Source organism: Cervus canadensis, chromosome 10, assembly GCF_019320065.1.
Source record: "Cervus canadensis isolate Bull #8, Minnesota chromosome 10, ASM1932006v1, whole genome shotgun sequence".
In the NCBI taxonomy this organism is placed as follows: Eukaryota; Metazoa; Chordata; class Mammalia; order Artiodactyla; family Cervidae; genus Cervus; species Cervus canadensis.
In genome coordinates, this window is record NC_057395.1 from 56,250,663 (window position 1) to 56,393,864 (window position 143,202).

At 43.9% G+C, this 143,202-nt stretch overlaps 5 protein-coding genes across 5 annotated transcripts; 3 read left to right on the top strand and 2 right to left on the bottom strand.

Annotated features, from left to right (window-relative positions):
• Positions 1-36,091: 36,091 nt before the first annotated feature.
• Positions 36,092-46,154, top strand: PRELID3B (PRELI domain containing 3B). The gene is made up of 6 exons (XM_043479547.1): positions 36,092-36,270; positions 40,438-40,606; positions 41,735-41,824; positions 42,381-42,451; positions 42,564-42,666; positions 44,152-46,154. The coding sequence occupies exons 1-6, from the start codon at positions 36,239-36,241 to the stop codon at positions 44,269-44,271; spliced, it is 585 nt and encodes a 194-aa protein (XP_043335482.1). The 5' UTR covers positions 36,092-36,238; the 3' UTR covers positions 44,272-46,154.
• A 563-nt stretch (positions 46,155-46,717) lies between these two features.
• ATP5F1E (ATP synthase F1 subunit epsilon) lies at positions 46,718-50,276 on the top strand. The gene is made up of 3 exons (XM_043479549.1): positions 46,718-46,875; positions 48,573-48,699; positions 50,119-50,276. The coding sequence occupies exons 1-2, from the start codon at positions 46,844-46,846 to the stop codon at positions 48,694-48,696; spliced, it is 156 nt and encodes a 51-aa protein (XP_043335484.1). The 5' UTR covers positions 46,718-46,843; the 3' UTR covers positions 48,697-48,699; positions 50,119-50,276.
• A 2,285-nt stretch (positions 50,277-52,561) lies between these two features.
• On the bottom strand, positions 52,562-60,155 carry TUBB1 (tubulin beta 1 class VI). Its single transcript, XM_043480308.1, has 4 exons — positions 59,539-60,155; positions 56,624-56,732; positions 55,842-55,952; positions 52,562-55,713 (listed from the first exon to the last, which is right to left on the bottom strand). The coding sequence occupies exons 1-4, from the start codon at positions 59,593-59,595 to the stop codon at positions 54,635-54,637; spliced, it is 1,356 nt and encodes a 451-aa protein (XP_043336243.1). The 5' UTR covers positions 59,596-60,155; the 3' UTR covers positions 52,562-54,634.
• Positions 60,156-70,079: 9,924 nt separating this feature from the next.
• CTSZ (cathepsin Z) lies at positions 70,080-79,575 on the top strand. The gene is made up of 6 exons (XM_043479446.1): positions 70,080-70,354; positions 70,802-70,965; positions 74,925-75,104; positions 76,902-77,052; positions 77,648-77,810; positions 79,023-79,575. The coding sequence occupies exons 1-6, from the start codon at positions 70,212-70,214 to the stop codon at positions 79,131-79,133; spliced, it is 912 nt and encodes a 303-aa protein (XP_043335381.1). The 5' UTR covers positions 70,080-70,211; the 3' UTR covers positions 79,134-79,575.
• Positions 79,576-79,580: 5 nt separating this feature from the next.
• Positions 79,581-90,053, bottom strand: NELFCD (negative elongation factor complex member C/D). Its single transcript, XM_043479444.1, has 15 exons — positions 89,909-90,053; positions 87,008-87,120; positions 86,675-86,784; positions 85,169-85,278; positions 84,712-84,819; positions 84,072-84,224; positions 83,733-83,863; positions 82,947-83,112; positions 82,524-82,658; positions 82,000-82,139; positions 81,226-81,340; positions 80,802-80,897; positions 80,588-80,728; positions 80,198-80,327; positions 79,581-80,108 (listed from the first exon to the last, which is right to left on the bottom strand). The coding sequence occupies exons 1-15, from the start codon at positions 89,993-89,995 to the stop codon at positions 80,074-80,076; spliced, it is 1,770 nt and encodes a 589-aa protein (XP_043335379.1). The 5' UTR covers positions 89,996-90,053; the 3' UTR covers positions 79,581-80,073.
• Between the last annotated feature and the right edge of the window lie 53,149 nt (positions 90,054-143,202).

Sequence of the window (143,202 nt, forward strand, 5' to 3'; positions counted from 1 at the left end):
TTTGGTAAGTTACTCATTTCTGCCAAAATATATAACAGACTTTTTAAAAATTACAATGTGCATTAAAACCTGCTGATACTAAGTTTGTATAAATCTCTGTCACTTATTTGCACACATGGATTTTTCCCTATGGTTTTGCTAGAAAGGACAACTAGTGCTGTGCCTTAAGAGTATCTGAAGGATATGTTGTTGTTCAGTTGCTCAGTCATGTCTGACTCTTTGTGACTCCAGGGACTACAGCAATCCAGGCTTCCCTGTCCTTCACCATCTCCCAGAGCTGGCTCAAACTTATGTCCACTGAGTTGGTGATGCCATCCAACCATCTCACCTTCTGTTGTCCCCTTCTCTTCCTGCCTTCAATCTTTCCCAGAACCAGGGTCTTTTCAGCTCTTCACATCAGGTGGCCAACTTTTTGAAGCTTCAGCTTCAGCATCCCCTGGAGAAGGAAATGGCAACCCACTCCAGTATCCTTGCCTGGAAAATCTCATGGACACAGGAGCCTGGTAGGCTGCAGTCCATGGGGTCGCAAAGAGTCAAGCATGACTGAGCAACTAACAGCTTCAGCAACAGTCCTTCTAATGAATATTCAGAGTTGATTTCCTTGAGGATTGACTGATTTGATCTCCTTACTATTCAGAGGACTCTCAAGAGTCTTCTCCAACACCACAGTTCAAAAGCACCAATTCTTAGGCACTCAGCTTTCTTTATAGTCCAGCTCTCACATCCATACATGACTACTGGAAAAACCATACCTTTGACCAGATGGACCTTTGTCAGCCAAGTATATCTCTCTGCTTTTTAATTTGCTGTCTAAGTTTGTCATAACTTTTCTTCCAAGGAGCAAGTGTCTTTTAATTTCATGGCTGCAGTCACCATCTGCAGTGATTTTGGAGCCCAAGAAAATAAAGTCTGTCACTGTTTCCATTGTTTCCCCATCTATTTTCCATGAAGTGACATGACACTTTCTTAAATATAAGTGGAAAACCCTTTATCAAGACAGCCCAATTTATAAACAGTCAAATACAACTATTGAGTTGTTCAGGTTCAGTAATTTGGCTTGAGCAATGGTGGTGCTAGTGCTAAAGAATCTCTCTGCCAATGCAGGAAATGTAGGAGACTTGAGTTCGACCCCTGGGTCAGGAAGATCCCCTGGAGGAGGGCTACAGTCCATGGGGTCGCAAAGAGTTGGACACGACTGAGTGACTAACGCACATGAATAAATTACATAGCATGAATTTGGATGTTCACTTCCAGAAAAACTTAGTAACCATGAATTGGTGGTATTTTTTGACAGCATGCTATTTTATCATAATATTTTATCTTTTTGAAGCGTGACTTAATAAAGTTGATGTGGCATAAGTAATGGCAGGCCCTATTTTTAAAGGAACGTGTTACTGTAGCTTGAAGAGTGTGCAGAGGTTTTGAGTTCAGCTGGACTATTTGGGAACATTAACATAACTAATTCATGAAGACGGAAAGAAACTGGAAGATATTAAAGAGGGGAATTTTTAGCCTAGATGTATGGCACAGACAATCGTTATGATTATAATGACCAGATCATTTCTGCCCTAGGAAGAACAGCTTTGATTTACTGTGAGAAAACAAAATGATTCCTAATTGACACTCCCAATATGTTAGCATGTTTTGAGAGCATAATACTTCCTGATGTCACAACTGGTCTCAGGACAGAAAGATCCCAAGTAGAGCCAAAATATGAGAATATTTATCACACAGTTCATTAGTTTCAACCACTGGGACCTAATTAATAACTCTCTAGTTAATATCTAATTTTCTGATTTCTATTCTAAAACAGTTCCCTCTTTATTCGTATTGAAATAATGAATAATTTTCACTCTCTGCATTCCAGCTTTATTAAATATTTAAAGTTTCTTGTCTTTTGTGTTGTTAATATGAGTTTGTCACTTAGATTGTATAATTAGTTAAGCTGTTTCTACTCACACAAACCATTTAGATTTTTTAGATCAATTTGTTCAGAAAAGGCTCATGTGTTCTGAGAAGAATTTGTTCAACCTGCTTTAAAAACTCATGGTTGACAAAAGCAAAATTTGTTCCCTGACCTAGTGGACATCACCTCCTCCTTCTCCTCCTCCTCCTCCTTCCTCCCCACCCTCTCCCTCCCCACACTCTCTCCACTCTGAAAATACCCTTCTTTTCTTGGTGAAATTCTCCATTGTGAGGTCCCTGCCTCTCAGAAGGGAGTCAAGGCAGGGATGCAGATGTCCCCTCCCTCCATTTCCCAGATGCTGGGATATGGGAACATACCCAGGCTCAGCCTAATGGCACTCCTGTCCATGGCTTTGAAGTTTTAGGGAGTGACCCTAAGAAACAGGTGCACCTACAGGGTACTGAGCACGATGGCTGAAGAATTAGGAGCCGAGGGCTGGCCAGTGCACAGACAGACAGATGCCAGAGGGGAGGCACAACGAGACTCTCCTTATGGGATGGTCTTGGTGTCCTTGGCTTCCTGACCCTGCACAGCGGGCTCACACCCCAGGACTCTGTCACCAGCCTTCTCATTGGTTCTGTGAACTGTTGACATCCTTCCCATGAATTCCTGTCCTCTCCAGTTAATCAGAATCCATTTCTGTTGTTTGGTAATCAGAACCCTTGATTGATATCGTCTATATCTGGGGTTAAACTTGAGATACAAATCTTGGGCTTGTCACTGATTGAATCTATTCATAGACAATAAATTTGAAATTCAAATTCAATAAATATTTGTGGAGGAATGATCCTATTTAAGACATTATTCTGAGGAATGAAGAAAGGCTAAACATGTTTTCGATTTTTTTCTTTGGACCCAAAATCTAGTGAAGACATGTATCCATCTGATCGCACTTGCAGGGTAGCTCACTCGAAGTCCTGCAGCTGAAGCAGAAGCCGAAAGTCATGGGCCTGTAGGAAGGGGGAAATCGTTCTCACTTGACCGATCCAGAGAGACTCTCTGAAGGATAGGCGGTTGAGTCAGGCCACATCCCTCTAAGTTTGCCAGACAGTATCATTTTCTTGTTGAGGATGGTGATGTGCAAAGAGCTCATGGAGAGTGATTAGAAAAAAATATACATATATACATAGTTTAGGAACATGCCAGTCTTTTTTGTTGCTTTTTTAAATTGAAGTATAGTTGATATACAATGTTGTGTTAGCTTCAACTGTACAGCAAAATGAGCCATATATATATATGAAGTGAAAGTGTTAGTCGCTCAGTCATGTCCAACTCTTTGCAACCCCATGGACTGTAGTCCGCCAAGCTTCTCTGTCCATGGAATACTCCAGGCAAGAATATTGGAGTGGGTGGCCATACTCTTCTCCAGGGGATCTTCCCAACCCAGGGATTGAACTCAGGTCTCCTGCATTGGAGGCTGATTCTTTACCATCTGAGCCACAGGGAAGCCCTAAAAAAGTGAATATATATATATATATATATATATATATATATATATATATATTTAGATCTTTGCCATTATAGATTATTACAATATATTGAGTATAGTTCCCTGTGCTATACAGTAGATCTTTATTATTTATCTGTTTTATATATAATAGTGTATATCTGCAAATTCAAGCTCCTAATTTATCCCCCCTTTTCCCCTTCCATAACCATAAGTTTGTTTTCTATGTCTGCAAGCCCTATTTCTGTTTTGTAAATAATCCATTGGTATCATTTCTTTTCAGATTCCTCATATAAGTGATATCATATGATATTTGTTCTTCCCTGCCTGCCAGTGCAGGAGACCTAAAAGATGCAGTTTCAGTCCCTGGGTTGGGAAGCTCTTCTTGAGGAGGGCATGGCAATCCACTCTAGTATTCTTGCCTGGAGAAACCCATGGACAGAGGAGCCTGACAGGCTATGGTCCATAGGGTCTCAAAGAGTCGGACACGACTGACTCTTAGCAGTCAGAAGCAGAACTTAGCAGAAGTAGCAGCCTGACTTACTTCACTTAGTATGATAATCTCCAGGTCCATTTATGTTGCTGCAAATGGCATTTTATTCTTTTCTATGGTTAAGTAGTATTCCATTGTATGTATATATTGCATCATCCTTATCCATTCATCTGATGATGGATATCTGGGTTGATTCCATCTCTTGTCTGCTGGAAATAGTGCTGCTATGAACATGGGGTTATGTGGATCTTTTCAAATTAGAGTTTCCCTCTTTTCCAGATATATGCCCAGGAGTGGGATTGCTGGGTCATATATGGTAGTTCTATATTTAGTTTTTTTAAGGAACCTCCACACTGTTCTCCTTAGTGGCTGCACCAATTTTACATTCCCACCAACAGTGTAGGAGTGTTCCCTTCTCTCCACACCCTCTCTAGAATTTATCAACTGCAAATTTTTTGATGATGCCCATTCTGACTGGTGTGTTGTGTAGTTTTATCACTGTAGTTTGATCTTGAGGCCAGCTGTCCAGTGCCATCCTGTGCAGAGAGAAACCTTTCTGCTGAAAGAGAAAGTAAAACAACTAAAATGTCAGTGATTTCCTTAAAAAAATTTTAGATGGTTTAAATGCAGATCTCTCTCAGGATGGGCTGAAGGTTGAGCAGATCATTCTTGTCATTAACACCTTTTTCCTAGTAGCATTGACATTGTTTCAAAGTTCTCAGAATTCCTCCCCACCACTCTCCCACCCAAATCTAAGTACTCTTTGTCATGCTTTACTGGCTCCAAAAAAACTTGAAGAGATAAGTAAAAGAATCAGAAAAATAGAACAGAAGTTTAAGTTTCATTATGACTATGCTACAGTCTTGGACACTTCATTTCAACTAACATTTTATATCGGAGCAAGGTAAAAAAGAAGCCATTTCTTAGCTCTAATTTCCTATAACAAAGAGGAAAAATATTTTGAAACAATTTGCAACTTGTTACCATATGTTACATAGACCAAGAAGAGGTATTGATTTTAAAATTTGACATGTTGCATTTGGACCTTTCCAGGTGGCGCTAGTGGCAAAGAGCCCACCTGCCAGTGCCAGAGATGCAAAAGGTACGCCTTCGATCCCTGGGTCGGGAAGATCCCCTAGAGGAGGGCGTGGCAACCCACTTCAGTACTCTTGCCTAGAGAACTCCATGGATAGAGGAGCCTGGTGGGCCACAATCCATGGGGTTGCAGAGTCGGACACGACTGAAGCACCTCAGCAGGCACGCATGCATGCTGCATTTAAAATTCATTTACTTGGAAAGTCTTACTTCTAACCTTACTTCTTTTGTAAGGATTTTAAAAAGTAAAATTTAAATGCTTTCTCTAAAGAAATGCCCTTCCAACCAAGAACATGGGTCTGCAAATCCAGATACAGAGGAGGTGAAAAAAATTGAAATGTAGAATAGCAGGAAACAGCCCCCCTTGAAATCACAAAGACCTGGGTCCCAACCCGAATGTTTCCTCTTAAGAACCATGTGAATGTCCCATTCTACAGATGACAACATTGAGGCTCAGAAGGTTAAGGGACCTAATAGTGAGGTCCAGCAGAAACCAAAGCAGGCTGACCTCAGACCTGTGGGCTTCACTCTTCTGCACAACAGTGCTACAGCTCACATTCATCTTGGGCCCGCCATTGGGCTTAAAGGGTGAAAAGACTAATCTAGACTGCACATTGTCCCTGTGACATTTTATGTTGTGTAACTGGGAAAAAAAAAAAATAGCCACAAAATGAGGGGAAGATTTTCTTCCTCTTTCCTTTTCACCTGTGTCCTCAAGTTCTCCCCGCTCAATAATGGGACAAGCCACACCCCTGCCTCATCTGTGATGCTCTCCTCACCCCCAGGGAAGCTATGTACCAGTGTCCAGGCTGTGCACTGCACCACATCTAAAGGGATGCCATTCAAAGCATAGACTAACTTACACGAGAACACACAGGTGGCACAGAGATCCTGGGCCTCCCAGACAAGTCTTGGTACAGACAAGGAGCAGCCCCCCTGTGTAAACCCACACTTCCACATACTAAGGGGCACATGTATGCACATGTTCTCTGAAACACACGCTCTCAGGGCTGCTTTCAGCCCTACAGCATCAAGTCCCCACTCCCTCACCTGACTGGAATCTGACTTGGCTCCCCCCTAAGAATGGAGGGGATGTGGGGTGTGGAACCAAGGTGAGAAGAAACATGAATACTGCTCCTCCTTTCTCTTGCCTCCTACATCCTCACATAACCCAGTCGTTCAGACCTCAGGGGTCCAGCAGCCATCCGCTCTCCTGAAAAACTCTTCTTCCTGCCAGCCAGGGGCTGCATGCATCTTTTTTACCCTTCAAATCTCAGGTTAAGTGTCAGGCTCAGGTAGCCGAAATGACCTGCCTCAGTAGCCATCTGCCTCTCTGCTCCCACAGGACATCCTCACTTTTTTGACCATAATTGTATCTCTCCTGCTCTCCCATGCTTTGTAATTAACAAAATGTTTGCTTGTTAAGAATAATCTTCTCCCCCCGCCCCCACCCCCGCCACTAGAGGGAAAACTCCATGAGGTCAGATGCCATCTCATTTTTGGTCTCTAATGGGCATGTAAATGGCAACCCACTCCAGTATTCTTGCCTGGGAACTCCCACCGAAAGAGGAGTCTGGCAGGTTACAGTCCATGGGATCACAAAGAGTCAGACATGACTGAACGACTCCCCTCTCACCTTTCACCTTTCAATGGGCACACAGTAGATACTAGATAAATATTGGTTGAATGCATAGATGCCTAGATTAGAACTGTAGAAAAGTCTTAAAAAAATCATCTCTCTCAGGAGATTCATACTGTTTCCTCAGAACTTCTTAATTCCTCCATGGAAATTTCCTTTGGGAGAAAAAATAGCAGGTGCCGCTTTCACATGGAGAAAGTGTTTATAGTGACAGCGAAGCTGAACGATATGAATACAGGACTTGAATCAAAGCTAACCTGCTAACCCTCCTTGCATAAATCCATTAGTCTCTCTCCTTTTGTAAACGAAGACAGAATGCAAAGAACACTCAGTCTGTTTCTGAAGTTTTCTGCTTTGAAGTTTTGCTGCCGGAGTGAAATCTCCATCTTCCATATTGGAGCAGGAAACTGAAATGGAGGAGATCTGACTTTTCATAAAGGTGTTATAAATTAGTCAGCAGAAGCAAGTAGAACATGATTGCGAGCTGGTAAGTGTGAATCAGTCTTAATTACTTCGGGCTCTATTTTTCTGTCCTAATACCCTGTCATTGAAAAGACACCAAAGTGAAAAACCCATTGTACCATCTCTCCAGGCTCCGTCAGTGCAAAAGGAGATGAAACAAATAAAGCCACCCCAAATTTCTCCTTCCCAGACATTGACATTTCTCACACCGTGCTTTCAAAAAATACAGTATTCTTAAATTATCCAAAACGTCTTGACTGTTCTTGGAGAATAAATGAGGCCATTTTCAAAATTATAGGTGAATAAAGAGCCTTCCTTTCTCATTAGAGCTTGACAATAGAGCCTGAATTTAAAAAAACTTTTCAGTGTATCCCATTGCATTCTGTAAAAGTTATGAAAGTGGTACCTATGGAACTTCCAGATGAGGTTATGTAATTAAGTGCATTATCTTGGAATAGTATTGCTTTTTTTAATGATTAATGGCCTGATCATTCATGATTTCTTGTGGTCAAGATAACTCTCTGCAATGCATACGTCAGGTCATTTTTTTTTTTTTTTTTTGTCATTATGAAACTCTATTTGAAACTCCAGTGTCAGTGTTATTATGAGTCAGCCAGGTTGGATACTTTATTTCAACAAGTGCTATGAGTCATTTGAAATTATGTATCATTCATAAGCAGAAAACTTTTAAAATTCTGTTGTATCCCACCTACCTGTGACATTTTGATTCTCTATAGAGTGGGAAAAAAACAGTATACATTGTAATTTGGTGTCTATTTTTCAGGTAATTGACTTAATAAGTTGAAATGAAATCGTGTGCCACCCAGTTTGCATAAGAGCTGTAGAATTAAGCAGGAACTTTCTGAGCAGCATCCAAGTTCAACATGGTAATTCTGAAAGTTGTTTTTCCCCATTGGGGCCTGAGAGCTGGGAGGATAGTTAGCAAGCTTTTCTATGTCAGAAGAGCTAAGGAGTTGATCAGAATAAAGTATATTTAGTAAATTTATACTGAATTTCAAGCATAAAAGTACATCTTACAGATAAGATACATACTGTGTGGGGTGCTACCGTGTGTCAAGCAGTGAAATGGGAGCTCTATGTGACCTCATATTTTAATGCATTTCAGTCTTCCTTACTCAATACATTGACGTACTGCTTCACTGAATTCGGCTTTTGATTTTTATTCTTCTTTCTTAAGAGTCCATAGAATCAAATAACAATGCCTTCTAAGCAGAGTGCCTGAGGAAAAGACATCCACTTTTTCAGTAGAGTGTTTCTGAATTGATCTGAGTTGCCCTTCACTTGTTTCTGAGAGGTAGAAAGGTTCATGGGTCACTTTCTCTTCATCTGTATCACCAAGTGACCTGTTTGGTGTCTGTACATTTCATCATTGTCATTACCAGTTGATGGAAGCCTTCCCACACTCCTTATTATCCCATGCTCCCTGATCTAAGAACTGTATGTCCTAAGCTGGTCTTCCCCTGCCCATATCTTTCCGACCCACCTCCCCAAGAAAGAGATTAATGAACTCCCAAGAACAATTCCATGTACTCCAAAGACTGCTGTGTAATTCCATTTATGACCTGTTTCTCTTAAAAAAGCAGCAACATAAAGCAATGGGGGAGATCAAGCCCTCTGTGACCAAACACCAAGACAGTCCTCAAAATCTGAAAACATCCTGTTTGGAAGAAGCTACTAAGTGGAATCAGAATGAAAGATACTATTCTTCATTTGGTCAGGAAACACTGCAAAGCATTGCTCTGCACCAGAAGCTGTGCTGGCTTAACCATTCACGGACCAGGGAGGAGACTGGTGCTGCCAGGGAAGAAGAGTGGGGTCTGAAGCCTGTAGACCTGCTGGTGATGAGCTGTGTGAACGTAGCTAAATTTTTCTCCAAGTCTGAACTTGCTTAGTGGCCGCAGCAGTGATGTTACTTTCACATTAGAGTTTGAGACTGATGGGATGAAGGTGGGTAAGAGTGAGGAAGAGGGGGAATCACAGGAACCAGGTCCCCAGCCTGGGAAACCGAGGGCAAGATGTTAATAGTTTATCACCTGGGTGAAACCTAGGACCACGGAAAAGGTAACTTTGAAGTTGCACATCTTATTAATTAATGATTGGCATCCCACCCTCCCCCCAACCCACCCATTGCCATTAACATGTCCTTGTCCTCTGGGGCCCTCCAGTCCCTGCCCGAGCCTGGTACCTAACCTCTGGTTTATTCAGAAGCCACTCCCCAGGCAGTTCTTCTTGGTCAGTGGCACCATAGCTGCCAGCCCATGGGAGTGGTTCCCCTTTCTTACGTGGTGGACAGGGGCATTGTCCAGAAGCCCTGGCAACATCTTCATCTTGGACTTCTAGACACCATGACCATGACACAATAAATTTCTGCTGTTTAAGCCACTCAGCTTATGGTACTTTCTCATGGCAACCCTAGCCATCAGAAACACTCACTTTCAATCTAAAAACATAACATCTTCCACTGAAAGGTGCTCATGCCCTTTTCCCATCACTGGAAGCATTCTTTTTTTTTTTTTAACCTTTTTTTAAAATTTAATTGGAGGCTAATAACTTTACAATATTGTGGTGGTTTTTGCCATACATTCACATGAATCAGCCATGGGTGTATATGTGTTCCCTGTCCTGACCCTCCCTCCGACCTCCCTCCCTATCCCATCCCTCAGGGTCATCCCAGTGCACCAGCCCTGAGCATCCTGTCTCATGCATCCAACCTGGACTGGCGATCTATTTCACATATGATAGTATACATGTTTCAATGCTATTCTCTCAAATCATCCCACCCTCGCCTTCTCCCACAGAGTCCAAAAGTCTGTTCTTTACATCTGTGTCTCTTTTGTTGTCTCACACATAGGGTCATCGTTAGCATCTTTCTAAATTCCATATATATATATGTGTTAATGTACTGTATTGGTGTTTTTCTTTCTGACTTACTTCGCTCTGTATAATAAGCTCCAGTTTCATCCACCTCATTAGCACTGATTCAAATTATTCTTTTTAATAGCTGAGTAATATTCCATTGTGTATATGTACCACAGCTTTCTTATCCATTTGTCTGCCAATGGACATCTAGGTTGCTCACTGGAAGCATCCTTAAGAGCATCTGATTTTTACAACACCATGGACAGGTCTTGCCTTCCCTCCCACTTCGAGTGACCTGGGCTCTCCCTTGGTCCTGAGGCTCCTCAGTAATGCCTGGCTCCCCTCTGTGCACCTGCAAACTCCCCACATGTGACTGCACCTATTTTTCCCAATAACAAATGAATTAAGAACTGACAAACTCCCACCTGAACCAACTTCTCATAGCCTCCTATTCAAAAATTAATTTTTTTATAAGGAGGCTTTCTTTTAAAAGATAAAACAAGGATGACTGAGTGTGATGTTCTTTCTACCAATATTTTTGAGAACATTCACCAGTGGAAGTGCCCAGTAAAATCCTAGGACACAGGGAAACTTTCAACTTTTCATTTAAGTGCCCTGAATAACAAAACAAGGAAATAAATGTTTGGAGTTCCTTTTAGAAAACATTTTAAGGAACCAAACCTTCTTTCCAAAGAGGTTTCAGTTGAAATAGTTGATGAAAACAAAATTACCATTGAGAATAAACAATAAATTCTCCCCATCTATGTTCTACAATTAGTTACAGCTTTTTAAAATGTTTAAATCATTTGTGGAAGGCATTTCAATACAAATATAAGCTGTTAATGAACATCGACATGGGTATGAAATATAAGCTAGAAAAAAAGGGGTGATTTATTCACTTTAACAATAGGGCTTTGGGATTCTTTTGCAAATGATTTCACTGTTTTACCTTATTTCAGAGCACATTATTAAAAAAAAATAAAAGTCTCCAATTCTTAATCAAATAATCAAGCAAAAGATTGATTGAGAAACTTCTAGAGGCCAAGTTCTAAATTTGGTGCAATGAAGGAAAAAATGTACTGAGACATAAACTTTGACCTCAGTAAATTTATGGAATTCATTTTTAGCCTGCTTTCAAAGATTAGAAAATTATACAGCTAAGGGCTAAATGGATGGAAAGATTTACACGTGCAGTTGATATTCTGAGCAAGGTCCTCCCAGCTGTCATGAAACCCTGGGGAGGAAATGGACATTAATTCAGCCGCACCTCAAAAGAGGGATGCAGTCTGGGTACCGTAAAGAGATTGGAGAAGGATTCCATGGGGTCCACACGAGGATCTGTTCTCTCCTCTAGCTTCCCAGGCTTTGCTGGCCATCTGGGACATCCTTGGCTTAACAGAAGCATCACCTCATCTCTGCCTTCATCCTCATGTGACTGTCCCTTGTAGGTCCATGTCTGTATCCAGATTTCCCTTTTTTATAAGGACATGCTGGTTTAGGGCTCATCCTAATGACCTACAAAAGCCCTATTTCCATGTAAGGTCACACTCGCCAGTATAGGACTTCAGCATCTTTAGGGGTTGGGGAGCATAGTTTAATGTGTAACAGTGGGCCGTCTTTTTCCATAAAGAGCCAAATAGTAAGTCTTTGAGGTTTTGCTGGCAATGGGGTCTCTTCAGCAACTACTCCTGCCTGTGGCTACACCATGAAATATTCGGTAGATGATACGCAAATGAGTGGGGGTGGCTCCATTCCAATGAAACGTTTTTTGTGGACAATAAAATCTGAATCTCTTATTTTCATGTGTCACAACATATTATTCTTTTAATTTTTTCCCCCAACCACTCAAAAATCTAACAACCATCCTCAGCTCATGGGCTGTGCAAAAACAGGGCTGGCTGGATTTGCCCACTCATGCTTAAGAGCATCTGTATACATTCTTCCCACAGCACTTCTGTACAGGGAGGTATACAACTGCAAAATATGCCTGCAACAACGCAGGAAGCAAGAATCTAATCCTTGTCTATTATGTGAAAGCAAAACAATTTGCAGAGAGGCAGCATCTGAGGCCTGCAGCAGCCCTGACAACCTTTGAAGAAAGGAGAATCAGTCAGTGGAAGCCTCTGAATACTCAGAAAATGGAAACACTGGAGACAGCATTGAAAACCAAGGAAACAAGCACCCTGCTCAGTTAAAAGAATAGGCCATCCTGTTTCCCGTCAGGTAGCTGAAGATATTTGGGATGGGGAGGGGGATGCATGATATCTTACAGTTAAATGCTGCTCCCAGACAGTAGTGTGTGGAAGGAACAGGAAACGGAAACAAGTTATGAAATGGCCATCAGAAATCTTTTATGTGAAAAAACCTGTTTCAAGTTTCATAGCCTGTGTTTGAGTCTCTAATGAAAGCCATAAATGAAGAGTTTTGTGGCTTCTTGGGTTAGAGGCTGAGAGATGAAGACACCTCCCCCAATCTGGATTTGAGGGTGTTTTGCTTCCTCTGGGTTCTCATTTGAGCTGAGAATGGAAACGGAGTCAGATCATCACTGAATGACATCCCCAGCCCATTTTCAATCACAGTTACTAAACTGCTGACATTTGTAGCAACGTGGACATGCAATAGAGATTTTAAGTCTATGTTAACTGACTTGGAAGAATAGCTATGACAAACCTGGACAGTGTATTAAAAAGCAGAGACGTCACTTTGCCGACAAAGGTCCATATAGTCACAGCTATGGTTTTTCCAGTAGTCATGTATGGATGTGAGAGTTGGACCATGAAGAAGGCTGAGCATCAAAGAACTGATGCTTTCAAACTATGGTGTTGGAGAAGACCCTTGAGAGTCCCTTGGACTGCAAGGAGCTCAAACCAGTCAATCCTAAAGGAAATCAGTCCTGAATATTCATTGGAAGGACTGATGCTAAAGCTGAAGCTCCAATACTTTAGCCACCTGGTGCAAAGAGCTGACTCATTGCAAAAGACCGTAATGCTGGGGAAAATTGAGGGCAAGAGAAGGGGGCAACAGAGGATGAGATGGTTGGATGCCATCACTGACTCAATGGACTTGAACTTGAGCAAACTCAGGGAGACAGTGATGGACAGAGAAGCTTGGTGTGCTACAGTTCATGGGGTCACAAAGACTCAGACATGATTTAGCAACTGAAGAGCAAAATGTTAATTGACAACTCCTCCTCCAAACACACTGAATATTTAACTTTTACCAGTACTTGGCATTGTGGTGAGACCAGAAACCAACTGCCAAATTTTGAAACAATAACATTTCAGTAAAAATATTTTGATCGGAATAAGTTTATATCAGTTTTGAGGTTTCCAAGCAACTGCTTCCTGTTTTATTTACAGTTAAATGTCCCTAATAATTTAAGAAGACCATCAAAATCCTAAAACTGCACTTCTCAGTAACTAGAAAGAGATTAGACTGTGCATTTTTGCATATTTTAAATAAAGGATAGAGGTTAGGCCCATTCAGAACAGCTTAACACCCAAGTAAAAATACCTCTTAGAATATTTATTTTCTTTTTCTTCTTTATTGTGGTATAACTTATGATAGTACAGTACTCCGATCTTAAGGGCGCAGCTAACAAAAACCCTTTAGCTAACATCATTACTAAGACTGGGAGCAAGATACAGATGATTATTATGACTACAGCTAGCCAATATTGTGATGGAGATTGTAGCCAGTACTACAAGCTTTTGGATAGATTCTAACTTATTTTTAAATACTTCATCTTTTCATCTATCCACATTTGTCTCTATTTTCTTACTCAGTTCTTCTGAAGTACTTTTTTTTTTTTTTACTCACTCCAGTATGTAAATAACCTCCAGGTCTGCTTCTACTGATTCTTTGAACTTCCAGTTGAACAGGCACATCTCTTGTCTGTTCTCAAATCAGCTAATTTCTTACTATATGCCAGACATTCTGGATAACACATTGCAGTTTCTGAATTACCTTTTTCTTAAATATGTCTTTTAAAACATTTCTGGTTAATTTTTATAATCATGAAAATAAAAGCATTACTCTGTCATAAGGGAGAATATTTAACTTATTTATTCTGAGCCAGTATCCTTGTTGTTTATCCTTTAGGCTGACAGTTTTCATCCAATCTATAGAATCAGTTGTTCTGAATAGCTTGGAGAAGAGTGCAAGAGGATTCTTAAACATATTTCATTTCTAAACCATTCTAAATCATTGCAGACTCCAATATAATAGCTGCCTACTTATCATAAATGTATTCTATGCCTCTGAATCCTTTCAGGAAAAGAAGACAGTGACTGTCTCTTCTTCAGTGTGACACAAATGTGGTTTCCCACTGAGAAGTCATGAGATTTCATCTGAAGAAATTATTCTTTTTCATCCCCTGGGGCCATTTACATTATCTCTATGGTAATCAGAGAATTAAAGTCATAGTGTCCAGTTCTAGAGTCAGAATCTTTACCTTTCTTGATATCCATGTGATTTTCTTTGAAAAATATAATGAAGCCTAAAGTTTTATGTTTCATGCTCTTTTCACTTTGCAATTCCCAACTCAGGTTTCCATGACAAAAATTCCATGGACAGAGGAGCCTGGAGGGCTACAGTCCAGAGGGTTGCAAAGAGTTAAGACCTGACTGACAACTGGTTATGCACGTCCACACATCTTCTTCTTCTCTGCAGAGGTACCTGATTTCCCTAAAGCCATGTGCATCAGCGTTGACTGATATAAATTATTAGAACTGTAGTCAATAGCACAAACTGATCCTGGTAGTGATCCCTTATCCCTTATAGAAAACTATTTGTAACTCCTTGATAGTACTAAGCGCAAGGAGGGAAAATAAAAGGTAAAATAGGGCATGCTTTATTGACTATGTCAGTCTTTGACTGTGTGGATCACAACAAACTGTGGAAAATTCTTCAAGAAATGGGAATACCAGACCACCTGACCTGCCTCCTAAGAAATCTATATGCAGGTCAAGCAGCAACAGTTAGAACTGGACATGGAACAACAGACTGGTTCCAAATTGGGAAAGGAGTATGTCAAGGCTGTATATTGTCACCCTGCTTATTTAACTTAAATGCAGAGTACATCATGAGAAATGCTGGACTTGATGAAGCACAAGCTGGAATCAAGATTGCTGGGAGAAATATCAATAACCTTAGATATGCAGATGAAACCACACTAATGGCAGAAAATGAAGAACTAAAGAGCCTCTTGATGATAGTGAAAGAAGAGAGTGAAAAAGTTGGCTTAAAATTCAGCATTCAGAAAACTAAGATCATGGCATCTGGTCCCATCACTTCATGGCAAATAGATGGGGAAACAATGGAAACAGTGACAGACTTTATTTTTCTGGGCTCAAAAATCACTGCAGATGGTGACTGCAGCCATGAAATTAAAAGATGCTTGCTCTTTAGAAGAAAAGTTATGACCATCCTAGACAGCATATTAAAAGCAGAGTCATTACTTTGCCAAAAAAGGTCCATCTAGTCAAAGCTATGGTTTTTCCAATAGTCATGTATGGATGTGAGAGTTGGACGATAAAGAAAACTAAGTGCCAAAGAATTGACGCTTTTGAACTGTGCAGTTGGAGAAGACTCTTCAGAGTCCCTTGGACATCAAGGAGATCCAACCAGTCCATCCTAAAGGAAATCAGTCCTGAATATTCATTGGAAGGACTGATGCTAAAACTGAAACTCCAATACTTTGGCCACCTGATTCAAAGAACTGACATTTGAAAAGACCCTGATGCTGGGAAAGATTGAAGGCAGTAGGAGAAGGGGACGACAGAGGATGAGATGGTTGGATGGCATCACCAACTCAGTGAGCATGAGTTTGAGTAAGCCCCAGTACTTGCTGATGGATAGGGAAGCCTGGTATGCTGCAGTCCATGAGGTCACAACTGAGTGACTGAACTGAACTGAGAGCATGTTTACTTCCTGTACCTTTTTTGCTAGTATAATATTTAATTCTACATTGATGTTTTGTCATGTGGACAAAACGTACATGAAAGGAAACAGGAAAAATCAAGGGTGCTTCATTAAAACCACCATTTCCCTATCATCTCACAACTTATGGCCCCAGCTTGATGGTACACAAAGACTAACAACAGAAACTGAAATTAATTTTTGTCCCTAAGCTATTTCAGTCTATTTAAGGGGGAAAAAAAAAATAGGTCCTCTAGTCTCTCCTACTATTTATCAATTAGAGCTAATTTTATCAAAGGACTAAAATTTAAATGTGACTTTAAAGAACTATAGGGTTTAATTATTGGTCTTGCTTGGTTTTTATGAATAGAACATGTTTATTCTGTAGGTAAATCCTATTTTTGCACTTATTACCACAGGCTTGTGAATCACTAAAAGAAAACAAAAAGCCTAATTCCCACAGGTGATTGCTTTTATTATTAATATCACAGAATAGATTTTTAAATTTAGAATCACTGATACGGTCTGACTCGTTATTTGTGATTTATTAAATGCCAGCTTTGTGTCAAAAATATTATTTTTGTGATTAAATGCTTGTACAGAATCATTCACTAAAGAACTTAACCACCTCATGATAGAGAATTCACAAAGACTTTCCAGGGAGGGGGGTAATTTGGAACAATTACTAATACATTTCTATTTTCCATCTAAAGAGGAAAATCAAATTAAAGCTGACTTGGCCCTTCTTAAGTCAGGTTGAATCTGGCAGAGTAGGTAGATGAAAGTTCAGTCCTGTCTGAGGCCTTGCGACCCCATACATAGCCTGTCAGACTCCTATGTCCATGGGATTCTCCAGGAAAGAATACTGAAGTGGGTTGCCATGCCCTCCTCCGGGGGATCGTCCCAACCCAAGGATCGAACCTTGGTCTCCTGCATTGTAGCGGACTCCCTACCATCTGAGCCACCAGGGAAGCTTGTAGGTAGATACCAGTAAGCAGCCTGGACTATTCAAGTCTGGCTGTCTTATGTAACCCTAGAGCAGACTCAGGTTCTTTCCTCTTTGGGGTTAATATACACCCACTGATAACCCCATCCTGAATTCTCTCTCTTAAGGATCCAGCAGAGACATGCTATATGTCCTACAGCAGAAGCCAGTCATTCCACCCAAGCAGGTGACCCCAGGGGCAGGGGGAGTGAGAAGAGAGTCAGGTATCTCTCTCTTCAAGACTCTCCAATCATCTTTACTTGTACAGAACACAATAAGTTCACTCCAACTCTTTTTGTTAAGTTTCTGAATACTTAAAGCACTTCTGAATCTATTTTGATTGGTAACTTTTGCTTGTCTGGAGGTCAAGCATAAATTACTTTCACGAAGCCACAAAACCTTGCATCGTTCATTTAGTTGTTTGTTTTTTTTTCTTTTCCCCCATAGAATCATTTTGATTCACAGTGAATTTTCACTATTTTTAAAGCCCGGCTTCGGGCCTGACGTCAGGATTCCTGACCTGCGTTCATCTCCCGCGGTGCCAGAGCCCTTTTCATCCTCGCCCTCCTCCACACTCCCCCGACTCTCGGTGACTCACGCTGCCATCACGCAGCATCACTCAGCGCCCACGCGGACGCGGGGCCTTGCTCCGTCCCGCGCAGAGCTGCGTGCCTGCCTCCTGTCTCCTGGGAGGTTAGGATCTGCTCAAGCAATTTCAGAGGCCGTGCAGGGAGAGGAAGATAAAGCAGCCAAGCAACACTTCAGATAAATTACCCACCGAAAAGAAAACACTGTGAAATTACAGAAGGCGTCAGTGTTTGCGGTTGGGGAGTTAGGATGGCTGTGAGAGGAATATAGAAATGAGTATTCGCATCTTGGAAGGACACGGCGGGGGAGGACGAGGGCGGAAAACAGGACAGGTTTAGGCTTCCGGTTTCCAACTTCCTTCCCAGACTCTCCTCTTTTCCCAGTCCCCAATTTGGGGCGGGGGTTTGGGGTATAGCATTTGAGGGTCATATTTCCAGTTGGATTTGTCTGTGTGGCTTTGTTTATCCTGCTGGAAGGAAAACCTAGATTCTGCATCTGTTTTGAGGGAGTCAAATTTGTACTTATGCATACTGTATGCAATCATTCTAAAGGGATCTTCCTCCATTTGGGCCATTTAGTGTAAAAGGGAAGTCTGCTCACATTGTTTTACCTTGGAAAAACTGTCAGCTTCTGACCTCCATCTGAAAATGGGCTTGAGAGTCTGGGCTCAGTTCACTCATTCTAACAGTTCATCTCCACATTAGGACAGTTTCTGGAAAATGATATCAGCCATTAGTTTTCTGTCCACCCCACAGGACACACAAAAAACCATTTTCTCCTTTTTATGTCACCCACTGTTAATGTTCTGTAAATGACCTGGGTGGACATTAAACAGCTATATGCGTATGTAAAATAATACATATGTAAAAACACTTAAAAGCACTTTACTCTTTGTAAGTTTATACCTCAACCAAAAATTAAATAAAATCATCCATTTTTCTTCCTCTCTGCACAGCAGCCATTTTCTTTCTCAATGTTAGTAATTCTATTGCTAAAATAATATTTTCAAATAATTTAAAAAGAATTTTTAAAATCCACCAGTAATTCCTGACTGTAATAGAAATGTTTGTTTTTCAGTATCTGCTCTCATTTTGGACCTATAGTTGTGACTGGGAAATAGATGTTATTTTGTATTCTGTTTTTGTTCCCTCTGTAATATTATATCAAATATTTTCCTGTCTTTCGTGACCCTCATGATTTTCCATTTTAATGGCTGCAAACTCTTCTGCTAAGTGATTACAACATCATTTGTTTATCCACTCCTCTTGTATTAGACATCTAGGTGACTCCAGATTATTCATTAAAACAAATTACCCTCCTGTAAACACATGCATGCATGCATGCATGCATACATCGTCCAAATGGATGGAATATTAAGTGAAGCCCCTGTTCTTTTCAGAGGGTGCAAGAACGGAATGCAAATGTGAAATCCCCTCCAAGGAGCCCTGAGTGTGGTCTGCACCTCGAAGTCAGAACTGCTAATTAATTACAGTGTGGTCGTGTCTGTTGAGAACTGCAGCATGGGACAAAACTATCCCTGAACTCAGCTCCAGTTGGACATGGAATGGCCGGTTGGGTATACTTGGTCCTCCCCAGTGTGGCCAGGACAGTCAGTGCCCTGTAACTACTCAAGCCTGGCAGCTAAATGAATTAATGCATTTATCTGATCTCACTATCCCAACAAGCTTGTTGAGATAGGCATCATTACTCAACAGATAAGATAAGGAAACTGAGTCTCCTGGACAGAGGTACAAATTGTTACAACAACACAGGGCTTTTAGCTGATGCACACGTCGCATCGCTCAGACCCTGGGAGGAAACTGAGCATCAGAGAGAAATTAAACAGTTTTCCCTGGATCACTCAGCCTTCAAGTATTAGAATCAGAAATCAGACCTAGAATTTCCAACTCAAAATTCTGCATTCTCTTCTGATACTATGCTTTTTCTCAGATGTGGGATCATGGAGTTAAAAGGTAGAAGCATTTTTATTATTCTATTTTTTTAAATTATTCTATTTTTAATATTGCAAATAATTCCTTTTATTTCTGTTCAAAAGTATCATCTGTAAAAAAAAAAAGTGTCACCTGTAACATATACAGTTATCAGTATACTAGCAATAGGTATTATCTTTTTAAATATTTTTGCTAATATAAGCTGTTTAAATAGCACCTATTGTACATTATTTAACATTTCTTTAATTCATATGGAAGCCCAGCACTTTTTCATATTTCTGTTCTTCCGTACATTGTCTCCCTATGAACTTTGTCTTTTTGTTTATTGGACTCATCATTTCACTGATGTGTATTGAAGTGGCTTCTTTAGATATTAACCCTTTGTCATATTTGACTCCTACATTTTTTTCCCAAATAGTTGTTTCCTTTTTTATTTGGTTAATTTTTATTTTATATAAGTGGTCTAGCAGACTTTGCTGGTGGTCCAGTGATTGGGACTTTGCGCTTCCACTGCAGAGGGCACAGGTTTAATCTCTGGTTAGAAAGAATTATCATTCTTAGAAAATTTATTATTTTCCAGAACAGATTGTTCTATCTCCCATCATATGCCTTTATGTGCTGTTCTGTGCTAAGTCCCTTCAGTCATGTCTGACTCTTTGTGACCCTTTGGACTGTAGCCCACCAGACTCCTCTGTCCATGGGATTTTTCAGGCAAGAATACTAGAGTGGATTGCCATTTCCTCCTCCAGGGGATCTTCCTGACCCAGGGATTGAATCCACGTCTCCTGTTTTGCAAGTAGATTCTTTACCCATTGAGCCATCAGGGAAGCCCTTGTCTCCCTTTATACTTTCCAGTACATTCTTTATTATTTTCATACATCTATTCCTTATTAAATGTATCCCTGAGTAATAGACTTGCAATTAATTTTCTTTTTATAATTTATTTCTTGTTATAATTAAAGAGATGTTAATGTGTTAATACTACTACACAAGAATATTATTGACTTTACACATTTCTTCTTTATCTGGCAACTTTTTGCGGATTTATTTCCAATCACCTGAAATTGAATATTTTGTTTTTATGGGCTCAATATGTATTATTCTTATATTTTAATTTTATTGAAGAGAATAAAACAATATTAAACTAAGGCAGCACCTTAATTTAATTCTGCTTTTAAAGAACTATCTCTAGGATTGTCCATTGATTTAACATTGTGGCTCAGCTGATAAAGAATCTGCCTGCAATGCAGGAGACCTGGGTTTGATCCCTGGGTTGAGAAGATCCCCTGGAGAAGGCAAAGGCTACCCACTCCAGTATTCTGGCCTGGAGAATTCCATGGACTGTATTGTCCGTGGGGTTGCAAAGAGGCGAACATGACTGAGTGACTTTCACTTCACTTGATTAAATAAAAAAAGTTTCATAATATGTTTAGTCCTTTTAAGAAAATATGTGCTTGGAATGTGTATTGAATTTTTTCAGATTATTTTTTAACTTCTATGGAAATGACCATATGTGAATTTTCATTTAACTCACTGATGTCTTAGATTTTGCAATTGAACCATCCTTGAATTCCAGGAGAACATTTTACTTTCTAATGCAATCCCCTTTTAAAGGGCTTTGTTTCTGATTTCCCCATCTGTGTTTATGACATTGGCTATTTGTTTGGAGTGCTTATCCTTATCAGTATTGTATTAAGTATTTCTAGTCAAGAACACACTTTGTAACATAGTGTTATCTATTTTCTAAATATTTTAAAAATTCAGTCATATTCAGAGACTTTTTTATGAAATTGTAATTCTTCTTTGATGACTTCTCTGGTTTTCTCTTCTCTTATCAATATGTAAAGGTTATCTTTGTCTTGTATCAACTTTAGAAATTTTTATTGTATATGGAATTTCTTTGAGAACTACAAATATAGTAGCATACTTTAAATATATATTTCTTATGGTTTTTATTTCAATAATTTCTTTTTCCTTTCTAATTTCTACTTTTAAGTGATTTTTCCTTTTTTCTTAATTAGAATTATCAGAATTTTTTTTATATTATTAAACTTTCAAGGAATCAGCTCTTGTTTCTGTTCACTCTGTCTTTTGCTTTCCAATTTATGACTTTATCTTTAATTTCTTTCATTGTGTGTTTTCTTCTCTGGATATTAAGCTGAATAATTTATTTGCTTTATCTTTTTAATTTTAGCAATAAAACATTTAAAACTATTATTGATGTTTTCTCTAAGCACTGATCTTGGTATGCAGGATATTATCACTATATTTTCTAAATTGTCTTTTATTGAGTTCTTGATTTTCCCATTGTCCCAGTTGTTCTTTAGGAGATTATTTTAAAATATCAAAGTAATTTACAATTTTGTTTTTTTATTCTTAGGGCTTCTAATTTTAAGTTTTAGTTGTATTTTGGTTAGAATGTAGCCTATAAAACCTCTTGGTGAATTTTATTCATTTAATTTTATGTAAACCACCAAGAGGTAATATTGATAAGTGTTCTTTGAGTAATTCTTTAAAGAATCATATCTTATTTATATATGACAGAATTTTTCCTACTTGTGATAGTTTTGGTTGTAAGGAATTTGATTCCTCCCTGTAACTGAATTTTTGTTTCTACATGAAATTCTTACACTTTTTGCTTTGTGTGTTTTGTTGCTATGTTAGTTGGTGCATATGAATTCACAATAATTATACCTTTAAATATGTACTATGTTTATCTTTGTATAACCACCCATTTATTTCACTTAATATATCTTATCTTAAATTATTTGAAATTATTATTCTAAACTTTACTGTACTTATTATCACTGCTATATCTTTGCAGACACTTTTAATTTTAGGTTGTCTGCATTATTTTTTATATGTATGCTATTTGTGAGCAGGACAATGCCAAACTACTTTTTAGAATTCCTTCCAAGCATCTTTGCCTTTTAGTGAGGGTTCCACTTGATGTTTTTCTTTTTCTTTTAGCTTCATTCTTTTTTCTTCTAGAAAAGTTTTAAAATCTTTAATTGAATTTGATTCATCTGAGTGATCATTTTCATAGCTAATATTTTTCTTTGTTTTAAGCCCCCACTTGATAAACATTTTGAAGGAACTGAAGGAGAGCACATCCCTAGTGTTCCTTATATCATTTCAAAAGAGCACTGCATTGACTAATGAAATGTAGGCATCTCCAAGTTTCTAAACTCCCCACCACCACAAGTAGCTCTCTTCTTGTACTGAGATCATGCTTTCTTAAATTCTATAATTGTTCATTTGTCTTCAAATGCTGATTCCTATTTCTTAGGTTTTGATTTTGAGATGTATTATTCTGGTCCAGTGGTTTTAGCTATCATCTTCAAATTTCAAATATGTCATTCAGGTTCCTTTCTATACCAAAAATATTGTATACAAACTTCATTTTACTTTCTTCTCAACTCTTCTACACAACAGTTTCCTTTTTTTGTTTTGAAATTTCAATATATAAACCGTAAAATGTTATTAATTCTGTTTCATGAAAAACTTTGAGAAAAAAATGTCTCAAAAGCCCATTCCTTCTTTTTTAATGAATGCTTTATGAAATATTCTTTCTTTAGTGGTCACTATTATTCTTGTTCCAATTATAGTAATATTGTTCACATGGACCATTAAAATACCACCTCCATTTTTTTCCCTAGTACTTTCCCACCTATTCTTATGGAAAATTTGTCCTGAGTAAATAATAAACACAATGTAAACTCTTCTCTTTATGGCACTAATTTTTTTAAATCTTCCACTTATCTGTAACAACTATAATAAATAGCAATATTAAATTAGCTCTTTTTCAAACCCAGTTTTGTAACTGGTGGTTTTGAGGCATTATTTATCTAATAGTTATGTATGTATGTGATAGAAAAATTGTGGGGAAAGGGACACAGAGGAAATAGAGTGTAACCAGGATAAAAAACCATAAGATTAACAAATAAGCATTACTCTGTATTAATATTAGAATTTCCAGCATCGGTGCACCCCCTACTGACTGAAGTTCAAATAAATTTATTTTAAAATATCATTTAGTGCATGTCATAAAAATAAATCAATAGAGTTACTTAGGAAGAGTTTATCAATTCTCTTCCTAAGAAATTTTGCTGTATCTTCACTGTTGGTAGAGTAACACCACGACTCAATAACATGGATCTCAAAGTCACTCATCATCTGAAAGAAATTTATTTATAAACTAACAGACATTTATTAAGCACCTAATAGGAACTTGGGAGGACAGAAAGATGACTAACATAAAAAAAGAAAAAACACTGGAAAGAAAAAGATGACCAACACGGAATCCCTACATCTTAAATTCTCGCAGGTAAGAGAATACTGGAGTGAGTTGTCATTTCCTTCTCCAGGGGAATCTTCCTGACCCAGGGACTGAACTCAGGTCTTCTGCATTATAGGCAGATTCTTTACCACCTGAGCCACCAGGGAAATGCACGAGAGAGACAGGCAACTGCATAAGAGCTTCTGAGCCTCACCCCTTCCTACCCCTCCACATGCCCCATGTTCGCCAGGGCAGAGCACGTGGCAGTCTCAAATTAGCCATGCACTGAATTCTCACACACCCCTGACACCAGCCAAGCTCTTTTTCCTCCCTGGAATTCCACCCCCTCTTCTTCCTTCCCCTTGGAAAGCTTGTGCTCTTTCCCAATCCAACCAGGGAATAATTGTATGAACATTTAAGTTTTTCCAAATTTACATTACCACAAATAATTCTGTGATCCAGATCTTTGTGCAGTCTTGGAATATTTCATCACAATAGATTCCTGCATTAGGAATCACAAAGAACAAAGAAGAATGTTTAAGTCTCTGAAGAGATGTTGCCAAATTGCTCTCCAGAGAGACTGTACCAATTTATACATTCAACAGAAGCAGCTAAAAGTGCCTATTTTGCTTCACACTCATCACCTCTGAATAAGAGCTATATTTTCATCGTTGTTCATTTCATAGGCAAAATAATAATAATAAAGTTGTATACTGTCTTGGTTTCTATTTCTTTGATCACCAGTACAATTGAGCATTTTTTCACATCTTGTCACTATTTTTTCTTTTTCTACCAATTGTCTGTTTGTGGTGTTTTTATTTTCCGAAAGATTTTAGTGGAGCTTTAATAGCTTATGTGAGTTTTTTTGCATATTAAGAAAATTAATACTTAACCCACCATATTTGTAGTAAATATTTCCATACAATATTTTCCTTTCAGTTTCGTTTTTCATAATTTCTACTTTTGTGAGTCTGTGCTATTTGTGAAGTTGAATAATTAGATTTTTAACATTTATCTCTTTAGTTAATTAAGAACTGATTTAAGTGTATAGCGTGAGATAATTTAACTTATTTTTCTGAATACTTGATTAACTGTCCCAGCACCATTTATGTACTAAGCTGTCCTTTCCCCTTGGGTTTGAAATGCTGATTTTAATCAAATGCTAGGACTTGACAGCGGTCCAGTGGTTAGGACTCCATGCTTCTACTGCAAGGGGCACGGGTTCAATCCCTGAATCCCTGGTCAAGGAATTAAGATCTCACAAGCCACAGAGTTCAGCAAAAAAAAAAAGAAAAGAAACCAAATGTTAAAATATCATATATACTAAGGTTAACTTCAAAGCTCTCCATTACTTCCCACCCATTTTTGCCCAGTATCATGCTGTTTTGGCTACTGTAACTAGATAATACGTTGTAATACCTGATACATCAAATTTTCCTGTTTGTATTTTCAAAATTTTCTTGGCAATTCTCAACTCTTTCTTCTTCCAAATGAGCATTAGAATCACTCTGTCAGGTTTCAAAAGCTTCCTGTTGGGCTTTTGATTGGAATTTCATTAAACTAATTTGGGGAGAATTGACCATATCAAAACATTCAATCTTCCTGCCCAGAAGCATGGTAGCTCTTCCTCTATTCAAGTTTCCTATTATATTCTTCTGAAAAACTTCATGATTCTCTCTATATAAATCCTACACATCTCATTAGGATTTCTTCCTAGGTATTTCATATTTGGTGTTATTTTGAATGGAAATTTTTCATTATTGCTTATAAGTAATCATTACTGGTATGAAAGAAAGCTATTGATTTTTCTATTTTTTTATTAGTTGTAAGTTAAATGTAAATAATTTCATTTTATCTTTTCAAATAAATCACAGTTACCTAAAGTATAATTTTAGGGGACCTACAACCAATTCTATGTGCTGGTTAACACTGTTAAAAATGTAAACATCTGTATATATTTGTGCTGAGCACTGGGTCGGCTGATGAGAATAACTAAAGCTATGTGAGGATTTTGTCTTATTCAGAGTTAGTCAATAAAGAAATGAGAAATCACTGAAATGACTTCTTACAGCAGGCTTTTTCTACATTATTCTTTAGTGAACAGACACATCAGGAAAGGAAGAATCCTGGACATGCCAATATGGTCTTATTCAAGTGCATTCCAAAGATTCTCAACACAGGGGCTCTGCTGCCTCTGTTTCCCCATCTGTTAGGTGTCTGGTGCATCTATAAGGAAGGTCTATGTAAATGTAAGATTCCATCATGATATATCAGTCTGCAGGTGCCCATAAACATTTTAATCTTGTTTAACGTCAAGACACAATCCGTAAAAGGGCATGTTTTGCTGGAGTTGATGGTTCCGTCCTGCACCCCACCCAGCCCTTCAGAAACTGTCTGACTTTCCTTTCTTCCCTGGTGGTTACAGTATGTGCATTTGTCAGACATTTCTTTGATGAAAAATGGAAGTGGATGGAGTTGAGTAGGTTTTGGTGCAGTTTGACATTAAACTACCTCACAGCACATGAGTAAAGTAATTCGCAGGGGCCGGTTGATTATTTTCTAATCAATCATTTGGGCACTTTTTCTACGTGGGCTGGCACTGACTTAATAAGGACACGTGACTCAGCATTTTTCACCAACAGCTGTTCTCAAACGACAACAGACTGGGCTCCAGGCACATCCGTCCCTCCAGGCCTGCTCTCAGCATTGCCCCTGCTCCTGCCTGCTCCAGCCTCCAAGACCGTGCTCCCCCAACTGACCCATCATAGAGCACTGGGGAGCACTGCTCAGACTCAGGCACCTGCTGGTTCTCTCCCAGTTCCCTTGTGTTCTTTCTAGCTTTCTGCCTTCATCCTGTGCCTTGCAAGTTCCAAATTCTTGTAACTACCCAACTTCATAAAGCTGTCAACACTAGTTCTGACATCCATTAATACAAGGGACTTCCCTGGTGGCTCAGAGAGTAAAGCGTCTGGCTGCAATGTGGGAGACCCAAGTTCAATCCCCTGGAAGGAAATGGCAACCCACTCCAGTACTCTTGCCTGAAAAATTCCAAGGACGGGGGAGACATTAATACATGTGGCATAGTGTCACCAAGGCAAGGGCTTGGCTTGCTCTCCATTCATTCTTCTATTCATTCAACTGACGCTTATTCAGCAGCTACTATATGCCTAGCACTGTGCTAGGTCTTGGGCAGGCACTGGGGACTTGGGTGTGAACAAGACAGACCACCTCTCTGGACTGTTCCCTCTGCCCAAGTGGGTCCCTTGAAACTAAGAAGATCAAAACCCTGGTTCTTATAGGCTGCCAAGTCCCTCTGAGCCTAAATGCTGAGGTCTGGTTTGCCTCATAATCTAGAATACTATGAGTTTATCCTCCATAGAAAGACCTCTTGGCAAATTTCCCACATCATGCTGGAGCATCCAGATGTGAATAGACCCGTTTTCTCAGTGGAGAAGCTCACATGAAGATAGGAAGGATACACTGTTTTGTTTTGTTTGGGAGGAGGTGTGAGAACACAGTGGGGGAAGGGAAGCTGACATCTCCGCGTACTGTCTCTTCCTAGGGGGTTTCCAACCTGATGCCTGGGGCAGCAGGCTGAGCCCACACACTACCAGGGGGGATGACCACCCAGTATCCTGGTTTCCATCTTGGATGCCAATAATCCAGCTTTGTTTTCCTTTCATTAACCGATTGAATCACCTAGTTTGGGGATCGTGTCAACATGAAAGCAACTGACTCCCACAGGTACCTGTTGTTAGTATTCCCAACTCAGGGCCTTGGAAAAGAATCATCAAATACTCCTCCTGGACCCATATTCCAGAACCTGCTACCCACATGCTGTGAAGCACCTCAGTGTGGCCCACAGTATTATGTGGTCCTTCTGTGCTAGGGAGTTGAGTCTCGATGATAAAGTTATGTATTTTTTGCAAAAGACCCAGGGACTTCCCTAGAGGTCCAGTGGTTAAGAATCCAACTTGCAATGCAGGGGATGCAGGTTCAATCCCTGGTCAGGGAACCCAGATCCCACATGCTATAGAGCTACTGAGCCTGCACACCACAACTAGACAGTCCATGTGCCACAACAAAAGATGCCACATGACATAACGAAGATCTCATATGCCACAACTAGAACCCAACACAGTCAAATAAACAAATCTTAAAAAAAAAAAAAGATCCACATCAGTCATTTCAAGATGTTTCATGACAATCCACTGAATTTCCTCCCATATTTTTGCGCTTGTTTTTCACACAATTTCTTGAACATACATAAGATGTCACCTTTCTGCAGAAGGGACCTCTTAGGAAGACCGTAAGAGCTGGATCTACCCAAAATTCTGTGAATAGAATCCAGCCAATATTTATTGGACTTCCACTTATGTTCAGAACTTTATGACACACCCACCTCCTCACCAAATGAACAGTAGTAACCAAGCAAGTCAGATTCTGTGATTTCACACCACCCAGCTCTGGGTGGCTGATCTTGCCACCTCCGACCTGGGAAACAAGGCAAGTGTGTTGCACAAGTTTTGTATTGAGTTGCCCCCTTGCCCTGCTCCCTTGGTCCCCACAACACAATCCAGTGATGAGAGGACAAGGCTGGCCAGTGGAAGGCACGTGTGATGAAAAAGGCACTGCCAACTCTTTTCTGGCTGTAAAGCAGGGAGAAGTCCCTACTTCTTTTCTTTACAAGATGTCACACTGACCAATGAGAGGTTGTATGGGATGGCTCAGAGCTGCCTTGAAGAAAGACAAGGTATTTATTCAACCTAGAATTCTGCCCAAACACTCATTACTGAGTGGGTTGGACCCCAAGGGGTTGAAAGAGGTGCCAGCTTGAGCCTTTGAAACTGTAGTCAGCTGGATCTCTTTCAGGAAGAGTATCAGGGCAGTAATTGCTTGCTCCCTCGGTGTTCACGCTGTCAACTACTGAAATGTTAGATCCAAAAGGTCATCGAGATAAAGTCAAGAGAGAATAGGCCACACAAAAAGAAGCTCTCTGAATCCATCCTGGGGCCAGTATGTGGCTGCATTTGTAATTCCGTTTCCAAGGTCCCCTGTGGATGAGGAAAGGGAGTCCTGAACAAGGACCCTCTGCTTCTGACTTGGTTGGTCCATATGCCTCCAGCAAAGGTGAAGTGATGTGTTAGTCATTCAGTGGTGTCCGACTCTTTGCAACCCCATGGACTGTGGCCTGCCAGGCTCCTCTGTCCTTGGAATTCTCCATGCAAGAATACTGGAGTGGATCGCCATTCCCTTCCCAACCCAAGGATCAAACTCAGGTCTTCCATGTTGCAGGGGAATTCTTTACTGTCTGAGCCACCAGGGAAGCCCATCAGCAAAGATGAAGAATTAATTTGCCTCCAGCAAAATGGAAGAGACTGCCAAGGTCAACAGCCAGCAAAGAAAACACTCAGTCCTCTTTTTATTTTTTTTTTAATTGAGGTATAGCTGACCCCTCTTTTGTAAATCTAGTGACTCTTCTCACTAAGAGGTTGGGTCTCAGTGCAGACTGTCACCCTTCCCACACACACCCTTTAAAAATATATATATTTATTTATTTATTTTTGGCTGCACTGGGTCTTCATTGCTTCTCACTGGCTTTCTCTAGTTGTGGCGAGCATGGGCTACTCTCTAGTTGCGGTGCTCAGGCTCCTCATTGCAGCAGCTTCTCTTGCTGCAGAGTTTGGGCTCTAGGGCACGCAGGCTCAGTAGCTGTGGCACATGGCCTTAGTTGCTCTGCAGCATTTGAGATCTTCCTGAAGCAGGGATCAAACCAGTGTCCCCTGTACTGGCAGGCAGGTTCTTAACCACTGGACCACCAGGGAAATCCCACCCCCTCTCTCTTGATGGCACAGAGCTGAGTTATGTTGGCCATGGTCTTGCCATGTTGACCATGATCACCAAACAGCAGGTCATGATCTGGGTGACTTCAAATAAAAATGTCCTTTATAAGAGACAAGAAAAATGGATAACAGCCCCTGCCTACATGGAGGTAGACCCTGCTATGAACCTTCTCTGGTCTTCAGACCCTTGGCAATCCATTAGGGCACCTCCTTCCACCTCTCCATCTCCTGATATGGTCACAGGAACCAAACAAAGTCCATTAAATGACCATGAAAAAAGGGTTGCTATAACTGTTCATCTCAGAGACATATATGATGGTGACATTTTTATTATCGCAGGAAGGATTTCTGGCCAGGTTTATATGTCTTTGTGTGAGAGTGTTTGTAAGGGAGTCTTTTCAGAGTTAAAGCTTTCAGCATAGAAAGAGAGTGAAGCTAATTTCGTCATCGACTGCCCAGTTATAGGAAGATGGCTCATAAGATAAATTGATTTGGCTTGAAGAAATTATCCTTAATTTCTCAGGATGAGGAATTACTGGAATAGTCAAAGTCCTCCCAGGAGAAGGGATTCATTTCTTATGATAGGAACTTAGGGATAACTTGGTTAGGTACTTAGGTAAACAGAGAGCGGGGGGCAGGGGGGTGGGGGAATCATATAGACAGGAAGCTCTGGACAATGAACCAAAATCTGCAATCACTAATGGGAGCAAAGTTGAATTGGACTCAAGATACTTGTTGAATGAAAAGTAATGACAGATTCCTGAGATGAGGAGGTGCCCTGTGTAGAGTCAAGCAGGTGGTCTCTGGGGTCCCCACAGGCCTCTGGGTCCCTCCCACTTTCTGGTCTCTCCTTCCTGGCCAGTGAAATCCCCAGGGAGCAGAGGCCATGAGATGGTGAAGTCCTGGGCTTGTTGTGCAGCTTGCTTCTCTCCCGCTTATCCCCTGGCCACGTAGACCCTTCCTCTCCATTTGTAAAGGTTGTGGAAAGGTGAGAGGATGGCCTAGACACGCCTCAAATCCCTTCCCTTCCTTCCACCTCTGCTCCTGCTCTTTCTCATCCAAAGTATTGAATGCTTCTACATTTTCCTCCTAAACCATCTCCCTGAGTGACACCGAGAAGTCTCAGCTCTTGAGGTTTAAGGAAGCCCTCATTCTCAGCATCCATCTGGTATCCAGTCAACCCACTGAGTCCACTTACAACCAACACCAATGCTTCATAGTAAAGAATGTACAGCAAAAAAAGTGTGGCTAGGACTTCATCCTGGAAAATGAGACATACACACACAGGCACATGTATACATATGCATATATCAAGTGATACATATATATTTAAGACATGTTTATATATTGTATGAGACACAGCCATGCATGATTTAGGTTAAAATTGTAACTCTATGCAAATTTTTCTACATAAGATGAATCAAGGGCTGGTTTTTGTCATTTTCCCCACCAAACTGGAAAAAGTGCTACACAATATGTTTGAATTTCACAGCCCAATTACAGGGATGAAGATGTTTGCAGAAATATTCAAAGACTTGATTAGTTTTCCCATGGGTCCCTCCTACTCCTTAGCTATTCAAAGCATTGCCTTATGACACACTTTTACTTTAGGAACCATCTCTCATCAATTTTCTCTTCTCAGTTGTTAGCTGTCTTAATTCCACAGGAAGTCATCCACCGGTGGTTTCACATGTGATGGGGGAGGTCTTGAGGATCACCTACGCAAACCTGATAAAATCCTGCACCTTTCCTCAGAGTTGCCACTTGACTTTCCAGCCATGGGTGGTGCACTTTCAGCCATGGACAAGTACTGACAGACTAACCAGAAGACAGCTGGGCTTAACAGGGTTGAAGCTAGTGTTTTCAGAGGGTGCTAAGTTTCTAAGTGTTTGGCTCAGGAGCAAATCCATTCACATTTTGATGTGAACGTATGGCCACATTAAAGTAAGGACTTGAAAAATGAAGAGTTGGACAAGGAGGCCCTCTCGTCCCTCCAACACAGAGGTTGCTATGGACTGAATGTTTGTGCCCCATCCCTCCACCCCCCCAAAAAAAAATTCATGTTGAAATCCCAGTGTGCTGACATTAGAAGGTGGGGCCTCTAGAAGGTCCCCAAACGAATGAGATTGATACAAAAGAGGCACGAGAGAGCCCCCTTGCCCCAGTATATGCCAAGAGGCTCCAACAAGAACTCAACAACCCAACCTTGCAGGCATCCTGATCTTAGACTTCCATGGAGCCTCCAGAGCTGTGAGAAATACATTTCTGTGGTTTATACGCCAAGCAGCCTATGGTATTTTGTTATATCAGCCTGAACTAACATACACCACCTGTGCTTTACATTGCAGTTGTGGACACACACACACACACACACACACACACACACAGTGATCGTAAGGCCTATATTAAATGCCCAACAGCACAGAAGAAGAAACAAAGCATCGGGCGGTGCAGGGGAGAGGCAGCCGGGGTGTGGACAGGGAGCATTTGCAGCCTCAAGACGGGAGCAAAACTCTTTAGAGGAAATAAGGGGAAAGTGGTTTCTGGGCAGAGAACACCATGTACAGAGTTCAAGGGTGTGGCCCCTGTGGCCTGTTGAGGGACAGCTAGTAATTGCTGTGGGGCTCAGGCGACCTGGCGGCTGGAAGGACACAGATGGATGGAGTCCAGGGAGGTAGACTAAGAGTCTGTTAGATGCAGCTCAGCATTTCTACATTGGGACACTATGGCACTTTTTAGATGTGGGGGAGGGGGAGGGGACTGTCTCTGTCCTGTGTCCTGTGTCCTGCAGGGTGTTAACAGCATCCCAGATGCCAGGAGCACCCCTCTCCCTCGCTGTAACAACCGAAAAGGTCTCCAGACATTGTCACGTGTCTCCTGGAGAAACTCGCCCCTGATCATGAACCGCTGCTGTAGCATCAGCTCCATGAGTGCAGGGAAGACCTAGAATAGGTGACCTGTGGCTATTCATTGAATAAAGAAATGAAAGGAGCAGAGGCAAAAAGGTTGGGAAGAAAATGTTCTCTGAATGCAGAGAAATAAAGAGTATTAATGAGATTATCATGGTGCTAGTGCTAAGGAATCCGCCTGCCAATGCAGGAGATATAGAGAAGCAGGTTCGATCCCTGGGTTGGGCAGATCCCCTGGAGGAAGGCATGGCAATCCAATTCAGTACTCTTGCCTGGAAAATCCCATGGCTAGAGGAGCCTGGCAGGCTACAGTCCATGGGTCACAAAGAGTCAGACATGACTGAAGCGATTTAGCACAGCACACACGCAATGAGATGACAAGTCATTTTCAAGAGGAGGGGACACAAGTTGAAGAAGCTCTCAGTAAATTCACAAACATCATGGCTGAGAGGGTCAGAGGTCAAGGTGGGTTTGGAGTTTGAAGAGAACGGGTGAGAGTTGAAGAGCAGTTAAGAAGTTAAGGGGACTTTCCTGCCTTCCAGTGGTGGGGACTTTGCCATCCAGCGCAGGGGCTACAGGTTTGATCACTGGTTGGGGAGCTAAGATCCCATGTGCCTCTGGGCAGAACAACCTATATGTAAAACAGAAACAATGTTGTAACAAATTCAATAAAGACTTAAAATGGCCCACATCAAAAAAAGGATCTTTTTTTTAAAAAGCAGCTTGGAAACTGACCCCAATGTGAGACACACCCATGCCTAGACTCTGTGAAAGATGGTGGAAAGCCCACAGACTTACTGTTTGGCTTTAATAGTTACCTGTTGCATGAAAACCAGGAGAAAAAAGAAAACAATTTTCCAGTGATGGTAGTTACATAAAGTTTCATTTAAAGTGTATTTGTAAGAATGCTGATATAAGAAACTTAATAATGGAACAGATGGTATGAAGACAGGGCACGTTGTGAAGATGGCATGAGAATGATTGAAGTTTGGGCATAAAAGGCGCTGGCGCCCAGCTGAAGTTGGGGCACGTGACTCCACCCACCTCCTACCAGGCCTGTCTCTGAGCCCTACAAAAGAACGAAGGGGGCTCTGCTGCCACCAGGGTTGGCTGCTGGCTGCCTCACTTCCCAGCCCCTGATCTGAGCCCAGGATAACAAGGCTTCACCCACCATCTCACAAGAAGAGCCATCTGCACAACCACAGGCCTCTGTTCTGAACACCTAAGCCCTCCACCCCCAGTTTAAATGTCCTCTACTTTTTAAAGAAATTATTGAAATATAACTGATTTACAATATTGTGTTAGTTTCTGACGTGCAGCAGGGTTTCAGATTTTTTTCCATTATAGTTTATTATAAGAGATTGACTATAGTTCCTATGCTATACGAAAGCATCTTGTTGTTGATCTTCTAATTATTTTCTGGCTTGTGTTTTGGCTCAGCCAGGTGTGAAGTTTCTGGTTTACAGGAATCCCCCACCCCACCCCAGGCACAGGGAAGGGCATGAGGCTCTGGGCATTGTGTCACTCCAGTAATTAAGTGCCATAAAAGCCAGTCACCTACTTAACCTCAAGTCAAATTAATGACCTGCTAATGACCTCCCTGTTTCTGTGAGAGGCACGGTAAGTGACACAAGGCTTTCTCGTTGTTCGGTCACTGTAACATGTCCAACTCTTTGTGACCCCATGGACTGCAGCACACCAGGCTCCTCTGTCCACTCTCTCCAGAGTTGGGTCAAATTCATCATGTCCATTGAGTCTATTTCCTCTGTGTGTTTCTGAGAGAGTCTCCAGCAGATAACCTATGTAAAGGTCCAGCTCTCCAAGCCGAAGTACAAGGCAGTGTTACTTCCACACAGAAGAGATGCTTGGACCTAGACTTCTAGTCTTCCTTTCGCACTCCCACCCCCATCACTCCAGCTTTAGTGAGTAAAATCGATAGACTGATAGAGGGATAGGAGGGTAGGCATCATTTAATTTTCATGACTCAAAAAAACAGAAATCTTTGAACTAAGGGGTAGAATAACCTTCTCTAAAATAAACAGAATAGGGATCCTGGATGGTGAAAAGCTTCAGGGACCTCCAGGAATAGCAGAGACAGGCTGTTCTGTGCTGATGGGTCCCAAACCAGTATTTTAAACACCCAGCGACATTAACTTTGCATCTTAATGGAGGCTGAGGCACTCTCAGCAGCCGATAATGCATTACCTCCCCAAGACTTCCCTCTAAGTACTGTAGGTTTTGTTTTTAAAGTCCTGGGTACCACAAATTACACTTAGCAACTACCCAACCATATTATTTCCTTCCTGTCTAATGTAATTTTTCTGTTTCTTTATATAAAGGACCTAGGCTATTTTAAAAAATTATCCTCACTCCTAAATTAACCTGACTTTTGTTTTTAACAATCGAAAGAGCTAAGAACAAGAATGAGGCAGTGCTTCTAACTAGCTTCTAAGAAACTGGATGTAAAAATTTTCCTACAGAGCCATCATTTAAAACGGCAAATTGTTCTATTAGGGGGTACAGGTTGTGGAGTGTGGTGGGGACCAGGAAGAGAGGACAAGTCACTTAAGGAGGCTCCTCTGTGGATGAAACCGCATGGCATTCCTTCCCACCAACTCATGTCTTACTCAATCATTTATACAACAGACAATGATTATGTAAGTGCAGGGGGATTGCTGGACAAGTCTGGCAAGGCCCTCCCCATTAGGAGCTCACAGTCTAGTGGAAGCCAAACAGGTAAACTAGACGATTCCAGTAATTCATTCATTCCACGAAGAATTTTCATTTTTTAATAAATAACCATTGAGTCTTTATCGAGAATCATTATTGAGCAAGACAGGTAAGATCCTTGCACTCAAGGGCGTATGTTTGCGTGGAAGTTAAACAAACAAGATGATCTCAAAGAGTCAGAAGTGCTAAGAAAAATGCAACAGGCTATGTGACGGAGGATCTAAGGTTAGAGGAACTGCCAAGCTGATGAAGGAAGGTGATGAAGTATAAGGGCTCTCTGGGCGGGAGAATGGGGGTGACACTTGAGCTGAGCTCCATCCTTTAAGCCAGGGCCAGGAGGCTTTCCATCTCTTCCATGAGCACCCGTGTTTCCTAATCTCCTAACCTAACACCCTCCTTTCACCGGGCACTAATTGTGCTGCCTGATGTTAGCGTCTCCGGGTCTACCTTGCGTATCTGCTCCCCGCCCAGGGGCAAAATCTCCGGAAGACAGGTGCAATGGGATAGGAGGCACGAGGAAGCTCTTAATAGGTCACCATGAACATTTGCTCAAACACACAGGCGCAGTCGGCGTAAGCGGCCAGACTGAACCAGTCAATAGGCCTCAGAACCCCAGGCAAGCACCGGCCGGGATGGAACGAGGAGAGGCAACCTGCCTACGCGCCGAAGAACCGGCCGGGCCGGGCCCGGCCCAACTCTGCCCAAACGTCCACGCTCCCGCCTACGCCCGTGAGAGGGCGGGCCTTGTACCGCGCCTGCGCAGTCCAGCGCTCGCGCCTGCGGCCCCGAGCACTGCTCTCGAACTGCGCCGGCGCGGTGCGCCGGGCGCTAAGGGGCGGGGCTCCGTTGCGCCGCGCGCAAGCCTGGGGCAAAACCCGGGCCGGGATAGGGCGTGGGACAGCGCGTCGGGACGTCCCTCGCGTTGGGCCCGACGGCGCGTGCGCACTGGGTGGCCGGCTGGGCGGCTGAGGGGCGGGGCGGGGGCAAGAGTGGCCTCTTTGCCTCATTTGTGCCCTAGCGCCGCCCGGACACCGTGCTGGCCGCCGACACCATGAAGATCTGGACTTCGGAGCACGTCTTTGAGTAAGTTTGGGGTGGGAGCAGGTCGGCGGGGGTCACGGGGCAACTGGGGGTAGGAGGGTAGGTTGGGCCCGGAGTCGCGGCGAGTCCCCGGCACCTCTCAGGAAGCTTCCGGGCGTCGGGCCTAGTGTGGGGAGCTGGGCCCGAGCGCCTAGGAGCCCGGGGTGTGGGGTCCAAGGTCACGACCCCGGGGACGCCCCAGGAATGGGCTCCCAGGGGACACGGCCGGATGGGAGGGGCCTGGGGACGGGACCCCTGCGGCCTTCCTCTGGGGGACGCCCCCTCGGGTGGCGGGGGCGGCGCCAAGCACGAGGTCCTTGACAGCCCCGAGGATCCGGGAGAAAGGCGTGGGCTGTCGAGATTCTGGTCGCCCCGCCACCTTCAGGTAGTTTCTTAACCTCGGAATGTGGATTTAGGGTGAACTCAGGCGACCAGGAAGTGGAACTTTTCCAGCAACTTCTTGCCTTGAGGAATTGCAATTTATGGCCTTGGAATTGGAGTCCAAGGTACATACAGCCCTGACCCTGGCAAGCTGTGTGACCTTGGGTTACCCATTTCCGTCGTCTGAGACATGGAAGATGACGGTGTTGTCAGGGCGTGCCACCACTGAGATGTCTTTGAGGCCATGTTCATTAACATCTGCTGGTTAGGGGGAAATGTTTGCTAAGGAAAAAGGTCTTAAACAAGTTGGATGTTGGGAATTAAATTCTTTGCTGCTTCCATGATTCATTGTACATTCCATGCCTTGAATCCCTGGTATTATTTTTGCCTGAACAAATTGTTGATCGATTATCTCATCACTCTTTATTGACTAATAATTTTTCTCTCACCGGTTTGAAATGCCACCTTCATCCTAAAACACTGCTGTGATTTGTATTTTAATCCATTTCTGAACTATCTGCCCTATTCCACTGATCTTGCTGTTGCTGCCACACTGTTTTAATTTTTATAGCTTGGTAGTATGTTTTAGCATAACCATTTGATTTAAAAACAAAAACAAAACAACGTTTCTGAAAGCAGTGTTAAAACAGGTTGTAGACTTTCTACATTCTCATCGAATCAGACACATGCAGGAGTTTGCTGGATCCCAGAAAGCAGAGAATGTTAGAATCAACGGGAAGGTTTCTTTTCTCCCTAATGTTTACCATTTTTTAGGGGGGAGACCCTAAATTTGTAGTCTTTTTGATATTCTTTAACCAGGTCAAATTCTTCTATTCTGTTTGAGCCATTAGGATCGTGGGTGGTTTCTTCTTCGCAGCTTTCTTCTGGGTTTAAATGCTTAAGTTCTTTCCACTGTCTTGTAACTTTCTTCATTAACACTCTTCTCCCTAGGTTGTTCCCCACCCCTCCTCTCCACTCATTCTGCCCTTTTCTTTAATGTTTCCCTCTCTTTTTCCCCTTCAGTGTAAATGCTCAGTGAAATTCTGCTATTGGCCTTCTTGCATTTAGTCAGAGATTCTTAATTTTTCTCTTGTCACAGACTTCTCTGAAATTTGATGAAGACTCTGAGACTCTGCTCTCAGAACACAGACAGACTCACATAAATGCCCTGCATGTTCTGGGTGAGGCCCTGATTCTCCCCAGATAATCTGTACTTCTTGATCAAGGTCCCAGCTGATACATACGCATTTTCAGCAGCCAAATCTCTACCTAGGGTTCCAGCCTCTCTTGACCTTCAAATCCTTATTTTCAGGTTTCACCAATGTGTCTCTGCTCCAGTGTTCTGTGGGCTTTTCAAACTCAGCATTCCTGAAAATAAAGTTGTTTATCTCCACTCTCAAATTTTACACTTTCCCTGTGTTTCCCATCTTGAGGATGTTCCTAACTAACATCCAAGTCATCTTAGATGACTTTCTGTGTCTTTCCCGTCTTTGAGTTGCCAGACTTCCTTCTGAGGCCAAGCTTGTGGTTGGTATCTGGTTGAAGTCATTCATTGATTCTTACACCAAATATGAAAGCCCACTAGGCACCAGGCGCTGTTCTTTGGATCGATTCCACTTTGGTAAATAATCAAGACATCATTGCTGCCCCAGTGAACAGTGTTCCCACGTTTTATAGGTGAAAAAATTGGACAGTTCACCAAGCCAGCACCAGTTCCACTGATTGCCTGCCCTTTGGCACTGTCTTTGAATGTCTTGCAGTGTGAAGTCTTTCCACATGATTACATTAATTCATTTAAAATGAATTTCTGGAAGATTGTTAATTGTAATATACATCTTTTGTGATTTTTGAGCTAGACGTGTTTTATAAAGCTAAGTCACTGTCAGTGTTTCCAGGTTGGCCCAGAGAGGAGAGAAGTGCTGAATTACAAATAACATACAACCATCCTGAAACCTTGCAATTGCTAATTTTTTAGAGGAGGTGGGGAAGAGATAAGTTCCAGGAAGCCAGCTACCCAGAGTCTCTGACTAGATGGAGACAGGGAAGGGCTCACTCATCTGATTCTCATTTTAGACAGTTTCCTTGGTAACAGTCAGAGTGCTTGGCCCCTATCACTTCTTTTTGTGGGGACTATTTAGATTTGTGAAATAGCTTCGCTTGTATGCCTGCACTTAATGCTGAATAAGGCTTGAGATTAAAAATAGAATGGGATTCATTTCTTGAAGTCGCTCAGTCGTGTCCAACTCTTTGCGACCCCATGGCCTGTAGCCTACCAGGCTTCTCCGTCCATGGGATTTTTCCAGGCAAGAATATCTTCCCGATCCAGGGATTGAACCCGGGTCTCCCGCATTGTAGGCAGATGCTTACCATCTGAGCCACAAGGGAAATCATTTCTGTATAGTATTATAGCAAAAATGAAGGCATTAAGAGTAATGGTGGAGTTCAAGAGAGAGGAGACATATGTATGCCTATGGCTGATGTATGGCAGAAACCAGCACAATATTGTAAAGCAATTATCCTTCAATTAAAAGTAAATTTTTTTAAAAAAAGAAAAATTATATTGGTTGTCCAGGGTTTTGCAAAGCAAGTGGGATTGAGATTTTCCTTCTGTCCACAAAAAGTTATCAGGCTTAGTTCTCTGAAAAGTTGAAATAGATTAGTACCTACTTGTTTTGCTTTTAGGAAAATAAAAAGCCACGCTGTGTCGTTTATCAGTAAGTGTAGTTTGAAACACCATCTCCAGATCTTGTCTTTCCTTTCAGTGAAGACGTAGAATTAGTCACTTTTAATGCTCATTGTAATTAGTCAGAGACTCACTTGAAAGGGGTATCTTTTGTATTAGTATATTGTTCAGGTAAGCTGTGAAGAGAACAAACGCACATTATGTTGTAAATCACCCAAGTACATGTGTTTTTCCAGAAATAGCTGCTGCAAGTTCCATGATGCTGTTGCCATCTTAATCCTTCATAAGCAAAGGCTGATGAAGAGAGACTATTAGAAAATGGCACATTAGGAGTATCTTAAAAAAAGTGTATTGAATGACCTTTTCAAAACAGATGTCAGAACCACTCCTTGGAAGAAAGTAATGAATAAAAAGATTGGCTGGAGGGGTCACAATTACTTATTACATTATTAGAGGCAAGTACATGTTTAATATGAATCAGTGATTCTTAGAAACAAAATTTACATGTGAGAGGATACTGGTGAGTGGAAAATATGACTCAAGAAACTACTGGAGTGTTCTATAGGTTATTTTAACCTTTCAGGCATCAGCTGTGGCACATAACCTGTGTACTGAAGAAAAGACTGAAATCTGTACATGTTCATAATGTAGACTGCTGCTGCTGCTGCTGCTGCTAAGTCACTTCAGTTGTGTCCAACTCTGTGTGATCCCGTAGACGGCAGCCCCCCAGGCTCCCCAGTCCCTGGGATTCTCCAGGCAAGGACACTGGAGTGGGTTGCCATTTCCTTCTCCAATGTGTGAAAGTGAAAAGTGAAAGTGAAGTCGCTCAGTCGTGTCCAACTCTTAGCGACCCCATAGACCGCAGCCTACCACACTCCTCCATCCATGGGATTTTCCAGGCAAGAGTACTGGAGTGGGGTGCCATTGCCTTCTCCGAATGTAGACTGAGCCCCCCTGAAATCATCTTCCAGTCAACATTTCAGAAAATAATTTTCCCTAGGCAAATTAAGTAAACTTTAATTATAAAGAATAATTTGATGAGTTATATAAATGGTTTAATTTATATGCATGTTGTTAAAGGTTTGATTTTTGATTTGTGTCTGCAGCCATCCATGGGAAACCGTTACAACAGCTGCAATGCAGAAATACCCAAACCCTATGAATCCGAGTGTGGTTGGAGTTGATGTACTGGACAGACACATAGATCCCTCTGGAAAGTTGCACAGCCATAGACTTCTCAGCACAGAATGGGGACTGCCTTCCATTGTGAAGTCTGTAAGTGTGCCTTTGTTCCTGAAGCAATGTGACTGCTGTAGAGAAGTTTTCTGAACCACATTATAATTTCAGATAGGTTGTGGGAGCCGATTCTGAATGTCATTTTTGCATCAGTTCAAATTGTATTATAATAAACTTGAGTTATGAGTGTATAATGAATTGGAAATATTATTACAGTCTTCATGAAGTCACCTGATAAAACCTTCTGAAGGAAGCCAGCTACTGCTCTGTGATCTGAAAGTTTTATTCTGCTTTTCCTACTTTGCCAACAGCTAGAGCTATGGCAGCTGGGATTTGGTGCTGGTGGTTAGCAGGCAGCTGCTGGGGTCAGTGGTGCTGCGACGTTAAGTGAGGCATAATCTCAGTTTGCCATGGCCATGTTTGTTCCAAGATCTGGTGCTTCTGCCTGTACATTGGAAAATGTAATTCTATGCTCTTTCAAGGGAGCAGGTTTTAGGGAGCCATTCTATCATGATGGGAGAGAATCCTGGTATAAGTGGACCAAGTTATCTGTAGAAAGTCTCTTTATAGAAGGTGGGCCCACACAGAAAACGAAAGTACATGTTTTTCACCAGGAATGTGCTAATTGCTTCCTTTGTACAAACTACTGCCCTAGATAACATGGACAAAGAAGTGAGCAGGGTTGGGATGGGCTTGGGGTCAGAGCGTGGAAGCGCCCCTGGATGTGCTATGTTACCTTCGTCTTGAAGTGGCTGGTTTTCTGCCTGGAGAGCAGAGCCACCACATCATCCCCCTTGGGCTGCACCAGGGAAACCCTGACAGACACTCTGAAGCTCTCCTTTCTCTCCATCTATGTTTCCCGAATGTCAGGCTCACTGCTCCATGTCAACCTAGGCAGTTTCCACATCCTGCCTTGTCCTGCATATGTTCTCAGCTGACTGTCCTGCATATGTGGCTAAATTGTCTCTGCGGAGGGTTTTTGTGTCTGGGAGTCTCATCTTCTCCCTCAAATGGGCCTCCTTTCTGATCTTTGTCTCAATCCTTGTGTTTTTTATGAAAATACATTTTTGGTTCAAAATACTAACACATCTTTACCTTCAAATAAAATATTGATAACACTAGTTAAGAAATCCTCCTCTGATCACTAATTCCAGATGTTTTACTTAGATTATTGGTGCAGCAAGAACCAAAACATATGTGCAAGAACATTCTGTAGTGGATCCCGTAGAGAAAACAATGGAACTTAAATCTACAAATGTAAGTAACTAACCTGGCTTAGTTTTTTCTCTCTTGTGCTAGTGGTGGTGGTTTAGTCACTAAGTCATGTCCAACTCTTGTGACCCCATGGACTGTAGCCCGCCGGGCTCCTCTGTCCATGAGATTATCCAGGCAAGAATACTGGAGTGGGTTGCCATTTCCTTCTCCATTCCCTCCTGTAGTTGATATAAAAGTGGACATACACTCTTCAGCCTGGTCTAAGAAATTTGTACTCAAGATGCTGGACCGTCTCTGCCTGTTTGCAGCCTCAGTGCTCTAATGAGCCTGCCTGTTACTTTTAGGAGGTAGCACTCAATAAAATGAATTTGGAATCAGTGTATATTATTACTATTATGGTGCTTTTGTCAAATTTACTACTTTTTTAATAAAAAGTAAGCAATGAATATTGAAAACTTCTATTTACATAGTAATATCAAAGTGGTTTATATGCTGTTTTGCATATTTAGCTAGCAAGATTTTGGTTTGTGAGTTAATTTTGGAAATGTTTTTAATCTTGGTTCCCAACACTATTTGACTTCTTATTTTAATTCTGTAGATTTCATTTACAAATATGGTTTCAGTAGATGAGAGACTTATATACAAACCACATCCTCAAGACCCAGAAAAGTAAGTGAAAAGTATTTTAACAAGCTTATTTTACAATATATTTTAATTTTTCATAAGTATGAAAAATGAAAATTAGGTCATCCTGAAGCTGTGCAAATGTGTTTTGTTCTAGAACTATTTTGACTCAAGAAGCCATAATTACTGTGAAAGGAGTCAGTCTCGGCAGTTACCTTGAAGGGCTGATGGCAAGTACGATATCATCAAATGCTAATAAAGTAAGTAAGGCTGCTCTCACTTACTGTGGGGGGTGGGGTGCAGGCTTGTGGGATCTTAGTTCCCCAGGCCCCTGCAATGGAAGCACAGAGTCTTAACCACTGGGTCACCTGGGAAGTCCCTCCCCACTTGCTCTTCTTCCTGGGTCATTTCTTAGAAGAGCTGTCCTTGTGAGCTGCCTGAGCCACTGCAATGTGACGCCATGTGGGCTGTTACTGGGGTCTAGTGTGTCTGGGTTCACATCCCACCTATAACTCTGACCAGCCTTTCATCTTGGGCAGTCAACTAAGTGAGCCTTTGTCTGCCTCAGTTTCCTATCCGTGAAGTGAAGATTAATTACCCACCTTACAGGGTTGGGTGTGAAGAGTAAATGAGATATCATGGGAAATCTGTGGCTGGGGGCCCAGCACCTAGTGGGCAGGGGAAGGCGAAGATGTGTGTCACTGTTGAAAGTATAGATTCTCAGCCTGTTTCTCATTATCATCTCCCTTCACACCCAGATCCACTGTAGATATTTTCTCCTAACTATCCCCACCTTGAGAAATTATTTAATGCCAAACATTATGTCTGTAGATGCAGAGATACATGGGTCTGTGTTTGTGCCTTTTACATTAAAAGAATGAGATTTTTCCCCACTACCCCCCAACTAATTTTTGCCCCGTTGAGAACATATGATTTAATATAAAGTTTAGAGAAAGAGATGCCTAATACACTGTTTTATAACGTGTAATATCATTCAGCAGCCAAAAGATATTCATAGATGCCTTCTCTATGTCAGGCAGAGTGCTAGGCTAGACTGGGGACACAGCGGGGAGCAAAACAAACGTGGTGCCTGCCCCCGTGGAACTGAGAGGAAGGCGACATTAATCATACAACACGGCATTAGGAAAGGAAAAGTACAGACAGGTACGAGAGTGCTTCATGAGTGCTGAGTAAGTTGCGTTGCTGCTGAGTTCTGAGCGAGGGGTGGGTAGGCCGTGAGGGGTCTGCCAGGGAGCGGTCCAGGTGGCGCAGCTGCACATGCAGAAGGCCCGAGGCCAGAAGCAGTCGGGGCTCCTCGCTCTGTCCCTCAGGGCAGCGCAGAGCGCCAGGAGAGAGGGGTTGGAGAGGAAGTCAGACCAGAGCCTTCAGAGCCTCGGACAGGATTTTGCTGGAAAATATGGACATAAAAAGAGAAATGGAGTTTGACCTCACCATCAGAAGGGGGACCGTCCTAATCATAAAGTAAAACATCACTACCATTTAATTGTAGATTCTTTATAGAACATCTTTTGCAAACAAAATAAAAACCAGTTTTAGATCAAACCAGTTTCTCAAAGCATTTGATATTTGGTAAATAACATTAAAGAAGAAAGTACAAAGAGAAAAACTGTCCTGGTGAGGTTTAGTTTTGCTTGTCCTGCCCATTGTGACTTCCTGACGTGCTTTTCATGCATGCCTTTGCTCTCACTTGGTATCAGTAAACATACTGGATTTTTTTTTTTAAGGGCCGAGAAGCAATGGAGTGGGTAATACATAAATTAAATGCTGAAATTGAGGAACTGACAGCTTCAGCAAGAGGAAGCATACGGACACCAATGGCAGCAGCAGCATTTGTGGAGAAATGATAATGGAGGTTGATAGATGGCACCCAGTTCCCCAGGTCTCTACAAGCTGGCAGTATATTTATTTGTTATTTAAAAAAATACAACTCTATTTTAGGTAGACTTTTTTTTTTTAAATAAGCTGAAGAAAAGCTATGTGACTTGATCAAACAAAGAGGTGCAAGATTTCTAAATAAAAGGGATCAGCTGAAATTAGTATTGTCTGAAATGACTGATTTTGAGGATTCCAGTATTTATGCAAATTTTTAAGTTTTTTGAAAAGTGTGCTTGGAAATTGGTATTGGCTGATGAAACCTCCTTAAGGTAGAATTTTAAAGCTTTTCATGCATTGGAACTCTACCTGGCTTTGGACCAACCCCAGAACCAAGCAGAGCCCCTTCTGCGTACGCACGGCTGCCCTGCTGTGGTAAACTTGGAGAGCTTACATGAGGGAACTCACTTTTAAAGGAGAAACTGTCATTTTAAAAAGACATTAATTGTATGGAATAATTTACTCTGCTATAAACCACCATTAAAAATCACAATGCTTTAATTTCATACTCAATATTTTTTGGAGTAAAAATTATCACAAAAGTAATACATGACTCCAACAAAAAGTACATTTTATTGTGTTATGAAGAGTACCGTACTGATTGGCCAAAGTTTTGTAACTTAGTAAAGGTATTACCTTCCTTGGATTTGTACTTTATGATTTAGTATGCTGTATCGTGGGCTGGTTATGTTAACTGAAAAAATAAAGTCATTACCAGAATTTTGCAGCGCTCTAAACTTAAACAGAAGAACAGCTGTTCACATCTTTTAGCATTTCACATTTGCCTAACTTATAAATTGCCATGTGTCAAAATCATGGTTCTGTAATTGCTAAAGCATGATATGTCAGGTTATTTGAATATAATTACTTTGTGAAGTAATTATGACCACAAAACATCTTTGTTACATGAAGAGCTGTACATCATTTGAAATTACTCAAATGATGTCTTGATCTGAAGCATAAATCCCAGGGACTTAATGTTTTTAATAACACTGTGTCACTGCGGGGGATGGGGGTGGTGAAGAAGAAAAAAAGAATAAGAGGGTGAAAAAAAAAAGCATTGGCCTAAAGCACCCTGTGAACTGCTTTGCAACTTTTTTTTATAGGAAATCCTTGCCTTGGATGAACAGTCCAGTATGTGTATGTTGTAGCAGGCAATTAATTATCAACCACTAAATAAGAATATCTTTGATCCTTGGAATTGTCGCATACAGTGTATCATTATTAAAACGTGATGAGCTCTTGCTTTTATTTCACAGTACTTAATGCTATAAACTTCTAGTCAGGTTTCCTACAAAAGAAACCAGTTAATATAGGTACATAAACCACAAAAATCATCTACCAATTTAAAAATTAGTGTTTTTCTACTTAAAATACTATTTAGCTTGAGGGTTCTTAGGACATTTGTAAAAGCACATTAAAGCCAGTAAGGTTTTTTTTATTATTTTTATAACATTTTTTACAATTAAAATAACATTTCAACTAAACAAAACATTGCTAAATATTGATATTTAATAAATTGCCTTGTATAATTTCTGAAAATTATACTTGTTCTGGAAAGTGTCAGAATAGCCTAATGATAAAAAGATTTCTAAACAAAATGTTAACCTGACTTTTTTATTCTAATAATAATTCTAAAAATTTTCATTTTCCAGTGTAGTTACTTTTAGTAAAGTAGCTGGTAGTTAATGGCTTTTACCTATTAAAGTAAGCATTTGAGAGGACTGGAATACTGGTGTTCATGGGTTAGAATTAAGACTCTCAGACTCTGTAGCATATTTTTTAATATTAAAGGTGGACCTTATATGAATTAAGAAAAACCTACTTGTTAATAAAAACTTCCTTTTAACTATGATGTCTTTCCTGATTATAATTTCTTCCTAATAACTGCAAGGAGTAAAAGAAGTGTTTTATCCTTGTAAGAATTCACCTAATTGCCACGTGCTGGAGCCGGCTCAGCGCCCAAGGTTTAGATTCTAGATTGGACGTGCAGCGCCTCGGCCGTCCCTTCCTCGGATGTCCGGTCTGCTCTCCACGGCCGGACTCTGCTGCCCGGTGTGGTTACCCACCCTGGGCCGGCCTGAAACCCCAGAACTGTCGAGGGTCGGCTCGCTATGGTTAACTGTTAACGCGGGACGGTCGTGCTGGCGCGTCGTCAAGGTCGGGTCCAGGGGCGGGGTAGGGGTGGCGTGCCCATAACACCTGCCTCGACGCGGTTCAGAGTCCCGCGCTCCCGGAGCCACGCGGTCACGCCTCCCCTCTAGCCCCGCCGAGGCTACTACGGAAGCCCGCGGGGCACACCTGCGCTGGCAACTGCGGCACCGGTCGCGCTCCCCTATTGGCTGGCGGCGCTGGGAGCATTCTGCGACAAGGCGGTGAGGCCGCCCGGGAGGGCGGGGCGGGACAGGAGGAGGCGGGACTGGCAGGCTCTGAGCCCCGCCCCTTCCGCTTCTCGGACCTGACCTTCCGGCAGCCGGGTCGCGGCCTGAGCCGACATTGACAGGTCTTCGCGATTCGGCCCGACGCGCCCCCTCTCGCGACATCATGGTGGCGTATTGGCGACAGGCTGGACTCAGGTAGGCCCAGGCCTCGGGAAGATCGGGTCTCTGGGGCACGGGGAGGTACGGGGCGGCTCGGGGTCGGAGGTCACGCCGGGTGCTTCGCGGATGGGGGTCGGCCCGGCGAGTGAGGTCCCAAGATGGCGGCCTGCGGACGCTGAGCTAGGGTCACGGCCGCCGGGGCCCGAGGACCTGCCAGCACCTGCCGGAGTGTCGCCGAGCACCTGCGTGCCCCCAGGAGCGCCCTCGACAAGTGCCATGTCTTCTCAAGGACGGCGCTTCTCACCCGCGCGGCCTTTGGCCTTTGAATTGGACTCAGTTGCGGTTCTGGAAGTAACAGAGCTCGAGAGAGCGGAGGGGTTCTCTGGGTGTAACCACGGTCACCATAGCTGGCGTTTCTTTCCAGCATCATTAAAAATTAACTCCTGTTGTCAGGTTTATCGGTAAAACGGGTGAAAGCCCTTGATAAGGTGTAAAGGGCTCTGCCACAGGTGAGCGGTGGCTCCTGGGAAGCCAGAATATGGAGCGCACTGGAGGCCGTGGCTTCTGATGAGACGGAGAAACCATGGATCTAGGTATCACACCTGGTTTCTTTGCCCGTACACCCAGTTGAGCTGCTCACCTGGCTCAGGTTAACACACCTTGTCACTTGACTAGATTAAGTAGCACCTCCTAATGGTGACCTGTGGGTTTGTGACTGGGCAACCCAAGAGTTTCCTGATTTTCAAGGTCGAAGCAGAGTTCTGTAGGATTGGAGGCATGATGGTCCCCCTCAGAGGCAACGCCTACCACGAGACAGGTGGGGCAGACCTGCTCATCTCACGTGGTCTTTCATCCTCCCAGCCACCAGTGGGACAAATATTGTTATCCTCTGCTTTGTCCTGTTGTTTTTACAGGTGAGCACATTAGACAAAAAGATGGAAAGGTTACCAATTCCTAGGAGTGGAAGCAAGAATCTGAACTCCTACCTCTGGCTCCCCAAAAAACAAACCTGAAAACATGAGAAAATAGTCAGCAGCAAACTCCCCTTCCTGTTTTCAAAAAGTGTGAAAAGTGAGCTTACATCTCCTGGAAAATAAGGTGTTGATGGGAGTCCCATGTAGCAAACAGGAAGCAGGCTGTCAGATATTTTGCTAGAATTGATGTTCTCTAAGGGCTTCTCAGTTTAACTTAAAAACTTTGATTGGAAAGTTATTTTCAATGGCACACCTGTGAATCAGAATCCAATATTCTAAGGAAAACCTTTAAATAATCAGAAGTAGAGCTCTTTTCATTCAAAATAGGTTTTTTTTTTCCTCCTCTTTTAATTATGTATGATTTATCTTGTAAGAATAATAAAAGGCAAAACGTTGAATTAAATGGGAAAAAGTACAGTTATGTTATACCCTTAGTTAACATTTAGAACTGTGCTGTGGGTGTTTTCCTCTAATAAATCTATGCATCTTTTAGTTCAAATTAATATGTATTGAAGAGAAAACAGTGCAAGGGAAAATAAAAAATCTCCCATTCTAATACCAGTGAAGGCTTTGATACATTTCTTTCTGGATTTCTCTTTGTATAGATTCCTTTTGCATCAGTCATTTATTTTAAAGTTCAGTTCTACAGTAGTGTACAATGAAACCAAAAGCATAGGAAGGAAAACAAAAGCATAGTCACACAACCAGTCTGGCTGAATCATTGATTATTAGCTTTCTTGCTCTCTCATTTCCTCCCAGCTACATCCGATACTCCCAGATCTGTGCAAAAGCAGTCAGAGATGCACTGAAGACCGAATTCAAAGCAAACGCCATGAAGACTTCTGGCAGCAGCGTAAAAATTGTGAAAGTGAAAAAGGAATAATCTGTAAGTTACTGATATATTCAGAAAAACAGTTGCACCATAAGTTTTTAGAAAGCTTTTAAAAATCAGATTTCAGCTTTCTGAAATAACTGTCCATGTTTGGTCAGTTGGTACATTTAGAGTTAGTGGGATGATCATTTGAGGCATACAGGTTGTAGAAGTCCCATGGCTTAATCAAAGAAAGTCATTGGGAGGCCCTGACAAGCAGAAGTATTTGCCACATTGATTTTCAATTCATTTAGCGAAGCTTAGGTAAAGAGCCATCGGTCATCTTATTTTAATTAAACCTGTTTCATTTGCACAAAATCAAATAATTCAGAGGATAAACTCCCAACTTTTATAATTGTTATTGGAGTTATGTAACTACTTCAGGAGCTTGAAAAATTACACTTCTTTGAGAGTTTATTTTCCCCACATCTGCTAATGTTCTGAAGCATGAAGGCTGCAAGTATAGGCAAGGGTCCTGATTTCATATCAAGCATTAAAATTATCAATACCCTGCAGTGGATACTGTTTGCTAAATTTATTATGCTTTCAGAGTTTGGCTCATTTCATCTCTGATGTTGGCATTGCAAAGTAAGACAGTTTTGTACTGTTGATAAGTTCAAACTGCTAAAGTGATTTGATCTCTAAACCACTTTCTTGACTTTATTATTTCAAAGATAAATTGAGGCAAATTACCAGAGGGATGTTTTTCAGATTTAATTTTCTTGTTTTGCTTTAAAAAGAAAAAAAAGCTTCAGATCCGCAGTAGCAAGGAAGTGTGATAAATATTAATCCTTTAGTAGCTTGTGGTTATGAGCAATTTTACTTATTGGAACTGTCTCCCCTAAGCATTCTTCATTTTCATTTTAAATTAGTAAATATTTTATTACAAGTCTGGAGATGCGGTGTTTTGAATTGAGCCCTGTTATTGCTGGGGCTCTCTGTCTAATCTCATCATTCTGAGGAATGAGACCTTTAGGTTGGGTTGTTTTTTCTAACAGTGAGCTAACTGAGAAAAATCACCCCATCTCTGCCTGCAGCATGGCTGAGCCAAACCATCGAATGCCCACAACCTTTCGATGTCCTTGGGGCCAGGAAGTAGGGTCTGGCTCCAGTAAACAGCACAGTGACCATTGTCTATACCTCGTACAGGGAATGAGCCCCCACTGCCTCAACGTCTTCTGAAGGCAGAGTGTTTCTTAACTAGGGGGAGAGTGTGTGTCTTTACTTAGCCGGGAAGTGCCTCTTTGGCTGGGGCCGCTCACGTGAACCCGTACTTTTTACATCTGAGAGCCAGGGTTTATCACCAGCTGAGGGAACTGAAGCCGCAGTCGTATTAATACAGCTCATTGTAAGGAAGTTATTTCCCCTATTTGTGTTGGATTTTTAAGAAAACATAAAAGGACCATCAACTTGGATTTTCTCTTTTCCTTCTAGACCCTGAGTACAGCCTGAATGCTGCATGTTCAAGGTGAAGCTGTGAGCACGTATTATAGCAGATTGGAAACCATCTCCCTTCATGGAAAAAAAACAAAATAATACCTGTGTTGTTCATAGATTGACAATGCCAGTAAATTAAAGTACAGTTCACTCTAGCTGTTGGTCTTTGGTTTCTGTCAGACTTCTTCTTTATGGGAGCCATCTGCACGGCTGCAGGAGTATGATAAAGGGAGAACAGAGACTTCCTGTCCATCCAGTGGTTAGCACTCCGAGCTGCAGGGGGCGTGGGTTCGATTCCTGGTTGGGGACCCAAGATCCCACAGCCGCCCAAAAAAAAAAACCCAAAAAGTTGAAGAAGAGATGTCATATCTAGTGACCAAAGGGATCCAGGAGACATTTTGAAAATGTCTCAAAATAGTGCTCTTTTTCATGACATTAATTGACAGAATTGGGCTCTGTCATCAAAGCTGTCTTACTCCTTATCTTCTAATTGCAGACGTGTCAGAGGTAGAGGCCAGGGGTGGGGGAGGGGAGGTGGGTTGTCTGCTGGCCTCATCCTCCTTTGCAGGCACCCGTCATATCCAAGTGGTGCCACTTAGCCAGCAGGCTAAGTGAAAATGATTATTAAAAGCATAGATTAGAAGACAAAATACTAAATTATAGTATTCATTTCTTATCACGCACTTCAAATCTATAGAGGAGTACTTTTAATGTTGAAATTATCAAGCACAAAATACCTTTCACTTTGTTTTATAAATGAACTTTTATATCCTGGGAGTGTTTCTCATAGGAAACTAGACAAAACCACTCAGTAACTTATGGAGTTGATGGCTGAGCTGACATGAAAATCTAAGGCTCTGGACTGCAGGTCTCAGGCGTGATCGTGACAGCCCTCCACTGTACTTTTTGGGGTAATTCATTTACCCTTTAAATACTTAGAGATAAAGAATTGTTGAAAGTGTAGTGTTTCTCTTTCTTTGAAACTTGAAAGCACTTGTCTAAGTAAAATCCCACTGCAAAGCTAGAAACTGCTTGACTGATAACCACTTCTGGAGGATGGAGAAATACAGCTGGACAGGAAATTTTGAAACACTTCAGCTTCTGCCCCAGGAATGGCTCTCACCTTGGTACTTAAGCTCACTATATAATTTATCAGGGCCACTCAGCCATGCTGAGGACGAGCCCAGGAGAACGCTTTTGTTCTTGGCTCCTGGAGAGGACTTCCTGCCCCAGACTCTTGACCTGTGTGTAAATTTTATCTCATTCTCCGCACAGGGTGCACGAAGAGGAGCGGGGGTGCTGAACAGAAGCCGCTTATGAGCCCCTTGAGTCCTGTGCCTGAGGCTTTTGTCCTGAGCTTTTGAAGTCAGGGCCCCTCAGTTGTCATGCTTTAGTCCCCACAATTAAGTTACCAGGAGGCATCTTTGATTACCAGGACAGAAACAAATGACTCACAAGGCCATGGGGCCTCTGATACCAGACGAATAAAGTAACTGATAGGCAAAGGGCTGAATCATTTCCAGCCAAGTTAATTAGAGATAAGTCATTTTATTCAGGAGGCAGATGGAATAATTAGAGTCGAGACTTAGGGACAGGCCTTGTGATAAGGATTAAAGCTAACTGAGTAAAGGACAGATTCACTGCTCAGTAGAGATTCTGTGTGGTTCTTCATGATTAAAAACAGTCCTGAACTGTTACCATGAGGCCCTGCGTCAACGTCCCACTGGGTGGCTGGCAGGACCACTGTGTCCAGAACACCAAGGGGCCTGGTCAGATGGAGTTGTGGGTATTTCACTAAGCACCTGCGTGACTTGTGAGGGATTCAGTCTCCTCATTCACACAAGGTTCTTGTGTGTGAAGTGAAGGAATCAAACGCTCTAAAATCCTGAGTCTACCATCTCAGCAGTCTTAGAGAGACCAATGTTGCTGTAGCCACTGTACAGCTAAAGGAAGAGGCCCTTCAAAATTGGGACAGATTTCTTTTAGTGTGTTTGCTTTTTTTTTTTTAATCTATATCTACTTAGCTCAGCTGATAAAGAATCTGCTTGCAATGCAGGAGACCCCAGTTCAATTCCTGGGTCAGGAAGATCCCCTGGAGCGTAGATAGGCTGCACACTGCAATATTCTTGGACTTCCCTGGTGGCTCAGCTGGTAAAGAGTCTGCCTGCAATATGAGAGACCTGGGCTTGATCCCTGAGTTGGAAAGATCCCCCGGAGAAGGGAACAGCTACCCACTCCAGTATTCTGGCCTGGAGAAGTCCATGAACATGGGGTCGCAAAGAGTCAGAAGTGAAAGTGAGCAACTTTCACTTCACCATACAAAAGAGTAGGATAGTGGGATGCATTTTGAAATATTTTAAACTACTCAACATTAATAAGTCTGGGCAGTTAGACTCCAAGAAAAGGAATTTATTTAGTCTGAAATAAAGCAATTTAGCCATTTAAAATTGAATGTATTTTAATGATTACTATTGAGCAAGCAAAAATCTTTACAGTAATATAAATCAGCAGGGTTTTGTTTTTTTACTTTAGATCTGTATCCTTTCCTGCATCTATTTAATTGCCTTTTTAGATTTGAGAAAGTGAAAAAAGTGCCAGAGGAAGCATGTGTATAAATTCTTATGTAATCACAGGTTATAAGTCTTTTTAGCATCTAAAGAAGTTATGAACTCAAACTAAGAGTAATTCAGATGCAGTTTCTTATTAAATCTGCTTTCGGTTTTAGTGCTTTTTGAACCACAGGTAGAAGGTGTTTAAAACTTTATTTTTTAAAATTCTGTAAATAAAAGGCATGTCACAATACAAACATCAAGAGAATTTTTCTCTTGGTGCATATTTTAGTTATTTTCTTGTGATATGCACGTGAAAAGAGTGAAGTTTCTCAAAAAGCTACTATCACCCATCCACTGGCTGCCTTATTACTGCAGGTTACAAGGCAAATAGATGAAAACCCAGTTGCCTGCAAGTAAATAGTTCCTACCATCACCGACTGCCCATGGATCCAATTGGATAACTCCGTGGTAATTCTAGAAAGCCATTAAAACCCTTCAGGCGCTGGATGGGATGGCAGTGCTATATGTCAGAAATAGGTAAACTGTAATTAAGAAGTTATGGATGATTTGATTACGCTCTTGTGTATTTGGTCCTGTTGTAATGTGAACAGATTAAAATTGTGTAATGGCTAAAGCTGTGTCATCATGCAAACATTTATGGCAACTTCTGCAAATTAATATCAACTGTAAAAGTTCCCTAATGAGACAGTGTCCTCCATAACCTCGAAGGACACTACAGCCACCGCTGCTTAATTCCTCCGTTTCAGTGGTCGCTGGGCGTGCACGTGCCCTTTCTAAAGAGCAGGGCAGCTGCAGAGCCCTTTGAGGAGGGTTGCTGCATTAAAGTGAAAAGGGCATTTTGAAATAGCCTTTACAAGAACCAAAGATGATGAATGAATTCCCAGAATCAAACATTAATAAGAAACTTTAAAGTATCTACATATATGTTAAGAGCTAGTTATACAGGGCGCTTCCCTGGTGGACTCGTGGTTAAGACTCTGAGCTCTCAGTGCAAGGCATGCAGGTTTAGTTCCTGGGAACTAAAGAGCCCACATACTGCACAGCACAGCCAATTTAAAAACATTTTTAAAAGGTAGCTAGAGGATGAGATGGCTGGATGGCATCACCGACTCGATGGACATGGGTTTGAGTAAACTCCGGGAGTTGGTGATAGACAGGGAGGCCTGGTGTGCTGCGATTCATGGGGTCACAGAGTCGGACACGACTGAGCGACTGGACTGAACTGAACTGATTCAGACATAAAGATCAGAAGACTGGAGTTGTTATTTTGTGGGGTTTTTTGCCTGGGTATTTTTTTGGGAAGGACTGCCACTTTCCTTTCCTCCCTTGTCCCTTTTGCAATCGGTATGCTGAAGTGTATACACAATCTCCACAATTTACTAGTGGTCATTGACTCCCGTGTTCCTCTGTGTGGCTCCCAAACACCAAGCAGTCACATGACTTGACTCCTGGAGGTCAGCAGGTGTGAAAAAGTGGGCAGCGGGCCATGCATTAAGAGAGAACCTATGGTGAGAGCCTTAACAGTCCCGAGATGCCAACCAGTACAGATCCCCATGTGCTTACCAGGGTAGCTAATGCCTATACAACTTAACCTCACCTGCAGGGGCTCCCCCACACCCCCCACCCAGTCCATCTCCACACACAGCAAATAGCCAAATCAGATCTTTAAACAAAGGGAGCACTTTACAGTTAATTCACCTGCCTATTAAAAAGAATAAAACCAAGCTTGTGCACAGAATACCACACTCTTCAAGACCCTAGTGCCCGTCAGTACTTCCCCGCCCCCCACCCCACCCCCCAAGTCCCCCATCAAAGCTAACGCTGAGTGGCTGCGGGTGGGTCGCTGTGTCGCAGCACAGAACCGGCCTGCGATCACGAGGGTGACTTGCTCATCCTAATAGCGCTCCGGAAGAGCCAGCCTCAGGCAGGGCCTCTCGCCGTTACTGTTCCTTGTCTGCCGGTTCCACTTCTGCTTCCCCCTCTATCTCCGCCTTCTCTTCCACATCCGCTCTGGCGTCTTGAAACTGTTGGTACTCGGACACCAAATCCTGGACGTTACTCTCAGCTTCAGCAAACTCGTTGATGTCCATCCCCTCGCCGGTGTACCAGTGCACGAAGGCCTTCCTCTTGAACATGGCCGAGAAATGCTCGGAAATCCTGCCGAACAGCTCCTGGATGGCTGTGTTGTTGCCGATGAAGGTGGCCGCCATGCTCAGCCCCCGGGGCGGGATGTCGCACACGGCCACCTTGACGTTGTTGGGGATCCACTCCACGAAGCAGCCGCTGTTCCTGGTCTGCACGTTGAGCAGCTGCTCGTCCACCTCCTTCGTGGACATCCGGCCCCGGAAGATGCAGGCCACGGTGAGGTAGCGGCCGCGGCGGGGGTCGCAGGCGGCCATGGTGTTGCGGGCGTCAAACATCTGCTGGGTGAGCTCGGCCACGGTCAGCGCGCGGTACTGCTGGCTGCCCTGGGCCGTGAGCGGCGCGAAGCCGGGCATGAAGAAGTGCAGGCGTGGGAAGGGCACCATGTTCACGGCCAGCTTGCGCAGGTCAGCGTTGAGCTGGCCCGGGAAGCGCAGAGAGGTAGTGATGCCGCTCATGGTGAGGGACACCAGGTGGTTGAGGTCCCCGTAGGTGGGCGTGCTGAGCCGCAGCGTGCGGAAGCAGATGTCGTAGAGCGCCTCGTTGTCGATGCAGAAGCAGGCGTCGGAGTTGAGCACAAGCTGGTGCAGCGCCAGCACGGCATTGTAGGGCTCCACCACCGTGTCCGACACCTTGGGTGAGGGCATCACGCTGAACGAGTTCACGATGCGGTCAGGGTACTCCTCGCGGATCTTGCCCAGCAGCAGCGTGCCCATCCCTGACCCCGTGCCCCCGCCCAGTGAATGCACTAGCTGGAAGCCCTGCAGGCAGTCGCAGCCCTCGGCCTCGGTGCGCACCACGTCCAGCACGCTGTCCACCAGCTCGGCGCCCTCCGTGTAGTAGCCCTTCGCCCAGTTGTTACCGGCCCCGGAGTTACCTGGGGGCACAGGGGACTTGGTCATCCCTCTCCCCCACCCCAGGAACGGGCGTGGGGGCTGGGGAGGATGCACACCTCCAGGAGGCGCTCTTGCTCTCTCCCCAGTGGAACCTGCCAGAAAAACCTACCGTGAACAAAGCTGTCCGGTTGGAAGAGGGTCCCCACTCTGCTAGATCGGATGCTGTCCATGGTCCCAGGTTCCAGATCCACCAAGACTGCTCGGGGCACGTATTTCTTACCTGCTTAGAAAGATATGAAGTTAGCAAACTTCTAACTTGTTTTTCTGAAGGTTCATGTTTCATCAAAGTAGAACCTAGGTAGGGGGAAAGAGTCCTTCTAGAAAGTGTCTTGAGTAGAAAGACTGGCAGTGATAGCTTGGACCCCGACAACAATCACAGAAATCTGTAAAAAGCTTCAGAAATCACTTCTTCCACCATTGTCCATTTAGTTTGTTCTCTTGTGAGTGATGAGGATTTTGTTCCTATTGGAACTGACTCTACTTTTTATTTCAAAACCGGAAAGGGGAAGTTCCCTGGCTGTGCAGTGGTTAGGACTCTGCAGTCTTACTGCCCAGGGCCCAGGTTCAATCCCTGGACCCGGAGCTGAGATCCCACAAGCCACAATGCATGGCAAAAAAACCGCAAAAAATTTAATAAAATAATTAATTAATTTAAAAATAAAAACCAGAAAAGGAAGATAAGGGAAAAAATAATAAAAACCAGAAAGGAAGGTCAGGGCCTAAACAGTCTGTGTTGGCAGTGTGGCCCTACTGTGACCAGAGACAGCTTTTCCAGGGCTACCCTCAGTAGCTCTCAGAATATTACCCGCCTGTCCCTCTGGTCTCGAAGGCCCTCCTCTCTCTACTGTGTCCCCAGGGCCGGTGACCATGGCCGAGAGCACAGCGTCCTACCGTGAGCCTCATTGTAGTACACGCTGATCCTCTCCAGCTGCAGAGCGCTGTCCCCGCAGTAGCTCCCGGCCCAGTCTATCCCATGCTCCTCTCCAATCACCTCCCAGAACTGAAAGCAGAAGGAGAGAAGGTCAGTGTCCAGAGGGATCCCGCTGAAGGCCAGGTTGGAGCCGGCAGATTGAGCAGAAAGACAGGAAGCGAGAGCTCTGGGTCTGCTTTCCTCCCTGAGACTTATCTTTGGGGCCCTTTTCCTACCTGCCGGCCCCTTCCTAAATTTATGCTTTGTCCCTGCTCCTAGCCATGAAGATGAAAACAGTGTTTTATATCCACCTGAACTGCTTCGATACAATGTAACACATAAAATGTCAAATTGGATTTTGTTCCTGTGAAATTCAGGCCCCCATGTATATTAATGCTCTTCTTTTAGAATTTCACATCAGTGTATCTCTAGTTAGGCCTTACAGTGCATCCAGCTAGCAGAGTATAGATCCCATTAAGTGAAAATAAACTGAATTCTTATCTGACTGCATGATAACATCTCATTCCACTTTGCGGATTTATTTTCATGCAGTTTTTCCCAAAAGCCCATCACGAGGACACCTATGCATGCTTTTAAACAGTGCGCATTTTGGATGATCAGATATGTGCTCAATTCAAAATTATGCATAGCCATTTTCTGGTAACTATTTGAAACATATTATACTTTCAGTCACATACACATATTATTCATATAGATATGTGCCAGGCTTTTATGGATACAGTTACTGAAATGGCCCCTTTTCATTACCCCAGAGAAGCACAAATATACTTGAAAATGTATTCGTTTATGTTCGATCCCCAAGGCTGTTTTTCCAACCACATTTTTAAATGATAGCTCTGCTTCGGCCTTGATCTTATTAATATAAGTCTCTATTTTATAGTAAATTATCAGCAGAGAAAAAAGAAGGTTCTCTGAAACCACAAATTAAATGTCTTGTGTATACTTAGGGATGATTCACATTGCTGTATGGCAGAAACCAACACAACATTGTAAAGCAATTATCCTCCAATTAAAAATTTTTTTAAATACCAAAAAATAAAATCAGGAGTAAGACTAACAAAAAAAAATGCATCCTAAAAGTTCTTATGGGCCCAAATAATAAGTTTTTGCTGGGTCTTTAACCATTAGGCAGCACGGTTCTGGACCCAGAGCTGAGACCCTGCCTAGACCCTGCACTCCCTGCCTGGATCCTATCTTCATCTTATCTTCCAACTTCAGAGCAGTAGGGGCCCATGCCTCCCTTGTCTGTGTGTTTGAGTTTCAAATGTCTTATCGCTCCAGCAAGGAAGGATGACATCTTCTTTGTTAAGCGGTCATTTTCTTTGCCCCAGGTTTTAAACACCTGTTTTAAAAGACTTTCATTTTTTCCATAGCTGTGTCAGTTACAGTAGCCAAAATTTGGAAACAATACAGATGCCCTTGCAGATGACTGAATAAACAAACGTGATCTATCTGTACAGATGGATTGTTATTCAGCCTTAAAAAGGAAGGAAGTTCTGACACCTGCCACAACAGGGATGGACCCTGAGGACACTATGCTAAGTGAAACAGGCCACTCACAAAAGGACAAATACTGTTATATGATAATGAAATTCATAGAGACAGAGAGGAGAATTGCAGGTGCCAGGAGTAGGGGAGAGGAAATGGGGAGGTAGTGTTCAATGGTATGTATGAAGTTTTAGTCTTACAAGAAAAAAGCAATTTAAGTTTAGTTTTTCAAGAAAAGCATTTTGGAGATTGGAGGCATGACAGTGTAACTATACTTAACACTACTGAAGTAGATACTTAAACATGGTTACAGATGGTAAATTTTACATCATCTCATCACATATAAACTTTTAAGTTGTAATGCAATAAAGTTTTTAATGCAATTCATGCTAGTAGAAGTAATTTCAAAATAGTAAAGAGAATAATCAGACAGCTGTTTCATAATAGAACTGATCACTCTAAAATTAGAGTTGAAGAGGGCTGCCCTGGCAGTCCAGTGGTTAAGAATCCACCTTGCAATGCATGGAACACCGACTCAATCCCTAGTCTGAGAGGATCCCACATCCCATGGAGCAACGAAGCCCATGAGCCGCAACTACTGAAGCCCAGGCTCCCAAGAACCCGTCCTCTGAAGCAAGAGAAGCCACTGCAATGAGAAGCTCCCCCAGCCTCCCTCTACTGCAATGAAGAGTAGCTGCCGCTGGACACAACTAGAGAAAACCCACATGCAGCAGCGAAGACCCACCACGGCCAAAAATAAATAAATAAATCTTTTTAAAAGTAAATTTAAAAAAACTTAGACTTGGAGGTATTGGGCTCTGGTATCTGTTTCTTAGCATTGGTCAATAGAACCAAGTACTTTTTAGAAAAATGCGATGGAGGAGGAGAAAAACTTATTTATATCGCAAAGGATTTATTTTAATTATTTCTGTTGCTGAACACCAAAAATTTTAGGTTTACCACTTTGATTTTCTGTTGCATTCAAAATAAATTAGTAGTTGATCTTTTTTAACTGGAACATAAATACAGGAGGGGAGGGAAAGATATCTTAGTGATACAGTGGAAAAATTTTCCCAAGAAATTTTGGAAAACTATTTTGAGACAAAATTACTGGTTTTAGATACGAATGCAGAAGTGATCAAAGTTAAAACAATTGACAGGTGTTTTATACACATGTAACTGTCCACAAAATTAACAGGAGTTAGATTTACCCTTTAAGCCTTTTCCTATGCCCTCAGTCTCTTTAACTACTACAGGCATCGTTTGACGTCAGTAAGTTAAGACACTGGGCAAGCGCGTAGATCTGCTGGGCTCGGATCCTCCCTGTTACCTTAGGGGCTTTTTCTATGCTGTGGATCATGGACAGTAGTAGTTGGACGTTCCTTACCTTGGCTCCAATCTGGTTGCCACACTGGCCAATCTGGATGTGTACGATCTCACGCATCCTTGCTCTGCGCCCGAGGATCAGACCTGCCTGGAGTGAGTCCCCAGTCTGGAAGAGCTGCTGGTCACTGCTGCAAGCCTTACACAACTCTGGTCATCGCAGTGACAGGACCCACTGACCAGGCTGCCTCCCGCAGTGACCCAAGGGTGTGTCCAGCCTGGAGGCCCAGCCCCTGCCCCTCTCTGCTCTGTCATCCTTGTAGAGGGGGAGTTCTTCCTCTCCCAACACGGAATACTGCCCGATCATTTCCTAGAGTTCAAGACCAAAGGCTGCTGTTGTGTGCGGTGCCTACAGGACTGGCAGCAGGCCTCAGCCTTGCATGGTGGAGTCTGGGCACCAGCTCCGGGCCCCCAGTTGGTCAGACTCCTAGCTCACCGGGGCGACCAGGACCACCTCCAGAGACCTTTCCCACCCAAGCCAGTTGTATTATCAGAAATCCTTTAGTCTAAATGCATGGCATGACAGATGAGTCCACAAATTCCAGAGCATGAAGTGGCTTCACTACAGCCACACATACAACCAATTAGACATCGCCCCACCCTCCCTCAAGAACCTGCCATGGCTCCCCTGTCTTCAGCTGTGCTTTGTCTAAAAGCCACTGGTGGCGCTAAGGTGGAACATGGATGGACAGTTCTGATTTTTATGTTGTATATTTTAATGTTAATAGAAAAAAAAAAAACTTGCTAAGTCTCTTTAGTCATGTCCAATTCTTTGCAACCCTATGGACTGTAGCCCACCAGGCTCCTCTGCCCATGAGGATTCTCCAGGCAAGAGTACTGGAATGGGTTGCCATGCCCTTCTCCAGGGGATCTTCCCAACCCAGGGATCAAACCTCGTCTCTTATGTCTCCTGAGGTTCTTTACCACTAGCACCACCTGGGAAGCCCAATAGTAAAATGATAAGAGAAAGTTTGCTTTTTCAACTTGGCCAAATTTGTATGGATGACATGTGATTCTTGGGAGTTTGGGAAATCAGAATGGAGACATAAGATCTAAACTCTCCGGCTTGCCATCAAGGCCTCTGTTAACCTGGCTCCAGGCTTCCATCCCAGCACCCCCTCCAGACTTTGGTCCTGCGTGGTCAGGGTTCTGGAATATTCCCTCCTCCACACTGGGCCGTGGGGTTTTCAGCTGTCTCCCAGCACATTGTTCATACTGGCGGTCATTTGCCCCTCCCTGACATGACAAGGCCCCCTTTAACGTAAAAGCCTGTGACAGCCACGCCCACCTCTCTGCCCAGGACACAGCCTGGCTGCCCCTTTATGCCACTACCCAGCTCTCCTCTGTTGCCCCTTTGCTCTCATCACAGGGGTCTCACTGACTTTGGTTCCTTTACCAAACGATGAAGTCCCTCAGACCCAGTGAGGGTGTCCCTGACACCCAGTGAGGGCCACACAGGAGATGCTCAGCCCCGCACTCCCAGCAAACCAGGCTCACCACCAGCCCCTGCCCATCACCTCTCACCCTGCAAGCCCCAGCCTGACCATCAGCTCCTAAGCCGCGTGCCTTCCTACAGGCCTGGGGAGACCTCGATGTGAGGTCAGTGACATGAGCAGGGAAGTTATCCCCAGTGGACTTTCTGGGGAATATAATCTCCAGTCCTCCCAGGAGTTCAACCATAGAGCCAAGAGCTGAGGTGAACGCTGGGAGGGAAACCACAGGTGGGGAAGAAAGACTTTGTCCCTTGGTGCCGGCCTCAGGCCCACTCCTGTCTGTTGTCCAGTGATCTCACCCATCACGTGCAGACTAAGAGCTCCATGACCCATGGACAGGTCCTGGACCAGGGAAGAGTTGCTGTGAGGGACACGAAGGGGACCATTGTGGACATTTGAGCACAGACTGTGTAGACAGGATAATAACATCGCAGTCACGTTCTATTTCCTGAACTTGATCCTGGCCTGGGGAGCACGTGCATGCAAGCCCTAGTTTTCAGGAGACACTTTGAGGTATTGAAGGTCACCACGCAACTTTCTCTGAAACAGCAGGGCAATGATGACTGAGTGACGCATGGAGAGAGAGGTTAAGCAACCTGGGACGTGTTAAGAGCTGGCGAATCTTTCCAAACTTAGAAATGAGATGAGGACTCTTGCGACATGCCTCTTAGTTTGGAAAGTTCTTTCTACTCCAAGTGGAATGACCACATCATTCACACCTGCGTCTGCTCCACACTCGGCTGCCCCCAAGGTAAAGAGGAGACAGTGTAAATACAAGAAAAGAAATATGCATGTGCTTAGCAGTATTTTTCACGAATTAAAAAATACACAGTGGGGAGGGATAAATTCAGAAGTTGAGTTTTCCTTTTTTTTTTTTTTTTTGGCTGTGCTGTGTCTTAGTTGCAGCATATGAGATCTATTTCCCTGAGCAGAGAGCGAACCCCGGTCCCCTGCGTTGGGGGAGTGGAGTCTTAGCCACTGGACCACCAGGGAAGTCCCAGGGGGTTGAGATTAACAGATAAACGCTACTATATATAAAATAAATAACCAAGGACCTACCGTACAGCACAGGGAACTCGACTCAATATTTTGTAATAAACTTTAAGGGAAAATCATCTGAAAAAGAATAGATATTTATTTTAAAAATAAAAAAAGAATCACTGTGCTAAACACCTGAAACTAACACAATATAGTTAAATATATATTAAGAAATATATATACATACACACACAGAATGAGCCTTTCAGCTCCGATTGATGTCACCCCACTTGCCTTTACTCCTTCCTCTTCCCTCCGTGCCCCCACCTGCCCTGCCTGCCCTCCCCGAGCCCGGCAGGCCCCTGTGTCTCTGAGGCTGGAGCAGGAGACAGACCCTGGGGGGTCAGGGACAACCCCCCTACTCCGGTGGCCCTAGAGCTTTGATCGCAGTTTCCAACACTCAGCCTTGTTTGCCCATCACTTATATTCCTGCCTTATCTCCCCAATAGCCTGGGAGTTGCTGCATCGCTTCACCTTCGAGTCCCCAAAGTGCCTCAGTCAATGTTTGCTGAGTGCAGACCAACAGCTGGGCGAGGGTGAGCAGCCCCACTCAGAAGGGCCAGCTTCCCCACAGCCAATAATGTGTTTATTCAGGAGTGTGTCCTAACGGGCGGGGGGCGGGAGGGGGAGACTCTCTCCTCCTTTCCTAGGAGGTGGTCCAGGCTGAACAGGGATGGTCCGTGGAGTCAGCACAGACCTACTTTGGGAAGTTGCGGGAGGCGGTGGGGGGCAGAGCTGCTGGGAGGGTCTGGGGGTGCCCTCCATCTGTGTTTTCACTCCATTCCGGAGGAATGCAGTCCAGCAAGCTGGGCGCCCCCAGCCTCCACCCTCCTTGGAGCACCCTCCTTGGGTCACCTGAGTTTGCCAGAATTCCAGATGAGCGCTTAAAAGGTTTTTCTGTTAATGGTAGCAAAAAGGGGGAAGAAGAGGAACCCTGTTTGCTCTGATTCCGGTGGGGCCAGTGGTGTTTACTCAGCCCGGGTGGCATGCGCTGTCAGGGGTGGGGGCTGATGGGGGTGGTGCGGATGCCAGGAAGGGAGGCTGGGATTGGGGGCCCACCTCCCTCAAACCTGGAAAGCCCAATAGAGGTCCCGAGGCCCAAGTCTGCAGCCCTCAACCATTGCACCGACAGTGTTTTTCAAGTCAGCTTCACGTGATGGAAGGCAGCGATGCAACTGATGGTGTATACGCCGCTGTCTCCCGGGCCTGGGTCCTGAGCGCCTACTGGGTGTCTGGCCTGAGCTGCTGTGGGCGCAGGAGTTAACATGTCGGGTGGCACCAGGAGGCAGGACATATGGCGGGGCTGACGCCAGCCTGTCTCTGCCCCTCTGTCCTTATTTATGAAAGTACCTGCTCCCCTGGGGAACACACGCCCCTCTGGCTGCTAGGTTAGCGAGAGCCAGTGAGGTGGTGAAGACACAATTCCTTTCTCAGGCCCCCAGGAGTGCCCCCTTCCTGACGCACAGGTGAACAGGCCCCCCTGGGGGACCCAAGGTCTGCACTCCCGCCAGGCAGAAGGTGACCCCTTGCCCTGAAGCACAGCAAGGGATTCAAAGCCGCCATCTGTGATGAGCGACAAAGCCATCTTCTCCCCCGAGAAGGACTGTGACAAAGGCAGGTGACAGTGATAGGGCCTGAACCGAGCTCCAGGGGGACAGCGGCAGGAGCCCCCTGCACACCGGGGGTGACCCCACACACCCCTCTGGAGATGGTTAAGTACCCTCAGGCCAGCCCTTCGTTGTGAGGAGCAGCCCTTGACAAGACGCTGTGGCAGCAAGCCCCTTCCTGGATGACACTCGGGTCTATTATGGGAACAGGACCAAGATGATAAGGAAAACCAGTGTCATCAAGAAACCCCACATCAGCTGCTCCCAGACTTCCTGCGGAGGTGACCCCAGTGGTCGGATGGAGCTCCCCGCATCCTCCACTCAGCAAATGAACTTCAAGTAGGAGAAAAACAAAGTTCTCAGAGAATTCATTGATTTCATCCGCCCCAAGCTTCCACTTCTGAGCGCATCAAAGTTCCTTGCATAACTTAAGAGAAGGCTGGTGAATTACAGTGTTTGCTTGTGATTCAGAGGCAGAAATTTTTCCAAATGTCTTAGTAAGAAAATGACATCTGAGGGGCCATTAGGAGTGACTCAGCGGATGTGGGCAGATCATCAGATGAACTGAGTTCCACTTGCTTGTACTCTCCTCCTCGTGCATTCTCCTAATGTAAAAGAAAGTTCTGGGAAAATGAATAAGTAACTGCAAGAAGAGAAAAAGTAAGCAAGAAACTAGTTACTGTTTTTCTTTAAGCCAGGCTGCCCAGCTCCACGGAGGAGTTTGAGACCTTCTCTCCCTTGGGTGCCCCACGCCGACAGCTCCCCATCCCTCTCCAGCCTCAAGTTCAAAATGGGGATGACATGCCATCTCTTCGGTACATTGAGAATCAGCGTCCTGGGATGTGGCACCTCTCATTTGCAGGAGGAAACACACACACACCTCCTGTGAGCCGCCGTGGCTCTGAGATATACAGAAACATTAACCTTCTCGCTCATATCTCTCCCATCTCCCAAGGTGTGCAGCTCCTGATAAGCCATGTTCAGTGGCAGAAAGAGAGATAACACAACATGGATGAAATCAAACAAAAATATATATTTCCTCAAGCCCAGTGTTTGTCCAAGAAACCTCCACTGTACAAGCCTCAGAATTCTATTTGTTTAGCCAACAAATGTTGGCTAAGTACTCTTTGAGGAACTCAGAAGAGCTTGAAGGACCTCAGAAATGTCAGAAATGTGGTTCCTGCCCTCCAGGGCGGAGAGACTCTCCTGCCAAACCTCCCTTCTCTGTCCTTCACCAAGTGCTCTGCCACCATCTCTCTGGCTGCACCCACCTCCAGTCAAAGGTCCGCAGAGTCAAAGCTGTGGTTTTTCCAGTAGTCATGTATGGACATGACAGTTGGACCATAAAGGAGGCTGAGTGCCAAAGAGTTGATGCTTTCGAGTTGTGGTGTTGGAGAAGACCCTTCAGAATCCCTTGGACAGCAAGGAGATCAAACCAGTCAGCCCTAAAGGAAATCAACCCTGAATATTCATTGGAAGGACTGATGCTGAAGCTCCAATACTTTGGCTACCTGATGCGAAGAGCCGACTCATTGGAAAAACCCCTGATGCTGGAAAAGATTGAGGGCAGGAAGGGAAGTGGGGGACAGAGGATGAGATGGTTAGAAGGCATCACCGACTCAATGGATGTGAATCTGAGCTATCTCCTGGAGATAGTGAAGGACAGAGGAGCCTGGGGTGCATGGGGTCACAAACAGTCAGACACAATTTAGCGACTGAACAAGTCAGGGGATGGTTCTTTCATTTGGTGGAAGAGACTGAAGCTCAGAGAGGGACCTGATGGGTTGACATGTGTCCCAGGATGACACGGCAGAACCAAAGGTGGTTCTAAAAAGATGATTCCAGGTGTGGAGAGGCAGGTTGGCCAGACAGCCTTTAGCCAGGCCTCCTCCTCACCTCTGGTCCATAACTGGGTCCCACGAGCCCTGCCGCCCATCTCAGCATCTCTCCAGCCGAATCAGTAATCCACCACCAGCAGCAGCTCTTGACCGCAATAGCCTCTAACTGACCACCACCCCCTAGCCTTCCATCCTTCCATCTTTCCTCCCAGAGGGAGCTCATAGAAAATAAAGACATCACCACTGCTCCCCAGGAAACTAGCAGCCACCAGGGTAAAACCACCCCTCTCACCACAGCTGATATATTGTTCCGATTGATGGGGAAACCCCTGGGGTGAGTGGGGAGCAGGGAGGGAGCCAAAGGAGGCGGAGACACAGGCCTGCCCCAGGGAGGGAGGGACAAGGGAGGGCTGGCTGGGACCTGGAGGCGGAGGAGGAGCCCTGCATTTGAGGACAGTGGCCTTTGGGGAGCAGGAAGCTGGCCTTAGATCCCAGAGCGCAGCAGCTGAGAGGTGCGTTTACAACCCAGGGACCTCGCCCAGCCTCCTTCTTCTCCAGCCATCTCTGAGGCCACCTGGTCATACCTACCCAGAGTGTCCGCCTTTCAATTCCTTGCACATGCTTGAAAAGTCCAGCACTTTCCATGGCTGCGTCCTCGTCAGTCAATCCCAACTCACAGGATGGCTAAGAGAACCACCCCAGAGCAAACTCCCAGAGGCCCTGTCTCTGGATCCAGCTCTTTCTACTTGGACACTCTTCCTGTTTCCATGTGGCCCCTTACCAGAATGTCCACTCCTAGCAGGCAGAGACTGACACTCCTATGTCCCCAGGGCTGGGACAACGACATGGCGCATCCTAGATTCTCAGCATGCTTGCCAAGTTCCCTTTTGGGTCCCAGAAGACTGGATCCAGTGAACGAGGCAGGCCATGCTCCAAGGGCTCCAGGGGAGGCTCCTGGGTGGGCCTGATGGGACCTGCCGGGTGGACGGTGGGTGGCGTGCTCTGAAGGTGAGACTGACAGGCCAGTCTCACAAATGTGACCCCCAGGAGGTGAGTCCCCTCCCAAGCCAGCCTGTGTGACCAGCAGAAGGTGTGGTGGCGATGGCATTTGGGGACCACATTCACGGCATAGGGTCAGCGTGAACATCTAACCAAGTGACTGTGTGGACAGAGGGGCAGCTAGCGAGGGACCCATGTTGCCCACGAGCCAGACATGCCTCCCAACACGCCAGCACCCATCACGGTAAAGGCAGTATCCAAGACCTGGCTCAGCCCAGGAAGGTGAGAGAATAGGAAGTGTCTGCTCGTGTCATGCAGGCAGCATGGCACGAGCCAAGAAGGAGAAGAGGGCTTGGAGGCAAGTCCACAGTAAATGAAAACTCACCTGTATTCTTGTGCAAGTGGGGAGGCTGGGTCGGCCCCAGCCTGGCTGTAAAGTGTGAGAGATTTCTTTATCAGGACGAGGGGACAAGTCAACCTTATTTTTAGAAATGAATAGGCTTTTGTGTCATGGACTTGCATCACATGTTTGCCAGGAGACTTTATGGGGCAATAAAAAAGATAAACAGGCTAGATTCAAACCCGCCACCCATGAACCTCAGTCTGAGTACAGGTCTCTCATCCTCTCTGGAGCCTCAGTCTCCCCATCTGTAAAATGGGTGACAGCATCTGATTCCCACCTCACAGGCTTGTGCCGAGGATCAAATGAGAGAAGACTTTCCCAGACAGGAGTTGTCTAGACTGACTTTGTATCTGCCTTCGGGCACGGCTGAGCGGCAGGGACAAATCAGTTACTCAGTTACAGGCCGGCTCCCTGAGCTTCTGTCCCAGGCAGATAAGACGAGTCATTATCCACAAAACACCCTCCCAGACACACAGAGCAGTGGTGGCGTCAGGAAGAGACAGAGCTTTCATATCCGCAGGGTCCCCAAACCTGCAACTCAGGTGCACCTGCTCTGGGGAGAGATGAGCTGGTGGGCGGGGCAGCCAGTCCAGCAACTCCTTCCTCTCTGCAGTCCCAGCAGGTTTTGAGTTTCACCTGTGCACCTTCAGAGAGCTCCTGGAGTCAAACGCCCTCCCCTCACAGCAGTGGCCAGAGCTAGGGCCCCTCCCTCAACAGACCGCAGCTCTGAGGGACTCCCAAAGTGACGCGGCCAGCTCATCCCTCAGAGCTGGGAGCCAGGCAGACGTATATCCATGGACCAGAGCCAACTTCAGGGGGGAGAAACAGCCCAGAGGCTTGACTCCATGTGGTGCACCCATCACAGGTGCTGAAGAGGCAGAGCGGGTCACAAGAGAACGCACTCGCTTCTTCTTGCCTTGAAAGTTGTGGTTTCAAATGTCTGGCCTTCCTCCCCCCTCCACCTGCTAGATTTTCCCATCATCCTCTGAGTCTGCATAGCTTCCAGGGCAGGGAAACCCTGGTACACCACCACCTGTCAGCCTGAGAATGTCACCATCCCTCCCTTTAACCTGCCTTCTCCAGGGCCCAATGTGTGACCACTGCCCCACTCTGACCCTTTCACAGACCCTGGCCTACGGAGTTGCATCATCAGGCAGGCCCAGCTCCAGAATGTGCAGCTCAAAATGAAAATGGGGGGGCCTTAGCAGACCAGAATCTCACCAAGTGCTCAGGGCCCTGTTGATGTCAGGTGTCACACGCCCACGACACTGGCCCTGATCATCATAATACCAACACCTGTGGACCTTCTACGAGAAGCCCAGAACACCTTTAGAGCATCCAGGTCCCCCAACACTGCAGGAACGGAAGAGCTTATAACCCGGCACATTTCCACCCAGCATCAGGGATGCAGCCCCAGACCTCATAGCACTCCCCTGAGGTGGGGCCAACGGGTCATCTCTTGGGCCCTGACCATCTATGGGCACTTGGGAGGTCCCCACAATATTCATCACCCTACAATAGGGGGACCACTGTGGTCATTCTTCAGCAACTATGAGCTTTTATGATTTTTTAAAATGTTTATTTATTTATTTTTGACTCTGCTGGGTCTTTGTGTCAGCTCAGGCTTTTCTCTAGTTGTGGCAAGTGGGGGCTACTCTCCAGCACACGAGCTTCTCACTTCTTCTCTTGTTGAGGAGCACAGGCTCTGGAGAACAGGCCAGTAGTTGCAACTCATGGGCTTAGTTGCCCTATGGCATGCGGGATCTTCCTAGGTCAGGGATCAGACCCATGTCTTCCACATTGTCAGGCAGTTTCTTTAACACTGCACGACCTGAGAAGCTCATATTTTTCTTTAAAGGAGACCCAAAACCCACCTCTTAGGAAGACCCCACCTGGATGGTGGACGTCACCGGGGTCACCCAGGGACAACCCCGCTGGTTTGTTTCCTCCTACGGATGGAGGACCCATTGGCTGCTTCACTTTGGCTGTGGAGGAGAGAGGTGAGGGATGGGGAAACCCCGGCTGGGAACTCCCTTCCCACACCTTCTGCTCCCGGGGAAAGGGAAAGGCTTTGGGACCAGGCCCAGGACACATGCTGGGGCAAGCACCAAGGAGCCTGCTTTCCAAGAAGATAAAGGACACCTCAGTGGATAGAGGCCATGTCTACATGTCGAGAGACAGCCTCTCGGGAGCGGGGACCAAGCCCTATTGGGATTCCATAGGTACCTCAGGGCTTCCAAGGGCAGCCACAGAAATGGCTGGAGGTCTGCAGGGCAGCTACTGTGATTTCTGTGTGCAAGCCTGGTGCCAGCAGAGCAAAAGACAGGGACCGGGGGCGGGGGGGGAGGTGTCCATGTGGTAAGAACAGGGTCCCCACATGGGAGGACCCTATACCAACACTGGATGGTAGGACAAAAAGCCTGAACCCTTTTCTCCCAAGACCAGGGAGGCCATTCTGTGGTTGGCTCAGGTGACCACCAGTCACGAGGAGCCCGGGGAGGAGGGAACTCTTGAGTTAGGAAACCCAGGCCCCTGGGGTCGCACTTCTGCTTTCGGTTGTTTGAAGATGCAATGCTTTGTTAGCAGAAACATCCCCAGGCAGCTTTGGAAGTTGGCAGGGAGAAAGAAGATTCAGGCTCCAAGTGAGATTTTCCTTGAGGGGCCTTTTCTAGAAGGATTCAGTCTTCCTTCTCTGTGTAGGGGCAACCTCTCTCCAGAAAGGGTCTCAGCCTCAGGGAAAGCTAGGGTGCTCAGGTGCTCGGTCGTGTCTGACTTTTTTGCAACCCCTGGGACTGTAGCCTGCCAAGCTCCTCTGTCCATGGGATTCTCCAGGGAAGAATACTGGAGTGGGTTGCCATGCCCTCCTCCATCAGGAAGCTAGAGTAGGGCACAATTCTGCGGGGAGACCCCTGCCCATCATCCCTGGAGGCTGGACCCAGGGGGGATGCGGGGATCCGGGGCATCTCTCCGGACCAAAGGGTCCCAAGACGCCAAGGCTGGGGGCGGGGGGCCCTGAGAATGAATGAGGTCTGATAGATCAGAGGCAAGAGGCAAGTGGCGGAGTCCGGGCGGGGTCCGCCGAGGCCTGGAGCGTGACCCGAGCCCGGACGGGCCGGGCGGCCGGGCGGGGCGGGGCCGGGTCAACGGGGGCAGCTGCGCGCCCCGCCCCGGGGGAGTGTCCCGCCGGGCGCAGACACCTTAAGGGCCTGCGGGCTGGGGCGGAAGCCTGCGAAGGGGTGACCGGCGCGAGATCCGAGTTGGGATCCGAGTCGGGGTCCGATCGCACCGGCGAGGGAGCCATGGCGTCGTCCGGGCCGCTGGTGCCGCCGCTGCTGCTGCTCGTGCTGCTGGCGGGCGCGGCGCGGGCCGGCCTCCACTTCCGCCCGGGCCGCGGCTGCTACCGGCCTCTGCGGGGGGACCAGCTCACCCAGCTGGGGCGCAGGTCGGGGCGGCTGGGGGGCCCTGCCCATCTCCCTGGGCTGCGCGCGCTCAGCCGCCTCTTTGGTGTGCCAGCAACCAGGGCGCCCTGCTTCCTTTGACCTCTGAGGGTCAGGGCCAGCCCCTAGGCTTTGGGGGCCCTCTTTTTCACTTGTGCGGGGTTGGACGGGCCTCACCCGTGCTGGAAGCAGGCCAGCCCCGCCGACCTGCATTTGGGGCGTTGCTGGCCGGAGCAGTCTGGTTCCTGCATTGGAGGTGGGGGTGGGGGTAGGGGTGGGGGGTTGCCCTGCCAGCTTCAGAGCCTGAGAGGGCGGGGATCTCCCAGCGTGAGATGGGTCGCCTGCATTCCCTCCCGCCCTCCCACTGGGGAGGATGTCTGGGCCCCCCACCCCCACCCCGGGAGAGGGGAGAGGTGCCCAGTGCTGATTCTGTTGGTGCTGTCTGTTCCCAGGACGTACCCCCGGCCTCATGAGTACCTGTCCCCGTCAGATCTCCCCAAGAGCTGGGACTGGCGCAACGTGAATGGGGTCAACTACGCCAGTGTCACCAGAAACCAGCACATCCCCCAGTACTGCGGCTCCTGCTGGGCGCATGGCAGCACCAGTGCCATGGCGGGTAGGTCAAGGGCCAGCGAGGCCCATCCAGCTGCCTTCCTGTCTGCATGGGTGGCTACAGCCCAGGGTCCAGGGGAGTCACCCTGGGATGGGGAGGGGGGTGTCTGTGTCAGGCCTCGGGGAGCGGATCTGGGGCCTTGTGCGTGCCCAGCGGTCACACAACTGAAGCCTGGTGACAAACAGCTCCCAGGCCCTTATCTGTCTCAAAGCTTGTGACCTGGGCCATTGGGGCCCACCCCACAGACTCGCCTGCTGGAGTTGGGCATGTGAACGTGAAGCTGCTTTTCAGGGTAGTTAATATTTGAAATGAATGCTTGTCCTGGGCTTGGGCTATTGAGCAAGTCCAGCTTTCTTCTCATCTGGACCTTAGCCGCCTGGCCACAGGGAGGGCTGGAAGGCTTGAGGCCTGGAAGGAGGGGACATCAGAGGTTCACACCGCTTGAGCAGGCTACTGGGCCTGCCTGGGAGGGTGGGTTGCAGACTTCACACCAGCCTGGGTCTTCTGGCAACCCGGGGGTTCCACACTGGAATCTATGAAACGCCAGCCCTGACGCACTGTGCTAGGCAGACTGACCGCAGTGTGGCTACTGCCGCTGGCCAACGTTCTGCGTATCATTGAAGCTTCCTGACTGCCCTGTGATTGCTCCCGCTTTGTAGAAGAGGAAACCAAGGCTCCTGGCTGAGCGGTCAGGAGACTAGACCTTTGTGTGAGCGTGAGTGACAGCCAGAACCTGAGCCCGTAAGCTGGGCTGCCTTGAGGGTGAAGAGCGGGGTGTGGGGGCGGAATCTGGACCCCAGTGTCCACCACTGTAGCAGGGGCACCTGGTGGGTCTCCGTGGTGGCCCTGCCCCATCTCTCCTGGGGGCTGGGTGGTACTTCTGACCCTTCAGGATGGAGGAGGGAAGGGACTGGTAGGCTGAGCCCCATTTTTAGCTAGGGAGGCCCCCGCTGACTGGAATGGAGATGGACAGGGCCCCTGGAGAATGTGAAGCCAGAGGTTTAACCAAGGAGCCACTGGGAGAAGTCTGGGTTGGGCAGGCAGGCAGGGTGTGGCCAGCCTTGAACCCAAAGCTCGTGGCAAAGGCCTGGCAGGAATGGCGCTCACTGGCCTAGAGGAACTGAGAGAGCCTTTGTGGGGGGGGGGGGCGGGGGGGGTGCTGAGGGTGTGGTAGGGGAAGCTGAAAAGGTCACCAGGGGCCCTGCGCCTGAGGGATCTTAGGAGGGAGTCACAAGCCAAAATTTGCATCTGTAAAGGAACACAGTGCCTGGAAAGGCTGTCTGGTCCATTGACCTTTCCCTGTTCAGAGGTCAACCCTCCACTGACCGGAGTGGACCCTCCTGGGCAGACAAACAATGGCTTCCCCCTCCCGACCCTCGACGTCCTCCCTAGCAGCAGACATCCTCTGCCTCTTTCACTGAGAAAACAGCAGCCCCCAGAAGGGGACTTCCAGGGTGCTGGCCCAGCTGCCGCCTACCACAGCTGGTCATAGTTCGCCTGCGCTCCCATCCCTGGGCGTCCAGCATCTGAGCCCTTGGCCAAGGCTGCACCTGCCAATGCCCACCCCTGCTCATTGCTGAACCCCACTCCACCTCCAGCTGCCACCCCACTTCTGGGCTCTCAGAGGTGCCTGCAGCCCGCACTTCCTCTCTTACCTCCTCAAACCCCTCCAGCCACACTTCCAGTTCTTTGCCAAGGTCTCCATCATGGGGCCACCGTGGGCAGGCCAGGTGGTCGCCCCCTGGCCTTCCCTGCCTGATTGTGCTTGATCCGTGACCTCCCGCCCCAGTGCTTTCCTGGCTTTCAGTCACAGTGGGCCCCTGATCTCTGCCTCCCTGGCCCCTTTGGACCCTCTTACCGGCTCCGCATCCTCCCAACTTAACTTCTGAACATTGGGTTCCCAGGACCCTACATCTGGACTTGGCCTTCACGTCCACCTGATGCTCTTCTTCTCACTTGGACACCTGACACCTCAAACCTCACCTGCTCCTCCTTTCCACCACCACCTTCACCCCCAAACCAGTTCTTCCCCAGCCTCCTGATCACTCCAGGAGAACGCCTTCCTTCCCTCACTCCGGCCGAAGCCCAGAAGCACGCCGGCCACCTGTTTTTAACCTTCAGACAATCAGGCCGTAGGGCTGGGCTCTCCCTTCAAGGTATATCAGGGATTCTGCTGGAACTGGGCCCTGGCCTCGCTGCCGGAGCTGCCCAACCAGTCCACCTGCTGCTCCCCAGCTGCCCCGCCTCAGGCTTCAAACAACTCTGACCCAGGCCAGGGCCCCTTTTTGTCCTGCTTGAAACTATTTTAAGACTTCAGGCAGATTAGCCCAAAACCCTGACTTGCCCACAGCCCCTATGTTAGCTGACTCCTTATTTGGTGTTGGGACCCAGCTTGGATGTCAAGAGCTGAAGAACGGGGGTGGGCGGGGGGTGACCTCAGGCCAGGCCCCTGCCCTCTCCCATGGGTGCCTCCCACTGTCTGTATGTACCCCCCATCCTCTCCTCTCTTTTCCTGGCAGCGTGGCCCGTCTCCCTGACCACATGAAGCTCATAGGGTGGGAGCTTTGTTTTGCTCACTGAACAGGGCCTGGCGCACAGTAGGTGACCAGGCGGCCGCAGATGAGCAGGGAGGATGAGGGGTTGAAAGGGGAAGTGCCAAGTGCTAACCTCCGGGGGTGGGTCAGGTGCAGATTGGTTGAGAAACAGCAGTGGGGGCGAAGGGGGCCCTCATCCCACCTCCAGGCCTTGCCCAGTGTGCGACCAGGATGGAGAACCTCCACGTTCATGGCAAGGGGGCTTCCAGGGGCCGGCAGCCAGGATGAGGCTGCAATCAGTAAAACCTCAGTGAGTTCATTTAGGCAGCTGGTAGTTACTGAGCAGGCTTCCCAGGTGACGCAGTGGTAAAGAACCCGCCTGCCAATGCCGCAGACACAAGGGACATGGGTTCGATCCCTGGGTCAGGAAGATCCCCTGGCGTAGGAAATGGCAACCCACTCCAGTATTCTTGCCTGGAGAATCCCGTGGACAGAGAAGCCTGGCGGACTACAGTTCATGATGTCACAAAAAGTTGGACGTGACTGAACACATTTATTTACTGAGCACCAACGACGTGCCAGGCAGCATAGGAGCTATGCTATGCCAGCACTGCGGGAGCGAGATGGTCCGTTAACAACGGAGCGAGGGGTAGGGTTAATGGGTGAAATGATGTCAGCTGGAGGGTCAGCAAGGCTGGGGAGGGATTGTGAGGGTTGAGGGCAGACGGCTGTGGGAGGCTGCTGAGAAGGGGCTTGGGGAGAACTGTGGCTGGGAGGGGTTGGCCACATGAGGCTCTGTAGAGGTGTGTCTTCAGTAGAGCCCCAGGGGAGTGTGGTCCAGGCACTGGGGAAAGAGCTGGGGCACTGCTGGTGACTGGCTGTGGGTTCCAGAAGGCCGAGGGCAGGTCACAGGGGCGGATGTAGAGCCCTGTGGGCCCAGAGCCTGGGAGGTGACCCCAGGGATGTAGGGGGGCATGGGACTGCAGGAGGGCAGGAAGGAAGCGCCTGGAGGGGGCTGCTGGGGGGTGGAAGACCTGGCTGCTTGCTCACTGTAATCAGGGAAAGAACAGGCTTGGGAGTTCCGATTTGGAGGTGGGATCTCAAGATGTGGGCCAGCGTGGGTAGTTGTGGGATCATCACCTCAGGAGGTGGCAAGTGAGGTGGCCGGCTAGGGTAGGTCTGGCTGTAGGGTCCCCAGGACTCTGCACGTGCAGGGTAAAGGGCGTGGCCACCCTCAGCTGCCTGTGGGGTGTGTGGGCCTAGGTGCGTGGGGAATGAGAGGGGTCACCCCACCGGCCCGTGGTCTGGACTCTCCAGTGCCCTAGAGGGGGCTAGTCAGTAGCAGCCTTCAGGCAGGACACCCCTGAAGCTGTCCTGGTATTTGGTGGTGGGGGTCGGCGCCGACCCATGTGGCTGCTGTCCCCGCAGACCGGATCAACATCAAGAGGAAGGGGGCGTGGCCGTCCACACTGCTGTCCGTGCAGCACGTGATCGACTGCGGCGACGCCGGCTCCTGCGAGGGGGGCAACGACCTGCCGGTGTGGGAGTATGCCCACCGGCACGGCATCCCCGACGAGACCTGCAACAACTACCAGGCTAAGGACCAAGGTAGGCACCGCTCGCTGCCCGCCCCCGCCCACCCCACCCCAGACACACGCACATGGGCACACGCACGGCCTCCCTCTTCCCAGGGCAGGTGTGGTCCAGAGCCCAGGCCCACACGCTTCTCAGGTCCTGTGGCCAGCCCCGGGGGAGGATGGGACGGAGCCCCCTGGCTGGGGCTAGGGGATCAGGAAGTGGGGGCCTGGCGTCCTTGTTGAGAAGACCGATGAGAAAGACTTGGGGCGGGGCTGTCCAGCCTGCGCGCACTGTGGCCAGGCCGGTCCCTGGTGTTTGGATCTGGCATTTTAGTGGTTTCACAGCCTTCGTAAGGGGAGCGTGGGTCCAGGGAAGAGTGTTTCCAGGAGCCTGGTAGGGAGAGCCAGCAGGCAGCAGGAGGGCCTGGCCTGAGTCACGACCCTGGGCCGAGGGCACTCCTTGGACCAGTGGACTCAAGCTGGCCTGCAGTCCCTGGAGCTGGCACGTTCCTTTCAACCTGCTCCCCTTGGAAACCAAAGGAGAGAAAGAGTCCAAACCCCAGACCCACAGTGGGTAGTTTTAAGTCTCCTGTCTGAGCTCCCTCGTAACCAGAGCACAGAGCTGGGGCCAACTCAAAAGGCCTTCTGAGACAGGAAAGGGGAGGATGGGGATGATCAGGGGCCCAGAGAGGGGACTTTTCTGCCGCCCCCCCACCCCATCTATAAAACGTGTGCTCCCGCCCCTGAGCCTTCTGAAGGCGCCATCCCACGCCCACGGGTGCCCCTGCCTTGCCTCCTGGCCATACTCCCAGCCAGAAAGCATCCCCCCAGACTGGTCAAGTGAGTCTTGTTGAAGTGGTAGATGCCACAGGGGTCAGAGGGTCAGAGAGAGGTGCCCAGGGTGAAAAGGAGAAGGGGGGCCCTTGAGGGCTCAGAACTGGAGACCCAGGTGGTCTTGGGGCCCCGCTCTGCCCAGAACTGGCCGTGTCTGCCCTCAGCCAGGCCCTGGAGCTCACCTAGAACAATAGGGCCAGATGGAACTCATCGGCCCCTGGTTGTATGCAGTTAAGTGGTCTTGTCTTTGCGTTAGCAAATGTGGCCACAGAGCCATCATGTTTCAGGGTGTCCTGGGCATTTGGTGTCCAAGGGGTGAATTAAACCAACAGTTTAATCCTCAAAGAGTTTACTGTCCTGGGGGGAGGAATCTGGACAGACATGAAAATTATGGCAGAAATAGGTAACATGAAAGCAGTGAAGAGTGGGGCTGCGGGCCGGAGGCAGGATGGATGAGGCGAGAACGCACGAGACGGTGTGGCTGGCGTCTTCCAGATCTAACAGCCGCACTTTGTTTTGAACCCTAATTCTTGATTCCTCCTCAAATGAAGAAAATGCTAACTTTCCCCCGAGATGTGTTAACTTATTCACTAGCCAACAACATAATCTTATTATAAAGGCTGCTCCCCTTGGAAATCAAAGGAAATTACTAAAAATTATTGAAAATTAAGAATTTAATTACCCTCTATTCTGAGCTATAGAGTCTTATGCAAAGGCCTTTCTCCTGGCTTTCAGGAAAAGTCGAGCTTTTGAGCGCCTACTTTGTGCTAATTAATGTTGTCTTTTTGCTGAGAGCTGGGGAGGGAATGGTTATTGTGACTCCTGTAGCTGAAGGAAGAGAGTAATTTAAACACCTGAGCGCAAGGTGATTTGTTTTATTAGTTAGTGGATGGAGCACTCAGCTAGAAAAGTGAAGATTGGGGTCTGGGCGCACTGCTTTGTTTGCGTGTTAACGAGGAAAGGGTCTCACGCTGCCTCTCCGTGTGGTCCCCAGAGTGTGACAAGTTTAACCAGTGCGGGACTTGCACTGAATTCAAAGAGTGCCATGTCATCCAGAACTACACCCTCTGGAAGGTCGGTGACTACGGCTCCCTTTCAGGGAGGCAGAAGATGATGGCAGAAATCTACACCAATGGCCCCATCAGGTATGGAGCTGAGACCCCTGCCCTCGGTGGGCACACAGACTTCAGGTCGAGGAGACCCAGGTCATTTTCATCGCTTTTCTTCTGGCCAACTGTACCCACAAGGCTAGAAACAGCTGCCACATGAGTTTTCTCAAAATTAAGCTCAGGGCTTTCCCAGTGGCTCAGTGGTAAAGAACCTGCCTGCCAATGCAGAAGACACGGGTTTGATCCTTGGGCTGGGAGGATCCCCTGGAGAAGGAAATGGCAACCCATTCCAGTGTTCTTGCCTGGAAAATCCCATGGACAGAGGAGCCTGGCAGGCTACAGTCCACGGGGTCACAAAAGAGCCTGACACAACTTAGCAGCTAATCAAAAAGTAAAGCTCACCAGTCTATGTGCCCCTGGGAGGATTATTGGGAAGGAGGCACACGTGTGTGGGAAGGTCCCAGGGCACAGGCCATGCTGCGGGGCTGCCGGTATAGCAACCATAGCGGGCACGCCAGGTGAGTAACAGCAGAAGTTTGGGCAGAACCATCAGGTGTGAATTATCTGAGCTGTTCCTAACCGTGGTGAACAGTGGCCGCTGAAAGTGTACATTCTCCCTGCTTGCTCTCAGCTGTGGCATAATGGCAACAAACAAGATGTCTAACTACACTGGCGGCATCTACTCCGAATACAACGAGCAAGCCTATATAAACCACATCGTCTCTGTGGCCGGTTGGGGTGTCAGCGACGGCACGGAGTACTGGATTGTCCGGAACTCGTGGGGCGAACCATGGGTAAGATGAATCTACTGGGACTGCTCTCATGTAGATGGTTTTGAGGGGTTTGTAGCTGAGAACTGCAGCCCTGAGCAGTGGGGCTTCGGGCTCCAGATGTGAGGTTGGGGGGCTTCTGCACCACATGGTGATGGTGGGGAGCTTGTTCTGAGCATCACAGTGTGTTCAGCAGCCTCTTTGGCCCCTACCCATTTGATGCCAGATGCTCCTTCTCCCTGTTTCCCAGATGTGACAACCACAACATCCCCAGACATCTCATGGGGGTGGGGAAGACCCTGGTTGAGGAGCCCTACTTTAAAAGTTTCCATTTAGCTTGCTTTATTCCTTTACAACCATCTCATTCTTTCTCTTGTCATATTTTCTGGTCTCCTAAGTAATAACCAGGGTTTCCTCAAAAATACCTTTTTTAAAAAGTATTAGTCTTGGCTGTGGTGGGTCTCTGTTGCTGCATGGGCTTTCTCTAGTTGCAGTGAGCAGGGGGTCCTCTTCATTGCAGCAACTTTTCCTGTGGGACCCGGGTTCTGGGCACTGGGGCTTCACAGTAGTTGTGGCGTGTGGCTCAGTAGTTGTAGCTCCCAGGCTCCAGAGCTGACTCAGTAGTTGTGGCCCGCAGACCCAGTTGCTTTTTGGCGTGTGGAATCCTCCCAGACCAGGGATCGAACTTGCATCCCCTTCATTGGCAGGTGGGCTCTCATCCACTCTACCACCAGGGAAGTTCAAAACACTATTCAGGTTGGGTTAAAAACCCAGTGGAGTTAAATCAACTGCCAGAATTTTCATTTCTGAGACCTCGTATTAATGATTCAGCTTCAGACACTAATTCATTATGATGAAATCCAGAGAAGATTATTTATGTCAGTGTTGAAATGTATTTTTTATTCAACGACTATAAATGGGGGTGGTAATATGTAGTCCAGACATCCGGTTCAGAGTCAACATTTTAGCTATATTAATTAGTTCTTGGTATACAGACCCACGTACCCCTTGTGTTAAGGATTAACTAAGTTTAAATATTTCACGAAAGCGCTATCTGAATCGGGGTCTTAGGAAAGGGGAAGGGCAGCTGAGCGGGTGACTTTGGACACTGCGGGTTCTCTGAGCTCGAGGTGGATTGAAGAGGGAGGAGAGCGTCTCTGAGAGCAGACAGGGGAGGTAGGAGATGCGGGGTGTGGGGGAGTACCCAGTCCTCACGCACAGTCCCACTCCTCACAGGGCGAGCACGGCTGGATGCGGATCGTGACCAGCACCTACAAAGGTGGGGAGGGCGCCCGTTACAACCTGGCCATCGAGGAGAGCTGCACGTTTGGGGACCCCATCGTTTAAGGCAGAGCAGCTCTTACAGAAAGGATCGCGAGAGCCGGAACCAGAGGGGATCCCATCGTCACAGGCATCGGGGTGGCGCTGCCATGGTTTGAAGGAACTGGGGGTTGATGTTCACATATGTGACAGCCAGTGACGGCCCTGAGCACAGAGGAGACATGGGTGGAAATGCCACATAGGCTGACAGAGGGGAGAACCGGGGAGGGGCCGGCTCCGCGCCTACACTGGACGGCTTCCTGCTGCGAGGACAGCCTGGAGAAGAGGGATCCGAGGGGCAGTGAACGATGTGACCTCCACAACAGATGATCTGACAGCTGTGGTCTGGGAGGTAAAACGGCTCGGACTCACCACCAGTTCCTTTGTCACCTTGAAATCAATGGGGCGCACGGGGGGAGATGGCAATTTTGAGTTGCCCAAGTGATGAATAAAATGCACACTTCACGCCGGAACTGAATCTGAGTGCTTTATTTACACATAAGAACAACATGACACCGGGATCCTCACCTTCTCACCAAAGAAAAGCTTTTATACGTTCTTGGAAAATAAAAGTAATCACAGTAATATGAACTAACCAATCAGATCTTGTGCAAAAACAAAAGCCAACTTTGAAAACAGTTCATCTGAGTGTCTCAGTCTCTGAATTCTACCACCCCAGGTCTGACAGCTGACTACATCCTAAGGGGTCTTAGAAGCCCAGTCCACTACCAGGGGAAGTGACACTGTAGAGGGATCCAGGGGGCAGACCTGGACTTAAAGGAGAGGGCCCATTCCCAAGTTTTCCACTTACACTGCTAACGTTTTCCTTTACACACAAGTCCTTCACTTCCTCCCATCAGAGCCCATTTCCAAGACGCTGACAGGGCCTCTTCAACATCGGCTTCTGCACAGGGTTATTCCACAGGGGTCTCCGGAGGGGCCGGCTCCACTCTGGGGATGCTCTGAGTCAGTTCACCAGGATGAAGTTAGACTTGCAGTGAGCTGTAACAAACAGAAGGGACCTGGGTTAGAAACAAGAGGGAAACAATGATATCAAAACTGCAGCCCAGGGATGCTCACGCCAGCCTTACCTATGAACTCTGTCACGGGGTCATGTTCACCTTCGGTTTTAATGGTGCCAGCAATGCTATCGTTTTCCAGGATGGGGAGGAAAAGCTGCACAAAGTCAGAGGTGTAGGGGGGAGCGATGACATCCAGCACCTGTGGGGAGCACAGCCTGTGAGCTGGTCAGATGGCAGCAGCATGGAGGGACCCCCACCCCTGTCCCCACTCCCACCCTCTTCTTCCTGGAGACCATCCCAAACTCCAACATGAAGATGGGCAGGGGACAGAAAGGTGTAACAGCTCCTGTGGATAGGAGGTGCCTGACGGACCAATATCCAAATCACTGTCATCACCATGACTACTGTTGGGTGCAAAGTGACGCCATCAAGCCCAGAGGGTGCTGCCAGGGCACTGACCTCGGTCACAAAGTGGCGAATGAGGGAGATGTCAGTGTCCAGCTTCTCCAGACACTTGCGGATGTAACTGACCACAGGGAGCACGTAGCCCCGGCTCAGCAGGTGCACCATCCTGTCCAGGAGGGTCTTCTTCAACTCGAGCTGCGGGTGTAGAGCGACAAGTGTGAGAAGGGCCATCTCCCCGCTGCCCAGCTCACCCCAGGCCGCCACTCACCTGCTCCATCACGTCCAGCTGCGAGTGCTCTGTCTCGAAGAGCTTCACCAGCAGCTGCAGGACCTGGGGGTGCAGGAGCTGATGGCAGGTGCTGATCTACAGAGAGGCCAGAGGGAGCCACCCTGAGCCGCATGGCTGCGGCCATGGGCTCCCCATCGGCCTCAGGGGAGCACCACCAAACACGGCTCGAGGCGGAAGACAGTGGTTCCCAGGGCCAGTCAACTTCTGTCCCATTCCTCATCCTCTCAGGAACACTTGATAGAAACTGAGAAGTCTACAGAATCAACGAAACTAGTTCCTTAAAAGGAAACTCCTCATTTGGAGTAGAAATAACTAGCTTTGAAAAGACTGTTTTCTGAGGGCACGGAACAGACACGTGGGAGGCGAGGACGCAGAGCTGCTGCAGGAACCTCGCAGCCCCTACCTCATCCAGCAGCGCCAGGTGCACCGGGGTGTGGTCGGTCTGCAGCTGGAAGTACCTCGGCTCCGACACAGTCCAGTCCACCCACTTCAGCACCCCCATGGCCACCACTGGAAACCTACCGGCAAACAAGGCAAATGCAAACACCAAAACCAAACAACTCAGTCCAGCCTATCACTTCACTCTTTGACGTGCTCTGCCAGGGAGATGCCATGAGTGCAAACAGTCTGATGAGAGCAGCACCCTCTGACTCGGGCGCCAGAACCCGAAACCCATGCTTGACCAACTTTGCTGGTTTAGAAGAAGAAAGCCATTAATGCAGCACTCTGAGAGCTTGGTGGACTGGGCTAAAGCAAGCCTTTAGGCTCTAGTACAAACGAACAGACGAAAATTCACATGCCTATGAGGACACCTGTGTGTAAGCTTTCCTAGTGAGCACTTACTTATAGAACTGACATAACACACATCTATCCAGGCAAAACTCTGCTGGTCTAACTTTTACTCTGAATAGATCCACTTCTTCAAATCAATTTTTGTAATTCTGGTTGGTCTTCCTTCTTAGTCTAATTTGTGAACAGATTTCTGGCAGGTAAATGGCAGGTAAATATCTGAAAATTACTCATGCTGCTAAAACAAAGTTCTCTCTATATATTTACAAAAGAAAAAACAAATGAGTAAGTACCTCTGAATCTTTTGTGATATATTTTGAGTTGTTAATATGAAAATTCAAACCAGCTCCTCTCCAGAGAATTACAACTAGAACCTTCATCTGCTCACCGGATGCACTGATAGAGGGTGCTCAGCTCAGCCACGAGCTCCGACGCCCCCTTGTTCTCATTGCAACACAGGTTGTGAACAGTCTCAACAGCTTTTGACGTGGACTTCAGCTCGTCTTTATTGATGCTGACACGCTTGTTCTGAAAACACAGCAAGCTGGTGAATCCTGATGGCACCCATGTCCCTGCAGTCGGGGTAACCCAGCCTCCGCCTTCCCTCTGCAAACCCTGTCACACAGCGAATACACACTGCAGACCAGAGGGACCTGTGCCTCTCAGTGTCTTAAGGAATCAGTTTCGTTTCTTTAGTCACACTTCAGATTACAGTTTGAATTAGTATCATAGATGCGATGCACATTTCCTTAAGACATTTAGCACTTTGGCTATTTTATGCAGAAACACCAGAAAAGACATTTCAGACACTAGTTGGGCCTGTGACTCTCTACAGCCAAAATTCACACGTAACACCAAACAGAGGTGGTTCATGTCTCCCGAAAGCCCATGCGCTCTCAGCATAGACACTACCTTCTTCCAGGTCTCCACCACGCTCGCTGCATATGCCAAGATGTGGATATACTTGTGCTTGTGGTCCTGGTTGATCCTGGCCCCGGGTTTAAAGAGTGACTGCATGAATAGGTCCAGGAAGGCGGGTACCCGGATCTGAAAAGAAACACAACTCAGTGAAAACGAAAGCAGGAATGAGATGGGAGGTGAATCCACACATGCCCACGCAGGAGTGCCAGCTTGGGTCCTTCGCTGAGAGTGCGCCAGGGGGCTTGAGGGCCGAGGACGTGATAAGGAAGGACCAGGGAGAGGACAGGAACATTTCAACAGGCATGAGCACTCCCTAACTTGAGAACTAAGAGGAGCACCAACGTTCCAAAAGAATATACTTCCAGTTGGCATTGAAGGTGTCCCATCTTATGGTTAAAATGAAAGGCCACTCACGAGTTCAACAGGGGGCGGGTCCATGCTCGTAAACATCTTGAACAGGACTGTGATGTCGGCCGGGTTCAGGGCTCCCTTGGACAGCATGGCCCCGAGGGCCTGGCACGCCCGGGGGTAGGAGGCAGCTGTGCCCAGAGCTAGTGTGATCTGACTGGCGTCGTGGCCTCTTGATGAAACAATATCAATAACCCGTCATTGGTAAGGTGGCTCCCTGCCCGGCCCTCCCCTGCCTTCTCTCCCTCCCGCCTTTCACATTCATGCTTTGAATTGTTGGGAGTCTCTTTGTTTTTTCAAATTTCTCTCACCCACTGATATTTTTTTACCTACTGACCCATGAAAACATTTGGAGCTAACTGGGAAAAAAGGATCCAGTGCAGCGTACAGGCTTCCTAAAAGGAACCATGCACTTTTCAGTATCTTAAGACTCTATGAATAGAAAATAAAGCTAATTAGTAAAAATAAACTTTTATTAGCTAATAAAGCTAATAATTCTGTTCTGTAAAAGATGGACCACAATCTAACAATTGGACCACTGAAGAACTGTTTCAAGACTACTGTCATTTGCTACTGATGAATCCCAATATATTGGGAATAAATAAATTCATAAATACAGTGAATTAAACTGTAAGCAAATCCTTTACAAAATACTCATCAAAGCAAAATTTTAGAATGCAAGCTCTCTTTCCCAGCTCTATGGGTAAGAGGAAGTTATATCAAAACAGGAGGACCTAGGGTCTTCAGTTGTGGACACAGGGCAATGGAGAGAGCAGAGACAGCGCCTCTCACCTCTCCTGGGCGAAGCGCTGAACCTCTTGTGCAATCCTGCGCACAGCCGAGCCCCCCTGCTCCTCCTGGGCCAGCACGGACATCAGGGCCTGTGCGAACAGGTACGTGTGTTCCCCGTGGCACACCATCTTCTGCAGAATGGAGAGAAGAGCATGTTTGAGCTTTGTGACCACAGCAACAGCAAAGGCAGATGAGAGTAAGACGCCAACAGTTCTGCACCTTCTGGGGAGGTGACCTCTGACCCAGACATTCTCCAGAGTAAAGAGCATTTTGCTTTTGAAAACACATGACCCCAAATGACCTCCTTCTAATCTGAGCCACATAAAGTAAAGAACTTACTGCAAACTCGGGGAGATTTTTTTCAAGGTTTTCTTCTCCTCCATCTAAAATTGTAGCTAGAGAAGTACGGAGCACTCTAGAAAACACCTCCAGCTGCTGGCAGGCTGTGGACACACTTGTGATCTCCCCTTGGTATCCTGCGTCGGAAATAAGCTACAACACAGAAAGGAGAAGCCAAACACACAAGCCATGGTCACAGGTTCACAAGAAGGTGGCCGACGGCGGGGTCTGGAGTGAGAAGGGCCATGCACTGGTTCTGGGTCTCAAATTTTTACTTGGGTGCCCGTTTCACCACTAACTAGGCTGGTAGCCCCAGCCAACTCCCCACCCCCAACCCGTGACGCTTAATCTGTGAGACGGAGGAGACTGACCAGACACTCGTAAGGGCTCCTCTCAGAACACATTGGGCTCTGTAACATGTTACAAACCCTAAAACACAGTCCATGTCAACCCCAAAACATACACATTCTGTGCTTTTCTTTCTCAACATTTAACAAGACTAAAGTGAAACAATGAAAACCTCTACCAAAAAAGCACACAGGATCTTTTCAGAGGGAACAGACCACCAACCAACCAACTCAAAGTAACCCTCATTTCATGAGTACTTTTATCTTTTCTCTGACTCCAGGATCTTTCCTACCTTAACAGTGAAGTTAAGCATCAAACAGTCTGGGTGGGCTTCAGCCAGCTTGTAAAAAAGGTCTCTCCAAGTGGTGTGTGCAATCATTTGTTCAAGCCAAGCAGGGGTCTGACAACAAACAGACAGACAGCAAGGTAAGAAGCCTGGCTCTAGCTTAACTGAAGGTTACGTTGTGCCAACAATCACAGAAGAGCCCCTGGGCGCCTGGCTTCAGCTGCAGTGTTCTGTGCAGGAGGAAGCAGGCCCCGGGCTGGTGAGGTCATATGGGGCCGAGTGGTAGAGCCAAGGGATGCCCTCCCACCCCAAGCTGGGGCATTTAGCAGGCGATTCAGAAGTTGGGTCTCCCAGCCTGACTTCAGCCCCCAACTCTCTCATGACAGCATGCCAGGCGCCGGTGTACATGTGGAAGCAGCAACGTGTTCTAGGAGCTGGGGTATAGGAAGGGGAAGTTCCTCACCTCTCCTTCTTCAGTAAAGATAGAGTCTGCTTTGCGGGGGTCAAAATGTTTGATCAGTAAACTCTTCAGGTGATTTTCCACAGTTTCCTGAACCTGCACTGGCTCAACACCTGGAAGAGAATGAAAGCAACAAGATGGAAAATGGCTACTTCTCAATTCGTGTTACTTTAGAGAAAGTAGATCAAGAGTCCATGTGCAAATCATGTATTACAAAACTGCTTCTAACCATTTAGGATTTGGAGTTTCTTATTAAAATTAACATTACACATATTTAACATATTGCTAAGACCCCAAAAGGAGACCAGGGCGAAACAGACACAGATGCCTGTTTATGTGTAAAGCACAGTGACGTCTTCTGAGGCTTGCAGGGAACAAGGACAGATTGCCAAAACAGACAGGGAGGATGACAGAAGAACAGCCCCCACAGCAGAACAGATAGCTGTCGGCCAAGAGGCACTCCGGTGTGGTCACCATGACAGCAGCAAGTCGACTTGCTTCTGGGCAGCACTTACCCCACCATGTCATCCCTACTCAAAGGAGCCGATTTCCAGCAAGGCCCTACTTTGATCGTATTAGCTAAAAGCCATAATCATACCTGGTCCTCAATTACCCATCATCCACTGCTCACTATAACAGACTTCTTAAAAATGACACAGTGAACATACACCCTCCAATTCTACAACATGGCAGGGAGCAACTCAGCGAGAATTACACTTGCAAGCTCCCTGCAAACCTCAATTATTGAACCAAGCAGATGAAAATGGGTAAGAAGTTCAATTCTTACTTAGAGAAGTCTTTATTTCTTATTTAAATTTATTTATTTGTTGCACCGAGTCTTAGTTGTAGCACATGACATCTTTTGTTGAGGCATGTGGGATCTAGTTCCCGGACCAAGGATTGAACCCAGGTCCTCTGCACTGGGAGCATGGAATCTTAGCCACTGGACCACCAGGGAAGTCCCTCTTCCTTACAGAAGTCTTAAAACCAGAAAAACAAAGAAAAGCTTTCCAATTTATCAGCATTATAGTGATCCATATTTGCAGCAACATGGATGGACCTAGAGACTGTCTACTAAGCGAACTAAGTCAGAAAAAGACAAGTATCATATGATATAGCTTATATGGGGAATCTAAAAATAAATGATACAAATGAACTTACTTACAAAGCAGACTCACAGACTTGAGAGAATGGGAAGGGTGGGAGAAAGGACAGTTAGGGAGTTTGGGATCAACATGTACACACTGCTATGTTTAAAACAGATAACCAACAAGGACCTACTGTACAGCACAGGGAACTCTGTTCAATATTATGTAACAACCTAAATGGGAAAAAATTTGAAAAAGAAAAGATACATGTATAGGTATAACTGAATCTGCTGTACACCTGAAGACAACAGAACATTGTTAATCAACTATACTCCAATATAAAATAAAGTTTTAAAAAAATGATCCAATTAGAAAGATGGGGGTGGGGAACGGGCAGGCCCTAGGCACCCCCACAAAGCACCTGTCTGGATGAGCCACTCGGCCAGCAGGTTGACGGTCTGCGCCACAGCTGTGTAGTTCTCGGACAAAAGCTGGATAACATTTTCTGGAGATCCTCCTGCCTGAAAATACCTAGAAAAGTGACAGACAAGCTGTGGCACTCGAATGGACACAGAGGGCATGGGAATGGACAGCCATGAGGGGTAGCGAGGAGGAAGACGCGTTGTTCATGCTTTTAAAGTGGGGGCCCATGGAAGCCTTCCACTCATGCATCATGTCCCTCTGACTTTACATGTCACCTCTGGGTCTGTTATGCAGCTTTCTCTTCCCAACGCAGCCAGAGTTTCTCACGTACCTCTTTAGAGTGTTAAAGATGGAGGGCTCCATTATATAATCCCGGGTAGAAAATTTATGTAGGCACTCCTGCTGGACCTCAGCGTCATCTTCTCCCTCTCCATAGTCATCCTCCTGTGGTTGGCAGAAAGAGCCAGGTTATTTTTTCATTACCACAGACACCCTGAAATTTCACCTTAAGCCCATGTAACGCTGTCCATGTCAAGCATTCCACATTTATCATTTCATTTGACTTTCAAATGACAAGTGACCAAGAGAATGGAATTGAGAATCATACCAAATGGGCCTGCAGCATGACCCCATGCTTGCACAGCGTGCACGGTGGTCACAGAAGTTACTGCATCTCACAGAGGACACCTCGCCCAGTACCTGTCTCTCTTTTCCTGAACAAAGGTAAGAGCAGTGCCCTTGCCCACTGGGTTGCTATGAGATCCCATGAGCTGATTTCTGGAAAAGCCATGCTTAGCACCTGACATTCAGTAAGAGTTCAGCATATTTCAGCTACGATTACTGTCTTCACTGTTACTCTCTCTTATGTGCCACAGAAAGCTTCCCAACAAAGACTGATGAAGCGGTTCTTGAAGACACAAGCCATCCATTTGCTGTTTGGACTCTAGCCCCCATTCTGCACCGAAGTTACCTTTAGCCAGTCACTGAATCTAAGGGCAAAGCAGGATGAGGATGTGGAGGTGATGGACTCAATGCCAAGGTCTGTCCAGCTTTAACACTGTTATACCAACAAGCAGATGCTTTTTGAACATTCACTCTGTACTGAGCACTGTACTTGTCACTAGGAAAATTAAAAATGAAAGACAACGGACAGTTTTTTTCTGCTGAAGGAGTTTACAGACTAGCAGGAGAGACCAACCTCAGTGCAACTGACCCTTACACAGTGCGGTAAGAGATGAGCCAGGGATCAGCAAACTGGGTGACTTTCCCTTCCTCCTCCATAGAGTCATGGTTGGACTGAGTGGGAAATGAACATCTAGTCCACCCCTCCATCGTGGGAGCCTAGCAGGGCCAGATCAGGATCGTGCTTCAAGTTCCCCAAAAGTGAGCCTCCCCAGCCCCTGTCTGTGGGGTCTAGGCTTAGCTCTGCTATTCAAAACAGCATAAGCCCTCAATTCATAAAATGAGGGCACTGACTGGACAGCCCTCAGACACGCCCCAGGTGTATCACTATGATTGGAAGGTGTAATGTGACAAATACTAGGGCATTTTGAACAAGATGCTTGAACCACCAACCCACCATTGAACTGACTGATGCCTTACGTGTCTCTCTTCTGGATCACCTCAGTGATCCAGCATCTGCTAGAGTGGTGACGGAGACAAAGGATGTAGGTGGGATCCCCTTCCTTCATGTACTACTTTCTTGACTGTGGGCAGGACCAAGTCCTCCCATCTCACTTTCTTCATTTACAAAATGAGCAGAGTAATACCCAACTCAGTATTTGTCCGTGGAATGAGATAATGCAGGAAAGCATCTTACCAGCCCAGATTTTCAGTTAGCTAAATCTGACTCTATCCTTCAACTCTAAGCCTCCAACACCATGGAATGAGCCAACACTTGAATCTTGGAGTGTCACTCCCTGCTCCAACTCTTGAACAAGTCATGCTCTTCAGCAGCTCTCAAAGGCCCTTTAGAACCCACTGCTTCCACCAGACAACTAAGCACACAGGCCTCCTTTCAGGTCCTGGAAAACAGTGCCCACCTTTGCACCCCTGCACCCTGGCTTTGATGTCTTCCTGTGCCCCACCTGCCTCTTTCAAGGGAGAACATGCCCCTGCAGGCTTTTTTCCTTCAAAACATAACTTCGATTGTCTCACACACACCTAACCTTGACTCCTGTTCAAAGGTAGGTTCCACCCTAGAAACTAACACACCACTATTAAAAAAAAACTAGACCCTCGGCATTAAAAGTCACTTCAGTTGTGTCTGACTCTTTGTGACCCCATGGCTCCTCTGTCCATGGGACTACCCAAGAATACTGGAGTGGGTAGCCATACCCTCCTCCAGGGGATCTTCTAGACCCAGGGATCCAATCTGCATCTCCTCCATTGCAGGCAGATTCTTTACTGCTCACCCACCATGGAAGCAACTATACTCCAATAAAGATTAAATAAACAGATAAATAAAAGGCAGGTTCCTCCCTCTTGCCCTCTAAACCAACTGCTTTCCAGTCCCCAGGGGAGGAGCCTGAGAAGCTGGGATTCAACCATCACTTCGGGAGGGTCTTCGGATCAGAATCAGGTTGGGGTCCCCTGGCCCAGCGAGAGCGCCCAGTTCGGGACCTGCAACCCTGACTTCAGAAGAGAAGCTTGTGACCGCCCCCTCACCATCCACAGCAAACTTTTGAAGGTCAAGGATGGACGATCCTTTTGTCGTTACTTAGGCCAAGGACTGACTGAATCAGCCAGAGCGCCAAGAGTGTGGTTTACAAACAGTAAAGCACGTGTGAGAAAGTCCAAAGTTGCACTTTCCCCTCCTGATGCTGAGTTGGATTTTTTTTTTTTTTTTAAGTATGACTACTTTTGAAACTGTCTGAGCTCCATCCTCTACTTTGGAGCTTGTGTCCGCCCCGCCCGGGGGGCTAAGAATTCCCAGGACCCGCCTCTGAGGCCGCCCCAGGGTGGTCGGAGGGTCAGCTCAGGTGACGACTGGGGGGCGGCGCCCGTGCCTGTCCCTGCGGGGACCAGGTCATCGTCCCGCGCCCCCGCCCCCAAGAGGCCGCGCGGTGGGTCCCCGCGGCTGCAACAAGAGGGGCGGGCTCGAGGCAGGGGCGAAACGCGCGGCAGGAGGGGGCGGGGCGGGCTGTGCTTGGATCACGCGGCGGGGGCAGGGGCGGCCAGCCGGCTTCGGGGACCAACATTCCTCGTCGGGGGCGCCCGGTGCCCCCCTCACCTGGCCGCCTTCCGCCTCGTCGCCCCACTCGGCCGCGTTCCCGAAGTAGTCCTCATCCATGATGGCGCCCGGCGCGGCCCCCGCCATCCTCTCTCGCGAGCGCGCGCGAGAACACTGAGCATGCGCACGGCGGACCGGCGAGCGCACGCGCGGCCCCGAGGCCCCGCCCCCTGCGGTCGCGCGCCTCGTCCCCAGGCGGGAAGTGCAGGGTCCCGGCGGAGAGGCGGGGCCAGGTGGAGGGGCGTGGTCGGAGGGAAGGGGCGGGGCGCAGAGGGCGGTCTATTCGCCTGCAGAGGGAACCGCTGGAGTAGATCCCCCAAGGCAACCTGGCTGGGCCCCAGGGATGTTGGCTCTAGATAGGTAGAAGTTTCAAACTAGACTCATACAGGCCTGGTTTCTGGTCCCATGTCTTTCTCACCAGGACTTTTGGTACTCTGAGCATCACTTTGCTCATGTGACCCCTGGGTTAAGAGAAGGGCAGCCTTATCAGGCAACATGGTTTATGATATCACTTACATGTGGAATCTAAAATAGTGATACAAATGGACTTACTTACAAAGCAGAAATAGATTCACAGACATAAAAAAACAAACATGGGGAAAGGGAAGGAACAAATTAGGAGTTTGGGGTTAACACATACACATTCAGTTCAGTAGCTCAGTCGTGTCCGACTCTTTGCAACCCCATGGACTGCAGCACGCCAGGCCTCCCTGTCCATCACCAACTCCCAGAGTTTACCCAAGCTCATCTCCATTGAGTCAGTGATGCCATCCAACCATCTCATCCTCTGTCATCCCCTTCACCTCTCGCCTTCAATCTTTCCCAGTATCAGGGTCTACCAGTGAGTCAGCTCTTCGCATCAGGTGGCCAAAGTATTGGAGTTTCAGCTTCAGCATCAGTCCTTCCAATGAATACTCAGGACTGATCTCCTTTAGGATGGACTGGTTGGACCTCCTTGCAGTCCAAGGGACTCAAGAGTCTTCTCCAACACCAGGTTCAAAAGCATCAATTCTTCGGCTCTCAGTTTTCTTTATAGTCCAACTCTCATATCCATACATGACTACTGGAAAAACCATAGCCTTGACTAGACAGACCTTTGTTGGCAAATAATGTCTCTACTTTTTAATATGCTGTCTAGGTTGGTCATAGCTTTTCTTTCAAGGAGAAAGTATCTTTTAATTTCATGGCTGCAGTCACCATCTGCAGTGATTTTGGAGCCCAAAAAAATAAAGTTTATCACTGTTTCCTTGTTTCCCTATCTATTTGCCATGAAGTGATGGGATCAGATGCCATGATCCTAGTTTTCTGAATGTTGAGCTTTAAGCCAACTTTTTTACTCTCCTCTTTCACTTTCATCAAGAGGCTCTTTAGTTCTTCTTCGCTTTCTACCATAAGGCTGGTGTCATCTGAATATCTGAGGTTATTAATGTTTCTTCTGGTAATCTTGATTCCAGCTTGTGCTTCCTCCAGCCCAGCGTTTCTCATGATGTACTTTGCATATAAGTTAAATAAGCAGAGTGACAATATACAGTCTTGACATACTCCTTTTCCTAGTTGGAACCAATCTGTTGTTCCATGTCCAGTTCTAACTGTTGCTTCCTGACCTGCCTACAGATTTCTCAAGAGGCAGGTCAGGTGGTCTGGTATTCCCATCTTTTGAAGAATTTTCCATGATTTATTGTGATCCACACAGTCAAAGTCTTTGGCATAGGCAATAAAGCAGAAATAGATGTTTTTCTGGAACTCTCTTGCTTTTTCGATGATCCAGCAGATGTTGGCAATTTAATTTCTGGTTCCTCTGCCTTTTCTAAAACCAGTTTGAACATCTGGAAGTTCACAGTTCACATATTGTTGAAGCCTGGCTTGGAGAATTTTGAGTGTTACTTTGCTAGCATGTGAGATGAGTGAAATTGTGCGGTAGTTTGAACATTCTTTGGCATTGCCTTTCTTAGGGATTGGAATGAAAATTGACCTTTTCCAGTCCTGTGGCCACTGCTGAGTCTTCCAAATTTGCTGGCATATTGAGTGTAGCACTTTCACAGCATCATCTTTTAGGATTTGAAATAGCTCAACTGGAATTCCATCACTTCCACTAGCTTTGTTTGTAGTGATGCTTCCTAAGGCCCGCTTGACTTCACATTCCAGGATGTCTGGCTCTAGGTGAGTGATCACACCATTGTGATTATCTGGGTCATGAAGACCTTTTATGTACAGTTCTGTGTATTCTTGCCACCTCTTCTTAATACCTTCTGCTCCTGTTATGTCCATACCATTTCTGTCCTTTATTGAGCATGAAATGTTCCCTTGGCATCTCTAATTTTCTTGAAGAGATCTCTAGTCTTTTCTATTCCATTGTTGTCCTCTATTTCTTTGCACTGATCACTAAGGAAGGCTTTCTTATCTCTCCTTGCTATTCTTTGGAACTCTGCATTCAAATTACACGTTACACATTACTATATACAAAATATATAGCTCCAATATGAAGCTCCAATACTTTGGCCACCTGATACAAAGAAGTGACTCATTAGAAAAGACCATGATAAAAAAAAAGAAAAAAGAAAAAAAAAGAAAAGACCATGATGCTGGAAAAGATTGAGGGCAAAAGGAGAAGGGGGTGACAGAGGATGAGATGTTGGATGGCATCACTGACTTGACGGACATGAGTTTGAGCAAGCTCCAGGAGTTGGTGATGGATAGGGAAGCCTGGCATGCTGCAGTCCATGAGGTCACAAAGAGTTGGACATGACTTAGTGACCGAACAACAACAATGATATATAAAATAGATAAACAACAAGGACCTACTATATAGTACAGGGTTAAGTCCTGAGGATGCAGCAGCTTTGGGAATGGCCAAGGAGCCTGCCCAGGAAGATGCTGCTGAGACCTGCAGCCTTGTGCCAGGCATGGAGCACCACAGAGGTAGGGAGTCCAGGGTTTGGGCAGGTTTTGCAGGGCACCCTCACGAGTCCAATACTGAGTTCAGATTGGGTCGTGCTGATCGGAGGTGCAGTCGGAACACTCATGCCTGGATGTCTTGCAGGTATCCAGAGCTGGGAGTGTGCAGCTCTTGATTCAGTGACTTGGCTCCAGCTTCTATTCACAAGATTAAAGCATATCAAGTTAATGAGTGTCCCTGCAGTTGGCTTGTTTCAGGGATTATTTTCATTTGCTTTCTGAAAATGTCACAAAGAATACACGACTGTTAAACTCCCACTACTTCTCCTCTTGTATTTTTTTTTAATAGTACCTGAGTTGAAAGCAGGCAAATTAATGTATATATAACTAATTGCTTCTATGGAATCAGGGATTATTTAACTTACCTCTCTCTCAACCAAAAGGTTACTTACTATTAAGCAGATTAACAAACAACCCCTAATGAAAGCATTACATTCAGTCTATAAGTAGTGATGATTTAGAAAAATTGAGTCTGTAGGTCTTACCTCCTAAGATATTGTTTGCTGACTGGTTGTTTTCGAAAAGCCTTGTCTAAAATGTCCAAATTAGCTTACATTACTGAAAATAAGGGCTCTAAAGTCTTTTAAGAGATTCTCCTATTTCAGAAAAATTCTGGTGGAGGATTTCCTTAGAAATGAGAATGTGGTTTCACTTAATCTATTAAAGAAATATTTACTGAGTTCCTACTCAGTGTAATGGACTGTGATGCAGCTATAAATTGTGAAAACAGTTTATCTAACGCTAATGGTGGAAAAGAGAAAAGAAATGTCATTTCTGATGATAGAAGAAGTGTGGAGAGGAGAGGGCTTGATCTCATAGAGGTCAAGGGAAGCCTTTCTAGGGCGATGATGTTTAAGCGAAGACTTCAGACTTGAACCTGGAGGACAAAGAGAGTAGGGCACAGTAGAGAACATACAAGATGACAGTAAGAACACAATCGAAGAGCAGAGATGAAGTGGGAAGAGAGACAGACAGAGAAATACTGAGAGATACTGAGATCTAGGCAGGAGCCAGATGACCTAAAAACAAGTGGTTTGGACTTTATCCCAGGGTCATGGGTAGCCATCAAAAGTGTCTAAACACAGGAGTGACATGATCAAAGGTAAGGTCTTCAGAAGGTTCTTCTGGCCCCATAGAGAAAGGGCTTAAAGGGAGCAAAGTAGGGGCTGGGTACCAGTTAGGATGCTGTGGATGAAATGTCCAGGTGAGGCTTGATGGTAACTGAGAGTGAGGCGGGCATGGGGATGGAGTGAGTACACTTGGGAGAGGCTTAGGAAGCTGGACAGGTAGAGAGTGAATGTTCTTATCCAATGAGTGTATATTAAACACCCCAATATTTAAATTCTTCATCTTCTAGTCATGCTTCAGCCCACTCCTCTGCCTTCTCCTTTTTTTAATGTGAATTTTTAAATTAATTAATTAATTTGGTCATGTCAGTTCTTAAATGTGGTATGCTAGCTCTTCCTTGAGACAAGCAGGATCTTTTGTTGTGGTGCACAGTCTCTAATTGTGGTGCACAGGCCTAGTTGTGCGCCACACAACTCGGCCTGTGGGATCTTAGTTCTCCAACTAGTGATCAAACTCTCGTCCCCTGCATTGTGAGGCAGGTTCTTAACCAACGGACCACCAGGGAAGTCCCCTCTCTGTCTTGCCGTCTTCTTCATGCTACTGAACTACACCTGCCAATGGCAACCCTTCTTTCCCACCCAAAGAACACTTCTGTGACTTCATTTGTTTGATCTGTTGACAATAATTGGCACGGGCAGCTCTGACCTTGAAATGCTGTCCTTCCTCGCTTTCCTGGTTTCCCTCCTCCTCCTCCTCAGCTGCTCCTTCTCAGACTTCCTCCCCTGTGGTCCCTCTACTAGATCTCTAGGCACCATGGAGCCTCAGAACCCAGGCCTGGACTCTTTCCTTCCTCACTTTCCTCAAGGGGCTCTTTTCCACCCCCAATCTTTGAAGCCATCTGTGCTGGGACCTCTCAAATTTGTACCTGCAGCCCTGTGTCTTCTCTCATCTCCAGACTCATGTATCTACCCACTCAACTAACCCCTGACTTCACCATTAGGCTTCCCCATGGATACCTCAGCATCTCTGTGAGCACCCCAAACCTGGTGCTTTTGGCCTTCATCCCCTTTCAAGAAATGGGGCCAGCAGCTCCAGTTACCAACCCCAAACACCTACAAGTCATCCTTAACTTCTTTCCCCTCCCCCACCCAATCCAAAGACAAATCCTCTATCAGTCCCACTTTGTTACATTTTATTTGCTTGTGTATTTATGTTTGGCTGTGCTGGGTCTTCGTTGCTGTAAGGGCTTCCTCTGGTTTCGGCAAGCAGGGGCCACTCTTCGTTGCAGTGCATGGGCTTCTCCTTGAGGTGGGTTCTCTTGTTGCAGAGCATGGGCTCTAGACAAGCGGTGTCATAGTGGCAGCACACAGGCTCAGTAGATGTGGAGCAGGGGCTGAGTTGCTCTGCAGCACAAGGGATCTTGCCAGACCAGGGATCAAACCCGTCTTCCCTGCATTGGCAGGAGGATTCTTTGCACCACCAGGGAAAGCCCCTCATTCCCGCTTTAAAAACACACTTCACATCTCTCACTTCTGCCCATCTCCACTACCACCCACTGGCCAGGTTTCCACTCTCACCCAGAGACTACAGGAGCCTCACTTAGTCTGTTCTCCAAACATCCACAATGTTTCTTCTTTTTAACTTTGCTGAATCACCTTACCATAAAGAAAAGAGTCCAAAGATGGCAAAATGTTCGTTTTTTCTTATAATTTGTGCCCTCTGATGCAACTAAAATGAACAAATACTTACTGAACTTCTAGATGCAAGGTTACTCACCACAGAGGAAGCAAGGTAATCAAGGTGACTATGATGCATGCCATCAGGAAGCTGCAAATCTACTAAGGAGAGAGATTATTTAACTATGAAGATGAAACTGACATTTTCTGTGACAGAAGTGAGGATAAAGTTTTCTTGAAATTCAAAACAGGAAGATTTTATTTTTTTCTATGTTCATATTTCTTTTTTTTATTAAAAAAACTTTCATTTTGTATTGGAGTATAGTTGACTTAGGGTTTCCCTGATGACTCAGACAGTAAAGAATCCACCTGCAATGCAGGAGACCTGGGTTCAATCCTTGGGTCAGGAAGATCCTCTGGAGAAGGAAATGGCAAGCCTCTCCAGTATTCTTTCTTGCCTGGAGAATCCTATGAACAGAGGAGCCTGTCCATGGGGTCACAAAGAATCAGACACAACTGAGCAACTAATACACACACACACCAAAGTTCAGGTAAGAACAGTATGAAAATCAGATTTTTTTTTGGCCTGAGAAGGCTTCTATGCCTGAAAGCAACGAGGGGAATACGGTTCACGACTAACTTCTCATCAGAAACAATGGAGACCAAAGGCGCCAGAATGACATACTCGAAATGCTGAAATAAAACACATCATCAAACAAGAATTCTCTATTTAGCAAATATAAAGCATGGAGGTGAAATGAATAGATTCTAAGATAAACAAAGACTGAGAGAATTTGTTGCTAGCAGACCTGCCTTATGAGAAATACCATAGGAAGTTCCTCAAGCTGAAATTGATGCTAGACCATAACATGAATTCACAAGAAGAATGGAAGAAAACCAGGAATGGCAAATATAAAGGGTTCTTTAAATAGATTCCATTTCTTCTCTTGCCTTTTAAGAAATATATGATTGGACAAAGCAATATTTGTAACACTGTATGGCTGGGTTTGTAATAGCACAACAGATAGAGGTTGAGACATATTGAAGCAAAGTTTCCAGATTTTGTTGAAATGAAGTTAATATTATTTTGAAGCAGATTGTGCTAAATTAAGATGCAGGTTATAATCCCTCAGAGCAATCACTAAAAAAAGAAACAACTTTTAAAAAGTAGAAAATAATGAAGCAATAAATTAAAATAGTTCATGAAAACACATTTAATGTAAAATAAGTCAGTAAAGGAGAAGAAAAGAGACATAAGACAAATAGAAAACAAATAGCAAAATAATAGGCATAAATTCAATCATATCAGGAATGTCATTAAATGTGCAAAGACTAAAAACTCTAAAGACAGAGACTGTCAGACTGAATGAAAAATCAAGACTGTACCATGTGCTGTTTTTAACAGAAACACTGATTCAAAGATACAAATAGGTTGAAAGTAAAACGATAGGAAAAAGGTATACTGTGCAAACAGTAACCAAGGAGAGCTGGAGTTTCTTTATCAGTATCAGATGAAGAAACTTTAAGTCTTACAGATAAATCATAATGATAAATGAGTCAATACAAGAGCTAGACATAACAGTTATAAATATATATGTACGTGTCAACTTCTATCCGTTAACCCAAGGTAAATGAAGGAAAGACTGACTGAACTGAAAGGAAAAAGAGAAAATTCAACAACAATCAATGGAAAATTCAGTACCTCAGTCTTGACAATTGGTGGACAAGTGGCAAAAAAAAAAAAAGTCAGCAAGGGTAGCATTGTAAAGTGCAGCAACATCTATGGAAAACAGTACGGCAGTTCCTCAAAAAATTAAAAATGGAATTACCATATGATCCAGAAATTCCACTTCTGAGTATGTATCTCAAAGAACTGAGAGAGATATTTGTACACTCATGTTTGCAGCAACATGATTCACAATAGTGAAGAATAGAAGTGGATCCAGCCCAAGTGTCCACTGATGGATGACTGAATAAGCAAAATGTGGTCTACACAGCAATGGGATATTACTCATCCTTCACAAGGAAGGAGGTCTGATCACCTGCTATAACATAGATGAAACTTGAGGACATTATGGCAGATTCTTTACCATCTGAGCCACCAGTGAAGCACTTACGTGAAATAAGCCAGTCACAAAAAGACAAACACTTAATAATTCCACTTATAGGAGACAGCTAAAGTAATTGAAAAATAGATGACAAAGGTCCATCTAGCCAAAGCTATGGTTTTTCCAGTAGTCATGTATGGATGTGAGAGTTGGACCCTAAAGAAACCTGAATGCCAAAGAATTGATGCTTTTGAACTGTGATGTTGGAGAAGACTCCTGAGAGTCCCTTGGACTGAAAGGAGATCAAACCAGTAAATCCTAAAGGAAATCAGTCCTGAGTATTCACTGGAAGGACTGATGCTGAAGCTGAAACTCCAATACTTTGGCCACTTGATGCGAAGAACTGACTCACTGGAAAAGACCCTGATGCTGGGAAAGATTGAGGCAGGAGGAGAAGGGGATGACAAAGGATGAAATGGCTGGATGGCATCACTGACTTGATGGACATGAGTTTGAGCAAGCTCTGGGAGTTGGTGACGAACAGGGAGGCCTGGCGTGCTGCAGTCCATGGGGTTGCAAAGAGTCAGACATGACTGGGCAACTGAACTGTACTGAAAGTAATTGAATTCATGGAAATGGAAAGTAGGGAATTCCCTGACAGTCCAGTGATTAGGACTTCATGCTTTCACTGCCGAGAGCCCACGTTCAGTCCCTTGTGGGGAAACTAAGATCCTGCAAGCCACATGTGGAAGTCATAAAGTCCTTAATAAGAAGAGGAGGAGGAGGAGAAATAGGAGAGGTGGGTGCCTCCATCACTCTGCTGTGGGCATGTGACTTGCAGCAGACTAATCAGTTCATTTTCCAATAAGTCAATTCTTCTAATCAGGTGGTCAAATTATTGGAGTTTCAGTTTCACTCGTTGGAAAAGACCGTGATGCTGAGAAAGATTGAAGGCAGGAGGAGAAGGGGATGATGGAGGATGAGATGGTTGGATGGCATCACCGATTTGATGGACATGAGTCTGAGCAAACTCCAGGAGTTGATGATGGACAGGGAAGCCTGACGTGCTGCAGTCCATGGGGTTGCAGAGTCAGACACGACTGAGTGACTGAACTGAACTGAATCAAATCCTTTCCTGTTTTTTAAAATAAAGTTGGAAAGTTTTACTAATAAACATACAATAAATATTGGAAAACAGCCATACTTATTAATTTACATCTTGTCTATGGATGCTTTCACAAACAACAGCAAAGTTGAATAGTTGCAACAGACACTGCATAGCCCTCAAAGCTGAAAATATATACAATGGTCATTGATAGAAAATACTTGACAATCCCTGATCTAAAGCATAATTCATGAATTCTCACTGATGAGGTCCTTAGAGCTGCTCTGGATGGACCTCTCTAAAGCCAGTTTGTCCACTTCTCGTCAACTTTGTGACCTCAGTAATGTACCAATAACCCTCTTTTCCCTACTCCCTTTCTTGGCTTGGTTCAGCCGGAGTAGATTTCATATGGCACTTAAAGAGCCTTAACTAACACAGAAACCCTATGGATGTGTATTATATGGCTTAACATCGCCTTAGGTTTTGTGGTGGCCCCCGAAAACCTAGGTCCATGTCTTAATCCCCAGAATCTGTGAATGTGACCTTATTTGCAAAAGAGGTCTTGCAGATACAACTAAGTTAAGGATCTTAACTCAATCCAAGAGATCATCCTGGATTAGCTGGGTGGGCCGTAAATCCAATGACAAGTTTCCTTATCCACAGAGAAGAAGAAGGCTGCGTGAAGACAGAAACAGAGATGGAGAGATTCATTGGTAGACACAGCCGAGGAATACTGGAACCAGGCAAAGATGGAAGAGGAAAAGAAAAAAAAATCCCCTAGAGCCTTCAAAGGAGGCATAGGACTGCCCCTACCTTGATTTTGATTTTGGACTTTTGGCCTTTAGATCTATAAGAGGACAAATTTCTCTTAAGTTCGCAGGTTGTGGTCGTTTGTTATAGAAGGCATAGGAAACTAACACAATATCCACCAGCCATTTTTTAATGTTCTGAGGATAAAATCTGGTCTCCTTAAATGTTGATAAGGCTTTTCCTTGGCCTGTCCTCTGACTTTTTTTTTTAATCACTATCTTTTGATTTTAAATATTATTTTTAATTTCCCAGCAAAATTGAATGGAAGACTTCCCTGGTGGTCCAGTGGTTAAGAATCTGCATGCCAATTAAGGGGACCCAGTTTCAGTCCCTGGCCCAGGAAGATTCCACACGGTATGGAACAACTAAGCTTGTGTACCGAAACTATTGAGTCTGTACAGTAAAGTCTGGGAGCTGCAACCACTGAGGCCTGAGTGGCCTAGAGCCCATGCTCCGCAACAAGAGAAGCCACCACGCTGAGAAGTGCATGCACCACAACTAAAGAGTAGCCCCTCTCGCCACAACTAGAGAAAGCCCATGAGCAGTCAAAGATTCGTTCATTCATTCATTTTTTAAAAACTGAATGGGAGGTACAGAGATTTCCCATTTCTCCTGCCTTCACCTGTGTGTAGACTCCCCCAATATCAATATCCTCCATTAAAGTGGCACTTTATTAAAATTGATGATTCTACCCTGACACATCCTCATCATCCAAAGTCCATAATTCACCGTAGGTTGACGCTTGCTGTTGTATACTCTATAGGTTTGGACAAATTTATAATTACATACCCACCTTTTCAGTATCATGCACAGTAGTTTCACTGCCCTAAAAGTCATTTGTGCTTTACTTACTTATCTCTCAACCTCCCTTTAGCCCTGATAGATACTGACCTTTATACTGTCTCCAGGGGTTTGTGCGTGCTAAGTCACTTCAGTCGTGACCAACTCTTTGTGACCCTATGGGCTGTAGTCTGCCAGGCTCATCTGTCCATGGGATTCTCCAGGCCAAGAATACTGGAGTGGGTTGACATGCCCTCCTCTTAGTGTTTCCATAGTCTTATCCTTTTCCAGAATGTTATATATTTGGAATCATACAATATGTAGCCTTTTCAGACTGGCATCTTAAACTTAGTAATATGCATTTAAATCTCCTCCATGTTTCTTCAAGGCTAGATGGCACATTTCTTTTTAGTACTGAATACATTCTGTTGTTGAAATGTACCCCAGATTATTTATCCATGTGTCCACAGAGGACATCTTGGTTGCTTCCAAGTTTTGGCAATTATTGATAAAGCTGCTTAAACAACTGTATGCAGGTTTTTGTGTAGACATAAGTTTTCAACTTCTTGGGGTAAATATCAAGCAGTTTGATTGCTGACCCTGGAAATGGCAACCTACTCCAGTATTCTTTACTGGAAAACCCCACGGACAGAGGAGTCTGGCAGGTTACAGTTCATGGGGTTGCAAAGAGTCAGACACAACTCAGTAACACTAACACTTGATTGCTGAAATGTATGGTAAGTGTATGTTTAGTTTTGTAAGAAACCACCAAACTGTCTTCCAAAGAAGCTGTATAGTTTAATGTCTCCCTCAGCAGCAAATGGGGCTTCCCATGTGTCTCAGTGGTAAAGAATCAGTCTGCCAATGCAGGAGATGAGGGTTCAATCTCTGGGTTGGGAAGGTCCCCTGGAGAAGGAAATGGCAACCCGCTCCAGTATTCCTGCCTGGGAAATCCCATGGACATTGGAGCTTGACGGGCTACAGTCCATGGGGTCACAAAGAGTCAGACATGACTTAGCAACTCAGCATGCAGCAGTTAACAATAGTTTCTCTTGCTCCACATCCTCACTTATAGTCGACGTTGCCAGTGTGTGGAATTTTGGCTTTTCTAACAGGTGTGTAGTGGTATCGCCTTGTTGTCTTAGTTTACATTTCTCTAATGACCTACGATACAGAGCATCTTTCATATGTTGATTTGCCATCTCTACATTTCCTTTAGTGGGAAGTTTGTTAAAGTCATTGCCCCAACTTATAACTGGGCTTTTTGTTTGTTTGTTTTCTTACTGTTGAGTTTTAAGAGTTCCTTCCATATTTTGGATAGGAGTCCTTATCAGATACATCCTTTACAAAGATTTTCTACAGGTCTGTGGCATGTCTTTTGATTCTCTTGACACCATCTATTGCAGAGCAGAAATCTTCATTTTAATAAAGTCCAGCTTATCTATTATTTCTTTCACATCACTGAACTCAATGTCATTTGGATTTTTTTTTTCTTCGCCACACTGTGCAGTATGTGGGATCTTAGTTCCCAGACAAAGGACTGAATTTGTATCCCCTGCATTGAGAGCACGAAATCCTAACCACTGGACCCATGAGGAAATCCCTGGACTTTCTCTTATATTATCTTCTAGGAATTTTATAGTTTTGTGTTTTATATCAAAGTCTATGACCCCAGTTAATTTTTGTGAAGGGTGTAAAGGCTGTGTCTAGATTGTTTTTTTTTTTTTTTTTTGCATGTGGATGTCCAGTTGTTTCAGTACCAACCACTTGTTACAAGCATTCTCTTTTCTCCATTATATTGCTTTTCATCCTTTGTTAAAAATCAGGTGACACATTTATGTGGGTCTATTTCTGCTCTGTCTATTCATTTCCATCACCTTGCTTGTCTATTCTTTTGCCAATATCACACTGGATGATTATCATAGCTTTATTGTAAGTCTTAAAGTCGGCTGATGTCAGTCTTCTGGCTTATTTATCTCCCTCAATATTGAGTTGCTTCTTCTGGGTCTTTTCTCTCTTTACATGAACTCTGGAGTCAGTCTGTCAATATCTACAAACTGAATTACTGGGATTTTGATTGAAATTGCAATGAATCTTTCAAACAAATTGGAGAGAATTGATATCTTGACCTTATTCAATCTTCCAATCCATAAACATAGAAAATCTCTCCATATTTAATTCTTTGATTTTGATCATCACAGTCTTTAGTTTTCCTTATATAGATCTTGTACATGTTTTTTTTTTTTTTAATTTCATACCAAAGCGCATCTCTTTTTTTGGTGCTAATGCAGATGGTATTGTGTTTTTAATTTCGAAATCCACTCATTCATTGCTGGTATACAAGAAAGCAATTGCCTTTTGAATATTGAATTCTGAGATCTTGCTATAATCACTTTTTATTAATATTTTCAGGCGTTTTTGTTGATTCTTTTATAGACAATCATGTCATCTACAAACAGTGACAGTTTTATTTTTTCCTTCACAATCTGTATACCTTTTTATTTTATATTTGTGTGTGATTACCTTAGCTAGGACTTGCAGATGTTGAAAAACAGAGGAGTTATCTTTGCCTGGAATCTGATCTTAGTCCTGTGCTGTGCTCAATTGCTCAGTCACGTCCAACTTTGCAACTGGACTACAACCCACCAGGCTCCTCTGTCCATGGAATTTTCCAGGCAAGAATACTGGAGTAGGTTGCCATTTCCTGCTCCTGGGGATCTTCCGCACAGGGATCGAACCCACATCTCTTCTGTCTCCTGCATTTGCTGGCAGATTCTTTACCACTGTGCCACTAGTTAGCCCTGATCTTAGCGAGAAAGCTTCAAGTTGCTCACTGTTAAGTATGATATTAGCTGTAAAGGGGTTTTGGTTTTTTTTTTTTTTTTTATTGATATTCTTTGTCAAATTGAGGAAGCTTAATTTCTATTCTTAATTTACTGAAAGTTTTTATCATGAATGGGTTTTGGATTTTATCACCTGCTATCTCTGCATCTGTTGATATGATCATGTGATTTTTCTTTTTTAGCTTGTTGATGATGTTTTTTCAGTCCAACTCTTTTTGACCCCTGGACGGCAGCACACTAGGTTTCCCTGTCCTTCACCACTGATACAATGGGAGTACATTAATTTTTGAATGTTGAACCAAAATTTGCAGACCTGGCATAATCTCACACGGTCATGCTTCAGAATTCTTTTTATACATTGTTAGGTTTGATGTCTCAATGTTCTGTTGGTGATTTTTGCATCTATACTTATGGGAGATATAGATCTGTAGTTCTCTTTTTATTCTTTTGGCCATGTGGCATGCAGGCTCTTTGTTCCTGAACAAGAATTGAATTCATGCCCCCTGAAGTGGAAGCATAGAGTCTTAACCATTGGAACACCAGGGAAGTCCCTAGATGATTGATTTTAGATCTTTCTTCTCTTCAAATATATCTAGTCAATGCTGTAACTTTTTCTTTAAGCTCTGCATTCATTTCATCCCACAAATTTTGAAAAGTTGTATTTTCATTTAGGCCAAAATTAAAATTTTTTCTCTTGAGATTTTTTTCTTAGGTCCTAGTGTTATTTACCGTCTGAACTATCAGGGTTGGGAAGATCCCCTGGAGGAGGAAATGGCAACCCATTCCAGTATTCTTGCCTGGGAAATCCCAGGGACAGAGGAGCCTGGTGGGCTATGGTCCATAGGATGCCAAATAGCTGAACATGACTGAAGCGACTTAGCACTAGCACTAATGTTCTCTTTATCTCCGGTAACATTCTTTACTCTGAAGTCTGCCTTGTATGAAATTAATATAGCTACCCCCATTTTGTAAATTAGCATTAGCAGGCTATAGCTTTCTCTATTGATCTACTTTTAAAAAAATATGTATTTACTTGGCCATGTTAGGTTTTAGTTAAAGCATGCAGGATCTAGTTCCCTGAATAGGGATCAAACCCAGGCCCCCTGCATTAGGAGCATGGAGTCTTAACCTCTGGACCACCAGAGAAGTCCCTTTAGCCACTTACTTTTAATCTATATGTCTTTATGTTTAAAATGGGTTTCTTGCAGACAACATAAAGATAAGTAATGTTTTTAATCCACTGTGACTAGTTCTTTCAATTGGCATATTTAGACCATTGTTATTTAATGTGACTATTGATATTGTTGGATTAATTAAGGTCAATTGGATTAATCATTTGGATTCATTAGATCAATAAAAAATAAGAAAAATAAAAGTTTGGGTTTTTTACCTTTACTGTTTATAATCCAGTGCTGTTCCTTTCTATATGTGTTTCCAAATTTCTGACTTGTATTACTTTCCTTTTCTCTAAAGAACTTTGAACATTTCTTATGAGGCAGGTCTACTGGCTCTACAAATATCTTCAATTTTTGTTTTTCTGAGAAAGTCTTCATTTCTCCTTCACTTCTGAAGGATCATTTCTGAGGGTACAGAATTCTAGGTTTGTGTTTCTTTTTCTCTAAACACTACATATTTTATTCCACTCTCTTCTTGCCTGCATGGTTTCTGAGAAAAAGGTGAATGGAAATCTTTGATCTTCTATAGATAATGTGGTTTCATTCCTCTGGCTTCTTTCCTATATATATATCTTTTTTAAAATCTTTTTTTGTCCTCAGTTTGTGGGGTCTCATTTCCCCAACTAGAGACTGAACCCTGGCCCCAGGAATGAAAGCAACAAGTCCTAACCGCTGGACCACAGGGAATTCCCTTTTTCTTTACTTTTATTTTCTTAAGTTTCAGTGAGATACCTAGGGTCCTCATGTTGCTGTTTTTATTGTGTTTGGTGTTCTCTGAGCTTCCTGGACCTGTGCTTTTTTTGTCTCACATTAACTTGGGGAAATTGTCATCACCATTTTTTAAAGTATCTCTTCTGTTTCTTTCCTCTCCTTCTGGTTTTCCCATCAATGACTATGTTATACCTTTCATAGGTGTTTCACAGTTGGTGGATACTCTGTTCTTTTTTCAGTGTTTTTTCTTTGCTTTTCAGTTTTGGAAGTTTCTATTGTCATAACCCCAGGCTCAGAGAGTCTCTCCTCAGCTGTGTCCAGTGTACTAACAATTCCATCAAAAACATTCTTCCTTTTTGTCGTGGGTTTTTTTTTTTTTTTAATAATCTCCATCATTTCTCTTTTACTCTTTGAGTGTTCATCTCTCTACTATTCTTATGTTCTTGCATGCTGTTTACTTTTTTCATTAAAGCCTTTAGCCTATTTTTAAAATTTTAATATTTTAGAAAATTGAAATATAGTTCATTAACAATGTTGTATTTCTACAACTAACAATGTTGTTAGTGCTACTATACAGCAAAGTAATTCAGTTGTAAATATATATATGTTTTTGAATATCCTTTTTCTTTATGGTTTCTCATAGGATATTGAATATAGCTCTCTATGCTATATAGTGTGTGTTAGTCCCTCAGTCGTGTCTGATGCTTTGCAACCCCATGGACTGTAGCCCCCCAGGGTCCTCTGTCTATGGGATTCTCCAGGTATACCTATATAGTAGGATTCTCCAAGAATACCTATATAGTAGCACCCTACTATAGGTACTATACATATATATACCCATATAGGTATAGATACTACTATAGGTACTACAGGTATATATACTATATAGTAGGACCCTACTATGCTATATAGTAGGACACTGTTGTTTATCTAGTCCATATATAATAGCTTATATCTGCTAATCCCAACTCTCCCCCAACCCCCTCCCCCTTGGCAACTACAAATCTGTTCTCTATGTCCATGATTCTAATTCATAGATAGGTTCGTTTGTGTCATATTTTAGATTCCACATGTAAGTAGTATCATATGGTATTTGCATTTGTCTTTCTGGCTTAGTACAATAATCTCTAGGTGCATCCATGTTGCTGCAAATGACATTATTTAGTTCTTTTTTTATGAAAGCCCTTAGCAGATTAAAAGAAAGAAAAAGAACCTCCTGATATGATAATTCCAACCTCCCTGCCATCTCTCTGGTTCTGATGTCTACTTTGTTTCCTTAAATTGCATTTTTTACCTTTTGGTATGCCTTTTCATTTTTTGTTTAAAGCCAGCTTTCCGGGAACTTCCCTGTGGTTCAATGGTTAAGACTCTACACCTTTAATGCATTGGGGTGTGTGTATGTGTTTGATGCCTGGTCTGTGAGTCTGATCCCTGGTTCTTGAGCTAAGATCCCATGCGGCCTGGTGTGGTTAAAAAAAAAAAAAGCAAGTCAACTTTCAACATGCTGTCCTGGGTAAGGGACCTGCACTTCTTTAGTAATACTGAGGTATGACGTGGGGGTAAAGGAAGGGTTCTCTAGTCCTAGGTCTGGTCTTGGTCTTTGGTGAGCCTGTGTCCCTGGCTTAAGAGCTCTATCACTGCCTCCAGCCCCGCCCCGCCTCCGGCTCTTAGGTGGGCTGGGAGCGCTGGAGGCGGCTGGAGTTGTGTATTTCCGCCCCCCGCCCCCTGCAGGCTACGCCTGGTAAAAGCCTAGTAGGTTGGGCTCTGCCAAAGTAGTTTCTCCTGAGGGCATGCCTTATTAAGTACAGAATGCTCTGGAATATTTAAACCTGGCTACTCTCCTCTAGGGCTTCCCTTGTGGCTCAGCTGGTAAAGAGTCTGCCTGCAGTGCTGGAGACCTGAGTTTGATCCCTGGTTTGGGAAGATCCCCTGGAGAAGGGAAAGCCTACCCACTCCAGTATTCTGGCCTGGAGAATTCCATGGACTATCACAAAGAGTCAGACATGACTGAGTGGCTTTCACTTTTTTGGGAGGTTTCCCTCATAGCTCAGTTGGTAAATCATCTGCCTGCAATGCAGGAGACCTGGGTTCGATTCCTGGGTTGGGAAGATCCCCTGGAGAAGGAAATGGCAACCCACTCCAGTATTCTTGCCTGGAGAATCCCATGGACAGAGGAGCCTGACAGGCTACAGTCCATGGGATCCCAAGAGTCGGACACGACTTAGCGACTAAACCACCGCTCTCCTCCACCTCCCTGGAAGGACGAGGGAACGTTTCTCTGGTGGTCACTGTAGGGATCCCAGTGAAGCTCCTGGAGGCAAAACCACGAAAGCTTGGGTGTTTTCATATCACTGGGTCCCCCTGAAGTCTTTTAACTCTCAGAACTGTCTATACTGAGCCTCCAGCAATTTGTCCAAAAAAAGTTGAGATTTTCCGAGCTCGACTTTACTTGCCTAGGCACTGGTTCTGGAGGTTTCTGCCCAAGTAAGTTGGGATTCTGTCAGCCTGTGTGTCTTTCTAACTTGGGAGCCAAGACTGGTTGATTTTTCAGTTTGTTCAGTTTTTTACTTGTTTAGGATGGAGTGGTGATTTCTAAGCTTCTTACATGCCAGACAGGAAACCAGGAGTCCCATATTTTTTCTTCAAAAAATTATTTTGGCACTTATAGTTCCTTTACTTTTACCAATAAAATTTTAGAGTCGTCATATATATTCCCACAAAAATCAATCTAGGATTTTGATTGGTATTTTACAGAATTTATAGATCAATTTTGGTGGAATTACATCTTAATAATATCAAGTCTTCCAACCAATGAAGGCAAAAAAATCTCTCTTTGTTTACTTAGGTCTTATTTCTTTCATCAGTCTTTGGTATTTTTCAGTATGCAGGTCTTACACATATTTTGTTAGACTTTAGCCTATACATTTCATGGTTTTTTTGTGTGTGTCCTTGTAAATGGTACTTTAAAAATCTCCATCTTGTAATTGTTCATTGCTAGTGTCTAGAAATTTAATTGATTAAATTTACCTTGTAATATTGCGACCTTGCTAAACGCATTTATTAGTTCTAGAAGGTTTTTAAAAATAGAATCTTTATATTTTCCACATAGGCAATCATGTCATCTGTAACTCAGTTTTGTTTTTTTTTTTTTTGGTCACCAACCTACATGACCTTTGTTACTTGCTCTTACCTTATTCCACTGGCTGGGGCCTCCAAAATGATGTTGAATAGAAGTGATAAGAGTGAACATTCTTGCATTGTTCTTGTTTTTAGGAGAAAAGCTTCAGTCTTTCACAGTTAAATGGAACATTACCTGTTAGTTTTCTGTAATTACCTTCAATTGGTTTGAGGAAATTCATTCTATTCCTAGTTTTGTGGAAAGATTTTTTTTTTTTTATGGCAACTTAGATTCTGTTAAATGCTTTAAAAAAATTTTTTTTCACTTGCATTGAGATGTTCATATGGATTTTCTTCCATTCTTTATTGAATTCCATATTAAATTAATCCATCTTTGAGTATGGAACCAATTTTGCATTCCCTGGTTAATCTAATCTCCTTTTCTTTTTCAGGATACATTATTCTTTTTATCTATTGATAGATTCAATTTGGTAATGTTTTGTTCACAATTTTTGTATTGGTGTTCATGAGGGATATGGTCTGAAGGTTATTTTTTCTTGTAATATGTATCTCAGGTTTTGACAGTAAGTAGGGCCCTCAGAAATGTATTAGAAAGCAATTGCTTCTCTTTCATTTTCTGAGAGATTTTGTGAGGATGTATATTATTTCTCTCTTAAATGTTTGGTAGAATTCACCTCTGAAGACATCCAGGCCTGGACTTCTGGTTTGGTTTGATTTAGGATTTTGAGGGGGAGGTTTTAAATTACAATGCAATTTCTAGATTACATATTGGACTATCTAGATCACCTGTTTCCTCTTTAGTGAGCTTAGGAAGTTTATATCTTTCAAAGAATCCTTCCATTTTATCTAATCATCAAATTTGTAGGTATAATGTTTAAAACACTTCCTTATCCTTTTAATGTCTAAGATCTATAGTGTAAGATCTTTCACTCTTTTTATTTTTTCATTCTTTATTATGTTGTAATTTATATCTTCTCTCTGCCTTTTTATTTTCCTTAGTTAGGCTAGAGGTTTATAAATTGTATTGATCTAAAGAACTACTTTCCAGTTTAATTGACTTTATAATTTTTCTGTTTTCAATTTCATTGGTTTCTTTTATCTGTATTATTTGCTTCTTTCTGCTTACTGTGTGTTTACTCTTTTTATTGCTTCTTAAGGTGATAGATCACTGACTCCTTTTGCCTGATAAAAGTATTTAATGCTATCATTTTTTCTCGAGGCACTATTTAGCTTCATTCTACTTTTGATTAGTTGTGTGTTCACTCTCATTGAATTAAAAAAATATTTTCCATTGCCCTTGAGGCTCTTCCTTGACTTGTGGGTTATTTAGAAGTGTATTATTTAATTTCCAAATATTTGAGGGTATTTAATCCCTTTTGTTCTTGGTTTCTAGTTTAATTCCTTTGTGGCCAGAGAATATACTTTGTATGATTCCAGCTCTTCCAAATTTGTTGAGGTTTGCTTTATTTCCCACGGTATGGTTTAGCTTGGTGAGTGTTCCACGTGTCCTTGAAATATCTGCTCTTGTTGTGTAGAGTGTTCTATCAACACCCCTTAGTTTTTCTTCTTTCAAAAGCATGTTTGTTGGGTTTTTTGTGTATTGGCACTTACCATGTTCCTACCAATACAGAATTATGGTCGGCCTGAGTCACTTTCCAGTCCTGGTTAGAACACAGAATGAGGTCCTCTGATTGGCACCCGTTTCACACCACTGGATGGAGCTGGAGATAACTATTCCCTAAAGGCATCAGGGTGCCTGGCCAAACCAGTAATTGCTGACTGCATCCACCTCTTAGCTTTCATGTGTGCATGTACACATGTGTGTTTGCATAGACACTTGCTCATAATCCCGTGTAAAGTTTAAAATTCCTCCACGTCCATCTCCTAGATAATTCCAGAATCTTGCTTACTTTCCAGATGAAGACAACGCAAAGTCATAGCCAATTAAAACACAGCTGCAAGCCTGGGTTCTCTGGGTGAGATACACACATGGCTTTTTGTTGTTGTTGTCCAATTACTTAGTCGTGTCTGACTCTGCAACTCCATGGACTGCAGCACGCCAGGCTTCCCTGTCCTTTGCTATCTCCTGGAGTTTGCTCAAATTCCTGTCCATTGAGTTGGTGATGCCATCCAACCATCTCACCCTCTGTTGCCCCCTTCTCCTCCTTCCCTCAATCTTTCCCAGCATCACTTTTTTTTTTTTTCCCCCAGTGAGTCGGCTGTTCGAATCAGATGGCCAAAGTATTGGAGCTTCAGCTTCAGCATCAGTCCTTCCAACGAATATTCAGGATTGGTTCCTTCAGGACTGACTGGTTTGATTGTGTCTGAATAATACTCATCCTGCTGCAGAAACCAATGTACTAAACGATGAATGAACATACTCCTGCCCCTTCAAGGATCTCTTGGTGCAGAAAAACCCTAAAGAAACTTTCAGGGCAGCTGTTACTTCTTACCTTCCTTGTTTATCAAACACAAGGCTTTTGGGAATTCCCTGGCAGTCCAGGGGAATTTTCACTGCTGAGGGTGAGGGTTCAACCCCTAGTCAGGGGAAATAAGATCCTGCAAGCCGCATGGCACAGTCAAAACAAACAAAAAATGATGCTTTCAGTGTAACTGACCAGATAGTGTAAGGTGTTTATTTAATGGGACCAATTTAAGCCCTAGAGTGAGAGAGGGCTTTGAGGAAGGACTGTAAAGGAATTAAGAAAACATTTGCTAAGTCAAAGTATGCACCAGTTTCCAGACAACATTGTTGCTTTTGTCGGGTAAGGAGAATCCACTTGATGAAGTTCATGTTAATTCACTGACATTTTATGTGATGGGCTGTGTGGATTCAGTGGGGATGTCAGTGAGAACCACCAAACATACCTCTTTTAAATATCTGATGGTTGTAACAATCCATATTTTTTTATTCAAGAGGTGATACTGCTTTTTGACTGCTATTTTGAAAGGAAGGCGTTCCGGTGTTTTTTTCTTGGCCCTGCATACCACAGTGACACTCCATGCTTTAGGAAGCCAGTCCAGGCTTTCTCCGTGATACTGACACTCCATCTCAGCTGTTTCTGTTTGAACAGAAAAATAGGCTTTGGATGAACTTGCCATAATGCGGGAGACTCTGTTTGATCCCTCGGTTAGGAAAATCTGGAGAAGGAAATGGCAACCCACTCCAGTAGTCTTTGCTGGGAAATCCCATGGGCAGACGGGCCTGGTGGGCTATAGTCCATGGAGTTGCAAAGAGTCAGATAGGACTTAGCGACTAAACAACAACAATGAACTTGCCATAGGTACACCTGGTCCATTTATCTCTAGATCCACGTAGCCCTCACTCCAGAAGGCAAACAATAGTGCTGCTCAAGGTTTATAGGATCCCTATAATTAGCATTAACTTGGAATAAGTATCCAGTAGACCAAAGATTTGAGTATGTCCATTCCTCTGGGGCACATTTCTCTTCAGGGAACATGAGGAAGCAGACTTATAATTTGCTATGATGCTTTGGTTGGTCTCAAGGCTACCTGACATCTACTTTAGTGTAGATGGAGATTGAAATCAGTGAACGGATGCAACATTAAGAATTACGTAGAATTTGTTGGTTTTCTTAAGTTAGGCATATTCCCATTAGACCTGGACTTATTTTATGGGGGAAAAAAATAGGTCATCTGTCACGTTAATTCCTGAGAACTTTATAATGAATTAATCACAGCTAAGATCACTGGGCACCACACCAGTTCGTGAAGTTAAATAAACATACCTGTTCTGTTGCCAGTTACGATAACTAGGTACACTTTACTTCTGACAGGTAACACCTGGATCAGCCACGCTTGGTTCTGCCCATCCCTGCTGCAATTGATCAGGAAGGCCCATTGCAGCCCCCCCACCACCAGCCTTTCCCAGTTAGGAAAACAGTCAATTAAAGCCCATTTTAAAAGGCTGACCTATTTTTCCCCAGACCATTCCTCAAGGTGAAGAAACACGTGGTCTTTCCAGGTCTAATGGGAGACGGAGTGGGGGTAGGAGATGGGGGCACTGGGGGAGTTCATTCAAGTTTCAGCATTCCTCTCTCCTGAAGTCTTTGAATCCTTTCCTCTATCTGATGCCAAAGTGTTACTGGCCTCCTCCTGTCACTTTGCATGGGGGAGTGTCCAGAACATTAGCTAAAACAGCAAACTGCAGAAGCAGCTGTCATGCCTTCCTAAAGAATGCACTCAAACCCCTAACCTCATACCAATGGAAAAGAGAACCCCTTCCATCCCCATGCACCCCAAGTCCATTCTCACCGGTGCCTCCAAGGTGTGTGCCTCTATGCACTAGCCAGTTCCTGCCCCTCTTCCACAGTGTAATGCACTTTTCTGGTTCTGCATTTTGCTCCCATATCACACTGGGTTTGTATGCTCTTTCCCAGCCAAGCAAACTTTGGAGAGAGGAGGATGCGGGATGGTGTCTTTGCTGGGAAGGGGAGGGTCTTAGGGAGGAGACCCTAAACAGTGAGGAGTGTTTCAGGGTGATGGGGTCTCAGGGAATCACAGACTATTCCTGAATGTTTTAATTTCATTTTCAGCTTGTCAGCCTTTCTCAACTACTGCTCTAACTTTCAGTTAAATGTACTGTAGACAGTGAACTCGACAGAGTATATTCTGCAAGCCACAGGGTCCATCTGTGATGGTTTGGTTTTTGGTGGTATAGGGCCTTCTTATAACCCATTCAAAGGCCTTTGAACATAGGAGAAAGGCTCTTGGATTCTATTCCCTTCCTTGAGATATGGGCTACTGGTAATTTAAAGTTTGCTGATGCCGAGGGAGGCAGCCACTCTTTTTCCCAGCTTCTGAATTTCTCACCCCCTTTAAGTTGGCCTCTGAATACTGTTGGGCTTCCCTGGTGGTTCAGCTGGTAAAGAATCCACCTGCAATGCGGGAGACCTGGGTTCGATCCCTGGGTTGGGAAGATCCCCTGGAGAAGGGAACAGCTACCCACTCCAGTATTCTGGCCTGGAGAATCCTATGGACTGTGTAGTCCATGGGGTCGCACTGGATACTGTTAAGGGAAAAGGGTGTGTGTATAGGATGCTACCTTATTTTATGTAGAAATAATGCTCACACCTTTTCAAAAAAATTCACCTTTTCAAAGTGTACGATTCAGTGGTTTTTAGCATATTCACAACATTTTACCACCATCACCACTGTTTAGTTCCAGAACATTCTCAGCACCCCAAGAAGAAACCCTGTTACCATTAGCAGTCACTTCCTAGTCCTCCCGCCTCCCAGCCCCCAACAACCACTAACTTACTTTCTCTCTGGATTTGCCTTTTATTAACTTTTCCTATAGATAGAATCATATAGTATGTGGTCTCTTGTGACCGGCTTCTTTCAGTTAGCGTCATATTTTCAAGGTTCAACCATGTTGTATTGTATATCAGTACTTCATTTCCTTTTCATGATTAAATGATTTTTCATTATATAAATAGACCACATTTTGTCTATTCACTAGGTTATGGTTATTTCCACTTTGGGGCTGTTATGAGTAATGCTGGTAAGAATATTCGTGTATAAATGTTTGTGTTAACATATTTTTATTTCTCCTGGGTCTATGTCCAGGGGCAGGATTTCTGGATTGTATATAAACTCTTTGTTTAACTTTTTGAGGAATTGCCGATCTGTTTTCCAAGGTAGCTGCAGCATTTGCCATTCCCACGAACAATGTGTGAAGGTTTCAATTTCTCTGCATCCTTGTCAGCACTTGTTATTGTCCACCTTTGACTGTTGCCATATTGGTAGGTGTGGAGTATGTTACTTTTCATGTAAAGATGAAGAGGAAAGAAGGGTATAAACATGTGTAATTACTTATTATTTTACAGAATAGCTCTGGGATGTTACATGAGAAACTAGCAACCTTGATTTTCTTCCAGGGGGATCAGGAGCTGGTGGCTGAGGTGGGAGGGAGATTTTATACTCTCTGCCTTTCATGAACTTATTCCATTTTAGATCATGTGAAAATAATTAGCTATTACAAATAATGAAAAAAAACAATGAAATGAAGTTGAAGTTTAAAAAATAAAAATTACATTTATTGACATATAGCAGGGGTTGGCTTGCCTGGAGAATCCCATGGTCAGAGGAGCCTGGCAGGCTATAGTCCATAGGGTTGCAAAGAGTCAGATACAACTGAATGACTGAGCGCAAGCAGGGGTTGGCAACTATGGCTTGTGAACCAAATCTGATCTGCCTCCTATTTTGTACGACCCATCAGCTAAACAGTTCTTACATTTTATAAAAAATTGAAGTATAGTCGGTTTACAGTGTTCTGTTAATTTCTACTGTACAGCAAAGTGATTCAGTTATGTGTGTGACCATACATTCTTTTTCATATTCTTGTCCATAATGGTTTATCACAGGATAATGAATGTAGTTCCCTGTGCTATACAGGGATATATCTTAGTTGTTTATCCATCCTATATATACAATTTTGCATCTGTTAATCCCATCCATCCCTCCCCCAACCCTCTCCCCCATGGCAACCACTCGTCTGTTCTCTAAGTCTGTGAGTCTGTTTCTCTTTCATAGGTAGGTTCATTTGTGTTGTATTTTAGATTCCGCATAGACGTGATATATGATCATATGTTGTTTTCCTCTGACTTACTTCACTCAGTATGATAATCTCTAGGTCCATCAATGTTGCTACAAATGGCATTATTTCATTCTAAACAGTTTTAAATGGTTGAAAACAATAAAAGAAGACTCTTTGGCAGCACATGAAAATTATTTGAAACTCAGGTTTCAATTTCCATAGACTTTTAAGGCTACACAGCCGTGCTCATTTGTTTACATACTTTCTGTGGGTGTTTTCCTGCTACCGAAGCAAAGGTGAGTAATTGTAGCAGAGACTGTATGGTGCTCTTGTGGCTTTATGCCAATGGTTGGAACAATGCAAATTGCAGTTACACAGTTAGAACTCAGCAGCACTTGGAGTGCCACACATATTGCCATACTGTGATTAAACAAAAAGTTTCCAGTGCTGAGCACTGTTCTTTATGTCAGAACAAGAAAAGAAGACCAAAGTGGACGGACTGTCATGCTTGTAAAGCATAATGGAGTGTGAGTTCTGTTGTTGTTACATTACACGGCAAGATGTTGTGTTTGTGTGATGACACTAGACCTGTGTTTAAAAACTACAGTATACATTAGTGGGACCACAACCACACTAAGCATTCATCCAAATATTCCCAAATCAAAGGGAAGATTAGAAAGACTGGAAAACTTAAGATTGTCTTGAATTTTCTTGTGACAGAAAATTCTATCTTGTGACAGAATTTTTCTTCAACACACATACAAAAATGAAAAAGAATCCAGTACCAAAATTGGTTGTCATGGGGCTCATTTCTTAGCCAAGAAAGAAGCCATTTATAAGTGGTAAGTTCATTAAATGGTGTTTGATTGCAACAGCTGAATAAATGGGTCCAGGAAACAAAATGTTTTTAAAGAATATTAGCCTCATACTGAGAATAGAAGTTTGAGGAATTTAGGACGTTGGGAACAAGAACAACTTAAAAACAGGGCAGATGTTACTACTCAGTTGGTGTTTATTTAAGGAGTCAGTGCTAAGATAGAAGTGATGACAGAATTAGCTTCTCTAAATAGTCAGATTGAAAACAGTCTCACCTGTAGTTACTCAAAGACATCGTGCAGGCTAAGTCACTTCAGTCATGTCTGACTCTTTTGTGACCCCGTGTTCTGTAGCCCACCAGGCTCCTCTGTCCATGGGATTCTCCAGGCAAGAGTACTGGAGTGGGTCACCATGCCTTCCCCCAGGGGATCTTCCCAACCCAGGGCTCGAATAACCTGCGTCTCTTACGTCTCCTGCATTGGCAGGCAGGTTCTTTACTATTAGAGCTACCTGGGAAGCTCTCAAAGACATTAATAAAACACAAATTCAGCGCAGCCTGAAGTAGAATTAACCAAGGTGTGTTACAACCAGAGGTGTTAAAATATGTGTGCATCACACTGTACAAGCTTCCAGTTATTTATAAGATGAAGAAGTGCTGAAGGTGTGAGGCAGAAGAGGACTAGAGCTAACACTATTATATGTCACATAGGGAAGGTGAGAGAGTAAATCCTAAGAGTTCTCATCACAAGGAGAATCCACTGCCCCCCTGCCCCATCCTTTCTTTTTTTCCCTTTTATTGTATCTATATGAGAAGATATGCTATTAACTGAGCTACAGAGGTCATCATTTCACAATCTCTGTAAATCAAACCATCATACTGTATATGCCTTAAATCTGTACAGATTGTGTACCAATTATTTCTCAATAAAATGGGAAAAAATAGGGGTGGAACAGCAATTGGCTTGGCTGGAAAACATGCAAAGCTTGTGAAAATGTAAGGTGTTTATGGTAATTCACTGTATTATTTATCAGCAGGTACTTCAATCTGAATCTATCATGTATTACTGAATCAGTATCAATAGTGAACTTCATTTCTTCTTGTGGACATGAACATCAGTTCGGTGACATTTTGTCAGAACTGTTAAGAGGGATATACTGAACTCAGAATATTGTAACTTTGTTGTAACTCAGAAATTTGAAGGCTTATCATTAGCTAAGCTTTATGGAGATATTTTGAGCTCTGAGTCAAGACTAAAATTTTTCCGAATAAGAATAACCTCTTTCCTTCAACCACTATTACAAATATTGAATGGCTTTGGAAACTGAATTTTGCTGGGGACTTGAAATTTTTTTTTTTTTAACGAATTCAAACTAATATTCAAAAGGCTATACAGAGTTTACATATAAAACATACTGTGGTTCAGTCATTTCAACGTTACTAACTAAAAGTGTTTGAATCACATGTAATGTCAAGTTGTTTTACCTCTCATGCTTCAAATTTGAAACAAGAGTGAAGATCTCAATTCTCAAACAAACTCACAGTGTATTTAGTTTCTGAGTTCAAACTGCAGTTCAAGTAGTGTCTTTTAGACTTTGATGCAAACTCAAAAGAAATCTACATATTCAAAAATCCATTTAACTCTGTAACCGAGCAGCTTCTACCCAACATTCAATGGGAAGTGATTAACCTGTAATGCAATGACGTGCTAAATGGAAATGTCAGGAGAAGAACCTACTAGAATTCTGTGATTGCCTTGTATGTGATGAAGATGCTCGATTAAAATCACATGCTTGTGCGCTGATGCCAGTTTTGGAAGTGCCTGTCTGTGTGAAAGGGCATTTTCAAAGATGGAAAACGAAACCTCATCACAGATCAGCATTTACAGATGAATATTTGCATTTGATTATAAGGGACACTAACTTTGATCACCAACTAAGCAAACATTATCCCCCGCCTAAAATATTCCATTCTTCTCATTAGCAGACCTATATAACAAAAATTAGTTATATTTTTAATTTCATCAATTAAAAACTTGTTTCTTCTCTTGTTTTATAAATATGTACATCATTGAGTTTGCTCTTCCTCCACAGAACCTAAAATATTTACTATCAGATGCTTTCTTTAGAAGTTTACATGTTAGAGCAGAGAAACTTAACTTACTACAGAGCTACAGTAAATCAAAACAGTGTTTGCTAACATTGTACTAGCATATAGAGAGACCTATAGACCAACGGAATAGACTAGAAAGACCTGAAATAACCAACACGTATATCATCAAATGATTTTTGACAAGACTATCAAGATCATTCAGTGAGGAAAAGGGTAGTTTTTAACAAATGGTGCAGGACCCTTACCTAACACCATGTAAAAAATTAACTCAGAATGGATCGAAGGTCTAATGTATGTAAGATATAAGACCCAAAACTGTAAAAATCTTGGAAAGCATAGGGCAAAATTTCACAATGCTAGGTTCAGCAATGATTTCTTGGACATGAACCAAAGACACAGCAATGAAAGAAAACAGAAAAATTGGACTTCCTAAAAATCTTTAAAAATTTTGTGCATCAGAAGACAAAATTCTAAAATATATATTTTTCTAAAATATATAATCTACTATAGGTTGTAGGGAATGAGTATAATTTCTTCCTTAAATGTTTAGTAGAATTTACCAGTGAGCCCCTCTCAGGCTCTTGTTTTCTGTTTTGGAAGATTATTAATTCAATTTCTTTAATATAGATAGGTTCATTTAGGTTGCCTATTTTTTTCAGGTTGTCTACTCTTGCATGAATTTTAGTAGATTTTATCTTATAAAGAATTGGCCAATTTAATCCCTATCAAATAATACTATTCCTTTTTTATCATTTTGATGTCTACAGAATCTATAGTGAAGTCCTTATTGCCATAATGGATCTTTTCAAAGAAGCAGCATTGGATTAATGATTTTCCCTATAGATTTCCTGTTTTCAATTTCATTTATTTCTGCTCAAATTCTTCATTTTCTTCTGCTCACTGTCATTTCTTTCTTTTTTTCTCTATTTTCCTAATTTGGAAGCTGATTGATTTTAGATCTTTTGTCCTTTCTAATGTATGTATTCAGTGCTTTAAATTTCCCTCTGCGCTCTGCTTGGGCTGCATCCCACAAATTTTGGCAAGTTGTGTTTTCATTGTCACATATTTCAAATTTTCTGTTGAGATTTGTTCTTAGTCCCGTGTGTTATTTAGAAGTGTTTTGTTCAATCACAGGGATTTTCCAGTCACATTTCTGTCCTTGATCTCTAGTTTCATTCCATTTGGGTTCTGAATGTATGTATGATTTCTCTTCAATTTGGGAAGGTGTGTTTTATGCCCCAGAATGGGGTCTCCGTTAATGAATGTTCCGTGAGAAACTGAGAAGAAACTACTGTTGTTGGATGATGTAGTCTGAGGATGTCAGTTAGATCCAGTTGATGGCTAGTGTTAAGTTCACCTGTGTCCTTTCTGATTTTCTGTTGGCTGAATCGGTCTATTTCTCATAGCGGGTGTTAAGTCTCCAACTATGATAGTGGATATATCTGTTTCTCTTTGTAGTTCTATTAGTTTTTTCCTCACATTGTTTGATGCTCTGTTGTTTGATACACATGTACATTGAGGATTGTTACATCTTCTTGGAGAATTGTGTATCATTATGTAATAGGCTTCTCTATCCCTGGTAGCTTTCCTTAAAGTCAGCTCTGTCTAAAACAAATATAGCTACTCCTGCTTTCTTTTGTTTAGTGTTAGCATGGTTTATTTTCCTTCATCCATTTACAGTTGACCCTTGAATAACTTGGGTATAGGGGAGCTAACCCTCTGTGCAGTCAAAAATCCAGGCACAACTTTCCAACTGACTCACCATATCGATGAATTTAGACATCCCTGGATCATGTAGTACTGTAGTACATACTTTGTGAAAGAAATCTACATATAGTGGACCCATGCAGTTCAAGCCCATGTTCAAGGGTCAACTGTACTTTAAATCTCTGTGTCTCTATGTTTAAAGAGGATCTCCTGTGAGCAACGTATACTTTGATCTTTTTGTTTGCTTTTATCCACTCTGACAATCTGTTTTTCAATTGGTACAGTTAGACCTCTAATCTTCAAAGTGATTATTGATATAGTTGGATTAATATTTACTATATTCGTTAATATCTTCTATTTGTTGCCTTTGTTTTTGTTTCTGTTTTTGTATGTCTTTTGTCAATTCAATTGAGTATTTAAATAATTCCATTTTCTCTATTTTCTTAGCTTATCAATTGTACTTTTCCCCCCAACTGTTTTTGGTAGTTGTCATAGTTTGCAACATATGCAGGTTCAATCCCTGGGTCAGAAATATCCCCTGGAGTAGGAAATGGCAACCCACTCCAGTATTCATGCCTAGAAATTCCTATGGACAGAGAGGCCTGGCAGACTGCAGTTACAACCAATCCAAATTCTTTTTCAAATAACATTATACCATTTCACAGTTAGTGTGAATGCCTTATAATAAGAAACTATTCATGATTTCTTCCTCCTATCCCTGTGTTACTGCTATCTTTCATTTTGTTTATATCTGATCACATATAAGCATATATGCACATTAAAAGACATAATCAAATATATCCTTGCTATTATTATTTTGAACAAAGTATTATCTGTTAGCTATATTAAGAACATGAAAAATAGAAGTTTTGTAACTTCCCTGGCAATCCAATAGTTAAGACCCCATTCTTCCAATGCAGGGGTGAGAGTTCAATTCCTGGTTAGGGAACTAAGATCCCACATGCCTCGAGGCCCAGCCAAGTTAAAAAAAAATAGAAAGTATTTATTTTCACTATTTCTACGTCAATGCTCTTCCTTACTTTATGTATACTACTTTATTTTCCTTCTTTTCAAAGAACTTTTAATATTTCTTGCAAGACAGGTCTACTGGCAACAGAGTTCCTTACTTTTTTTGTTTGCTTGTTTCTCTGAGAAAATCTTTTATTTCTCCTTAATTTTTTAAGGATAACTTCCCAGAATAAAGAATTATAGGTTAGTGGGGTTTTCTCTTAACACTTCAAATAATTCAGTTCACTCTCTTCTTGCTTGCATGAGGAGAAGTGAAGTATAATTCTTACCTTTTTCTCCCTCTTTAGTTAAGATGGGCTTCCCTCCCAATCCCCTACCCACCTCTGGCTTTTTCAGGATTTCCTATTCATCTTTGATTTTCTGTAGTTTGAAAATGATCTATCTTGGTGTAGGGGTTATCCGGGGATGGGGTGGGGAGGGGGGTTGGCATTTATCCTAATTGGTGTTCTAAGCTTCCTGGATGGGTGGCCTGCTGACATTAATTTGGGGAAACTCTTGAAAGTATAGTTTCAACTATCTCTCTGCTCTTTTTTTTCTTCTTCTCCTGGTATTCCATGCATGTTACACAACTACAGTCTTTGTCCTCTTTGCTTTTCAGATTTTCAGGATTCTATCTGTAAAAGAATCCACCAGCCAATGCAGGAGATACAGGTTTGATCCTCGAGTTGGGAAGATCCACTGGAGAAGGAAAGGGAAACCCACTCCAGTATTCTCACCTGGAAAAAATTCCATGGACAGAGGAGACTCGAGGGCTACAGTCCAGGGAGTCGAAAAGAGTTGGACGTAGCTTAGCTACTTAATACAACAAATTGGTACATCCTACAGCTCAGAGACTCTTCCTGGAATCATGTTGTCTTCCAGTGAGCCTACCATCAAAGGTATTCTTCATTTCTGTTACAGTTTTTTTTTTTTTTTTAACTCTAGTGTTTTTTAGTTTTTTCTTAAGATTTGCATCTCTCTGCTGACATTGTCCATCTGTTCTTCCCTACTGTCTACTTTATCCATTAGAACTCTTACTATATTAACTGTTTTACTTTCCTGGTCTGATAATTCCAACATCCCTGCCATGTTTAGTTCTGATGCTTGCTCCATCTCTGCAGATTGTGATTTTTGCCATTTGGTATGCCTTTTTAAATTTTCTTCTCTGCAGGTGTTTCTTTTCTTGATAGGCAGATATGATGTACTGGGTAAAAAGAAATGCTGTAAATAGCCCTTGTAAATAGTAACATGGTGGTGAGGAGTAGGGGAGGGGAAGAGTCCCATAGCCTGTGATTAAGTCTTTCGTGAGCTTGTGCCTCTGGACCGTGAAGTTCACCCGTGTTTCTCCATTTTTCTTCTCCACACTTGAGCTCAGTTCAGTCACTCAGCCCATGGGGTCACTCTTTGCGACCCCATGGACTGCCACATGCCAGGCTTCCCTGTCCATCACCAACTCCCGGCGCTTGCTCAAACTCAAGTCCATTGAGTCAGTGATGCCATCCAACCATCTCATCCTCTGTCATGCCCTTCTCCTGCCTTCAATCTTTCCCAACGTCAGGGTCTTCTGAAATGAGTCAGTTCTTTGAATCAGGTAGCCAAAGTATTGGAGTTTCAGCTTCAGCATCATTCCTTCCAACGAATACTCAGGATTGATTTCCTTTAGGATGGACTGGTTTGATCTCCTTACACTTAGGCCAAACCAAATGACTCCAATGGACTACAGTTGGGTGTTTCCCTTCCCCAGGTGCTGGTTACTTGCTTCCCCTGAGGGGCAGGCCATGTTAAAAAGAACAGATTGTTCTGAGTATTTAAAATGGTTCCTTTCCCCATCTCCATGCTGGTAGCCTGAGGGGATTCTTCTCAGATACTTGTTAATACTAGGGGAACCTCATGATATTTGGGGCCCCCCCACCACTGCTGAGCTCCTGCTGGTGAATCTCATGATATTTGAGGGCCCCTCTACCCCTGTGGTCTTAGGTTTTTAAGCTCAGAGTTATCCACGCTGCGCCTCCAGCAGTCTTTCAATTACAGTTCACCTTTCCCTGCCTGATGTTGGTCCCCAGGGTCTTGACCTGTGAGTCTCACTCTGGTAAGTAGCAATTCCTGCATTTGCTTCTTGGTCTCTCCAGTCTCAAGGCAGCAGTCTGTTCTGTGTCCTCTTCCATCTTAGAGATCCAGGAAGAATCTTGGATTTTTTTGGTTTCTGTTTTTAATAATCTGCCCAGCTTTTTACTTGTTAGGATGGAGTGACTGTTTCTAAGTTCCTTACACAGGGACTCGGAAACCAGAAGTGGTCCACATTTTCTCTTTTTTCACAGTACTCTTTTTCTTTTTGGGCGGGAAGGCGGGGCACTGTGCATCTTGTGAGTAGGAAATGGCAACCCACTCCAGTATTCTTGCCTGGGAAATCTCATGGACAGAGGAGCCTGGTGGAGTATAGTCCATCTGGTTTCAAAAAGTTGAATACCACTGAAGTGACTGACCATGGGCGTCTTATGGGATCTCTGTTCCCCAAGCTGGGTTAGATCCCAGGCCCATGGCAGTGAAAGCCCTGAGTCTTAACTGCTGGACACCCGGGCACAATGTTCTTTTCCACATACATTTATGGAAGTGGGAATGCTGAGTCAGAATGCCTCAGTTGCCCTAACCTGCCATAATTTCTGTCCTTCTCCAGCCTAATTTTCATGCTCTATCATGTACAATCATTCTTTTGCTAAAGCCTTGATTCCACTGCCCTGTTATCTTATCACATGTGCTTTCAGAACCCCAGCCCTGGGTGACTCTACTATGCCTGCACCTGGGTAGATAATTCCTATAGAGAAAAAAAGTACATACCAGGGTCACCTGATTTCCTAGAGATTCCTCATCACCAGCATCAAGTGAGCCACCTGTCCTCACCTGTCCTCAACATGTTCTCCCCTTCTTTGCAGAGATATTTCCAACTTTCTTTTTTCTCCCCAAACCTCTGACTTCACCCTCCCCACTCACGTCCTCACAGAGAATAGAGCGGCTATCCCACAAGCACCCCATCGCATTCTCCACATTACAGCTTATATAAGTGTGTATAAGTGTATAAGTGTATACAAGCTTGTATAAGTGTGTATACACACATTATAGCCTTGTGAACACCTGGTCCTCTCCTACAGCACGCCCTTCCTACACCTGATAACAAGGAAGTGGTCCCCCCTCACAGGTGGGCCAGCCCTCCACCTGTGTTTAGAACCGCCTCCACTCTACCGCATCAGGAACCTTACCTTATGGACACAGCCTCTTTCATCTGAATATTCAAGTCTCCTTTAAAAAAAATGTATTTTATTTATGTGTCTGTGATGGGTCTCCATTACAGCATATGAGATCTTTATTTTTTTAACTTTTTTTTCCCAATTATTTTTATTAGTTGGAGGCTAATTACTTTACAATATTGTAGTGGTTTTTGCCATATATTGACATGAATCAGCCATGGATTTACATGTGTTCCGCATCCTGAACCCCCCTCCCACCTTCCTCCCCATCCCATCCCTCTGGGTCATCCCAGTGCACCAGCCCCGAGCACTTGTCTCATGCACCCAACCTGGACTGGTGATCTGTTTCACACTTGATAATATACATGTTTTGATGCTGTCCTCTCAGATCATCCCACCCTCGCCTTCTCCCATAGAGTCCAAAAGTCTGTTCTATACATCTGTTTCTCTTTTTCTGTCTTGCATATAGGGTTATCGTTACCATCTTTCTAAATTCCATATATATGCGTTAGTATACTGTATTGGTCTTTATGTTTCTGGCTTACTTCACTCTGTATAATGGGCTCCAGTTTCATCCACCTCATTAGAACTGATTCAAATGAATTCTTTTTAATGGCTGAGTAATATTCCATTTGTGTATATGTACCACAGCTTTCTTATCCATTCGTCTGCTGATGGGCATCTAGGTTGCCATATGAGATCTTTAGTTGTGACATGCGGGATCTAGTTCCCTGACAGGGATCAAACCCAATCCACTGAAAAACTTACCCATGGACTCGTCCTATTTCATTTGAATATTCAAGTCTCCTTTTTAAAAAATATTTGTTTGGCTGTGCTGGGTCTTATTAACAGCATGTAGGATCTTCAATCTTCATTAAGGCCTGTGGGATCTAATTCCCTCACCAGGAATTGAACCTGGGCCCCGCTACATTCAGAGTATGAAGTCTTAAGTCACTGACCACCAGGGAAGTCACTCAGGTCTCCTCACATGGGTATTTCTTCCCCTCAGTTGTAAAATGTACTCAGATTGCTTCCATCTTAAAGAAGCAAAATACAGACCAGCTGTCCTTGACATACCTCCCTTGGGTCACCCCCTTCCCCCAGTTTCCTTCTCTCCTTCACAGAGAAACTCCTTGTAAGAATCATCTACTGTCTTAGTTACTGTGGCTATGTAACAAATGGCCCCCAAACTTAGTGACGTGGATTATTCTCATAGTTTCTTTGGGTCGGGAATTCAGATCGAGTGCAGTGGGGGGCTAGCTTGTTTCTACTCCAGTGTCTGAGCTTTGGCCGGTGGTCTGGAAAGGGGGCTGGCGTCAGCTTGTTTACTCACGTGAGGAGGGGCGTGATTGCTGTCAGCTGGGATCCAAGTGGTCTCTTCATGAACTCCTTCAGGCTTCCTCCCAGCAGGGCAGCTGGGTTCCGAGGATGAGTGTACTAAAGAGAACCAGAGGTTGTTAAATGCATAGGGACAGAAAATCAAATGGTGGTTGCCAGGAGCTAGGGAGCCAGGACGGTGGAGGGTTAGAGTTTAATGGGGACCGAGTGTTAGTTTTGCAAGTTGAAAACAGCTCTAGAGATGGGTGCGCCATAATGTGAAAGGAGAGACACGCAAAAGGGCCCCAGGACCCCTCATGCAGCAAGACCGTAATACTTTTTCCAGCTTCTCCACATCACAGAGGGGACCTTCGATCGTACCATGTCCCTGTCACTTCAGTTCCTCAGAAGAAGCCAAACTTACACCCTAACAATCAATTTAATAAATTCTCAGATGCATTTTTTTTTTTTTTACATTTTGTCTGAAATCAGAACTATTCACTCTGGGGCATAGTATAGCTGAATATCAGCACTTTTTCTTCTTTGTTAGTGGTATCTGAAATAATGGTAAAGCTTCCAGTAGGTGGCACCTTGGATGATGTAAAATCTAGTCTTGACGCCACGTGTCTCCTCAACCCAGCCTGTCCCCAGAGCTCTGGACCTAGTCATCCAATTGCCTGCTTGGTATCCCTGCTCGGATGTCTCAAAGGCAACGAACTGGATGTGTCTGTGGTCTCCTCTCCCCGCTCCCTCCCCACCTCCCACCAAAGCTGAATCTTTGTCCAGCTCCCTGTCCCAGCAGACTGCACCACTGCCCACCAGTAAGAGGTGCCAGAAGCCTAAAAAGTGACCCCTGATCCCTTGCTCTCTCCAACCCCATATAGCATCCATGACCATGTTTGTTTCTCCTCCTCACTTTCCCCTGTTTTTCCAATGTAAATTGCCATCATCTCTGTTTTGAATTACAACAGCACTCTCTCAACCCTTCCCTCTTCTTCCTTTTTAATGTCATACCCATTCACCCCCTTGAAGCCAGAAGGATCTTCTAAAAACCTGAATTTATTCCTGCCATTCTCTTTACCAAGAATCCTTCAGGGGGGGGGCCTCCTGTTGCTCTTAGGATAATGTCCCTAATTCTAACCTGGCTCTCAAAAGCTCTGAATGATCCACCCCTTGAGCATCCAAGGGACCTGAAGCAAGCATACAAACAGAGGTACCTGGGTCTGAACCTTCTTTTTCATCCTTCAGGTCCCACCCTGAAGGGACTGGACATGCATGTGTCAACACCCCAGCCCACACCTCCAAGCTCTGTCCACCCCCTTGGTCATTCCTCGGGCTCAGAGTGTACACACCAGGACTCCATCTGCTTTTGGAGGGTGGCCCTGAGGGAGAAGTCTGAGCACATTCATGTTTCTACCCAGAGTTGGCAATTTTTTTAAACTTTTATCTTTTTCCCTCCCATCTTTCAGACAGGCACTGCACTTGCACTGTCACTTTCTGAATTAACTCATGTCATTTTCTCAGCTTTCCATGCGGGTGTCCACCTTGTCTGAATCTCTAAGCACTCTTTGGCACATGTGGGATCCCAATACTTTGCCGTGTGGATTACAAATGTTTTCCTCCCAATTTGTCACTAGTCTCTTGATCTTGCCTATGGAGAGTCTGATTGTTTGGTTTGTGTTTGTGCTATGGAAGTTTAGAAGGCATCAGTCTTTGTCATCATAGTGCCTGATTTTAGTGTCTTGGTTGGAAGGGCATTTGCTGAGCCCCTAATTCTTTCAGTCACCAATATTGTATTCTCGCTCCTGTGGTTTCTTCCCATTCCCGCTCCCCCCCGCCCCACGTCCAAGTCCTTGTTCATATGGAATGCATATTGATGTTAGGAATGAGGTAGAAATCTGGTCTGGATCTGGCACTTCTGGGTTCTGCTTGTCCAGCATGTCTTCTCTCTCCTGGCAAGAACTCTCTCCCTCTTTTCTATGGGGCACCCTCTCATTGTGTCTGAAGTGGCTTATCCATCATCTATCCTTGACCCCATGTCTGACCAATCAGGCAACTCCATCTGTCTGGCCACAGTGATTGGTTTAGAAAAGGGTGTGTCTTGTAGGTTGGACCAATTAGAAGTCCTCCCTATGATGTTTTTCTACCACAGAGATTAAGAAAAAACCACTTTCTTTATGCTGCTGCTGTTAAGGTCCTATGTGTGTCTGGCTGTTGGAGACACCCTACCTTGGAGAGAGCTTATCAGAGAGATGGAATCAAAGATGGGGACCTGAAGATATTATTGGAACACCTGGATTTAGCTATCCTATCCATTGGACTTTTGAGTTACTTGAACCAGTACATTCCTTTTTTAAAATTTAGTTTCAGTTGAGTTTCTGTCATTTGCAATCAAAAGAATCCTGATAGATGCATGGACTTATTTTTTATATCAAATGCCAATCCAGGGATCATCTGTTACTTTGTCCAAAAGAAGAGCATCCATCCCTTTCTCTCCCCTTCAACCCTCCCCTTTATTCTGGGAAAATTTTTTTCTTCTGTTCAGCTTTGTGGTTTAAATAGAAGTTGTCACTGTATAAGTCCCACCTTCTCAGCCACCTTCAATTGGCTCAGGTATGGCTTCAATTGGCTCAGGCTCTGATTCAAGCCTGCTCTATCTTCCTTTAATTTTTTTTCCTGCAAAGTGTTGGGAGGTGATATGTGAGCCATTAAAATAATATGTAATTCTGGGGAGACAGAAGTATATTCATATTGCTTAAATCCAAAAGATATTATAGGCCATACAGTAAAAAATTTCTACCAAAAACTCTTGAAAATCAACAATAAAACTATAGTAACCCTAATAGAAAAAAAATTAAGAAAAAGGTATGAACAAGCACTTTATAGAAGAAGACATCTAAAAGGCTGATAAGTATATGAAAAGATGCTTTAACTCATTAGAACCAGAGACTACATTAAGAACAATAGTAGCTATCACTTTATCTCTATTTGACTGGCAAAATTTTGAAAGGTGGTTATTTCCACCACATCAGAGGGATGTGGGGACAGACACACTTTTGTGCCTGCTTGTAGTTCAGACTGCAGCGGCCATCTGGAGAATCACCTGGTACTCATGAGGGAAATGAAATATGTGCTCTACTGCCCAGCAATCCCACACCTGGATGTATGTCTAAAACAGTGGCCATGGGCCTGTATGGAACACATACAAGTATGTTTATCACACCATTGTTTGGGGAATCAGGGAGTTGAAGGCAGTCCGAGTGTCCCTGGTGGTCATTAAGACTGTCCACAAATGTTCCAGCTTTCTCTTTCCATGACCACGTGGTGGGACTGAACTTCCCTGCCATGTAAGTAGGTGGGACCATGTGAAATAAAAGTAAAAGGCCATGAGAATGTGGGCAGAGTGGCTGTGTATCACCTGCAAATGGAAGTCAAGGGTGGTGTTTTATCTACAGTGGATGTGCAGCATCTATGAGAAATAAGCCTTTGTGGTTTTAAACTATTACACAGACATCCCTTAGATGCTGCAGTTTCAGTTCTAAGCCACAGCAATAAAGCAAATCACATAAATTTTTTTGGTTTAAGGGCACATATAAAAATATGTTTATACTGTAATCTATTAAATGTGTAATATCATTGTGTTTTTAAAAACAAAAAATAAAATAAAAATAAAAACAATGTACATACCTTAATTTTAAAATACTTTATTGCTAAAAGGCATTAACACCATCTGACAAGACAGGGTTGCGACAAACCTTCAATTTGTTTATAAAAAAATGCAGTATCTGTAAACACAATTAAGCAAAGTGCAATTAAACAAGATATGCCTGTAACCTGGGGAGTATTTGTTACTGCAGTGTAATCTACTGTAACTGACTGATACAGTGGCCACACATACACAATGGAAGCTGTGGACCAGGCACACACACAGCATCGGGGATAGATCTTAAAAACAGCTGTTCAGTCACTGTTCAGTCACTAAGTTGTATCCAACTCTTTGCATGCCCATGAGCTGCAGCATGCCAGGCTTCCCTGTCCTTCACTATACAGTCAAGACATGGAAACAGCTTAAATGTCCTTCGACAAGATGAATGGATAAAGCACACAAGAGTGTTCCTCACACATTAAAAAGAATGAGATACCACCTGCTGCAACATGGATGGACCTAGAGATTATCATACTAAATGAAGTCAGAAAGAGACAAATACCATATGATGTCACTTACGTGTAGAATCTAAAATCTGACATAAATGAACCTACCTATGAAACAGAAACAGACTTAGGACAGACTTGTGCTTGCCAAGGGGAAGTGGTTGGCAGAGGAATGGGTTGGGAGTTTGGGATTAGCAGATGCAAACTAGTACACATAGAATGGATAAACAACGAGGTTCTACTATATAGCACAAGGAACTATGTTCAATATCCTGTGATAAGCCATAATGGGAAAGAATATGAAAGAGAATATATATATATAGGTATGACTAAATCACTTTCCTATACAGCAGAAATTAACAACATTGTAAATCAGCTATTACTTCAGTAAAATGCTTTTTTAAAAGTGCTGGATGAGAGAAAAAAACTGAAGGAAATCTGTATCGTAACACCATTTATATAAATTAAAAATAACATACCCCATGTTGCTTAGTGGGGTCAGAAGCAGGAATCACCATCACATCCTTGTGTCAATATGTCAAGGGCAGCTCAGGATAAAGGAAAGGTCAGAGAGGGCAGTTCTGATAAGCTCTTGATGGAAAGATATTTGATAAACTATTCTTGGTCTGATATGAAAGTTCTGTTGAAGATTCCGGGAAATATGAAAAATGGAATTTGGATACTATAGCTGCTGCTTCTCAGCAGAGCAACCATCCTGTTTCTACAATGAGTAAAATCGAATGACTAAAGGGAGCAATATGCCAGCACATATACACTCAGTATGTCAGCAAATTTGGAAAATTCAGCAGTGACCACAGGACTGGAAAAGGTCAGTTTTCAAAATTCCAATCCCAAAGAAAGGCAATGCCAAAGAATGTTCAAACTACTGCACAATTTCACTCATCTCACACGCTAGTAAAGTAATGCTCAAAATTCTGCAAGCTAGGCTTCAACAGTACATGAGCCATGAACTTCTAGGTGTTCAAGTTGAATTTAGAAAAGGCAGAGGAACCAGAGATCAAGTTGCCAACATCTGTTGGATCATCAAAAAATCAAGAGGGTTCCAGAAAAATATCTATCTCTGCTTTATTGACTATGCCAAAGCCTTTGACTGTGTGGATCACAACAAACTGTGGAAAATTCTACCAGAGACGGGAATACCAGACCACCTGACCTGTCTCTTGAGAAATCTGTATGCAGGTCAGGAAGCAACAGTTAGAACTGGACATGGAATGACAGACTGGTTCCAAACTGGGAAAGGAGTATGTCAAGGCTGTATACTGTCACCCTGCTTATTTAACTTATATACAGAGTACATCATGAGAAACGTTGGGCTGGATGAAGCACAGCCTGGAATCAAGATTGGTGGGAGAAATATCAATAACCTCAAATATGCAGATGACACCACCCTTATGGCAGAAAGCGAAGAACTAAAGAGCCTCTTGATGAACATGAAAGAGGAGAGTGAAAAAGTTGGCTTAAAGCTCAACATTCAGAAAACTAGGATCATGGCATCTCGTCCCATCACTTCATGGCAAATATATGGGGAAACAATGGAAACAGTAACAGACTTTATTTTGGGGGGCTCCAAAATCACTGCAGAAGGTGACTGTAGACATGAAATTAAAAGACGCTTACTCCTTGAAAGAAAAGTTATGACCAACGTAAGCAGCATATTAAAAAGCAGAGACATTACTTTGCCTACAAAGGTCTGTGGTTTTTCCGATAGTCATGTATGGATGTGAGAGTTGGACTATAAAGAAAGCTGAGCACTGAAGAATTGATGCTTTTGAACTGTGGTTTTGGAGAAGACTCTTGAGAGTCCCTTGGACTACAAGGAGATTCAACCAGTCCATCCTAAGGAATTAGTCTGAATATTCATTGGAGGACTGATGCTGAAGCTGAAACTCAGTACTTTTGGCCGTCTGTTGCGAAGAGCTGACTCCAATTTGACAAAGACCCTGATGTTGGGGAAAGATTGAGGCAGGAGGAAAAGGGGATACGGAGGATGAGAATGGTTGGATAGCATCAACCGACTCGATGGAACATGAGTTTGGGTAAACTCTGGAGTTGGTGAATGGACAGAGAGGCTGGCGTCTGCAGTCCATGGTTAGTTGCAAAGAGCTGACACGACGGAGCGACTGAACTGAACTGAAGCTGCTGTTTCTCACCAGAGCAACCATCCTGTTCCTATAATGAGTAAAATCGAATGACTGAAGGAAACAATACTCAATATTTTGTAATAACCTATAAGGGAAAAGAATCTGACAGTATATATAAGTATAAATAATATATATTATTCTTTAGATTCAGATGTATATAACTGAATCACCATTCTGCACACCCAAAAGTAGCACAATATTGTAAATCAACTATACCTCAAAAAAAATCCAAAAAATATTTGATCTATCCAACATGCATGCATGCTAAGTTGCTTCAGTCATATCTGACTCTTTGGGACTCTATGGACCATAACCTGCCAGGTGGCTCTATCCCTGGAATTCTCCAGGCAAGAATACTGGAGTGGGTTGCCATGCCCTCCTTCAGGGATTCTTCCCGGCCCAGAGATCGGGAAGTTCTGCCTACTCTCTCCTGCATTGGCAGGAGGGTTCTCTACCACGAGGCCACCTGGGGAGCACCCAATCTATCCAAACCTTTTTTTTTTTTTTAATGAATGAAGATAGGCAAACAGAGCCCATTGGGATTATTGGAAACTGATGCACAGTGAACTGTGATCCCTGAAGGAGAATAAAAAAACAAGAATAGAAGGTTAAAAGTGAAATTTGAAGGAATGAGTGGTGGGTGAAGTCTGTTATGTTTGTGTTTAGTTTGGTGGTTAATCTGAATCCAGGTTTGTTGCTGCTGGTTGATCAGAGTACATGTTGCCATACACCATCTAATTTTGGGGTGACTAATGAGATACCATAAGATAACTAGCATAGTAACTAACATGTTTAATCCTAAAAACATCAACTTGTTTGATGTTGGCCTACATGTTTTCCACTTATTCTTAGAGCTATCACATTTGTCAAATCCAAAGTTACAAACTCATTGGGAAGGAGAGGGTGGGATGAATTGAGAGAGTGGCACTGAAACACATATATTACCATATGTAAAATTAGATAGCCACTGGAAATTACTGCATGATGCAGGAAGCTCAAATCTGGTGCTCTGGGATAACCTAGAAGGATGGGATGGGGTGGGAGGGAGACTCAAGAGAGAGGGTACATATGTACACCTATGTTTCATTCATATTGATAAATGGCAGAAACCAATATAATATTGTAAACCAATTATCCTCCAATTAAAAATAAATTTAAAAAATGAAGTTACAAACTCATTGGACAAATGCAGATACTGAGCAAATGTCTGTGTTCTCTTCAAAACATTGCAGATATATCTATTAAGAAGCATGTTCAATATTCACATGGAAATTCAAGATAAGTGACTTCAAAGCCACACGCAATCATTTAGAATAGTTTCATTTGGTGAAGGTGCAGAAAATGGAGAATGGGTTCAAGTAAATGACATCTGATATGCCTCTTGCTGTGATCGCACTGTTTTAATATATAAACTTGCTTCATTGTTTTTGAAAATGTGCCCCCAGACAATTTTCACATTTTCCCCAAGCACACACACACACACCAAAGGGTTAGATATCTAACATCCTGGAATTGCTGGCAATGGTGGAACGGGAAATTGCAGGTAAAGGGGAATAAGCAGATCAATAAAACAAGATGTGCCCGCACAGAGCAGAGATGGCTGGGCTGTGACCTGGGGACCATCTTTAACGCTTTTCCTGAGGTCCAGTAAAGGGAAAAGATTCTCACCTTGTACCTGCTCCCTGGAGGCATCCAATATTGCCTGTTTACTATGCATCCTGCTGGGGTGGGCAAAGCTTAAACATATGCAAACAGATACACATGCTCCCCCAACACCACACGCATGCATGCTTTTCGTACAAAGGGAAGTGTGGGTGAAGGTATGATGCTTGGTCTGTTGCTTGGTTCCTGTTTCTCAGTCAAGTTTTGATGGTGAGATTGGAAGAACTGGGGCAAGGGACAGAGTTTACCATATGAGGGAAAAAAAATCTGGGAGGATAAATCCAAGATGCAGATATCCACCCTTGATCTTCCTGGAGTGTTACGAATCTCCATCCAATCCTCACTTTGCTTCAGCTATTTCATAGTGAGTTTCTGTTACGTGTAACCCATGAATCCTGACCAATGCATTCAAATGCCACTTGGATCATACATTAGATTTCCAAATACTTGAGTCTCTTCTCTGGACTTGTGTTTTGTTCTAATGCTCTGTCTCTTTATAACATGGTTGGACTATTTAGAATATTTTTATATCTAGTCGGCAAGTCTCCTGTCCATAACCTTAACTGTCAGAATTTTATCTGCTTTTCTTTTGTATGATACAATCTCCAGGGTGAACTACATAGCATAATTTTGCTGCTTTCAAAAAATTTTGTGGGGAAAAAAAAATCAGGGTAGGAAATTTCCTAGAGGTCCGGTGGTTAGGACTCTGCCCTTCCATGGCAGGGGCCATGGGTTGGATTCCTGATTGGGGAACCAAGATCCCACAAGCCACATGGAGTGACAAAAAAAAAAAAAAAAAGTGTACTCTGAGGTTGTGTTACATTTAGAGGTTGGTTTAGAGAGAACTGTCATCTTTCAATGTGGAGTCCTCCTAGCCAAGCACAAGGAGGGTTTTTTTTTTTTTCCTTTTTCATTTAGTCCAATTTTCCTTTCTGTATTTCAGTAAAGGTACAGTTTTCATCTAATAAAAACCTGTGCTTGTTACGTTTGTTCTTAAATATTTTATAAGTTTCCTTGTTGTTGTGGTTTGTATCTTTTCCCAGTTTTACTGTATAAGAGGTTAGTGTTAGTGTTGATACATGTGCTATAAACTGAGTGCATTTACTCTGTATCCAACCATCAGGTGGTTTTTAGGGTGGGTCTAATTATTGATGGTAAACAATCTGCCTGCAATGCAGGAGACCCTGGTACCGGAAGATCCCCTGGAGAAGGGAATGGCACCCCACTCCAGTATTCTTGTCTGGAGAATTCCATGGACTTCTATGTCCATGGGATCACAAAGAGTCGGACACGACTGAGCTACTAACACACCAATTATTGCAAGAAATATGTGTGTGGGCTCAGTTGCTCAGTCGTGTCTGACTCCTTGCAACCCCAAGGACTGTAGCCTGCCAGGCTCCCCTGTCCATGGAATTTTCCAGGCAAGAATACTGGAGTGGGTTGCCATGCCCTTCTCCAGGGGATCTTCCCAACCCAGGGATCGAACCCATGTCTCTTAAATCTCCTGCATTGGCAGGCGGGTTCTTTACCACTAGTGCCACCAAGAAATATAGACTCCCTGGAAGTAATCAAGGTGTGTATGTGGGAGGGTAGGAAACGGAGTGGTGGCTGAGGGGAATCCAGGCCAAGCACAGAGGCATGGGCCTGGGAGGCTGGTGAGAACCCAGCTCGGCCACCTGGCTCCTCCCACCATTCCTGGTTACCATTTCAGCTCCAAAGCGGTCCAGCTGCCGCTCCGTGGCCTCCCCCCACATGCTTCCTCTGCAGCATCTGTCACCAGTGGTTGTTTCCATGTGGTCCTTTCCTCACAGTTCTGAGGGAAGAAATCCAGTGGCCTTGCCTCCCTTTCTTTGTCCTGCATGCGCCCTGCCTTTCTGCGTGTTCCTCCCACATTCAGTGCCATGTAGCTGGGAGAATGGGGCCATTTGGAATTTTAAAATCACACACGACATGCTCACTGAGCTTTTGACCCTTGGCAGAAGCGTTAGGACTTCCCCGGTGGAGCTACTGGTAAAGAATCCACCTGCCAATGCAGGAGATGCAAGAGCGTCTATCTATGCCTGTCTCTTTCCAGGCACAGAGCAGGCAGAGGTCTCCACGGTCAGTGGAGAGCTCAGCGGCACCAGAGAGGGCAGGGAGCGCAGAGGTTAGGAGCAGGGGTTCTGGAGACTTCCCTGTGGTCCTGTGGTTAGGACTAGCGCTGCCACAGCAGAGGGCACCAGTTCGATCTCCAGTGTGGGAACCAAGATCCTGCATGCCCTGTGGCCCCCAGCACTGCCAGAAATCAAAAAGGAGCGATTCTGGAGTCAGAGCAGAGTTCCAGGAGCCTCATGACCTCAAATGAAGGATGCTTTCCTCCTGTACCTCAGTTTCCTCCTCCATAGATGGAGGGATTAAAAACATAATGTAGTTTAGTTGTATATAACTTAATGTGTACTATTGTATCCATTATACACATGTAACTATGATATGAGATATATAACTATGTAGTAATGTAGCATATTGTGTGTGCTCAGGCATATCTGACTCTTTGTGGCCCCAAGGACTGTAGCCTGCCAGGCTCATCTGTCCATGGGATTTTCCAGGTGAGAATACTGGAGCCAGTTGCCATGCCCTTCTCCAGGGGATCTTCCCAACGCAGGGATCGAACCAGAGTCTCTTGCATCTCCCGCTTTGGCACATGGGAGGCCCTAAATAAAACACATTAGTAGATATTAATCTATATAACAAAATATAGTATAGCACAATAAATTATATAATTGGTAATATATTACTTTATATATATGTAATTATAGCATGTGAAATGTTATATAAGTATGTAGTAATATAAAAATATAACCATGACTAATCGGTAATAAAATTAAATTTATAATGCATAGCATAACAAATTATATATAATTTAATAGATAATGTGTAAATTCACATACATGTGTAATTATAAGCTATGTTATATAAATATATGTAGTAACAACACATTTTTAATCTATAATATCATATGACACAAACAGGATTTAAAGCCTCTTACAATTGTCAAAAGTATTGAAGTATTTTGACAAGGCCTAGCCCATAATAAACACTCAGTAGGTATAAAATTTTATTGCTATAGTTGTATAGTTTATGAGTAGCAAAGAATTCAACAGTGCCTGGCCCAGGGTAACTACTCCATAGATGTCATCTTTTACTGGTATGTAGTAGGTGAGTATTAAAACACAGTGCCCAGTGCTCAAGTTAATTTCATACTGTAGTTCACTTAGCAAGCTTTCTTTGGGATTTTCTTCCAAAGTCATACAATCATATCATCCACACATAATGAGAATGTTACCTTCTACTTTCTCATGTATTTAACTCCATTTGTTATTATTATTTTGTCCAATTGTTCTAGAAGTGCAGTTTTTCAGAACAAAATTAAATAACAGTGATGAGAACAGAAATATGTTGTTCCTGACTTCAAAAATGTTGAGTATTGCTGGCTGTTGAATCCATTCTCACTACCGGTGATGTTAAGGAAGTGTCCTTTTATTACTATTCTGCCAAGGCCTTTAAAAAAAAAACAAAAAACAACGAACCAGGAAGAGACCTAATGCCCTCAAACGCCTTTTCAATTCCCACTGAGTTACTGAAGGGTCTTCTTTGTTCTATTAACTCGAGAAACATACTGACTGATTTGTGACGCTCATCCTTTGCCTTCTGTCCCTAAACCCCACTTTCTGTGGTCTGGATCCTGTTTATCACGATTCAATTTATCTCTTAATTTGTAAAGAGGTGCATCAAGCATCAGGGTCAGGAGACAAAGGATCAGTATCATTTGGGGGAAGAACTAAATCAAGCAGAAGCAAGCCCAAGGTAGTAAGATTCCTCAGATGGTACCAACTGGTGGAACCAGGTTTGATGAACCTAAAGTCACAATGGAATGCAGAGGAAAACTGTCAGAATTGCTTATTTTGAGGATAAGGGCAGAAACTGACTCTTGAAACTCACCTGAATTTAAAATCTTACAGTAAAGGTTTGAGTTGCAGCAGATTCATTGAATCAAGCCTGGAAAAGCTCTTTTCATGGTCATATGTGAGGATGAATTAATTCCATGTCTGAATTTAAAACTCCTAATTGGGGGGGGCAGTGACATAAGTTTAATTTTTCTCTTCAGTATGTAGGTGTAAAATAAATCCTCTTTTATATAGAAAGAACAGTTTCACTTTGAAGACACGATGGATTTCATCAAGGGTTGAACCTTGATCGACTGAACTCATCACAGGCACACACCAGGAACCTCATTGTGTCTCTACTACTATTATTACTACTACTTAATAAAAGTAAAAGCCATAAGGCAAAGGGTAAGCTACTACTACAATTTATTGCTGAAACTATTATAAGAATATTTGAACCTCTATATGAAGAAAATGGAGATGTTTATAGTTGCAGAGAGAAGCAATTATGGAATTCTTTATGGGGTGATTTGTCAATGGATTGTATGATGAGTTACAATTTTATGGGTAAAGGTTTAATGCTTTGTTATAATGTACTGTCATTTTGAATTTAACCTGGATTATCTCCTGGTTTTTAGATTTTCCAGTTACTAATTAAAGAAAGGTCCCTTCTCTTTTGCAATATGTATTCATTTCTGCAATATATATTCATTGGATTCTGGTTCCTAGAGACAAATAAGAATTATTCCAGCTACTTCAGTGACAATAATTCTTTTTTTTTTTTGAGGAGAGAAAACTTGAATTTCTCCTTAAAACTTACTTCACCAGTTTGATTTCCCCCTCACCTTTTTACCATTTTTTTCTTTAGGAGCTTCTATTTCTCTGATCTACAGCTTTTTAGTGGCCAGTCTATTTGCAATTTGGTACTAAAAAATTTTTTTTGGCTTGAAATTAAGGGGAAAATGCATCATCAGATCACCTGAATGAAACTACATTAAAGGGTTCATCAAACTTAGAGAACTTAAGGCATTAGAATCTTGAGAGCCATGAGAAAGATTTTGGTAGGTAGGGTCAGGGAGGTCTTACATTCACCTTCTTATTGAAAGAGCCACTGTGGTGATCTCATTAATTTCAAGAGACAATTGATGGAAAGGCCCTCCTGTTTCTCCAGGTGTTTTGTTTTCAAAGTCTTCATGACTTGGGATGACAGGTGCTCTTCTGGGCTGTATGGTCAAGGCCATTGATTCCAGATTCTTAAATGGGAGTGTTTCTTTCTTTCACTCTCTTCCTAAACCTACTCCCAAGTCTGACCTCCGAGCCAGAATCGTGGCTCTCAGTTTGTATTTCTTACTTTAGAGAGGAAGGAATCTGGGATGCAAGGCTGGAGACCACCTACATAGCAAGACCCAAAGTCCCTAATCACAAAACCACATTTGTGTCTCAAAATGTGTGCTCTAAAGGCATGGAGGGCACCCAGACTTCCTTGGGGTTGTGCTCAGCAGCTTGAGCTCCTTGCTCATCATTTGGTCCAGCACAGGTCCACAGGGTGAATCAGTGATGGGGAAAGGATTTCCTGGATGGCACATTGACTTCCCAGGTGGAGCAGTGGTAAAGACTCCACCTGCTAATGCAGGAGAGGCAAAAGACTTTGGTTCAATCCCTAGGTCGGGGAGATCCCCCGGAGAAGGAAATGGCAACCCCGCTCCAGTATTCTTGCCTGGAGAGTTCCATGGACAGAGGATCCTGGTGGGCTACAGTCCATGGGGTCACACAGAGTTGGATGCGACTGAGTACTGCACAACACATAATTGACTGTCTTTCAACAACATCACTGATTTATTTCCAATCCAACAAATTTGGGTGTTGAATCAAGTGTCTTAGGTCAGAGTTTAAAACCACAGGCTCTGGAGCCTGATTACCTGGATTTGACTCCCAGCACTGCCCCTTATGGCTGCTTGATTGTAGACCAAGGAAGTTGTTCAGCTTTCTGGTTGTCGGGTTCCTTGTTTGTGAATCACGGATGATAATAGCCCCTTGGGTTATTCCTTGTAAAGTACTAGACAAGGTCAACCAGGTAGTGGGCACTGAGTAACACCGTGGCTCTTACTTTTATCGTTAATTTACTTTGGCAAGTCTCTCATGGACCACTGATGTAATTACATGTAATTCTTATTTTTTTTCCATAAACTTATTTATTTTTGGCTGCACTGAGTCTTCCTTGCTGTGAGGTGGCGCTCTCAAGCGGTGGAGAATGGGTGCTACTCTCTAGCTGCGATGCATGGGCTTCTCATTGCAGTGGCTTCTCTTGCTCCTGACTATTGGGCTCTATCTAGAGCATGCAGGCTCAGTTGTTGTGGCTCATGGGTTTAGTTGCTCCATGGCATGTTGGACCTTTGTGGACCAGGGATCAAATCCATGTCCCTTGCACTGGCAGGCAGATTTTTAACCACTGGACCACCAGGGAAGTTCTAATTCTTGTTTATAATTATTTGCACTGACCACTCATTACCATGGAAGTTTAAAAAAAAAACAAAGTTTAATCTTGATATTTAGGATTTTTCTTTCTTTTTTCTTGTTTTTAAAATATTGATACAAAAAAAAAATTAAAAAAAAATAAATAAAATAAAATATTGATACAAAATGAGCACATACAGAATTAGATGGGGGTGTCATGTACAACATGGTGACTATCGTTAATAAGATTATTGTCTATTTGAAAGTTGCTAAAAGAGATCTTGAAAGTTCTCATCACAAAAAATTTTTAACTGTGTGGTGATGGATGTTAAATTTATTGTGGTGATCATTTTAATAAATTAGTCAAATCATTATGTTGCACACCTGAAGCAGATATAATATTGTATGCCAATTATGTCTCAATTTTCAAAATTAGAATAATTAATGAACCCTCCAGGACTCATCTTTCAGGTTCAACCAGGATGGATTCAAAGCTAATCTTATTTGGCCTCTGTCCGATACCAGTGATGTCCTGGAACTGACTTGTTCTGCCTGCCAAGACCCAGTTCCATGTTCTGTTCCAAGACCCAAGATTCTCTTCCCAATTCTGTGTTCAATGACACACTGCTGGGAGTTTGCAGCCAACCATGGTGGGAGTATTTACATCATGGAAATTGGCAAATGCTACAAATCAAGCCTTCTCCCCTGCTCCCACTTCTGTGCTGGAAGAGCCTGTTGTTAAGGAATTACCAGACACCTGCTGCTACAACTCCCACCCCCACCCCATTAGATTCTTTTGGAACATCATATTATTTTGTTTCAGTGTGTACATCTAAAATATTACAGTTCCTTTAAAAATAAAACCATAACTCCCTTGTCACATACTAAAAAGTTAACACTAATTTTTAAAATATTGTCAAACATCCACATGTTCAAATTTCCCTGATAATTTCATTACTTTTTATATTTCTATTTTTATTTTTTTCATAAATGTTTCATTCAAATAAGAATTCCAAATAGGTCTGAACTGCAGGGTGGCAAAATCTAAATTAGGGAAAACCCTAGAGGACAAATAACCCTTTTCCTTCAACAACTAAATAAATTGTAATAAGAGCTGTTTAAAAAAGAAAAAGGAAGAGAGGGAGAAACCTATGAATTAGGCAAAATTTCATAGTTATATATGAGGGAGAATGGATACATGTATGTATGTGGCTGAGTCCCTTTGCTGTCCACCTGAACTATCACCATATTGTTAATCAGCTATGTGTATGCGTGTGTTAGTTGCTCAGTCATGTCCGACCCTATCCAGCCCCACAGACTGTAGCCCACCAGGCTTCTCTGTCCATGGGATTCTCCAGGTAAGAATACTGGAGTAGATTACCCTGCCCTCCTCCAGGGGATCTTCCCGACCCAGGGATCGAAACCAGGTCTCCTGCATTGCAAGCAGACTATTTACGATCTGAACCACAAGGGAAGCCCTATGCTCCAATATAAAATTTAAAAAGTCATATAAATGAAATACAACATGTGAGTCCTATCCAAGCAGTAGATTCCCATGTTTTCTCCTAAAAATTTTTGTTATTTTACCTTTCACATGCTAATTGATTTTACCCATCTTTATTGAGGTATAATAGATAATGGAAGGACTTCCCTGGTAGCTCAGCTGGTAAAGAATCTGCCTACAATACAAGAGACCCTGGTTCAATTCCTGGGTTGGGAAGTTCCCCTAGAGAAGTGATAGGCCACCCACTCCAGTATTCTTGGGCTTCCCTGGTGGCTCAGTCAGCAAAGAATCCGCCTGCAATGCAGGAGACCTGGGTTCAATCCCTGGGTTGGTAAGATTCTACAACAGCTACCCACTCCAGTATTCTGGCCTGGAGAATTCCATGGACTATGGAAAATGTGTGTATTTAGCTTGTACAATTTGATGTTTTGGTATATGTATACATTGTGAAACTATCATCATAATCAAGTTCATTAACATATTCATCATCTCACATTGTTATGATTTTCTTTTCTGTTTTTTCTTTGTAGTGAGAACACTTAGGGGCCACTCTCCTAGCAAATGTAAAGCACAATGCAGTATTAACTACAGTCATATTGTGTACATCAGATCCCCAAAAGTATTCATTTGCATAGCTGAAACTTTACCTCCTAAACTATCCCTCCCCTCCCCTGCATAACCCCAACCCCTGGCAACCACCAATCCTAACCCTCTGCTTCTGTGAGTTTCACTCTGTTATATCCCACACATAAGGAAGATCACCCAGTACTTGTCCTTTCGTGTCTAGCTTATTTCACTTGGCATAATGTCACCTACGTTCATTCATATTATCATAAATGACAGGATTTACTTCTTTTTTTAAAGGTTGGATAATATTCCATTGCATATACACTATTTTCTTTTATCTATTTGTCCATAGACTGCTGTACGCCTGAAACTAACACAACATTGCAAATTAACTTCACTTTAAAAAATGGTAAAAAAAAAAATAAGTCAACTCAAAATAGATTAAAGACTTAAATATAAGACCTGAAGCCATACCACTAATACAGGAAAACATAAGAAAAAAGTTTTTGATAATGGTCAGGGTGGTGAGTCTTTGGATACTGAAAACACAGGCAACAAAAGCAAAAATAGGTGAGTGAGATTGCATTAAACCAAAAAGGTTGAGCACAGAAACACTCAACAGAGGGAAAAGACAGTGTAGGGAATAGAAGAATAGATGTGCATAAATGGTTAATATCCAAAATTGGTAAGGAACTCATAAAACTCAAAAAAAAAAAAAGAATCTAATAACCTGAATATAAAATAGACAAAGGACATGAATAGATATTTCTCAAAAGCAGACATACATATGGCCAACAGTATATGAAAACACATTCATTATCACTAATCATGTGGGAAATACAAATCAAAACTACCATGAGATACTGCCTCACCCCTGTCAGAGTGACTGTTATCAAAAAGGTAAAATGTAAGTGTTGGTGAGGATGTGGAGAACAGGGAACACTTACACACTATTGATTGGATATAAATTGGGGTGGCCATTATGGAAAACAGTATGGAGGTTCTTCAAAAAATTAAAACTAGAGCTCCCATATGGTCCAGTAGTCCTACTTCTGGGTACTCACCAAAAGAAATACAATCAGTGCCTTGAGATAACCCTCCCCCATTCACTGCCGCATTAGGCACCATAGCTAAGATATGGACACAATCTAGATTGATCTATTTACAGATGGATTAAAAAAAATAATGTATATGCAATGGAATATTATTCAGCTTTAAGAAAAGAAGTAAATCCTGTTGTTTATGATAATGTGAATAAACCTGGATGACATTATGCTAAGTGAAATAAGCTAGACACAAAAAGACAAGTACTGGGTGATCTCCCTTATGTGTGGGATCGATCTAACAGAGTGAAACTCATAGAAGTATAACCATAGATATGAAATACATATAATGTAAAATAAAGTTATATGGGCATGTATTATATAGTATATAAATATATAATAATGATATACATTATGTAATAATTATATGTTATGTATATCAAATAATTATATATAATTAAGTATCTATTACATATATTTCTATTTTTATTACTGTAGCTTTGTAATGTGTTTTTTAGAATATTTATTTATTTGGCTGTGCAAGGCCTCAGTTGCAGCATGCAGGATCTTCGATCTTTTTGTTGCAGCTTGTGGGATTTAGTTCCTTGACTGGGATTAAATTTAGGCCCCCTGCCTTAGGAGCACACAGTCTTACCACACAGACCACCAAGGAGGTCACTGTAGTGTATTTTTAAAAAGAAAGTGTATTACCCCCACTTTGTTGATCTTATTCAAATTGTTTTTGCTATTTGGGGGTCT

What these genes read in the sequence shown, in the direction of transcription:
- ATP5F1E (XM_043479549.1), top strand. Translation starts at nt 46,844, where the DNA reads ATGGTGGCGTATTGGCGACAGGCTGGACTCAG. An exon ending in TGGCGACAGGCTGGACTCAG is followed by an intron (nt 46,876 to 48,572) that starts GTAGGCCCAGGC and finishes ATTTCCTCCCAG; the next exon opens with CTACATCCGATACTCCCAGA.
- NELFCD (XM_043479444.1), bottom strand. Translation starts at nt 89,995, where the DNA reads ATGGCGGGGGCCGCGCCGGGCGCCATCATGGATGAGGACTACTTCGGG. An exon ending in TGCTTAACTTCACTGTTAAG is followed by an intron (nt 84,225 to 84,711) that starts GTAGGAAAGATC and finishes TCTGTGTTGTAG; the next exon opens with CTTATTTCCGACGCAGGATA. An exon ending in CCCCGTGACAGAGTTCATAG is followed by an intron (nt 80,109 to 80,197) that starts GTAAGGCTGGCG and finishes TGTTTGTTACAG; the next exon opens with CTCACTGCAAGTCTAACTTC.
- CTSZ (XM_043479446.1), top strand. Translation starts at nt 70,212, where the DNA reads ATGGCGTCGTCCGGGCCGCTGGTGCCGCCGCTGCTGCTGCTCGTGCTG. An exon ending in CTCACCCAGCTGGGGCGCAG is followed by an intron (nt 70,355 to 70,801) that starts GTCGGGGCGGCT and finishes GTCTGTTCCCAG; the next exon opens with GACGTACCCCCGGCCTCATG. An exon ending in TACACCAATGGCCCCATCAG is followed by an intron (nt 77,053 to 77,647) that starts GTATGGAGCTGA and finishes GCTTGCTCTCAG; the next exon opens with CTGTGGCATAATGGCAACAA.
- PRELID3B (XM_043479547.1), top strand. Translation starts at nt 36,239, where the DNA reads ATGAAGATCTGGACTTCGGAGCACGTCTTTGA. An exon ending in CATCCTCAAGACCCAGAAAA is followed by an intron (nt 42,452 to 42,563) that starts GTAAGTGAAAAG and finishes GTTTTGTTCTAG; the next exon opens with AACTATTTTGACTCAAGAAG. An exon ending in TATCATCAAATGCTAATAAA is followed by an intron (nt 42,667 to 44,151) that starts GTAAGTAAGGCT and finishes TTTTTTTTTAAG; the next exon opens with GGCCGAGAAGCAATGGAGTG.
- TUBB1 (XM_043480308.1), bottom strand. Translation starts at nt 59,595, where the DNA reads ATGCGTGAGATCGTACACATCCAGATTGGCCAGTGTGGCAACCAGATT. An exon ending in GCAACCAGATTGGAGCCAAG is followed by an intron (nt 56,733 to 59,538) that starts GTAAGGAACGTC and finishes TTCTGCTTTCAG; the next exon opens with TTCTGGGAGGTGATTGGAGA. An exon ending in GTACTACAATGAGGCTCACG is followed by an intron (nt 55,953 to 56,623) that starts GTAGGACGCTGT and finishes CTTTCTAAGCAG; the next exon opens with GTAAGAAATACGTGCCCCGA.